This window comes from Manacus vitellinus, unplaced genomic scaffold (assembly GCF_001715985.3).
Source record: "Manacus vitellinus isolate BGI_N305 unplaced genomic scaffold, ASM171598v3 scaffold_37_pilon, whole genome shotgun sequence".
In the NCBI taxonomy this organism is placed as follows: domain Eukaryota; kingdom Metazoa; phylum Chordata; class Aves; order Passeriformes; family Pipridae; genus Manacus; species Manacus vitellinus.
Window position 1 is genome coordinate 3,080,447 of NW_021940517.1, and position 144,179 is coordinate 3,224,625.

The 144,179-nt window shown below is 40.3% G+C and overlaps 3 protein-coding genes across 4 annotated transcripts; 2 read left to right on the forward strand and 1 right to left on the reverse strand.

The window, feature by feature from the left end:
- The first annotated feature begins 16,940 nt into the window (after positions 1–16,940).
- On the forward strand, positions 16,941–18,725 carry CCR6 (C-C motif chemokine receptor 6). The gene is made up of 2 exons (XM_018077349.1): positions 16,941–16,949; positions 17,631–18,725. Exons 1-2 carry the CDS (start codon positions 16,941–16,943, stop codon positions 18,723–18,725), a joined length of 1,104 nt encoding a protein of 367 aa, XP_017932838.1.
- Positions 18,726–22,165: 3,440 nt separating this feature from the next.
- On the forward strand, positions 22,166–65,472 carry LOC108640540 (centromere protein J-like). The gene is made up of 17 exons (XM_018077350.2): positions 22,166–22,344; positions 32,808–32,883; positions 34,217–34,313; positions 42,128–42,266; positions 43,979–44,087; positions 44,959–46,375; positions 47,541–47,661; positions 51,389–51,554; positions 58,975–59,130; positions 59,954–60,068; positions 60,492–60,598; positions 61,853–61,945; positions 62,790–62,930; positions 63,621–63,732; positions 64,072–64,192; positions 64,908–65,071; positions 65,399–65,472. Exons 1-17 carry the CDS (start codon positions 22,166–22,168, stop codon positions 65,470–65,472), a joined length of 3,387 nt encoding a protein of 1,128 aa, XP_017932839.2.
- Positions 65,473–66,769: 1,297 nt separating this feature from the next.
- On the reverse strand, positions 66,770–89,918 carry UNC93A (unc-93 homolog A). 2 transcript variants are annotated; one of them, XM_008923590.3, is made up of 9 exons: positions 89,805–89,918; positions 84,491–84,693; positions 82,177–82,358; positions 81,174–81,403; positions 78,021–78,146; positions 74,975–75,192; positions 73,703–73,838; positions 72,501–72,632; positions 66,770–67,238 (listed from the first exon to the last, which is right to left on the reverse strand). In XM_008923590.3, exons 2-9 carry the CDS (start codon positions 84,575–84,577, stop codon positions 66,973–66,975), a joined length of 1,377 nt encoding a protein of 458 aa, XP_008921838.3. In that variant the 5' UTR covers positions 84,578–84,693; positions 89,805–89,918; the 3' UTR covers positions 66,770–66,972. The 2 variants fall into 2 exon arrangements, with proteins under 2 accessions (XP_008921838.3, XP_017932863.2); XM_018077374.2 differs by lacking the exons at positions 82,177–82,358; positions 89,805–89,918 and having other exon boundaries at positions 84,491–84,713.
- Between the last annotated feature and the right edge of the window lie 54,261 nt (positions 89,919–144,179).

The window sequence follows — 144,179 nt, forward strand, 5'->3', positions numbered from 1 at the left end:
ACAGACTCCATCTGGCTGCCTCTGTGCATGCAAACTACCTTGTTTGCATGTAGAAACAGTTTTGCTGCAGTTTATGGATGTAGATGTTTACGTACATGCAAACTGTCCCACAGAGAAGGGCCAGCATTTGCAAATATGGTAATTTAACATTTACTGTACTGTAAGGTTTTAAACCTTATATCTTTGAAGAAATCTCTTGGAAAATGTGGACTTAAAAAGTGGTTGAATAGTGCCCTGTGTGAGTAACTGCAGCTAATCCTTACACTTGGGTCTATCTAAGTTTAAAAAGAAGCCGTAAGTTGTTTTTCAATTTCTTAACAGCTTTGGGTGTTTCGTTTCAATTGCTCAATGCTGTGTGGAAACCACAACAGATACAAGGTAGTAAAATCAGGTCATTCGCACAGTTCCCCTGTAAAAGTATCACATGCACCTTCATAGCAAGAAACGGCTTCTGCAGTGCCAAGTACCACTTTGAAAGAACCCAAGCTAATCCAGTTTGTACAAAGAAAATTAAATCAAGCATGTATGCATGAATTGAGAGTAGCTCAAAGAACAGTGAAGCTGAGAAGGCAATGGGTGGTAGCAGAGAGCAAGTTATGTAAAACTGACTGAAACAATAAGAGTGCTGGCAGCCAGCACCAGAATGGTGTCTTGGTGCAGGAAACTCCCTTTGCATTGACAAAAGGATGACTGAAGCTGTGCTTCCTTCCCTGGAGCATGTGGCTGTGTTCTTGATAGTGAAGCAGATACCAGCTTGGGCAGTTTAGAGCAGGGAGAAGCAGATGCAAGGATTAATTTGAGTTAAAAAAATATCTGAAGAAATAACAGCATTATGTTAGAGATTGAGGAACACTTTGGTTTTGAAGAAGGAAGTCATAATCCCATTTGTAAAGAAAAGTTTAGAAGGTGGACTTTAATTTTGGCTGTGGCCTGGTGTTGTAGGGAATATGCTAGAAAATCTGTTTGTTGGGAAAAGATTAAGAAATGCGTGCCTGTAGCGGCTCATATAGACTATATGATCTCACAGCTCTGGCCCACTGTTCTTTGTGCAACAGAAGTACCTTGTAACCCTACAGCTCTAGCAGTGCACAAAGCAGGTGCAGCTTATTTCAGTACAAACCATGTAAAGAGCCTGTGAAACACATGATTTTTAAAGGCAGCTTCATAATTGTCAGTCACTCCCCTCTCCCTTGTTAATGGTGGGAGTAGAACCACAAAGGTCCTCTTGCTGTGCCCCAGCTTGTTCACCACCACAGCCAGCAACAGCCCGTCCCACCCTGCCCTGGGCTCTGGCTGTGCTGGGCAGCTCAGGTTTGAGTGCGGTTCACAAAGAGGTGCCTGAGGGAGCAGGCTGTTTGTCTTTCTCTGTCTTCTTTGCTGAAGAGCAAAGAAGGTCTGGTTCAGGCTTAAGGTCATGTACCTCATTCAAGGTCTGGTTCAGGCTTAAGGTCATGTACCTCATTCAAGGCTCAGTTTGTACCCAGCATTGGCCATTCGCACTCCTTCGGACTTTCAATCAAAGGATAGAGTCTCTGCAGTACAGCTACAAACCTGAAAGAAAAATGGGGTCACAAATATAGGTCAATTACCCATGCATCACGGAACAGGAAATCTTGCAGAACAGCTTCTTTTTGTTTGCTCATCTCCCCATGTAGTTTGCTCTTATGGACTTAAGATACATTCTTCTTTTTTTTTTTTTTTAATTCAAACTCATGTTGTTGTATACCAATGCTCTTACTGATCACCAAGGATCTGTTGGTCAGGGGAAGCAAACTAAGCACTGTCCAGTTGCATGGTCTTTTACAATAAATAACATGTATACATTTACTTGTTCCTACTGCACTTTTGCTCAGGTTGACTGCTTTTTTTTTTTTCTGTACAGTAGAGCCAAATTCTAATGAATCATTTTATTGTTACTTCATCCTCTCTGTACTGCCTTGAGGGGTTGGAGAAGGGAATTGAAATAAACTTTCAACAGGCAAAACATATAAAAGAGTTCATTCAGATCAAGGAAAAATAATTGATTTGAGCTTATTTTCTCCCTCCTTGGTTCCAATAGTGCAGGAGTTCAAACGCTGAGCTGTGAGAAGCTGACACATAACTAAAGACAGACTCCTTTTCTGAGTACAGCTGCCCCTTCCCTCCCCTGGCTTTTGTTCTTAAAATGAGGGTTTAATCTAAAGCCACAGTAATCTGTTTTTTGCTACCAGCCTGGGGCACACAGATATTTGGAATAATCATTAGTGAACTGTGATCTTTATTTTAATAAATATGATCTTTCATAGAATTTAAGGCTCCAGCTCAAAAATGTGGCAATGCAGAAAAATCTCATGTGGTATAGAATTTGCCAGTGCTTTGGGAAAAGCAGAAATTTTGCCATTCAAGGTATTGCCCACGAGTGCAAGGTGCTAAGAGGATGCTCCCTACTGAGCTTTCTGTCTAGGAAAAGGCAGTGCCTTCTCTGTGCATCAGGTTGCACCGGGGAGTGGCATTTGATATTGTGATGTTAAACCTACTGAAGCGAGTAAGTGAAGGGACACTGATGCCTCTTAAGCCCTTGTCTTAACCTCTACCTGCAGAAAACTGCACATGTAGATAAAACTACATAAGCACAGATTTGTATCTAGTCTCAGTTAGGCATAGAAAGGAGGGGGATGAAGGATAGTGGAGGATCCTCTGCTGCACATTTGGAGTCTGAACTGTCAGTGGTGAGGCAGTGTGGGATCAGTACTGAAGTCCTGGTGGAGTATAGTGAGGCATGCTCAGACTGTGTCGTGCAGAGCTGTTCTCGCTCCCCAGATTTGTACAGTGGTGTTAGCAGGAGGTTGGCTATTCTTCCTTCCCATTAGTTTGATGGTTTGTGAAAAGGTAAAAACCTCTTATCTCAGAGAAGCCCTCCTCATTCTTTACTCCTGAGGCCTGTCAAACTGGGAACTCAGACACTCTAAGCACAGCATAGGTAGCCACAAGAGGGTTTCTTAAAAAATTCCTTGACTGATTGTTTCAAGCTCCTTCACTTTGTATATGATTTGTTTCCTCTTCCGTTTCCTTTCTGGCTTTCCTTTATTCCCTTGTGCCTCCAACTGAATCTTTCTCCCTCTGTTGCCCCTATACCCTCAATATCCCTGAATTGCCTCTGCTCATCCCGTCTCTTTCTTAGCTCCCAGAGGCACTTGTGTTCTGCAGTGACACCGTGAACCTGACTGACACAGTTGTGCTCCCACCAGCCACCCTGCTCACAGCACCAGGAGAAATTACTTTTGTCTGATCATGTTCCAAGAAGGGGCCATCTAGCCCTTGTGACACTAACCTGCATCTCCCAAGGTATGTTCACAGGTCTGCCACAGGCTTCACAGGTGACTGGCCAAGCTGCTTAGTGTTTCACTGTGTCACATCCTCAGCTGTAAAATGTGAGTGGATGGACGTGCTGCAATTTGACAGTTTGTCAGCCTACAGCTCATGAAATTCATTACATCCCCAAGCACTGTCAGTGTCTGTGTGGATTCCCTCCCATGCTGGTCCAGTCACTTTCTTCCTCGCTGACCCGAGACAATGACCTGTCATTACAACTCAACAACTCTCTGCTGAAAATGAGATGGTTTGCAGGTGACCCACTGTTTCAGTCTGGGATGGGTCTGAGGTGATGGCGGTGTCATTGCTCAGAAGGAAACAAAATCCATACTGGTGTTGACCTGAGCCTTTAGAGCAAAATTAGAGGGGAGAAAGACAGCAAGCCTCACTAATATATCTACTTGTCTTTGCAGAGACCTGGAAGAAACCCCTTGAATTGCCTTCAAATCAAGCAGATGTGGTTTTCCCCTTACAAACACTGTAGTTCAACAATGCAGATCTGCACTTGTGGTGGTACATTAAAGCTATTCTGTAGTGGGAAGAGATGCTGGAACCAGGCAGACTGGGAAGTCCTTCAGGAGGGGTTGTGAGGCAGAACTGGGCACCCTGAGGCATGCTTAAATGTCCTGGTGTGGGGATGGTGCTTCAGACTCTAGTCTGAATTTCAAAGCATTTGAATGGTATAGGGACAAAAGAGTTGCTTCTTGAGAGAGCAGGTTGGCAACTGTCCCAGGAAGAAAGTGCTGTCAAAAAGAGCTTCAAAGCCGTAATGTGAGTTGGGTGCTAAGGTACTCTAACACAGACTGAAAACCACCCTGGGCCTTGCAGGAGTGCAGAAAGAGAAGATGAAAGACGTTTAAAGTAGGATGTTGCCACCTCAGATATAACAAGATAAAGTTGTAGGCAGTGAGAAATCTCTGCATTTATGACTATTAAGAGAAACAAGTCTGATTCTCATATTTTCCAATGATTAGAATATTAAGATTTCAACTTCATCAAAACTTATCCCTTAGCCCTCTCCAAAACAAAGCACCCTTAGTACACAGCTTATAGCAAACTGAACTCTAGCAACGGTTCTTTTTTATTCAAACAGCAGCTTTTTAATTAACGTATAATCAGAGGGGAGATTTTAAGAATAAAACCTCATGCTGCCTTCAGTGAGGGGGCATCTTCCTCAGCAGGAGCTCAAAATAACTTTTAACCACAAGTCTCCTGTTGCTTCTAAAAATCTTTCAGTTTAATGTTCTGTCTTGCCTTTACAGTCTTCGTTTTACTTAGCTGTGATGGAAAAGGAAAATTAGCGTTAAGAAAAGTTACTTCAAAGTCATAAAAAGGCCTTCAGGGAGAACTGAAAAAATACTGGCTTTTTCCACACACCTTTCGTCTCAGGCTGGACCAGCCTCACATTCACCTTCCACTTCGCTTAACCAGGCAAGATCTATGTGGTGTGCTTGAGGGTTTCTCTCTGCCTGCTGGCATGGCCTCACTCTCACCCTCATAGGGTGGCACATATGAGCAGAAGGAGAGGTTTTCAAGTTCAACCTTTCCCTTACTTACCAGCTCCTTGCACTGAGAAGTGTCTACCTGAGTACTGAGACTTCGCAGGCAGTTCAGATGATAAGAAACCCGCAAGGAAATAAATTACTATTGCAATACCATATTGTAACAAGTATTTGTTTTTTGAGTCATTAATGCTGCCATTGGTTCCACTTCTGTAGAGCCAGGGGAACTTCAGAATTCTGAGGTGTAGCTCACAGTTATCAGGCAATAGCATCTGAGCAACAGAGGACACAAATCTAGTAATTACAGTGTAGCTCTTTTCATGGTTACTCTTCAGTAATACTATTAAGTAAGGCATCACAGTGCAAGCTCTTTTGTTGTATTTTTTTGGATTAAATTTTTTAAGAGACCACACATTATCACTTCAGGATGTCCAGGAACCTTCTGGCCAAGCTCAGCTGGTAGGAGTCCATCCCTTTCTCTAGCACAACTGAGGCATGGAAAATCCCTGGAAAAGGTGCAGCAAAAATTCTGTACTAGTGGAAGCTGCTTGCCTGTTTTAGCCCCACTGAAGTATAAAGAGCAAGGATTCTCTGACAAGGGTACAAACCAGCCTAAAGCCAGAAGTGGTGTGGATCATGCTGGTTAGACAGGTCTGGCAGCATCTGAAGGAGAACACCTCTGGTCCTGCTGCCTGCATTTGCTGTGTGAAGTGGCATGACATCTTTCTCTTTTGGAGCCATGAAAGCTGAAACCCTGATGACAGGGAAGCGAATTTTCCCTCCATCCTCACAAAAGGCAGTAGGTAAAGTTGGCATCATGTAACACCTGTAATATCAAAATTGAAAAAGTAAAACAACTCCCTGGACACACCTGGGCTGACAGTAGGTTGCTGTGTGAACTTGGACATGAGGAACACGTGCCATTGTAGAGCTGGGTGATGAAGATATTCTCAGAGACCTGGCTTGGCAGTGAATGCCAGTCTTGATGTCAATATAATAGAATTTTCCTTCTGTTGGAAAGGCTGAAGGGCATTCCTGAAGGACAGGTTGTTCCATGTGCCAGTTATAGCAGGGTGACCCAGGCACAACTGGCACACACGACACATCATGTCCTGCCAGGAAGGCATCATCTTACCTCTAGAACCAGGTCAATATGAGGCTTAGGGGGATCCTTTCCAGAGTTCACATGTCACTCTGGGTTAGTGTGGACAAACCTCAACCGTACGGGTGAGACCTTCCCTCTTGGTTGCGGATGGGAGTTACAATTCTCACCAAAAAGAACCCTTGTTCCACAAGCATAGGCAGGGGAGTTAAACTAGATCTAACTGTATTTAGGACCAAGGTCTGGGCTCTTCTTGCTGGCTTTTGCCTGACCCCTAAAAGTTGCCAGCTTTATCCAGTGAGTCCTCCCAGGCACACATGCTTTCCCCATCAGTAAAGAACATGTTTATGCTGCACAACACAATCATATAATCATATAATCATGGAACAGTTTGAGTTGAAAGGGGCCTTTAAAGGTCATCTAGTCCAATTCCCCTGCAATGAGCAGGGACAATACTATGAAGAGATGAGTAAGGTGCCACAGACATCAAAATAACTTACAGAAAGATAAATGGATACTATGGGGGCTGCACTGAGTCTGCCACCTGAACTATCTGGCATAGCTTTGCACTGGGTAAGGAAGAAACACTGCGAGATCTGTTAAAAAGTCTTGGCTTGCTGCAGATGGAGAAGTTTCCTCGACAAGGCTAAGAGCCGTAACAAAATTTCTGCTTTTCCAGGTTGTACTGGGTTTGTGTGGCAAGGTTTTGGTAGTGGGGGTGCTACAGCTTCCTCTGTATCCACCAGAACCAATGCCAGATGGCTCCAACACAGACACACCACTGGTCAAGGCCAAGCCTAGCAGTGATTGTGGTAAAGCCTCTGGGATAACACAACTAAGAAGTGGAGAAAGAAACCTTCACAAGAGCAACTGCAGACAAAGAAGATAGGAATAAGAACATATGAGAGAAACAGCTCTGCAGACACCCAGGTCATGGAAGAAGGAGGGGGAGAAGGTACTCCAGGTGCTGGAGCAGAGATTCCCCTGCAGCCTGTGGTGCAGACCATAGTGAGGCAGGATGTGCCCCTGCAGCCCATGGAGGCCCATGGTGGAGCAGAGATCCATCTGCTGCCCCTGGAGGACCCCACAACAGAGCAGTTGGATACCTGAAGGAGGCTGTGACACTGTGGGAAACCTGCACTTGAGCACACTCCTTGCAGGACGTGTGGCCCTGTGGAGAGAGGATCTCACTCTGTAGCACGTTTGCTGGCAGGACTTGTGACCCCATGTGGGACCCACGCTGGAGCAACCAGTTCCTGAGGGACTGCACCGTGTGGAAGGAACCCCCTTTGAAGCAATTCATGAAGAATTGCAGCCCATGGGAAGGATTTATGCTGGAGAATTTCATAGATAGACCACAGGAGTCCTCTCCCTGAGAAGGAAGCAGCGGCGGAAACAATCTGTGATGAACTGACCATGATTGCTTTTCCCTGCACCACTAAGGGAGAGGAGATAGAGAACTGGGAATAAAGTTAAGCTCTGGAAGAAGGGAGGGGTGGGGGAGGTGTTTGTAAGATATGTTTTACTTATCATTACCCTACTCTGATTTTGATTGGTAATAAATTCAGTAGTAATTGGTGTATCTCCTTGTCTGTATCTCAACTCATGAGCCTTTCCTTATATTTTCTTTCCAGTTGAGGAGGGGAATGATAGAGTGGCTTTGGTGGGCACTTGTTAACCAGCCAGGGTCAACCCACCACACAGCTGTAAAGTTCAAATCAATGCCAGAAATGATCTGTTGAACTGATTGAACTGATCAGTCCCTTTGTGCTATTGGTGCTGCCTGGCAGGAGATTTATACCTGCTTGGGCTAATCATCTACTGTTCTGCACTAGTCAGGCTCTTGCCCTATACTATCATTTCAGTAGATTTAGCTGTGCTGCTTGGTTCTCGGACATATCTGCCCCACAGCATTAGCAAGTTCCTCTCTTAGTGTGGGCTAGATTATATTTATGGAAACAAAACCATCATCTCTCAGAAGTGAGATGTAAGGACATGCTTGCATTCTCTGAGCAGCACAGAATTAATCAACAGCAATTGCCAACTTGCTGCTCCCGTGAGGAAATGATCAGTAATGTGCTTCCTGCTACTTTTTTTTTTTTACTTTTTTTTTTACCACCTCTAAAATCACAGCGGAAAAATCAATTTTTTCAAAGCACAAACCACCAGCAAGTGACTGCATGCATAAAGACCTAGAGATCAAACGATAACAGCAGCTGCCCACTTTTAGAAGGGAAGTGAAAAGTTAACTATCTGCTGCACTATGAATTCAGAGAGATATGTTAGCTGTGTACAGCAAAAGGTTCCGTGTCAGCCATCACTCTCCCTGTCATCTGCTTGGTACAACACCCCAGTGTGCGCTTCCTTTCCCTCCTAATCCACACAGAAATGCATGGGTATTTTCAACTCTCTTAAGGAACCAAGGTACAACTCTTCTGCAATATGAATTAAGTGCCCAGAACATTTAAAGCTTATTAAAACCAAAATGTTTTAAACATGTGCTTGATTATCTCACTAATCAACATCCGACCAGAGAGAGGATCTGTGATTAGGACACAACTTCCTTCCTACACCAGCATGCACAAGTGGCATCTCCGTGGTAACTTTAGGAACAGTGATTTCTGCTGTGCAGAAGACGTGGAAGCAGATTTTCCTCCTTGTAGAACAATCTCCTGTGGCAGTTTTTCTCTGGGTAGCCTCAGGTCATTGGTGTGGTTAGCGGTTACAGCCTACACTATGGTATAGAAGTAAAATGAGACAAATCATTGTCTCATTGAAGTGGTCAGACAACACCTCCTGTTCATCTTTACAACTTGTAAAATCACAGTCCATGTGCTGAAAAGCACTCTCTGGCCATCTCTGATCTGTATCCAGCCAAGGTAGCAACTGCATACTATGCAGACAAAAGTTCAAATTTCATTCTCCCATTTCATCATTTGTGGTTTTAGGTGGGAGCCAGGATCCCAGATGCCCTAACATTTCCCTACTAAGCAACCAATTGCATCATTAGCTATGCAAGTACCTTTTAAACTGTCTTTTAACTCTTAGGCCATGAAGCTTACTGCAAGAGAGATGGGACTGGGACATTCCATGGTGTAGGTCTCTTGTAAAAATAGTCATATAAAGAAAGTACAACTTTAAAAGAAATGAGTTCAATGAATTCAACGTTCTCAGGTTAAAATGTAAATGCTTGGGAGTACAGACTGATGACAGGCTTTGAGAAACTACTTTGGTAGTTATTTCAATGAGACATGAAACAGAGTGAGTGATTGAGTAAGCAAGAAAAAAATATTACCGCAATGGGTATGGTCTGACTACAGGATCAAAACCATAGAAATTATTTCAGCAATTGCATACTTAATTCTGCTTGTATCTTTGCCTTGTGTTTGCAGCATTTCTGAAATGGAAATTCACTTGTCCTCTACAGCCTAATGTAAATAAGTCATACACTGGCAGACAATTTAGCAGAACTTTCTCGCAGTAGACCATTGACTTCAGAAAGCAATAGTTATTTGGAAATATTTTGCAATATTTTGTCTTCTTTGTTCTGGTATACTTAATTTGAAAAAAAATTTTGATCCACTTTAGCAAGAGTCTGATTTTAAGATTTTCAGTGTAGCTGCTGTGTTAAGCTTGGTCTCATTTTGCCAAATTGTGTAAATCTTCCAGTAACATGGACTTGGTTTCATGGATTCATTGACCTAGATGGGATCAAGGAATATTGTCCTAGGTACTTCTGAAATATAGATCTTCACTGGGCTGGGAATACACAGGAATGAAACCACTTTTCCCATCAGAAAGGACACTTACAATGAGAGCAATCTTCTTGGAGAAAAGAAAATGTCTGGGTGATGTACAGTTGTATGCAAATCATTGCTCAGGTAGTGCAAAATAAGGGACTGTGACTTGTGTTATGCATTCATTCTTGGGTTCTCAGGAACAAACATGCATTTTCTGCTCTATAAAACAATTTCTTGTGGGCAGAGAAAGTAGATAAGCGAGATTACAACCTGGCATATTCATTCAATTGGCCCTTGGCAGTACAGGGTTTGTATCATTCCGTTAATCACTATAGAGGTTCATTGCTTCTGGCATAACCTTGGGATATACTTTCACTGGAAATGGTTCTTAAACCTCTTTAACATAAGCAGCCGAAGGGTTATCTGTAGGAAACAGACCAGATGCAGCATGATCAGATAAAAGTTGTTTCTTAAAGTAAAAACCCATGATTTCAATAAAACAGATTTTTCCTTCAGAATGCCTTTAGCTATCCCAGAAACATTTTAATGAAAAATTGAAATGTGTTAATTGGAAAAACCTGGTCTTATGTCTCATGGGAGTTGTTGTTTCTTGTGAATTCCAGTCCTTTTCTTGTGTAAGCTCCTGTGAGTCCTTAGACCATGGAATGACTTTACTCACTGTCTACTTTCTCTGTCCAAAGCTGGGAAACCTAATCTGATTGATAAGCTCAGATTGCAAAAGAGAATAAAACATAAACAACCATATAATAACTCAGCTGTGCATTTTGGTGCATTTTATAAACTGGTATTTTTACTATAACAATTTCCATCAAAAATATGACAATTTTTTGTTTGAAACTTTGGTTTATCAACATTTTCTCCAAGAGAATAAAATATCTTTAACCAGTTATTCTGAATTCAGTGATTATCAGTGGAAGGATACACTTACTGCACTTTTTGCTTCTTTCTGGAAGTCAGGCCAGCTACAAGCTAGGCTGTTTTTAAGTGATTCTGCAGTGAAGCAGAGGAGTGCTCTGAGTATGACCGTGCTCCTTCTTCAAAAATTCCATGTTTATTCTGACAAGAAATCACCTCTGAATCTTGACCATGACCAGCAAACTGTTTCCCATCCATTTTTTTTACTTTCCCTTCATTTTCAAATTAAATAGCAAGTGCGTTGGCGGAAGAAAACTGATGGATTTTGATGTCTTACAAATGCAATCATATCTTGGGCTAGAGGTGAGACCTAAGCACTGATTATGCAGGCTCTCTCCTTCCCAAGTGCTCTCTTTACAACCACTACCCATTTAACCTCCTGAGCTCTGTCTGCTCCTGTGGAAAAAAGCCTCTATAGAAGGTCTTTAGGAGGGCTCTGTCTTCTCTAAAATGTTTGACAGAGGTGATTGAGTAAGTGCAACTTTGGTGGATGCTAGTCAATGTGGAATGGATATCAGTCACTGACACCTCATAATGTATATTATGAGAAGGGCTGCACACAAGAGGATAATGGAATCAGGTGGAAGGGAGGTTGAAAATGGGAACCAAAAAGATCAAAGAGGAAGCAAGGGAGTGATGCTACAAAATGTATGCTGGAAAAAAAATATGAAGACAACAGGAGATGGTAATAAGACAAATCTAGAAAAGCTGAACAAAGAAAGGGGAAGAAATAGGGAGAACAAAAAACTAAATACAGAACTACCAAAACCAGACAGGGTTTTGACATGTTTGACAGGGAGTGAAAAGCCAGATGCAAACAAAAAGAAGGCAAGTTTCATAGAATTAATGAAAAAATATATATTGACAATGTAGGATGGTCATGTTAAAAAAATTAAGTAGGTAACGCAAACAGCTTGAATGTAAATACATAGTTTACATTGTATAGTCCAAAGTAGCGATGAAGAGATCAGAACCTCAGCTGAGGCCAGATTTTTGAGTCAGATTAGACTGATCTAAATTTAACCAAAGGAACATGAAAGCAGGATGGAACAGTATGTAGGGAGCATGCTGCCTTTGTTTTAGACTCAAAAAAGGCGACCTACTGAGTTATTCCAGAAGAAACATGTGGATTCTGGAATAACTCAGACAGTGGTTTTGTTTTCCTTATCTTTAAATATTTTCTTTCCTTAATTAGTGGTGGCAGAAAACTAACATGTGGTGAGACTTGAGAAACCACAATAACCATATTAGCTAAATGAGACTAGGTTTCCTTTCTGAGCTCTAACATATGAACAAAACCTAGCTACATGTGAGGGCTTCATTTGCATAACATGCGGATTATCAAATAGTTGTGTTAAAGAGAAAAAACTCCTTCCACTTGCCACAGTTGAAGGTGAAGCACAAAGCATCTGTAAAGAAGGCTGGCTGGACTTCGTAACTGGATTAAAAGAAAATGTGTTGAGAACGTAAGTGTGACTAGTTACCTTGTATTAATTTTGGCACTCACCAAATGGTGAATTTTTCGTCTTCTGAAAGACTGTTATTCATGATGGATATTGAATATATTGCAGAGTAAAAGCACAAGATACATTTAAATTAGAAAACACCTGAATATGGAACGAGATGAGCAATAGTTTTTGTAATGGATAAACTAAAACTCTGATTTATCTTTTAATTAGCTATTAAAGTTCTGATTTATATTTTGATGACTCCCATTCCATGAAATATTGTTGATAATATTCTGCTGCTTTGCAGACTAATCTGATGGTATTCCAAAAGTAGGTTGTTGTCTGAGAGAGATGTTACAAGCTGTTACTAGCAAAAGTGCTTGTTTGAATATGGATTAAAGTCATCATAGACTTGATGATTTGAAGTGACATATGTTTTTGGAATAGAAAGAGATTTTTCTACTTCTATTACTCATTTGCTGGTTACATGACTACCATGGCTTAGGTTTGTCTTTGTGTAATGAAGTTTGCTTTGCAAGACATAGATCCATCTGTTCACTCACAAAGTTATGAGAAAGAAGCACTTGAAGGGTCCTTAAGGTTCATTCACTGGGTATGGTCAGTGGAAAGCAGCACCATACTTAAGCTTCTAGGGAGCCACTGCTATTGTGATATGCTCAATTTTGAAAAGAAGATGAGTGAGCAGAACATCTATCAACCTGCATTTCTTTAGGTCCAGTATTCTATTAATTTAATCATATCTTACAATCTTACAAGGTTGTCTGTATTTATGTCTCTAATAGGATTACAAACACAATTTCTAAAATAAATAAGGAGTTTGAAGGCATTTTTTTGCTATTTTTTTTTCTTTTCTTCCTCTCCTCACAATGCAAACATCTAAGTCGCCATCAGAAACCCAGGTCTGGAAAAGAACTATTTATAGGTTTTAAAATTCAGGATTCATAAAATGAAATATTTTCCTGTGTAGTTACAATTAACTTTGACAGCAGACCTGAGCAACATGCACACAAACAGCAAATGTTTGTGCCAAACAGGCAAATACGATTACATTTTACTTCACCTGGGCATTTACATTTTGCGTTAGCAGTTCAGGCCAAAAATTTGGATTATGTGCACCTTGATATATAACAGATTATTATTTTTTCTTCTAAAACAGCTATGAATCAATTTGGTAATTATTACTTTTCTCAGTTTCACAGTTTTACTCTAAGCGATCTTGTTGATTTAAATGATTAATGTTGAAACTACTTATCTGCATAACAATTAGTCCACCCTTTACAAAAACAGGTCATTATTCAGGATGTGTTCTGAGCACAGTGGCAATTAACACCCTACTTTTTATGATTCTAATTCTAGCTTGATTATTTTAAAAATAATATCATTACATAGGTAGCCTAATTAAAAAATTAATAAAATATTTGCCTCCAGTTTGCACGTTTTCAGCATGGAAACATTTTCTTTTACATAAAAAAGCAGGTTATTCTTATTGCTTGTCAGAAGGGAGTGATGATTATTTCAGTTTAACTCTGTACCTTTAACTAATGCTGTTATTTCTTGTTTTTCAAATTAAAGTGTTGAGGCTGACGGTAAATGTGCCTGGGGCAGCCACAATAGAATGTAACAGAATCATATATCCTCTTTCACCTGACCTACAGACAATTTTTTTTCTGGTAAGTACTAAAATAAAATAGGTAATATGTAATGCACATATGTGTGATGAATGCAGTAAAGTGAACATGTAAGTAGGATTGTACTTACAAAGGTGGACTATTCTTAAAAGTATTTGTTGACTGAATTTTTTTCCTCATAGAAAAATTTCTTTTTTGTTCTGTCTGTCTTTATTCGCTGTATTTTGCTTGTATAATTCAAATAATATTTTAAATAATTCTTAAGACTGTGGTTTAGTCTTACCTTTGAGTACTCACATACTGCTTTCAAAATAAAAAGAAATGTGACAATGTGGATAAAGTGGAAAAAAAGTAAGCTAAAAAACGCAAGGCTTATATATTTAATATTAAGAACATAAGTGTTTTTGAGGGCACATGCATAGACATTTGCCCATATGTAGTACATAAGTGATGTTAGAACACACACAACACTGTACATACATGGAAATCTATTTTTTTATATTTACCTAAGACATTAAGGCTAAATAAAGACATAAATGTGCAGATTATAAATTATAAAGATGTTTACTGAGTGTTAGAAAGATTTAAGTCGAAAAGAAAATTGTGTTTATAAGAATTCTGATTCAACTTTCTCAGTAGCCAGTGCATCTTCTTAATAACTTCAGCGGATGCCATTTCAAATTCTAAAAAGGAAGTCAGCTCAATAGATTTAAATCAAGTCTGAATCTGATCTCTGCAATTCTGATTTCAGTTTGAGTCCTTTGCTACTACCCTCATACCAACCATCCTCAGGAATCTTTTGCTGGACAGTGGAAGTAATTTTCTGAATAAATGTGTGGCTGGTGGTGCCTTTGTGAATTCCTGTAGAGCCAGGGAGACTATACAGCTCTCCTGTAATGAATAGCTGCTGTTCCCTGTAGGCTCTCTGCTGAGCTCTTCTGAGAACTAAACAGCCTTTTCTTGGTTTTAATCTGAAGAGATCTCCCTTCTTAGCCCTCCTTGTAGGCTGCATAAAACACCTGTGCTCACTTTCTTCTAAATGCCTTCAACCAGTAATCTTCCTTCTATACCTTATCCTTAATGTTTGGGAGTGACTTTGTCTAAGTGGAATGAAAAGTGACTTTTACAGAGAAGATATGCTGTCAGGCTCTCTTTGTATATTTTAACCACGTAAGTCTCAAAAAGATATGAATGGTAGATACCTAGAATGGTGTTTTTCTTGCAACAATAAAATAACAGTTTCTAAAATGATAACCTAGACAGGTACCCCTTTAGTGCTGTCTAACTGAAAAGTTACTGCAGTTGCAACCAAGTGCAAGGCCACTGTCTGGCTGGATGAGATCAGAGAGTGTAAAGCAGCAGATGGTGACTAGAGTCGTGCAGAGATGGGCTAGAGGACCACAGCCCCAGGTGAACTGCACAACTTAACCTGCTTGCCTTTTACATCTCTGTAAGTCTGAGAGACACCTTAAGTTGTCTAAAATTTGTTTCAGAAGGTGTTCAAGTACTTTCAGGCTGTCATATTCCTGCAGCTTCTAAAAATCAGTTTCCAAAAGCCAGCAGAGGAAGCTGGAGAGGTGGTTAAAGATTTGTCTAAAGGGCAGGAAATTCAGAGAAGCTGTGATGCCTTACCAACATTGTGTAGTACATGTAGTATATCTGCAACCCTCTGTTGTAAGCCAGCATCCCCACATGAGTCATTCTCATTATGCTTTTGGGGAGTGTTCTGTCCTTTCCCTCCTGCAACTTCCCAGTTATATCTGGACTTCATCTGTCCCATTTTCACAGATTATCTGTCTCTCTCTCTCTTTCAAAATTAGGTAATTCCCAACCAGGAAAGTTTTACTTGTCTAGACTTAAAGTTGACCCATGTGCTCTTACTAATTAGTAGCACAGCTTAGCAAAAAGCAGACAAACTCTAGATAAAACTGCCATTTACAACCTTAGCATGGGACCTCATGTCATCCAGTCCTTGAAACTACTTCATTGCTGATAGGTGCAGTTCTCACGGAGCAGCTGATGCAAAAAACAGAAGGACTGAACTCATGCAGGGGAATGCTGAGGAATTAAATCTCCTGCCCATGGGTTCCTGCATGAGGTCGAACAAGTCATTTAAGCCCACCTTTGCACATGTGGCCACCAATGACATGTTCCCCGTCTTATTTTTGTGTGACTTTAGAGTCTGATCTGATTTGCAGAAGTTTGAGCTTGCATGCAACCAGTCAATGAATTTAATTCTTAACACAACTGAAGGCCTTTGTAATTCTAAGCACTCTTAAAAGTGATGCTGAGAGCAGTAGGTGTCTCAAACTGAACATCTCAAGTAGATACTTATATTCTAATGACTCAGTGCTCAGGTTCTTTTCTTGTAAATAAATGTAGTAATACCTCCTCACCACAAGGTGTTGTGTAAATTAATTAACATTTGTAAAATAGTTAGGCATCACAGTGATAACAGAGAAAACAAATTACTTTCATAGAGTGCAGTATACAACACTGCACACTGAACACTGCACTCTAAATCTGTGCACCAAACACAGACAAAACACTAGTGCTCAGTCTGTTCGTCCATTGTGTACTATCTTCTACACTATAGGAAGATATCATTCTGGCACTCTTCATTTACCTCACTAGTGTAATAAAAAAGAGAAAGTAATGTGATATTAAAAGTGCTGAGATGCACTGATAAAATGCCAGAGTGGAAAAAAAAGAGTCTGTCTTATATTACTGTTATGAAGCATACTAAGGTAGCGCTGTTTATTTGTTCCATATTTCCCTCAATACACTGATTGCCATTGTCACACAGAATTTCTGAATGTAAAATTTAATTTACTCTGATTTTTTGTGGTGCAAATTCAATGTGAAGTAAGAGTCACATATTTTCATACATCATTCATTACCCTATGAATAAACATTCAATGTATAAGATTGTGCTCTTAATGGTACTGATACAAACAATCTATTTTCTAAAATTGTACATTCTGCTGCAGAGATGTGTTATTTGCCGAGATGCTCTTGTGAATTGTTGATATAGTTGAAGTGATGAGATTCTGTTTAGATTAAATGTTTTATTTTCAATTGTGTTTTTTTACTTGTTCACATTTCTTGTGCTGGTTTACCAATCCAGTCTATTTCATTTTGTTTTCAGAAATCCTTGGGAAAGTATTTTGAAGTTCTTCTCAACATATTTTTCTGTGAAGTGTACTGCCAAAATGAATTTTGTAAGCACTTAATTGATAAACTGTATTAGTACATCAATAAAGCAATGAATCTGGAAGTCCCAGTTCTTTGAGACTGCAGATCCAAACATCCTAATTTCAGGATGTTTCAGGAGTGATAAGCTGAAGAGGGTTCTGGTAGCAGAGTTCACTGTCAAAGACCACTGTTTATTGGGTTTGCACACTTTTAATGTAACTACAGGTTTGGTGTTTGTAGTGCAGGTAACTCTGTCTCAGGCTAGTTATCCTGGATTGCCTTTCTAGCTGAGTAGAGAAAAGTACTCATTTTTGGGCCTGATTTAGTCAAGCTACATTAGTGTGATATGAATAACATGCTAGAAAGGTCTATTCCACTTCCTTGATGGTAAAGGAAGACTAGACCCCTACTTCAACTTCAGACTTTTACACTCTGGAGTCTTCTGTGAGTTTTGTGACAGCAGACTAGTCCTTTCTGCATAATATATTTAAATATGGAGACCTTTGGGACAACCAAAAAGATTACTTCCACATTCATATTTTAAGTATGAGTTTATGAAATGTCCTAGACAGTTCTTACAAGTCTCCTCTGCAGCATTAAATGCATTTGTAATTGTGGTGTGTGGTTGGTCATCTATCGTGTTTCTACTATATAAGAATTAAAGATTAATATCTTCATCTAATAACTGTTGATCTCCTTTTTTACAGACAGGCCTTGATACCACAGATTATCCCAATTATCCAGACTATTCAGACTATCGTTCTCTAATCATGCAACCTTGTTCTAAGCTGGGAGTCAGGAACTTCACAAAAGCATTTCTGCCAGTTGCATATTCATTGATTTGTATCATTGGCCTCGTTGGTAACATCTTCGTGGTGATGACCTTTGCTTTATATGAAAGAACCAAGTCCATGACGGATGTGTACCTCTTCAACATGGCCATAGCAGACATACTGTTTGTTCTCACTCTTCCACTGTGGGCAGTGAATTATGCTGCTAATGAATGGATTTTTGGTGATTTCATTTGCAAAATTGCTCGAGGTATCTATGCAATCAACTTCAGCTGTGGCATGCTGCTTTTGGCCTTTATCAGCGTGGACCGGTACATTGCTATCGTACAGGCTACAAAGTCGTTTAAACTCAGGGCAAGAACACTCGCATATAGTAAACTCATTTGTTTGGCTGTGTGGGTATCATCAATTTTAGTCTCTAGTTCCTCTTTTATTTACAGTGAAAGTTACACTTTCTCTATCAATGAAACCAAAGAGATTTGTGATCACAGATTTGACAAAAAGTCTGAAAGCAAAATGCTGAAATCATTGCTGTTGTGGTTACAAGTTGGATTTGGATTTTTTATACCTTTCATATTCATGTTTTTTTGCTACACCTTCATTGTCAAATCCTTGCAACAAGCTCAGAATTCCAAAAGAAACAAAGCAATCCGTGTGATCATATTAATTGTAGCTGTTTTTCTAGTTTGCCAGGTACCTTATAACATTATTCTTCTTGTGACAGCTGTAAACATGGGGAAGATAGACAAATCTTGTGAAAATGACAACATATTGGCTTATGCAAAATACACCACTGAAGTCATAGCATTTTTACACTGTTGTGTGAACCCTGTGCTCTACGCATTTATTGGAGTGAAGTTCAGAAGTTATTTTGTGAAGCTAATGAAGGACCTATGGTGCAAGAGGTACAAGAAATACAATAAACGTAGTTCAAAGACAAGCTCTGATACTTATCATTCAAGACAGACTAGTGAAATTCTGACTGACTCTGGATCTTCTTTTACTATATAACAGACTTTGAACAACATTATTACTGAAGGACTCTTCTCACTGAGTAAGCCAAACCAGTGTCACTGTGCATGTGACAGCAAGTCATTTGAGCTTCTCTGTGCTTATATGGGACCTTCCATGATCTACAACTCCTTTCAGGAAACCAATTAAGATAAAAGAATAACACTGTCCTGTGTAAAACTGAAATCTTATTCACTTCTCTTAATGCTCTTCTGAAGTACATTCTCTCAGAATTTTAGGGTAAGTGAAGTTTACAGAGGAAGCCTCCTCATTTTGTAAGGGAAAATTGCACCTCATCTGTCCTGCAACACTGAAATGTCCCCAGAGTAATAAGTAAATGAATAAGGTTATGTTCAGGCTCATTCTTACATTTATATCTGTTAATTACTTCTACCTGTAAATCCTATTTAAGTGTAAGTCTCCACTGCGCTTATATTGCAGACAAGTCATTTGTGACAATACTAACCCATTTTGAGCAAAGCAGAGCAAGGAAAACAAACAGAGAAATTAAGAAAGAGGCTCAAGGCTGCTGACAGAGCTGGGCTTAAGTGTTTGTTCTTGTAAATATTTGGCCAGTTCTATACTCCACCTGCTCATCAGGACTTGCCTATATTAAGGCTGAGGCTGTTCAAAGCCAACAGTGACACATCTTCTAAAGAGAATATTAGGAAAAAAAAGAAAATTATTATTTAAAGAGAATACCAAAATACCATCAGAAAGGTTTTCTGACATCTCCTGATATATCTTCTGAACAGAGAATGGAGTTTTGCTTAAGAGTTTCTTCTCTTTGTTTGGCACAGGATTCAGGTGCTACAATCTAACAAAGCTGATAATCTGGTGAATGCCTCTTTGTGAAAAGTTGTCTCTTTCTAATGTGGCAAACTGTCTGGAACTGCAACTATTCCAACACTTTTTGTTGGAACAAAATATGATTAATTTCTTTGTATTTAGCTACTGTTCGCAAAGTTTCCTTGGGAATAGATTTACTAGCTCAAATATGCATATATATGCATATGACTCACTATGAATATAGGAATATTTATGAATATAATGAATGCAATTATTTTTATCCAGACATGACTTTTCAGCAAATCCTAAGTGGATCTTAGTTGATCTTCTGCTCATTGAGTGAGCTTCACCACACTGTAGCAGTCATGGTGGGATAGTGAGGTAGATAGGAGCAGAAGGTGAACGACACGGGGTCAGGATTAGAGGACAGAAGAGGATCAAGATCCATTGAGGAAACACACTGATGTGGCACACAAAGCTAGTACTGCTTTGGCTGCTGCAAGCCATCCTTCTTTCCACTGCAGTGTGAGGTTTTTAAATATCAGTGCCAGATATGATAAAAATTGCATAAATTTGTCATTACCAAATAGCAATGTAGGCAAAAGTATAATAGAAAATTATGTAATTACATGTGCATGTATTTTGTGTACACAGAAATTATGATTTTCTGGAAGGGAATTCAACAAATAAAATATGTAACTGAAAAGGGAAAAATTGCCTCAGATTTAAGAGTTTCTTTCTACATGTATTGCCGTGAAACATTCTCTTATTTAGTGCAAAACCTCTCATATCTGAATGGTGCAGCATCTGTCCATCTGAGACTGCCTGAAGGATTGTACCTTAGAGCAGGAAGTCCAGGGCTGAAGGAGCTATGGCAGATCTTGGGCAAAACCTTTCAAGGCTCAAAAGCATATTCCCCACCTCCTGCAGTCCTACTTCCATGCCTGCGTTGGCCTTTATCCACTGACCAACCCAAGCACTGCTCCAGTGAGGTTAAAGGGCAAGGCAGCAGCCAAGAGGCAGTCGCTGACCTGTCATTGTCCCGGTCCCACCAGAGGAGGCTTGCTGACAGAACATGGGAGAGGGCAGGGCAAGCGTGCCATAACCTTTGTGAAGTGTTTGTTTCCTGGCTGAAAGATCATCCTCCTTCAGGGGTGAGGGGGAAGAGAGGAAAGCTGGGTCCCACAGACCAGGGCCTTCCCCAGAGAGAGGGGTCTCTGACCTGACTGCCTCACAGGTCACCAGCCCCTGGTAACTGTGAGGGACCCACGTGAATTGAAAGTGATGGTGGAACATCTGCCTCAGGTGGGAACAGGCGCAACCTCCTGGATGCTGGATTGTGGGGGGGGAAGTGCTCACTGGAAATTACACTGAAAGGTAGAAAATGTACCTAGCCTCTCTCCGATATTTGGGGGAGAGAAGTGCTGCTGAGGGAAGAAAAATGTGGTACACGTACGTGACTAAAACAGCTTTTGGGCTACGAATTGTGCTGGTGTCAAGGCCTTGACAAAAGTCCTGTTCGAGGTGCAGCTGAAATCTTGATTGCTATGACTGACCACTCTGTCTCTGGGAAAAACAGGGGTAAAGGACAGTGTGGACTCCTGTGGTGGTTTAACATGGATAACTGCCAAGTACTCACTGCTTTATCATTCCCCTCCTCAACTGGACAGGGAAGAGAAAATATAATTAAAGGCTCATGAGTTCAGATAAGTGCAGGGAGAGATCACTCACAGATTACTATCATGGAACTTGGGCAAATTAGTTGAATTTATTACCAGTCAATTTCAGAGCAGGATAATGAAAAGTAGAACAAATCTTAAAAACATCTTATTCCCAACCCTTCCTCCTTCCCAGGCTTAACTGTTCCCAGTTCTTTACCTCCTCCCCTGCAGCAGCGCAGGGAGACAGGGAATGAGGGTTACAGTCAGTTCATCACATGTTCTTTCTACCACTGCTTTCCCCTCAGGGAGAGGAATTACTCCCCTACTCCAGCGTGGAATCCCTCCCACAGGAGACAATCCTCCATGAACTTCTTCAACACGAGTTCTTCCCACAGGCTGCAGTTCCTCATGACCTGCTCCAGCATGGGTCCCTTTCTATGGGTTGTAGTCCTTCAAGAAAAGGCTGCTCTAGTGTGGGTCTCCCACATGGTCACAAGTCCAACCAGGAAACCTTCTCCAGCATGGCCTCTGCACTCCCTGGGTCCTGCCAGGAGCCTGCTCCATTGCTGGCTTCCTATGGAGTCACAACCTTCTTTTGAACATCCACCTGCTCTGATCTGGGACTTCTCCAGGGACTGCAGAGCAGAGTGGGTCTCTGCTCCACTGTGGACCTCTGTGGGGTGCAAGGGGAAAGCCTGCCTCGCCATGGTCTTCATGCTGCAAGGAAATCTTGGTTCCACTGCCTCAGATATCTCCTCCCCTTCCTACTTTGCTGACCTTGGTGTCTGCAGAGTTGATTCTCACATATTCTCATTCCTGTTTTCTCTGTCTGCAATTACTTCTGCACAATAACTTTTTTTCCTACTTAACTTTGTTATCCTTCTTAACTATGTTATCCCAGAGGCTTTGCTACCACCACTGATTGGCTTGGCCTTGGCCAACAGTGGATACAATCTTGGAGGAGCCGGTTGGCATTGGCTGTGTCAAGACATGGGGGAAGCTTCTCAGAGCAACCACCCTTATAGCCCCCTTGGCTGCCAGAACCTTTCTCTGCAGTGGAGGACAAGAGTCCCACTGCTCGATGTCCAGCAGCAGGTGGCCGTAGTGGCAGACTGGCCAGCAGATGTGGCTGGTGGGCCCTCAGATATTGTCATTCTTTTGGTGGCCAGGTCAGCAGAACCAACATGCGAGCTAGGGGCTGATGTTGGTAGTTCAGGGCATGAAAAGAGCACAGATTTAGAGGAACCTGGGAGCTTGGGAAGTTTGTGTTCCTTTTACTGCTTGTGGAGTAATGTTGCTATTGTAAAATTGCTATGCATGCTGCATTTTATTATGATTTTCATGTTGTGGTAACTGTGCATAACAAGCACATTGCAAGATTTTCTTTTTTGTTGAGTGTGTCCCATCTGGGATTTTTGGAAAGAAAAGACTTGATTTCACAGAGGTTCTCATTTCCCATCATATTTAAAGAGAGAAGGATACATACAGTGTTGCGTCATGTCTTACACACAGAAGATGTGGCTGATAAGTTTTGAGAAGTTGATTCATATCTTCCTCCACCTGCGGACTGGGGCTGCATTGTGGTACTGCCTGCACATACAAGGTCTGCTTGTTAGTGGGTTCCATGCTGCTTTTGGTGGGTCCATGGTGGGTGGCCCTGCTTTACACTTCCCATTCTAGCAGTTCAGAAGGAGGTAGGTCATCAGTGCAAGCTGTTAAATAAAGGCACAACATCTCAGTGCAGATAGTCTAAAGCTAAATCTGTTTTCTGACATATATAATCTTCACTTAAGAGTTGGACTTGATGATCCTTGTGGGTCCTTTCCAACCCAGAATATTCTGTGAAACTTGCCATATGAAAATCTTAAAAATGGATCTAAATTATTATTCATCTCCCCATAAAAATGGCAACTTTCTTCCCATGGTATTTAAATTTCATGTTCTGTCTATTTGTATATTAATTTTCTTAGAAGCATGATCCCTATAAGCTGGTGAGCCTACAAGAGAGTCACAGTGGACAGACAAGATCAAAGTCATTTGGGCCTTGTGAGTAGCAAGGAAAGGCAAAGGAAAGAAAATGAAAATTATAGGTAAAGGTAGGTAACAGTTGGAGATTGTGAGTGGTGACTGAAAGAAACAGTCTAGAGAGGAACATTTTTGTTATGGAAGGTTATTAATAATGATTAAGTACATAGCAGATATAACTCTGCTTTGAATCTTTGTAGGGCAATCTTGTTATTTGCAATTGTGGAAACTTTGGGGAAATTTTCTTGTGACTGAAGCAAAAAATGGTACTTGAAGCTTTAAGAATTTGGACACAATTGGGAAAATTTTAGATTAAGTGAAAATGATAACAGTTTCAAAATGTCAAAACAGTTTGTCTCATGAAGCATCAAAAATGTTTTGATATTTCTGATTATTTTTCAGATACTATAATAAGTGCCAAGGAAATTATTGCACAAAACCACTGAAAGTGGTTCAGAATCTGCTTTTTTATGTTGCTGCCAAGTAGTAATCAGGGTATTCCCTCCAACCACCTCCTGTGGTAGAAGGCATCAAGCCACTACCATCACTTCTGACTTAAGAGCTCATACCCTCTTTGAAACAGTCTATCCAAAGTACAGCTGGAAAAAAAAAAAAGAAGAGAGAATATTTCACCCTTAAATTGTCCGACACCAATAGATCTTATTTCTCCTCTGGACGATGAAAGTTGAAGGTCCTTCAGGCTGAAGAGGGAATTAAATGACATCTCTAGTGTGGGTGAACAACTCAAGACCTGGCGGTAATGATGTGACCACTACGCAAAGTGTTGTTCTCCAATCTGCTTCAAGCATAGTTCAGGTCCTTTTAGGATGAGTTCCTTAAAAAAAAATTCTTCATTTTTGATTGAATGAACTCCATTATCTAACCTGAGTTGAAAAGTGTCTAGGTTTTATTTACTCAAGAAAACAAAATCTAGTAGTTAAAAAGTTATTTTGATGGTGAAAATTTTTATCCACAGAGTCAGGATTCCTTTCCCTACAAACCAAAAAACCCACTGCCTGTACAATTTTCTAGCTGATATCCATAGTCAGTTTTCTTTGGATTGATGGTATCTTGTAACCCAGTTGTATATCCTCATGCACCATTCATATTTCTAACAAAATCCTCACCTTTCATTTATTTTCATTGTCTTTTTGTTAGAAATATATATTAAATTACTCTCTTATCAATTTGGTCTATATGTATTAGGCTGAGCTAAACCAGTCAAACTAATATTCTTCTATCAAAACTTTCTGAAGCTCTTATTTCTTTTTAGTATGGCTTTGTCGTTCCTAGACATTTATTTTAGTTAATACAAATTAATGTATTGATATGTATTTAATCTCTACTAACTGGAATTAATTTATAAATTTGTAATTCACTGAGGATTAAGGGAAGTAGAGGACACTTATCTTCTTCCTTTTTCTGTAAGAAATACTTGCTGAACACTGAAGTAAAAATTTTTCTTCAAAATAAGAAATATATGAACTTGATTTATGCCAACCACGGACAACCATGATGCTTCAGTAAAACACACAGTAGTATTATTTGTGAGGAATCTGTGCTTAGTCCTATCTCATGGTTGGGAATTATAAAGTAAAAAAGCTATCCAATTACGAGAAATTTTTTTTGTTTGACTTTGTTGATTTCTGTTTGTTTGTTTGTTTCTTTCTTATCCTACATTGGATCATTCAGCTATGGTTTTATTGTGGTTTATGGTCCCATTTCTGAAAAACTTTTACAGAAATATGGAGCCATTAAAGCAGTTACAAATGGAATTCTACTTGCTGTCACAGATTTTCTTCACTTAGCTTTTTGCTATTCAGATTCAAACCTGTTAATTTCTTGTAGGTATCAGATCAAGCTTTGCTTCTATTCCATGTGATTTGTTATTATTTTTTGCTAGTATTAAATATGTTTGTATAAAAATGATCTCTATGTTCTGTATTCAATTACAGAAATACAGAATGGAAGTGAAAAAGAAATACTAAGATACAGAAAATGTACTGTTGGGTAGAACACATGAATGCTGAGTACTTATAGTTGATGGTTTGATTTCTAAGAGAGATCCATTTATTAAACTTAAAAGAGTCTTATTAATGCATCTCAGGTAAATTATGATGTATTTTAACCATCTGTCTCATAAAATTATAATAGAAAAATATAAACACCTTTGTATTTATTTTTCTGATTCAGATTCAAAACAGATTCAGCTCATAACAACAGTGGTAAAAATTGTACTGTTTTCAGAGGCGTTTCCCAGTTTATGTAATTTTCAGATCAGTGGTTATGTATGTTGGTTTTAAACTTCAAAAGCAACTGCTAGTAATAAAGAACAGTATCAGCAGGGATAGAAATAGTCAAAACAGATATTGAAGGACCTGGTGTACCTTTTACATTGTAGTTAATTTGGCATAAACAGTGTCTCTTGTGTGTACTCTGGGATTTTCATAAAAACAGGGTTTTAAAAAAGAATTACCAATGCAGGAAACATTTTCTACTTTGTTTTCATTAATCTCTGTCTTCGACTGCACGAAGAGGGATTCATTACAAATTATTTCTAACTGCTGTTGTGCTCTCAACAATTTTCAAGTTTTCTCTCTCAAGTTTTCTATAAATATCTGTTGATTTGTAATTTAAATTTAAAATATGTTACTGAAGAAAGCCATAGAAATCGTGGTTTTAAAATGGCTTTATATCTCAGGCTAGGGGATTTAATTCCTTTTCACTTTTTCTGTTCTTTGTATTTATTTATGTAAAGGTACAAATTGTTGTTTTGTTCTAATGATACAAATCTGCAGATACATGTTAACTTGCATAAAACTGTTGCTAAAGTTGCAAAATATTAGACATAAAACCTGAATGATAGCTAATTCCACTCACTTGATTTCTGTGTCAAATACTATCTAAAATGTTTGTTCATTTGAATTTGAATTCATGCTCAGATTATCCTACATTGACGTTCTGTATCTTAAATCTCTATAGATTACTTTTAATAGACATGCTTTTAATTGCTTAGTTTAGTCTTACAAAAAACATCCCATAATATCCCTTAATATTCCATAGCACCAGGCATCAGAAAAATCTCATGGGAAAAACGCAAAATGAGAATATCAGTTGTCATAGGATCTGACATCAACTGAAACACACTCATATTTACAGGGTTCTGTAGAGAGTTTTGTTCTCCCAGATATGGACAGTCACTATCAGATGCATATTCTCTGGGTGGGGAAGCTTATGCAGAAGAATTGCGGACAAAAAGAAGTTAGAACGAGATTCTAAATTATCTTTAATTAATTAGGGGCCAAAGGTCCAGCTCTCAAAATAATGTTGCTCATGGAAATGTGTCTTGCAAAGGAAGTAAAGGTCAGTGATAAGTGGCAGAAAGTCAGTTTTGTTGGTGTAAGTTGTATCCACGATATTGTTGTCACAGTCTGTTATAGCCAGTGTAGCTCCACTGGCAAAGTGCTCTTCTTGGGAACTTCACTCAAGGTGGGCTGGTAGTTTCAGATGAAAAAGTGGATGTCATGGGATAAACAGACTGAGTCAATTATATGGTATCACCTAGTTCCAATTTAAAAACTGTCTGCAAATCTTTGTTACTGACTTCTTGACACAAGTATGGAGGCTTGGGTGTATTCGGAAACTGTTTGGGCTTTTCGTCAGTCTGAGTTTAGTAGCCAGTAGGATATACAAAAGTGCCACTCTTCACTGATTAAAAATTTTAGAAATTTTACATTTAATATCATAACGTTGTGAGACGTTGCTACTTTCCTAAGAATCCCTGGAGATTACTTCAGAGAGCATGCAGTACTTTAAAGTGTAAAATTGTTTTCATTGTTACATTTTTGAAAATCATTTATGTGCTTCGATTTTAGTCTCTGCGCATTCGAACTGGTACAAGATTTCCCTCTAGTGGTTAAAACACGTACGAAGTGTCTGAAGGAATAATCTTGGGGGAATCATATTAGAGTGCAACGTAGTTCTATGTTTTACCATTTCCCCAAGTCAGATCTTTTTTCATTGTGGGCTTGAGTTGACTTCGTGTAACAGAGAATCTGTACCCATTTATATCAGTGCACATTACCAGTTACTTAAACTTTCTCGATCAGATGGAGGAGTACTGTCCAGTTAGCAGAAATAATTTTTTTTCTTCACAGCAGATAGCAATGTCTCTAGAGAATTAATCTCCAACCCTTTCTCACTCTACCTGTAATTTTTTCTTCTTTCTAAGACACAACAACATATAATAAAAGGGACAAAGCATCTCAGATCCAATTCAGGCACACTTGTTGGGAGCTATTTGGTGAATTCCTCTCTTGTTTAGGGATTAGTTTATAGAAATGAATAACAGGAGAGAAATTTTGAAATCCATTCTCAAGTTGCTTTTAATTACTATTCTCTTTGGGGGTTAAATTATAGTGAGTTAACAACGCCTACTTGGTTTGTCTTAGGGAGTTGCTGTTTTTGCTGCCAAAAGGTAAATTAATCCTAGTTCCACCCAGAAAATTCCGTGTATACTTTATTGCCAGGGATTAAGCACATCGCTTATGACAAAAGACTTGAAGATTATAATGAAATCTTAAATTAATTAATTGTAGGAACTATCTGGAACTCTGTTTTGTTTAGCTTTTCTCTTGAATCACTCTAAGGTGTGAAGCATTAGATATGGCTCTGATATTACTGATAGCCCTGATTTCCTCTATAAAAGCAATTGGCTAGCTAAGGATTTTTGGAAACTATTCAGTATTATTTAAAAAAATTTAATGGAATTCTTGTGTTTGTGTATGGTGTTTTTCATTGTGTCAGTTTAGACGTGTCCCACAGCATACAGAAGTTAATGCAAACTAATGCCAGACTTCATTCTTTTTATGTTATTGTTGGGTTTTATATTGTATAGAATCACTGAATGGGTTGGGTTGGAAGGGACCTTAAAGTTCCAGACCTGGGCATGGATGCCACCCACTAGACCAGCTTACTCAAATCCCCATCCAGCCTGGCCTTGAACACTTCCAGGATGGGTCATCTACAGCTTCTCTGGGCAACTTGCCCCAGTGCCTCACCAAACTTTACAGTAAATAATTTCTTCCTAATATCTACTTTAAACTTACTGTCTTTTAGGTTAAGGCCATTCCCCCTTGTCCTATCACTACACACTCTTGTGAAAATCCCTCTCCATCTTTCATGCAGGCTCCCTTTAGGTACCAGAAGGCTCCTCTAAGGTCCTCCTAGAACCTTTTCTTCCCCAGGCTGAACAGCCCCAACTGTCCTAGCCTGTGTTCATATCAGAGGTGCTCCAGCCCTCTGATCATCTTCCTGGTCCTTCTCTGGACTTGTTCCAATGGGTCAATGTATGTTTGTGTTTACAGAAGCCCAGTATAACCCATGAAGAGCTACATACTTATTTGTATGCAGATTTAATAAGCAGATTATTAAATAAAGTGTCATTTTGTTATGTGGTTCTATGATTTTCAACAGAGAAGGACCAAGATCAGTGCCTGGGATAGTTAGGTATTAGAGCAGTGCAGATATAGAATAAGAAAACATTCACCAGATTTTGGAGAATGCAGTGAGTGCAGGATAAATCCAGCACTTCAGTGCCTGTTGAATATTTTATATTCTGTGCTACTTAAAAGAAAATTATCATCACTGATTTATGTCTCCTTGTTCTGTTTATCTATATGTTTTAAGTTTATGGCTGCTGCTTCACTTCTAATAATAAGATTTTAAAAAGCAAAAGGGTAATTTGCAAATAATAACTTCTCATTGCTATCTCCAATAGGGAGAAACTTGGACAACTGCTCCAGGGTTTAGGAAAATTCTTGTCCCAAAAGTCTTTCAGATAGTGCTATGGCAAGGGGATTCCCCTGGGTGTCCCTGTCACTGGCAGCTCTTTTTTTAGGGCTGTTAGTTTTTCTGTGAGGCTTCGGTTGAGGGCTGCAGGCCCTTGTGCATGTGGTTAACTTCCCAATGCTATTTTTGGGGACCTGATTAAAACTGTCAGACCTTTCAGTTAGATTTCTACTTTTTTCAGGGGAATTTGTGAGGATTTAGCAATTTTAAAAGGTCAGGTCAGGCATGCATAGAAATACTGACTTTATGCAAGCAGTTAACATGTCAAGTGTTTTAAAATTACACAGGTGGAAATTCTGTGAAAGTGTGAAGTATTTTATTTATTTATTTTGTCTAATATTTATTAGACCTGAGATAAAATATGAGGCAAGACCTGAGATAAAACATTTTATTCTTTATGATAGTTTTTAAATAGAAAAATTCTACTAAAACAGAGACTCCTCACAAACATTTCACAAGACAATCGTCAGCCTGTACTGCTTTTCCTTGTTTGCTCCTGCAATGCTGCCAGGGTGTTGGTGCAAAGGTACTTCTGCCTCACAGGGAGAAGTTTTGACTTATTTAGCTGTGTTTACTGAGGAACTACTGTGTTGCCAGGAGCAGGAGTGGCTTCATGTGGTTTTAATTGAGAAGTGCAGACCAGGAAGAACTGCAGGGATTAGGGCTGTGGGTGAGAGCTTCTGTTTACTCAGTAATTCCCTAGCAATCAGCAGCAATAACAAAGCAAACACTGAAAAGATATATGATAGAAAAAGTTTTAGAGTTCAGTTTCTTATCCAAACTAAAGTCAGTTACCAGCCTAGCCTGTGAAAACTTTTATAAACAATTTCTCACTTGTGAAACCTCATGCATTAAAATACAACCTCCACTTTCCTGAATTTACAATATATTAAACTGATGAAGAAGATAAATTATGATGGACATTTATAATAATTCCTTTCTATTTTTGATGGGATAAAAGCTGACGCTGTCATGTTTGCTAATCAGAGACCTCCTTATTAGTTCCAAGGTTGGAATATCTTTTCCTTGCTGATGTCAAGGAGGTTTCCTCACAAAGTCCAGTTCCTCATAATGCCTTACCTTTGGTGACTAAAGCAAAGTATCTGTTTAGAGAAACTCTTGGCAAATGTTACCTGTTTCCAGATCCCACCATTCCTACTCTTGAGATTATATTTCCTTCATTTGTGTTCTGGAGAAAGCATGACCAGGACTTGGAGTCTCCATGCACCAAGTACAAAATCTGATGTCAGTGGGACAGGCCATCAAGAGCCTTTGTTTTGCCTCTTACTACTGAGAATAGCCTTTACACTGGCAGCTGACAACAGCTTAGCTTTTGAACTTTGTACCCAGTGATTTTTTGTGGATAAGTGTTGTTTCCTATGTTTAAAAAAAGGTAAAGAAATCCCAAACAAGCAAACAAACAAACAAACAACTTGCATACAGCCTTATACTCAGAAAAATAACTTTCTGGTTGAAGCTTTCAGCTCCAGTTGAGTTTGACCTCTATAGAAACAAATTGTCATATCCTGGTGAATACTAGGAAACAACCAATACTGCTGTAGATAGCAGAAGAATGGGGACAATCAGGAATTTGGTGTTCCTTCTTAGGCTTCAGAGGGAATTGCAATATAGGGTCATGGGCTTTACTTCTTTAAATGGAATTATTTAGCCCATCCTTTCTGACCTCTCCCTGTCCATTCTGTTGTCTTCACTACACCTACTTCCTTTTTTTTTTTTTTTCAGTCTTATTGAAGATCCATTCTGTAGGATTCTTATTTTAGCATATGAGTATCTGCCCAGACAGTCTGTTGTTTTAGATCTGGAGATTTACAAAGTGTTTCCAGAGGAACTGTAGGTCACTTTAAAGGGACTACAAGACTGTGAACAATGTAATGTTTCCTAGCTACACATGATGGATCTGTCAAAGCAGGTAACAAAGCAGGTAGGGTGTGTAAACCTCTTATGCAAACCACTTCTGTTAGGGTAGGAAGAAGGTATTAAATAATTTTCTTGTGAGGGAACGAAGTTTTGGAGACTTCACATTTCTCAAAGAGTGCAAATAAACTACTCATTAGAAGACAAGATGGAGGTGCTCACCAGCTTCAGCTGCTGAAATATATGACCTCTCCTCTTTTTTTTAAGGTAAGTAACGAATGTCTGGTCCTTGCCCTGGAAGAGCTGGAGCAAAAAACCTAAAGAGGTGAAGCAGACTTTGTATTTTTGCAGCTGTCTCAGCCATGCCAGTCTCAGGGAGAACCATGCAAGCTGTAGCAGTGTTATTTTATCTTTTTGAAATAAACATTCTTTTGAACTACTTAAACATCAGGTGGTTTTTTAGTGATCTCTTTGTTTGGAGTTTTTTCCACATACCATTTGTTTTTTCCTTTTTCCTTCTGTTATCTTCATTTCCTGCTTTCTGCAGTCATCTTTGATCATGAAGCACTTTGTCTGAATTTAAAGGCTGAAGATTTAGTTGAAAGACAAACACATTGACAAATGCTTCTAGTGGTGAATGGGTTTGGGTTCTTATTGTATTCTGTTTCTGTTTGTCTGATTTTAGTTGTGAGAGAGCAGGCAGTACATCTAAGCCCTTTTAGCTATCAAAAATATTGTGATTTTATAGGGAGGTTGTATTGCATGTATCCTAACACTATTTTATATGCATATTTATGTGTATTTGTATATTATTTTACATATATAGTAATACATAAAAATATATAGATATGTTTTACAGTTTCTGAAGTCTGAAGATACTCTACATTCAACCTGGGCTAAAAAAAGAATCTATTGGTTGACAAGGAAAAAAAGAAAGAAAATAAACTGCAGGATTTCCTATGTCAGCATGATACATTTGTGCATGGTAGTTTTTATCACACATCCCTAACAGGGATTTTGGAATGGAGGGCATGGAAGCAGACACTTTAAAGGAGGAAGACCATATGTCACAGAAGATTATCAGTGATCAGTACCATCTTCCAGTATAGTTGAGAAGGTCATACTTTCTTTATACCTGGAGTGGATTGATGGTATGAGTGAGTCCTCCAGCAAGAACTGTCCACTTTCATACACTGAAGCCAGTGGTACGATGGACAACAGTAACGTCTCAACAGATAACTTGGGCCACAATCAAGCTTTTCAGCATACAAGGCAACTATATTATTCAACCAACTCTGGTTTTTTTCCTCAGAAGTTGAATTCCAGTGTAATCCAGGCTGGAATTCATGATGCAAATGACACTTCAGAAATGTTCACTCCTCCTCTGCTCCCTGCTTCAGAGCCTGGAATGAACCATTGTGCTCCCACATACAAAACCATGGAACAGGTTAGTTTGCTTTAAATAATCGCTGAATTTATAACTGCATATTTTGTATTTCTGATAATGGCACATCCTGTCCAGAAAGAAAGAATCAGTAGCTTTTGTGTCTGTGTTTAGATAGGAAGCTTTACTGGCAAGTACTGGGAAGTGTATCCTAATCATGTGTCTGATGCTGTTGCTCTAATGCATCCATGCAATAAAGTGCTTTTCACAAGAGACAGTTGATCAATTTTGCTCTTATTCATCTTCTTTTGTAGTTATTTCTATCTCTCCTTCTAGTAGAAAGGATTGCACATTCTGGCTCCACGTTCTCATATCTGTAATGGTTGTGGGGCACGTTCACTTTCTTGTTTTGTATGTCTTTCTATCCATCCTCTTCTCATGCCCCATGTTCTTTTTTTACACTTTTTTTTTTCATTTCTGACTTTTTCCTCTTCTTAGCTTTGATAAAGTGATGGACAGAAGTAACTCCACAATATCTCTTCCACTGAATGCTCAATATGCTTCTTATAAGATAGTAAACAATACAGTGCCTTAGTTGTATATTTTAAAGAAACACTTATGTTTCCAACACTGTTGAATTTAACACGTATATATGCTGGAAGTTCTCAATCCTTTCTCCACTGGATGTCTATATTATTCCTTGGTTGTTGAAAAAATAATCATGTAAGTAAAGCTGCAGTTAAAGATATCTTTTTGTGAATCCCAGGAGTCTGTTGCTTCTTTTCTTGGATGATGTAAACCATGTCATTTTGTTTAATGACCAGATTGTATCCTGTGATATTGTAAACTGTCAACAGCTGGTCATAAAATCTGATACTGTGTCTTAGGCATTCTTTGTTCTTTGATGCCTTTTGACATTTGACTATGTGAATTACTTGAACTGTTCTTAAAGATTCTGGTAAAGAAAAAGTAACCTTGGGCTTTGCTTTGTTACATGGTGCTTCTCAAGTAATACCGGACAGAGAGACAGTAGAGTGAAAATGCTGCTTACAGGTAGACTGCTGGAAAGATCCTGGCACAACAACAACATGAGTGTGTCTTTATGCTGTAAATTTTAGTTCTCAGACAGATCTGGTAGCTCACAATAAATAAATAGAAAAAAAAAGACCTATCACTTCCACTACTGATCTCTGGTAGTTCTTCTCAGTGGACAGGAACAGATAACAGAAAGAAGGAGTCAAACAGATGTAAACTAGGAAACTCAGAAAGTGAAGGCAACTTGATTAGATGTTTGCCTATGGGGAGGCAAGGGGCCTGCAAAAGGACTGAGGAATTTAGTCTAAGACAGTTATTCTTCCATCCTTTTGATGCTAATTTCAGACCACGCTTATATTTCCTCCTAATTGCATCTCTGTTCTGTGGATATTGATTTTCAAAAGCTCCTTTTCATCAGTGATACTGGCAATTTTCATTTATCCTATAGTTCAACAATGAAATGTTGAACATTGACACATTTTTAAGTTTTACAGTGAAGCTTGACCTGAGAGGGTCATCTGCTCTGATGCTGTTCTAAAACCTTCTTAGTGTGAAACACAGGTGGACACTTCCCTCCCTTTTGTTCTTTAGCTTCTGTGAGAAGGAAATCCCAGCACATAGACCAGAAAAAAATGCCGTCTGATATGAGACTGAGTAGCAAAACCTGGCAAGGCACATGCTGCCTGCACAGTGTCAGTGTACAAATTAATTCTGAGCTCTAAAATGGCGAAAGAATTTTAAATACAAATGTCTACTAGAAGCAACACAGACTTTAAGAAATACCTAACCCCAAAATCCAGATATGGTGATTCTTTCTGATTAAAAACTATTCAGCTGTGTAGTTTGATACTATATCCTCATGATATTTTCAGACTCCAGGGCAGCAGGACCAGCTGATGAAGCAGCAGATGGAGCAGTTGCAAAGGCTGGTGGCTGAACAGCAGAAAATCATTGCACTTTACAACCCAGGTACTAGGGGCATCCCTCCTGACACTGGTATCTGAACCTGCTGATGCTTGCACTCCAGCAAGCAGTAGTTCTTTAAAGAAAGAGAAGGCTTAAGAGTTGTTTTAAATGTTTGGGGGCTCCTCCTCTGGAAGGTGGGCTAAGACATTTGCTCCTTTACACACACTGCATACAAGCTGTAAACTCCAGAAAACACCTTCCCACTTTTTTATATTAAAATTTCAGGAGAACCTTTAGGTTTAATAGCAGACCTCCTGTATAGACTTCTATTGAAGTATAATCTTGAATGGTAATACATAAAATTACAGTATTGTGGTAAAAGTACAGGAAAGCTGAAAAATCATTTTTCTTCTGTACCTATAAATGAAAGTTCCAGCTTCTCATGGGTAAAAGAAGAGGAAAAAGTCAACACACCATGCTTCTGTTAATCGACTCTTACCTTTAATAGTGCAGCCTGTTCCTAACAGCATGATACAACTCATTGAACAGTTTCATTTGACCCGTGGCATTGCTAGAAAACACCATCTACTCAGCAAGCAGGAAAAGAGGAACCCTCACTCCTTCCCACCATGTCTACAGTAGTGGCACATTCTTCTCAGTGTGCAACCCCAAAGTGAAAGAAAAATTTAGGCAAATCACGTAGACTTGTGACAGCATTGTCCTGGCTTTAGCAGGGCTGCTTGTGCATAACATCAAGCAGGGAGCATCCACAATGGCATAGGAAGGCCAGATGATTCTTGGATTGCTGCTGCTTCTCAGATAACTTTCTGTGGAGGCAGCTTCACCTAATCTGCGTTCTAAGAGCCTAAGCAGCCTAAGGCATGCCCAGCCTCCATCTGTGCATTGATCTGGCATTGGTTTCTCAGCCTAATTTCAAGCTTCTTTGCTCAGTTGAGGAGCTGTGCAAGAATCCCATTATGCTAAGACCTCAGAGGAGAGTTAGGAGAACTAGGTGATGGCACCTTGCCTGCTAGAGTTCAGTGTAGCCTGAAAAGGTCTTACAAACAGCTTTTTAGAATTTAAAAACTATGTTTTTTTCAAAGATTTTTTACCATACATAGTATGACTAAGTCCTCTCAGACAACTATGTTTTTGCTGTTCCTCCATGCACATTATAAAACACCTCATAGCACATGTAGCTTGACCAATTTGGAAGAGTTTTATTTATTTCAGTTGCCATATAAGGAACATCTACTTTAACAAAGGTTCACTTAAAGCAATAGGCATTACTTTAGGCAAAGTAGTAATAACAAAACCACTAAGAATTTATGGCCTCTTGCTTTCCCCTCACCCACTATCCCAGACACTCTTGCAGTTGGCACTTGTTAGAAGCTTTAGGGAAATATGACCTTAAATTATTGCTTCTGTAAAAGAAAATGAAATTTTAGCAAGTTTAATCTACCTCACAAATAAATATAATAGCTGTTGTTAGCTAACAAAATAAAGGGGCTTTTCTTCATTCTCTCTCAGCCTCATGGGTTCAGAGAACCTTCTATAGGAATGACAAAATGTTCGATTGGATAAACAATGGACAACTAGATCCATTTGTAGTGAGTCAATAATTACAACAATCCCAGTGGAGGCAGAAAACCGGAATCCTTTATTGGATTCACAAGTTCATATTTAAAGGGTTTAGGATCTATATATTCAACAGGGGGTTGTAACTATTACAATTATTACAAACAGGGGTTTTCAGGGGATGACATAAGGGAAAAACCCAGGTTAACAAATTTGGAGTCTTAACAATTATATTATAGGGAAAACCCCATCTTATCTTAGGGGGATTACATGGGGGAAAGAGGTATTATTCTGGTTTGTAGAATGCACAGGATCCAGGGAACACAAAGGCAGAGATAAAACACAATACATCTTCTGCACTGGCTTGATGAAATCAGGGCATTGTTTCTCTGGACTTGGACAGGACTTTCCAAACCCGTGACATCAATGGGTCCTTGTCTGGACTCTAGATGGAGGTTTTTCCCCAGTCTCTGTTAGCCCAAGGTTTTTGTTTAAACCTAACAGTTTTCTTTTTCTCATATCCAAATTTTGGAATCCAACATTACACCATTGGGGTGCAGCAGGTGCTGGTGCTGAGCATGTTAACAGCAGCCTGAAAAGCTGTACGGCTGTCAGAGCTGCAGAGCGTGCATGGAAGCAGTAGATGTACACTGGGGTAGATGCACCAGGTAGGAAACAAGGGCCAAACACTGGTCATGCAGTGACCACTAAAAACCTGGCTTTCTGCAACTTAGGTTGTCTGTGTTGTGGGGTCTTTTCTGAGCTTCCTGATGATGCCAGCAGTGCAAAGCAATATGAGACTGAAGGGAATAAGACACTTGAGAAACAACACAGTGTCAGATCTGTTTGAAGGTCTTGTTTTCAAACTCGATGATGCGTGACAATCAGGGGTTTTGTTTGGGGGGGATAAGCAGGATCTCAACCATCCACCCTACAGCCAGAAGCTAAGCCACACCAGCAGTGATACCAACAGGCCTGGCTGTTGTTGTACTGATTTTCCTGATGGAGCTATGCCACTGTGAAATAGCTGCCAAGAGCAACTGCTGTATACTAGGGAGACAGCCTGAGAAAGAGAGAGAACAGAGGCTGTGGCTGCATAAATGAAATATTCATTATCCTGTTCTTTTTGCCTCAGAGAAGAGTCTGGTTGAAATGACAGGCAAATGCTCATCAAGCTGTCCGTGGTGACCAGGTGGAACAAGTACACAGTCTGTGGTTTCCAAGTTTTCTAATCAAAGCAGAACATCCACAGAGAAATTATGCTGCTCATTCATGGCTGGGCTTCGCGAACGAAGATTTGGGAAGGGCTCTACCCACGCTTGTTGCAAGCACACTGGTGGCTAAAAAGGCCAATACGAGATAGGCATGTCCGATTGCAAAAGGCACAGCAGAAGGACTCCTTAGATGGTGTATTCCGTAAGGCACGATTCTTTCTGCATTGTCTTTTCTCCTCAAGGGTGATCCTGCGTGCTTTCTCGAAAGCATCAGCCCTGCCCAAATACCACGATTAGCAAGGCGTTTATTATTACTTCCACCAGTTCACCAGGAGCAGAACCATTAGGCTGCACCACTTTTTTTGGGTTCTCGGGAAGAACTGAAGTGTGAGAAGGAAAAGTGCCTTGAGTCTGATATGGTTCATCGTGCAAACCTCTCTTCCCCCTGCCCCAGTTCTGTAAATCACTTGACACATTTCTGAAGAAAGTAAGTACAGTTAGTACCATGAATTCAAGACCAAGCTCATACAGTAAGAAATATGTTTATTGGATGCTATTTGGGTGTATTTGCATATCCAACTACATTTAGCTAATGTATAAAGCCATAGACAAAATGCTGACCTGAATGAAAAGCTGACCAAAATCTGCACTGGAAGCTCTTATTTGTTACTAGAGGCAGTGTAGATTGAGAGTAGCAAAAGACACTGCATGATTTGGTCCAATTAAGCTTTAAAGAAGTAAAATATGAAGAACTAGTTAGGCTATGATTTGTCTTATTATAGTAAAGGTAGTTGCTTTAATATTGCCATGCATTTAAACTAATACAGTGATCAACAGTAAAATCAAAACTTCATTGAACTACAGATTGTCATTTTATTCTCACATGGAACACAGGCAGAAGTGGCTCTGCCCACCTGCTAGCTGCATGGGTGAAGCGTCTGCCCAGAAGTAGCGAGTTGGGATCTTCCTGAGTCTGTGCCAGACAAGATTCAAACTCACGGATCAGCCTTTTTCCAAAAAATGCCTTAACTAGGGGTGAGGCATTTTCAGTCTCAGCCATTCTCTTTCTACTTACTGAAGTCAGGTCACAGGACAGAGAGGAATCTTGGTGTGAAGAAAGAAAATAAGAAGCGAATGTAATTTTGTAACCTTATAAAGGAGTTTCTTTCCCAGAAGTAGTGAACCTGGACTTTGGTCCCTGTGCAGAACTGCTTGTGTCTTTTCCACATAGTCTTCTAACATAATGCGTAACAAGCCATCCAGAGCTAAAAGGAAAACTTTCCCCTCTTTTGCATTATGATGTGGCTCAGAGATACTTTGCAGTACCTAACTTTTACCTCCTAATGGACGTAAGGAGTCCTAGGGGAAATGCTGGTTTTTTTACATGCTCGGGAGTACTTTGTATATTCTATTTAATTCACCATCCCTGTAGTATATGATAACTTTGGTTACAACTGGTGGTTGCAGCAAACTGTAAAATTTATTTTACAATTTAAATAAAATAACATAAACAGAATTTGGTTGTTTCATCCTGAACATGCAAACCACCGGTGAACATGAAAGCAAAGTGGGTTTTGTGCAATAACAGTTTAGCAAGAGATTTTTAGTTCAATGCAAAATATTTGTCTTAAGCTCCTCTAATTTTTCTTCTCTGGCAACTATTTTTAGGTTTATCTGTTTCTCCTGGGACACTTTCTCACCTAGTAGCCACGATGCCACCCCTTCCATGCTTTCCAGCTACTTTCATTCCTGTCCAGCTCCCATCAGGAAATTCTTGCCAAGCTGAGAGCCCGGAATTCTTACAGACCTCTCTCTTGGCAATGCACTCTGCTTGGCAAAGCAGATCCCCGGTATTCATGCCAAATGAGAGCAGTTCAGAAATCTCAGGAGAACATGTGCAGCTTTCAGATTCAGGTGGGTAAAAAGTGCTGGAAATCTAAACCTAAGTCTATTGTGCAACTCCTCTGAATTTTTGCCCTTACTAGTGATTGTTACTGGTTTTATTGTAGTTTGGGGAAGGTGCTTTGTTTTTATTGTGGCTTGTTATAAAAGCTTTTAAAGCATTTTAAACTTGACTTTTTTTTTAGTTTTTGAATCACAGTCATCCTGTCTCTCACACTGAATGAAATTGGACCTTGTGGATATAAATGGAATTACATTGGAAAAGCTAAGTTATATGAAGTAGGGAATATGTTGTATTCAGGGGGAGACACATAAGAAGTAGGATGTGGATATAGCTTCCAAAGGTGTGAGAATGTTCAGAGTTAAAACAATGTTAAGTTTCTACTTGGCATCTTCTCTTTGTCAGTGTTGTCTTCTGTGGGAAGATACCAAAGGGTTAGAAAGAATAAAAACAATTTTCAAGAAATCAAAAACTGATTTCAAAATGGGGGAAGAGGAACAAAAAGAAGTCAGAATAAAACAGCCTAAAAGGGAAGAGAATGTAAATTAGACAGGTATCATGAATTCATTTGAACTTCTATAACAACACCTGACTGTGATGCTGTGAGACAGTCCCATAGTACAACTGAAATTTTAATTTCATATTTTCCAAGACAGCTCAGGACAAGTACTCTCACGGATACAGTCTTGTCTCCTTCTTGTGCCTGAAACTATTATTTTATTGCTGGGTTAAACTGAATGTGGATCAATTGCCCAGTGAATTGCACAGAGCTTCAGAAATGCTTCTGCCAGTACAAATGAGGGGAGTGAAGGGGTGGTCTACGGGTGGATGAATCACAGAATCACAGAACCACAGAATAGTTAGGGTTGGAAGGGACCTCTGTAGATCATCTAGTTCAGCTCACCTGCCAAGGTAGGGTCACCTAGGGCAGGTTACACAGAAATGTGTCCAGGTGGGTTTTGAATGTCTCCAGAGAGGGAGTCTCCATGACCTCCCTTGGCAGCCTGTTCCAGTGCTCTGCCACCCTCAGTGTAAAGACATGTTGAGGTGGAACTTCTTGTGTTTATGTCCCTTACTCCCTGTCCTGTTGCTTGGCACCACTGAAAAGAGTCTGGCACCATCCTCTTGATACTCACCTTTCAGATATTTGTATGTATTAGTGAGATCTCCTCTCAGTCTTCTCTAAATTAAACAGGCCCATCTCCTGCAATCTCTCCTCATAAGAGAGATGCTTCAGACCCCTAATCATCTTTGTGGCCTTCTGCTGGACCCTCTCCAGTAGCTCCTTGTCTTTCTTAAACTGTGAAAACCAGAACTGAACACAATACTGCAGATGTGGCCTCACAAGGGCTGAAAAGAAGGGGAGGATCATCTCCATCAACCTGCTGGCCAGACTTCCTGATGTACCTCAGGATTCCATTGGTACTCCTGTCCCCAAGGGCACACTGCCAGCTCATGGTCAGTTTGTCATCCACCAATACTCCCAGGTCCCTTCAGAGCTGCTCTCTAGGTGGTCAACCCCCAACCTCAACTGATTTTGGGGTTATTCCTCCCCAGGTGCAATATCCTACACTTGCCTTTGTTGAACTCAATTGGGTTTCTATATGCCCAACTCTCCAGCCTATTAAGGTCCTCTGAATGGTAGCACGGCCTTCAGGTGTATCAGTCACTCCTCCTCAGATTTGTATCAGCAGTATTTTTGCTTAGAGTGCATTCTATCCCTTCCTCCAGGTTGTTGATAAACAAATTGAAAAAGACTGGACAACAGGAATATATTAGGACAGTGGGAGGTATGACTGCCTTTTTTTAAAGCAATGCTGACTTTGACCTGCCTCGTGTGTAAAACTAAGGCTTGAAGGTGCAGAGGCCTTAGTACATCAGGGTAACTTCCCACTGGAAGCTGGTCAGCGCAGTTGTCTTTGAGATATTCTTCAGTTGAATATGTGCTTGAGGACTAGGCTGAGCTGACAATTATCCAGCTGTGTGGGTTTTTATTGCTGGAAACACAAGCATAAGCATATCAATAGTTTGTATAACACTTTACATTCTTATTTAAAGGTATAAGCACTGAGCCTCTGCTTCAGTCTACAGAGAGTACCACAAAAAACCTTTCCAGACAAGATGCTCAAGAAGAGAACAGAAAAGAAAAGAAAGGTGAATTAAACAGCTGCTTGGATACATTGTTCTTGCCTTGCACGGGGAAGCACAAGTTGAAAATTACAGAGCTTAGGCATCTCTCCTTATTAAAGCATTCTGGAGACAGCACAACCCCATACCTAAGACTGTGGGAAGGAACATGTGGGTTCTGCATCCCTTGCTGCTGTCAACCTACTGTGTCACTTCTGACCCCTCTGCCATATTCTGGTGCAAGACAGGCAAGCAAGTTGCAGAAAGTGCACTGCTTGTCTGCCATTAGACTGGAGATGTTTGGTGTATAACTGAGAAAGTCTGAGGGATGAATATAAAACTTTTGTATTCCTGCTGTTGGACCAGAAAGTCCTTTCAGCATGCTGCAAAGGACTTCAGTAGCACTGGTTGCATTTATATGATTAAGTGAGCTATATAGTTCCTGCCTACAGCAACAGTTCATAGTATGAATGAGCAAATAAAGGCTTTCTGCTCCAGTTGTCAGTCCTAGCTTGACCTGAAGGAGAAACTCAACACTAGGTGACACTCAGAAAAAAAATTAATTGAAGTGGAAACCGGCTGCTTGTGGTGAACATACCCAATAAGCTTCAATAGGAAGATGCACAAATCTGCCTGATTAGAAAGTCTCGTGTACAAATACTGACTGTCAAACTGTTCAATGAACTGGTTTGCAAGTCACATAATTATAGATACATAAATAATTCAGTACAGTCTAGCAGTGCCTACACTGCCACATTCTGTGGTGAACACATTAAGCATGCATTACAAATCTCTAGAGATAAGGAGCACAAAACATACTATTTGTCCTTTCCATGTTTCCAGCACTAGACTTGAGGATGAGAAGCCTCTTTTTTTCACAGATTACATCCTTCCACCTACATAATTCAATTGTATTCTGTAAAATATTTTCAAAAATTAAAACCTTGCCTATGTTCCTGAAAATACAAATATTTCTAATTATTTTATGATATTCATTTTTCATTTATTCATTTTGTAAAGACTTTGCTTACACTGACCTTTTTTCTGCTGCTTAGATAGCAGTCAGTTAAAAGAAGGTTTCTCTGAAGCTTTTTCTGCTGCCAAAGAAGAACAAAGAGAACAACTAAAGGAGGAGATTTCCCCATCTCTCTTTGGCATAGAGGGGAAGATAAAGACTGGAAGCATAGAAGACAGGTGAGAAATGATCTTAGTCAGTCCATCAAGCTACAAAAACATATTTTCCTTGATTGTATATGTAATGTATGTGTTATATTTGCAACATGATGGTTCTTTCCTCTGCTTGAGAGTGGCAGATACGCATGGGCAGAAACTGGACAGGTCTAAGGCCTGTCAGTTGATCTACTTCTATGTAATAGAATGTTGGTCTAGCCAACTTAAATGAACTAGTTTTGTAAGTATGATCTTCAAAGGATAGAAGTAAGGCAAAGGGAGGGATAACATCCTCTGATGTGCCATTACTTCTGCGGTAGCCATCATTATGTGTTGGTAGCTCATTCATTCTTGTCCTTCCTCTGCCTCTTCAGCTGTGCTGAGACCATTTTTTATATGCCTGTATAGTTAACGAGTCAGCAAAGTAATCCTTGCTAAAATTATCTGTACAGAGGAGAAATGTAACATTTAACTTGGATCAGTTTTCTGATCTGGTACATCACTGCATTGCAAAAGGAACTGTACTAGGACACTGAGGGGGTGCTCACAATGAGGCAAAAAGGGGTAGGTTGGCATTGGTGATGGAAGAAATGCTTGTAGAGTTGTTACCTTTCCTTGACTGATGCAGATAGGAGCAGCAGGTCTTTGGCACACTGAAGCTTGATCAAGTATAAAACAGAAGTGGACAACTTCTAGGAAAGCACAGATGGAGAGTAATTGTCATGAGTGTGGGAATTGGACAGAGAAGGAAGACAAGGACCTCCAGATCAGAAGACTGGGAAGAGGTGGAAGGACAGTAAGCACATTTGGACAAATGGGCCTGTCCACATATACCTTTTTGGATCAGCAATGAGCTTCGGAAGTCTATCTCCCAGCCACCCCTACTTGTTGTGCTTTGGTTCACATTGTGTCGTTGGTATGAGCTGGATGAAACTAAAGTACAGAATTTACTCCAGCTGAATGTACTCCAGTTCTTCTTGACATTTTTACTGTGGTAACAGACTATAGTTGGTTTGAAGCAAACTTCCCTGAAATGAGTATTGTCTAATGTTGAGTCATCTTCAGCAACAGTTTTGGTCTATGGTGCATGATAACAGACAGAGACAGACTGACAAATGAAAAGATTATCCATGGTACAGTGGTGTTAGGTAGAGGTGGGGTATAGAAAGAACAGTGATGTGCTGCATAACCAGCAGAAAACACAGAATTTTTTAATATTCAGCAGAAATTGTTAGTAAGTGACTAAACTCAGGCTCAAGCCCATTTCCAATTTCACACGTTCATATATGCTGTATTATGTTTCATTTTGAGTCAGCCTTCATTTTGGCCCTCTACAATGTTACAGATATTATTTTTTCTACTCTATCACCCTTCACCATCTAATTCAAACCACTCTATAGAAAGATAGTGAGTTCTTTCTGACTGTCATTAGCTCTAGTCTGGAGAAATGACTGAAATATTTTTGTTTTTAACTATTGTCTATTTTTAAGGAAAGACTGATACCAGACCAAAAAATGTAGCTTGCTAAAAGTATAATTAATGCTTAGGCTAGACAGGATGTTTTAAAGTGAGACTTAGATTCACACAGTAGTGAGATTTTACTAACATTCTTCACAGTTTAATAAAATTGAAGAGAGCATTTACAGTTCTAAACTCCACATCAGCTGCAGAAGAATTATCAGAAGAAAACTAATAGGAGAACCTTACAAATAAGTACCTTCTTGTTACTTGCCTAGGCCAGTCACACCAGCAATCGGCATTAGACAGAAGACTTCTGAAAAATTTGTTGAAGAGCAACTTAAAGCAGACAATCATCTCATAGAGAAACAGCACAAGGAGCAACAGGTATTGTTGCCGTTGGTTCATTCACTTGGGTTTTGACAAATTCTCATGGACTTAGGTATTGTGTGGGTTCTGTTTTGGTGTGGTAACACATTTTCCACTATTCTTTCACATGATATTGGAAGACTTTTCCCCAAAGTAAAAAAACCCTGTATTACCCTGTCACAATCCTATTCCCCTACTGTTTCCCACTGGATTCTTTCCACATATTTTCTGGGTCATAGTTCATGCCTGAGTCTCAAGATACTTAGCTAAATTAGACATCAAAGTTGATTCTGCTATTTTTTTCCATAATAAATGGTCTCTCATGGGCTACTAATGTGACAATGAGTGCATTTCCAAATACAGTTTTTGTACCAGGGACAAATTCAGTAACACCGTTCTGCTTTTCGCTGTGCGTGCGGTTTGAGATGAGCTTATTCCTGACACCTCTAGGTGTCAGACTCAGCGTTTTGTTAGGCTCGGTGAGTTGGAAGATGCACATCTCAAGAATGTACATCACTCGAATTTTCTTTATGTCTCCCTGGCAAAAACATCTCAAACTGATGCATTTATATATTTCTGTGTCACTTGAACTTCCTTTGAAAATGAAGAAAGGCCGAACTTTTACCATCTTCTATCATGTAGCCATTTAACACCATCTTAACCCTTTTACTCTACTACTGAATGAATGGAGGCATCACATAGTGACTGCTTCTAAAAGTTCTCATGCCTTCCCCATAGTTTCAAGGCTATTTCTTATGTACTCAGTTACCCATAGCCAGTGTCTTTAAGACTTCTGATATCTCATCTTTTTCAATTATGGTGAATATCTTCCTTTCTGGAGAGTGATTCTCAGACTGTGATTCTCAGGATTTAATTTTTTTTTTTCCAGAGCAAGGCAAAAATAACATCTCTAAAGGTTTCTCTGAAACGAAAAGAAGTCATGGCAAGGTTCAAAAAAATTAAAGAGAAGACTGTAAAAGAAGACAGCAAGCATTCCAGAAGAGCTGGGTTGAATCACTGGGATAATTTCTTCCAGTCTGGCCAAGTGAACACAGGTATACTGCAGCTGGGGGAATGCCCTCAGTTAAATCTGCAGGTCAGTAACTCCATACGGAGGGATACACATGAAAAAAAAGCAGACCGTGCTTTAGCTGAGTGGGAGATAAAGACTGACTGTGAAGCAAAAGTAGTTGAGCGAAATGCAGAAGAAAAAGAAGTCTTTGGGGCAGACGAAGACTCAAAGGAAAATCCTGTTGACTCATCCCAGAGAAGATGGCCTGAAATCCTGCAACCATGTCCTGAAACAATGACAGGAATGAACCTACAAGTGGGTGAGGAAAGAGAAACTCATCATATGGATTCTCTAGGACAAGCAGGCAGAACTGATGGAAGACCTTTGGAGAGTACCCTGACAAAGGACCTAGGTAGGGTGGATCAGCCTGTGAAGGGTCACCTCATAGATGGAGCAAAAACCCCCTTGGAATTCCTGCAAAGGCATTATCCACTCCAGGATTTAGAAACAGATTGCATCAAGGAGGCAGAGTGCGGTGGAGGCCCTGCATTCACATGGGGTCAGAAGTGGGTTCAGGTATGCCCACAGGACCTTGTTTTGGGGAACCAGAACTCAGAAAGTGAAAGACAAATCCATACTGGGTTTAAGATGGTCAATGACAAGATAATAAAAATTACATGTCACTCACCTGAGGCTGCGGAGAAGGGAGGGTCATCCTCAGCTTTGCAGCAAAAGTGGCAAAGGAAAGGAACAGTTGCCTCGACGTGGCAAGTTGCGTCTTTGTCCTGTGAGTCAAACTGCTCATCTTGCAACAGTGACAATAATCCCAAATCTCACCATGTTCAGCATCCCTCCCAGCATGTGACTCAGAGAGTAGATCACACTGACAGACATTTGGATCTCTCTGATGGTCACTATGCTAGTGATGAGTCCAGTGGAACAGAAAAAATGTCTGCTAAAATGTACAGCAGATCACCACCAAGAAAACAAGGTCTTCAAGCAATCTCAGGACAGCAAAATCTCTCCTGCAGCACAAGCAGCAGTGATTCTAGTACTGGGACTGTCTGTCTGAAAGGGAGCAAGGCTCGCTCTTCTCTTCGGGAGTCCCCATTTCATCTTACAAGACTGAAAAGAAGAGAGCACAAGCCTGAATCAAAGAATGAGAATAGGGACAGTGGTGTTAAAAGCCTACATCTACCATCCTCGAGAGTGGCTCATGAGATTCCTATTTTCAAGATTAAGGAAATCCCTGAAGTGGAGGAACTACAGAAAAAACTGTTTACGGACACATTAGGTAAAAGCTACCCAAGTTTTTATTTACATTTATTTTTCACTGGGGAAGAAAATTTCTCTTGGATTTATGACTCATTCTGCCTGTACTCCCTTGATATATACCCTCCTTTGTTAGTATTTCTCAGATTTAAACTGGAAAAAAAAAAAAGAGAAAAGGGAGGAGATAAATCTGCAAGCCCCTTGCTTTGCTTAGCTCTTCATCATCACTAGTAATTTTTCCTAAGTCTGTTGTTTAAGGTGCACTTTCAGATAAAGACTTTTGATCTCATGAGATGGGTGAAAGGTTCGGTGAGTCCTTGAAGTCATTGCTAGAATTCTCTGTGGCGCTTAGGTATGACTGACTCCTTGACACTGAGATGTTCACATTCTTTATTTAATTTCCTCAGAGAAAACAATACATGATTTTTAAAAAAGTGGGCAAAATAATTTCTCAAATTTGCAGTTTTGCTCCTAAGATATGGAGAGCCTCGCATTGGTGGCAAATTATGATTTCCTAAGAACTTCTTCACTCAGTTTGCCCTGAATGTGGCCCTAGTTCTTTGGTCAACCAATATTTCTCGCTTTTTGGCCCAGTGATCTTACTTCTGGCAATGAAATTGCAACATGCTTAAGCAGGATTTAGTCCTTTTATTAAACAGTTTCTTGACTTCTCTCTTAGTTTCCACTGAAGGACTTCCCCCACATTGACTACTCATCCCAAACCCATTAGCTGTCTCTTTGTGTAGGATCAGTCAAAATCAGTTGTCCTGTCCTGAGTAATCGCCAGGGCAGAAATATTCACTTCTCATGGTTCTCAATTGCTCTGTCACAATTTAGTAAGCACACTCTACTCCGTGTCAGACTGATGTCAAAAGAGGGTTCCTGAGGCCTCTTTGAAGGTTACATTCAAACTAAAGTTGAACTATCATTGGCATTCACATTCCTGAAAAGGAATTCAGCTACTAACACTAATATATCCCAAATTTGTTTCACTTTCTTGATTTGTAGGGCTTGAGTTGCACTACTAAGAGATATGCTGGGAATGGAATACTTGCATAATTAAGCAAAGATACATTAATTCTTTTTGATAGATTAAGCAATAAAACTTACTGCACTTATGCAGTCTGTGGTTTTAAATACACAGAGAGGGTTCATAAATATTCACAAAGTTTTGTGTACTAACATAGATTTCTTTACAGAAGAAACCCAGAACATCCTTAGCAGAGGATTAGAGACTGGTAATAACAGTGGAACCCCTTCACTGACTGTGGTGAATGAAAATGATGAGAAAACAATGCATTTTCACAGGTAAATCTCTATACACTAGCAGTTGATTTGTGTGTGCAGTGAGACAAATATTTCTTTTACAGTCCTTAAAATCAAGCTGCTAAATTCTTGCTTATCAGTTGTCTTCTTTTCAAGGGCATCTGTATTGTTTCATAACTGAAACACTTATTTAGCTGTCTAGATTCATAGTAAAGCACCTAACTGAAGGAGGCCAGCTCTGAAATCACTGGTGCAGTTTGGGTCTTAAAGCCGAATAACTCCAAATGCTTTTCATAAGCTGATGAATATCTTCAGGTTACAGTGAAATCAGTAAGAACTCAAGATAATTTTTGAATGCTGAAAAGGTTTTAGTTTGTAGTTTGTTTGGTATTTGTTTACTTCTTCAGAGAAGAAAAATAAGTTCTTGCCACATAATCCCAGTGATAAATAATTTTTAAACTATGAGGTTTGCAATGCCAATTCCTCTAATAAAAATTGAGCTTGCTTACAATCAAATCAAATACATATTTTTAATGTGATGAAATCTGTTAGAAATTACTAGATACCATCTACTGTAAACACAGAAAAGATTCTTTTCCTCTTTACATTTCAAGCCTAGTTCTTAACTCGTATGAAATTAACATAATTTATTGATTTGGATTTTTTAATATATAATGCAAAGTAAGAAATTATTTTTCACATCTTCTTGTCCATTCCTCCTAATTTCAGAGACCATGGGATAAGTGCAAAAGGAAATAGAATTACATTTATCAGTATGTATCATTTCCTCCTATATCTGTCTTTAGCAAAATACTTTCAACGTCTTAAAAAAAAAAATGGTTTCGTTAAAGATCCTTCTTGCTTGTGACCTTGCAAACCTACTGGAAGATGACATCTGGCTGACTGTGATAGGTGTTCTGGATGTGAATATTTGCGAGATTTAGCATTTCATAGAACTGTTAATGAAACTAAGTGCTACTTTTACTTTTACCAGTGTAAATTTTGACTCTGGAGTGATGTACTGGTGCAGAATTACTGCAGTGCCAGACTCTGCCAGCACTGCATTCTTTGCCTGCTGACAGTGCTGCCTTACAGGTGAAATGACTTTGATTTTCTCATATTAATGCAGGTTTTTAAAAGAGCTTTCCATGGATTTATGCATGTCATTAGCCATAGTAGCCCCTAGCATTTCCACACAAATGTTTATCCAAGCCTAGTCAGCCTAGTACAACGTGTACATCTTTTCTTTTTTCTTTCTTTCTTTTTTTTTAATTTAAGAGAGAAAACTAATTGCAAAAGGCAGCTTATCCTCCCTGGCTATGTTGGCCCTGTGGTGATTTATGCAATCCCAAAATCTGCTTTGTATTTTTAAATCAGTAACCCTATCAGGAATCAGTTCCCTATTAGGAACACAAGATGACTGCAACATTGATAGCAGTTGACTTGTGCTGCGTTGACAACTTGTGCTCACTGGAAGCAATGAAAATCTTTTTGAGAGCAGCATGACATGCCTGAACCTGCCCAAACTATCCGTTCTTTTGTTTCCAAGTACTTTGTTTTCAGACCTTTTCAGGCAGAAATAACATGAGGAAGAGAGTAAAAACAGTTGGGATATAGCATGTTGTGTGTATCTGGTGTCTATTGGAGTCTGGACAGCACTCAAGGCATCAGCCCGTGGGGTCCACCCCTGCAGCACTGAAATAGCTGCTGATGGCGTTTGGCATCAGCCAGACTATTCAGTGATGGTTATTTTTTGTTCCTTCAACAAGGACAGCTTATTTGCCATTTTTAATGCACAATTTTCTTGTAGAATGGAATCGGGATGCTTTCTGGACCAACAACAGTAACCAACGTGATTGGTTTATTTTTTCCCACCTGCTTTTGACTGAAAAACTTTTTCTTGGAAAAAAAGGCTTTTGCTTAATGTGTGTTTCTGCCTCACAGACAACTTGCTGTGATGTGCCTCATGCAGAGGTGTGCCTGGGATGAAAGCAAGAATTTGAGTTTGCATAAAGTGTTTAGCCTTTTTTAATGTATTTTCTCTCTGTGTTCTGGACCTATCTCCTATTTACAATTTATAGCTGGGGTATGAACTGTTTGTCAGAACCTCCAAAGAAGTATTTTGAGTGCTCCTGGTGTTATTGGTTATTACATTACCTCAGGTCAGGATCTGTTTTCTAGCCTTGACTTAAAACTGCACTATTCAGTCTTCAGAGGAAAATGTTACACACGTATCTTGCTTTTCTTCTGGTACATTGTATTTCAGAGTTACTAGTCTGGATATGGAACAGTGGCAGGCTGGACATAATCACACAGGGGCTCTATTTGCTATTTTAATTGGATTAATTTGAGGGGAATTAATACTTCTATTGACTATTGCTGAGGCTTTCTTTAGCATGCCTTTAACTAGAATATCAGTCAGGCTTATTTAGAATAGAAAACAACAAAAAAAATTAGGTAATGCATTATAAAGAGCAGTAGGATATGGGGAGTTGTTTTTTCTCTTAGTATCTTTGAGAACTTTTGTATTTTGCTCCTGAGGTGTTAAACTGCATTAATGAGAGGGAAACATGAGGTCATGGCTGCCTCCTGTAATTTGCGTTGCTTTTCAAGTAATAGTGATGGACAGATGGTGGCTGTAGGTCATGAAGTGAGCTGGGAGCTCACTTTATTTGTTAGCAGGAAGATAACAAATGAGTTACAGAATCACAGAATATGCTGAGTTGGAAGGGACCCACGAGAATCATTAAGTCCAACTCTTAGCCCTGCACAGGAACATCCCTGAGAGTCACACCTTGTGCCTGAGAATATTATCCAAATTCTTCTTGACCTCTGTCGGGCTTGGTGCTGTGATCATTTCACTGGGGAGCCTGTTCCAGTGCCCAACCGCCCTCTGGGTGAAGAACCTTTTCCTAATATCCAATCTAAACCTCATCTGACACAACTTCAGGTCATTCCCTTGGGTCCTGTCACTGGTCACTACAGAGAAGAGATCAGTGTCTGCCCCTCCTCTTCCCCTCATGATGAAGTTGTAGGCTGCAATGAAGTCTCCGCTCAGTCTCCTCTTCTCCAGGCTGAACAGACCAAGTGACCTCATATTAAAAATGAACTAAGCAGTTAGATCAGTCATATAAACTCTGTTTGAGGATATGTAAAGATTTGTACTGTCCCCTCTTGTTGAGCTTTTAAGTGTACTTCCAGATCACTCATGCCTTGAGACAGTAAGTTCAAAGGCAAAATCTCTTCTGTGTGCTGAACTCCCACATTTAACTCTTGGAGTGTATTTACCTGTGGAAAGTGAAGTACCTTATCCCCTTTCATTCAGGTCCATGGCTAATCTGATTTGTAGTAATGACTGGGCTGCTGGAAATACAGCTTAGTCCCCAGCCTTGCATGATGCAGTGCTTCACACATGCAATGACAGGGAACAAGTTGTGCCTTCTGCAGGTCTTCCTTAATATCTGTCTGAATAGAAAATGTATTTAAAAGCCTCTAAGTTCATGGTCATTACGTTGTCAAAAATTTCAATTAGGATTGTTTCCAGCTGCTAAATAGAATAAATTTTATAGCTGAATGCATGCATGAGTGTTCCCAGTGAGGAAGTACCTTTGACAAGTGCTGATAACTTCTTACCACTTCCAGCAGTACCAGCATATAAGGGACATGCCCAAGCCCTCCAAAAATCATGCCCGAAGAAGGTACGTCTAATAACGTCCTTCATTACAGTCTTGTATGCCAGCTTCATACTCTTTGTTTACCTTCTGAACAGAACACGGATAGACCAGCCCAAGACTGTCAGGAGCCAGGAGCTGACTCACACCTTGGAACACAATAGAGATCAAACTCACTCACTGCAGAAAGGAAAAATTGCCCAGAGCAAGTTCAGAAGAACAGCTAGAGTCACTGAAGAAAATGTGAAATCAGAAGAAATACAAGTAAGCTGTCTTCTGTAAAATAAATATGCAATTTATATCAATTAGTATCCTTGCATTCAGACATCTTATGGTTGTAACTGAATCCTTCCATTTGCCCCACATGGCAAATTATTCATGCCACGTCTTGAGGACAGTTGTGTGTACAGTGAGGATTTTTGATGTTAATAGGACTTTTTTTGGTTTTTATTTTAAATGTACATCCCTTATTCTTTATATAAGAAAAAAAATAGGTTGTGCCTTCCATTTCTTAAGAAAGGCTGGGAGGTTTGCATGTTCCTTATACTTCCTTGTACTGATTTGCCCAGCTGAGCTGACTCTTGAAAGATTTCCAACTCCTACCATAGTGGGCTTTGCATCTTGTTGATATTAGGACCAATTGTGCCAAGTGCAACAGAGTTAATGGCCATCATTCTCTATTCTCATCCCTGAGGTGAGTGTTAATTTTTTTCCTTAAACTATCCTGATCTTTGACTTTGAGGTATTTTTGTGATATCTAGCTCTATGTCTAACAGTCTAACCTGCCTAATAACATCCCTGAATCATTTATTACAGTTTCTTCTAAGTTCCTTTAGGGGATTCTATCTGTTTGAATCCTCTGTTTCAGCCTTCCCAGTGATAAAGTCATCTCCAATTATCTGTGGCCATTCTCCCTATTAAAACCAGCTAGACATAATATGACTTAAGGGGCAATTTTCTAGGAGAGTCACTGATAAAGAGAGAAAAAAATGGTGAGCTATGTGAAACAAATAAAGGAGTTGGGGCAGCTAAAAGCTATATTTTTATAGGAGAGAACAGTAGGCAGTGGTAATGCTCAGAAATGTCTGGAACAATGTTCTGCTGCAAAAGGATGTCTAAACCAAACTGATATATTTGACAGCAAACTGACAACTTCAATTATTTTCTTAACCAGAAATGTTTCAGAACACTCTCAGGCACATAGTGTGACTCTTAGGGATGGTCCTGTTCAGGGCTAAGGGTTGGACTCGATGATCTTTGTGGGCCTCTTTCAATTCGGCATATTCTGTGATTCTGTGAACGATTAAAACTGCCAAGATAGTACTTTGTTCAAACTTTCTGTACCTTCTTTATTTTTCATTTGTACATTTTTGAAATACTTATTTTTGTACTATACACATAGTTAATGTTTTCTCTGCTTATGTTCCACATTTCTCTGGAAGTAACATTTACAACAGGAAAGGTTTCAGTGAGGTTATTTTAGTATTTTGAATAAAAATATTTTGAATGTCCTCTCCGCAAAATATTTTAAAATATCAGCTTTCTTTCCACTCGGGATTTAAAAAAAAATGGTAGCATTTCTGCCAGGGAATAACTGTGTTTCCTGACTAGGTCTAGCCCTAGGGATGAAGTCTGATAGAATTGTTTTAATCTTTTGTGCTGATCTGATAACATAATGAGTGTAGGTTCAAAAATTTAATTTTCCACAAAACAAACCCAAAACACTTTCTGAGTCACTTATCTGTGTGATTCTCAAGTTCTGAGTCTGCTGCTTCTTGGAAATGGCTGATGATGTGCCAAATTCAGAGCAGGGAGCTCACAACAAAGAAAGAATGGTGACTAGGAAGTAAATGGGCAGACACACAAGTGCAAGGGAAGCAGGAAAGGATTGCATATGAAAATTGGTTGACTGCAGGGCAAACTGCAAATTTCTATCTTGCCTCCGCCAATATTCCATTTACAATATCCAGCATGAGTGTCCTTAAGGAAGAGGACTCAGTGTTTGCATCAGCATGGGCAAGGGAAGAAAGGACGAGGGAAAATTGATGGAGATGGATTTATATGGAAAAGTCCTCTCCAAATTTCATTACTTTCATTTTCAACTCTCTTGAAAATTGTCTTTGCAATCCTCTGCTGTTTGTAAGAAGCATTTTAACTATACTTTGTCACCACATGAAGATCTGAACTGACATTTTTGTTATTAAAATATATCTTGTATTCTATCCTTTTTTGAAAGACATTTACATTTAATGATGATTGTTTGCATGATTAGTTTGTATTTCCTGTTTTTTTTTCACACAGCACAGACTTTTCTCAGCTCACTTTGTAACAATATAGGAGTTCAGAGGGCAGTGGGATTTTTTACTATTTTGGGGGGGTTTGTTTGTTTATTGGCTTTTATGAAATAATTTCAAATATATTCTTCTTTTTATTGCAGATCTTTATAGTGTACACCTTTAAGCAGAACAAAAGACTCCATGTTTCTTTCTGGATGTGTAAGGTGGGCATGCCTAGTTCAGAGCAGGCAATGAGATGGAACACATTTTTTTTTTACTGATAGGTACTAAAACAGCAGATTGCCGGACTGCAGGAGGAGTTCAAGAGAAGTGAGTCCTGCTGGCATGCTGCCTACAGCAAGCTGAGAGACCAGGTTGAGCTGCTGACCAGGCAGAACATGATGCTTCGAGATGAGCTCAGAATTTCAGAACATCAGAGATGGAAAGCAGAAAAAACCTCAAAAGCTGCGAATTTTTTGGACAGAAAATCAGATACCCCGGTACTGGAAGATATTATCTGCTTAATACTGTCTGAAAAAGAAAAATTCAGGAGTAGTTTTATTTTGGACCTGTCATGTGTGAATACTGGTCCTCCATTCCTCCCATGCTTAGCCTGAAGGGGGAAAGTCAGTTCTATAGTAAGCCATGTTAAAATATATGCTTTGTAAATATACTCCTTGTAATTTTTTTTTTCAGTATCCCCCTTGTTTAGCATACTTGTAGGGTTACTTGTTACCTTACTATATAACTGAATAACTTCTTGTAAGAGAGTTAAAGGAAGTTAAAGTTGCCCACTTCTTACACAGCAGACAGCAAGTCTTGGTGAAATTAAATGGTTCAGACTAGAATTCAAAAGACAGAAATTTGGTTTAAGTGGGTAATTTAATTTCCTTGTGTATTCAAGGGAGACAAATACATGCTTTGATGGATCACTCATCCTATGTGTGTCAAGGCAACTAGAACAAATAATTATCTTCTAGGTGGTACAGTCTGGTGAGATGAATCCTACTCTTCCACAGAATGGCTGAACCTAGAAGAAAATAAAATTGAGCTATTTACTACTAAGCTTTTCCCTAATTTTCAAATCTAATTTCTAGTAATGTATCTTCAAAAGATGTTAGAACCACCAATTAACCTGTCCTTTGCTTTATGGAGTGAACAAGTTTTGGGCTCTCTTTTTATTTGATTTTAATGTACTTGTTAATGAGATTTTTCACCTAACACTATTAAGATCCATTGAAAATGTCATTTGAAGAGATACTTCACTTTATTTTTAATTTTCCCAAACATACCTGCTCATATGACTCATCCTTTTATAGATTTCAAAGGTCAGAAAAAAAATAAGTCACAGGTACAGAATGAAAATATATAAAAATTCCAATAAAAGCAAGGATAAGAAAAAGCTAATTGATTTGTGTTGTAGGCCAGATTTCTGATTTATTTCTATTGCTTTTGGGTATTTGGTGATATAGGGCTTCTACTCAAGCCACTGAATACTTTTGTTGTGTGAGAATAACATTAGGATGCTGTCTATTAAGATGCTAGGATGGCATCTACAAAGATTTTTTCTGATACTGGAGAGTTTTGGTCCCTAACAGAACATCATGTGGAATTTCATTAATTGTGTTTAAATATCATAATTTTTCTTACAGCAGAAAGCCAGATGGCTTTGAATGTTGTTTTATTCTACTAGTTGTACCTTGAACTTAAAATTATATATTTATAACAAATTCTCCACTAGGTTGCAGAAGCTATTCTGCAAGGGACAGCATCTTCATCCAAACAGGAAGAAAGTTCATGGAGAGATAATCGCAAAAGCCGCAGCACCTCTCACATGGGGCTGAAGACATGTTTGCAAAGACACTTAATTAGAGATGTGAGTAGCAAAGTATGCATTCCTATTCCCGGCAGTCACTTTTCCACAGTTTCAAATATGTACTTAAGAGAATATTCTTTGGAATCCAAATTTCTGCAAATGGAAGGGTGTATAAGTATGTTCACATTTTCTTGCAGTCAGGTTGTGCTCTCATTCTACATAACTTTGTTTGCAGTTTTTCTTCTGATTTTGCATTAGGAAAAACATTTTTTTTCCTTTTCTAGAGAAAACTGAATTGCCTGTTGTTTTCAGCTATGCTCTGACTTCTTTGCACCTACTACTTTACAGACTTGTTTTACAAGTAATCTTTGTACCTTGCCTCAGCAAACCATAAATCTAGTATTTTGACATTCAAGGCTTTACTTGCCAATATGTACTAGTGGCCTCCCTGTTAATGTCAGTGGGAAAATTACTTAGCTTTTTACAAGTTATGACAAGTTAACTCAGTATGTCAAATGAGATGCTTGTTTCTGGCTGGTATGTTCATGACTGCTCCTCCACAGCCAGCTTTCCATATTTCTCACACGTCATTGTTTAGAATATAGATATTTAAATATCTCGTCATGCTTTTCTTTCTCTTGGCTTTGTATTTCTTGCTTCTATAATAAGCACCTTGATTATTACACAAAGCTCCTTTCTTAATTTTGCTCACATTTAGTTGAAATCTGTGCTTTATTCAAGTGAACAGTCACTCTGAAATTCCTCCTACCTACTGAAAATTTCCACTGGCTAAAGTAAAACTTAGATTGGCCAGCACACCCTGCACTCTGCCTGTCTAGGAACTGAAATAAAATGTAAAAGATGTCAGGTGAGAGGGGAGGCAACTATTCCACTGTAGTGAGCATGATAGCATGTGTTTTGGAAGTCACTAGACAGCTACTCTAGTGAATTCTATATGATGCCAGATATGAAAAGAGACAATGGTAAGAATAACTTTAAACTGAATATGCTTAAAAGATCAGAATCAGTCATGTGTGAAACAGTAGCTTCAAAGAGGATACCTGCCTTCAAGACTATTTCTAAGCAGTTATGTGTTGTTCATGAGTCAGAAAATAGAGGGTTTAGCTGCAAAAAATTGTTCCATGTGTTCTACACTGATGTCTACAGCTGGAATCTCTCCATTCTTCTGTGCTACGGTGGACAGAATTACTAGTTAAACAAATAATATTCAATATACCATCTTCAGTTACAGTAGCCAGTAAAGTAAAAAAACTATCTTTGGTAGCTTACTCTGGAAATTTTCAAAGCATGAAGGAGTTTGTTTCATCTGAACATCTCAAGAATTTTTGCAAAGTGAGTTAAAAACAGAAACATTTATTCTACATAGAGATTCCCTAAGATCCAGTGAGTTCGTTTTCCTCCTGTGGCACACAGCCACGTGCAATAAAATTATGGCTTCAGCAACAGTTTTGAGAAGGGGGAAGTTGAGGACAGCAGACTTTTGGGCTCGCTGTTATCTGAGCTTTCACCATCTAGCCAGCACTGGATCCAATCCAACTGGAATCCAGCACAACCATGAACTAGACTGGTAGGCATAGGGCCCAGATGTCCTGAGTGAACTCTAAAATGTTTGACAGAGACACATGCTCTTTATCTAATCTGATGGCACAAAAAGGCTTTAGACTGAATAGGGTGGCTGTTAATTACTTGAAGCCAGAATTTAAGGCTCAGGTAAATGGAATATTAAACAGAAGGCCAAAATCTGTGTCGTAGAGATAGATTTGAATGTGGTGACTCACTTGTATTTTCTTTGTATTTGAGCTGTTTTGATGGCAAGTGGATGCTTTTCCTCACAGATCCTGTAAATCTGGACAATTCTGAATTTTGGATAGATATGAAACAAATTATCATACTATTTCTGTCCAGGACTGAAAAACTGTGCATAGGAACATATAAAAGTGAATGGGAACATATCAAAGTGAATGAGATAACCTTGAGCAACAGAAGGGTGGTCAGGCATTGGAACAGACTGAACAGGGAAGTGGTGGAATCACCATCCTTGGCACTGTTCAAAAAACGTGTGTACTTTGGGACACGGTTTAGTGGCAGACCTGACAGTGCTGGGTTATTGGTTGGAACTGATGATCTTAGAGTCTTTTCCAACCTAAACAATTCTATGGTTCTAGGATTTGGAGAAGATATGCGTGCATATATAGTGGGTTTCTGTGGCTGGGTTTTGGTAAGGGGGGGAGGAGGGGGAGGGTACAGGGATGGTTTCTGTTAGAAGCTGCCAGAAGCTTCTCCTGTCCTGTGGAGCCAATGCCAGCCGGCTCCAGGACGGGCTTCCTGCTGCTGGCCAAGGCCAAGCCAGTCAGGAGTGATAGTAACGCCTCTGTGATAACGTATTTAAGAACAGAAATGTATCGCATGAAAAGGAGGGGATATGCCTGACTCCTAGAGTCGGGAGATTTTCTCAGCCCACAGAGATTTATTTGTCTGTTAGTGCCCCAGGGAAAATGAAATCACATATGTTTCACCCAGTCTGTCAGGTACCCTGCACAGGAGCCTTTCAACAAACAGATTCACAAGATCAGGGTAATTTGATTGCCCTTTTTCGGAGACTGCCATATAACAGTGTAAGGGAAAACCCCTCAGCAGGTCTTCCCACATGTTATTCTGCTGCTAGCAAACTGTCAGTATCTTATAAAGGACTCACACTAATAGTTTATGGAATAACACTCTTTATTAATACAAACTGTGACAAGTTAATAAGGTTCATGGTCGTCGGTGATATGGTCTATCTGCAAAAATGTATTTAAAGCAATCTAATAATACTATACAGCAAGCACAAGAACAAACTGTAATACAAAACAATATATTCTGGAGCAAAAGTGAGCTCTAGTCCTTAAAAGCAACAGTCAGCACACATAGAATAGTTACTCACCCAACAGGCATCCCTGAACGGGGGGGAGGGAAGACAGGTTTGACTTCTCAGCTGATCCCAGCAGTTTCAGTGGAAATCTTTCTCAGATTTCTCCTCATTTCCAACTTCCTTTTATACTATTTCTTTAGGTTTAGGTGGAGTTTGAGTGAATCTAGTCATAGGTCCTCAACTGGGTAGTTGTCCTTGGCATCTGTCTTCCTTGGTAGACAGATATGTCATGGCTGAAGTATCACCATGTTCCGCTTCCTGCAGGATGTTTGTGGAGGGAGGTCACAGTGCCTTCACATCACTCCCCTCTCCATTGCATTCTCTATACCATGTGTTTATCACTATTTGGGGAACCTTTGTGGAGCATCGTGACCATCATCCAGGAAGCAGCAGCTGGTTCTCCTCTGTAATTCTTATTCTCCTTTAACTTTTAACCCTGTCCATTATTCCATAGTGCAAAGCAAAATAAGACCCCAAGACAGAGTTATGTATAAAACATGTGTGTGTGTGTTTGTGTGTGTTTGCATGTGTCTCTGTGGGTATGCCCACATACACAAATAAATAATTTCCTGAAGTTTTAACTGCTTAGTGATGCACCTGTTGTATTGCTATATGAACCCGTCTATATTAACTTAATAAAAATATATTCAAACTTTTTAGGCAACAGATAGTTCTGTGCAAAGAGCTCATCCTTTGAGATCAGTGACAAAAGAACATCAAGAAAAGAAACCATCTAACTGCTCCATTGATAGAAGCACACCAACTAGCAGGAGAACACTTAATCAGGGAAAACTGACGCCTTTAGAACCAGAAAAAGTAAGTCAATAGCAAGATCTATTTAAACCGCCTTTATTTGCTTTTTATAGAATTGTTCAGAAGCTATATCAACACCTGATCCCCATACAGCTGCTGCTTGGTCTTCTTTCCCTGGAGCTGAAGGTTTTTTTGTCAGAAATTATCTTAGAGACTGTTCATACAGTCTCTCTGAGCTATTCAGATACCTGCAGGCCAGAGTGTGGGTGAATGCTTTGAAACCTGCCCCTCTTGCCTCAGAAAAAGTTCAGAGTTGATCACATGCACCAAGCATTGGGGCATTGTATGGGCCAGTGGCTCCCAGGAAGGCCAGGGGTTTGGACCATCAGGAGCTCATGGAATCCAACAGGGCAGTGCCCATCCCGCAGACGCAGACAGGAAGGAGGGCAGGCTGGGGATGGAAGTGTGAGTTAGACCAAAATCCCAATTGTCAAAACCTATAGTGATGAGACAGGTCTGGGGTCATGAAGGGAATTCATCCTGTGGGTCAGGGCTGGCATTTGGATCAATGAGGTGCATGGCCAGGTACAGACAACTGCAATGCAAACTAACATGGACCAAATGAAGTCCATGAGATGGACTTCCCAAACCAAGAGATGGGAAGCAGTGGGCAGGGTGGTGGGCATGGTATTGTCTGACACTTCTTCCAGTTCTTCCACCTTCCTTTCTCCACAATAGTCTGAACTAAGGTTAGACCCATGCACAATACCCAAACACAGACAGCTAAACTTCTAGGAAGGGGAAGTGCACTCTGGCCATGTCAGTGACAACTCCCATCTTACAGTGAAGCATGACTGTAGGCCAGGCCCTCTCTATTTTTCTTCAGGTTGTACATCAGCCCTCTCCTACTGGAGGAAAAACAGATAGTAGAAAATCACCTGGAGCTGTCTCACATGTAACTGGTCTTTTCAAGGAGCCTAACTCATCTTCCTGTGTAAAAGGTAAGATATGTGGAAACTTTCTACCTGCTTAAAATGGTCTGCAAATGACTTGGAGACGCTGGTCTTTAACTCTTGACTTGCAGAGGATGTTATCACTAAAACACTCCTATTATTCTTAGAAGAATTATCAAATTTGTATTTTACAAGAGGGGAGAGCAAACTGTGCTCTCAGCTGCTTACTTACTGAGTTTGTTTTCCTGGAAGTTTAAAGGCGGGAGAATGGATGTGGACTGCACTTCATTTTGGTCCAGGAAAAAGCACCTTTGGAAGGATGGAAAAATGTTAGCAAATATTATCAGTGTAAGAAGCAATGTGTTACCAGACTCTGAGACATCTTTAAAAAACCTGAGATAGGTATGAAAATGTGATTCAGCAATTTGCATATGCTTTCAATGACCCCTTTTACTTTGCTTTTTCTTACAGGCATGCCTTTGCCAGTTTCAGATAGCTCAGAAGACATGTCCCTCTCACATAACCATAGCAATGACACTTGCAGCTTTGTACCCTGCAATAACAACGAAGAAAGAGAGGTATTCCACCATGTAACTCTATAAAATAGAATTTCAGTTAGTCTGTGGTCTTAGTTTTCATATACAGCATGCTAGCTTCCATTCAGAAAAATACTCTCCTGGCTTTATTTTCTTTCATCTACTCATGATATAAGTACAGTCTTTAAAACAATATTGTAATGGCTTTCAAATAATAGATTAGATTTCTTTATCAATGTGGTCCTGCACAACTGTTGAATATTAATAGATTTATGTTGTTAGTTACCGTTTTAATTTTGTCTCTGGAAGAATAAACTCTTAAAAAGACAGAAAAGCTGCTAAAACCTCAGAATAAAGTGGCTTTAGTGACCACACACAGGAGAAGTGGCATAACTGCAGATAACAACAAAGTATTTACAGACAGTTGTGCTTTTCTGGATGCTGAAAAAAAGGTTTGAGCTACTTATGATTCTGGTTCTTCCATGATCAGCAAATGCCTTCTTTCCATTTCCAACAGAAATAAAACATACCAAGAAAGGAAAACACTCCATTCCCACTTTCTAGGCTATGCAGTGGACAGAGCATTAGGAATGTATCTCACATACACGCACGGTGTTTATAGCCATTTACTGAAGCATATCATTGCCCTGTGGGGAGCAGTATTCCCTATTCCTTTGGATCCTGTTATTCAAAATTTCACCACATCTTCAAAAGTAATTAACATCATCTGGTAGCTGCCCTGGATGCTATGTGCCAGATGCCGATTAACTTAAGGCTCCTTTATGCTGCCACACTGCAAAGAGCACTCATGGCAATGGTAAATCGGAATTGCAACATCCAGAATAGCCCCTACCTACATAGATAGCATTACCTAAGAGCTAAAGGCCACGTAATTTGTTTTGGAAGAGTGGCTCTAGCTTATATAGGTACCTTTCTTTGTAAATCAGTAACCCAATATTCAGAGATAGTTCTCCTCTCTGTTCTTGTGTTTATTTTCTCCATTTTGTACCGTGTAATTTTGCCAGAATGCACTCTTGTCACTTCATTTTTGGACTTCCTTTTTGCTACCTTTAGCTGTGCAAACTGAAGATAATTTGAGTTAATGTGCAAAATTTCTAGCTACAACTAAAACATAAAAATTCATTGCAAAGACAAGGCAATACCTAAAAGAAGGGCATCTTTCCTCTGCATGTGTGAAAGTAAACATGGGGTTTGCACTGTTGATTAAAATTAATGAAAATATTTTTAAAACATATATGTTTGTATAACACTGACTGTGATGTTTTCATAACATAGCCTCCAAAATTATCTGGAAGGTCAATGTTGAATCAAGAAAGAAGAAAGAGTGAGGAAGAGGTGCAGGAAAAAATAGAGTATTGTGATGGAAAGGTAAGAGAAAATAGGATTTTTGTTTTTTTTTTTTGGTTGGGAGGCATTCCCTTTTTGTGGATATTCTGATTGTTGGAACTAAATGGCAAAGCTATAGTGCATCTTCTGGTTGTCTTCTTTTTTGGACTTCAAATGAATTATATTGTAGGATTTGATATATGGTGAACAGAACCAGCTGCCATAGTAATACCAGGGAAACTGATTAACCAGAGGCTGTGCTGGGTATGAAACCTTCTCTGACCAGTGTATTGTCTGTAGAAGAGCACACTGGTGGCATTATTGTCTGCTGTTAAGAAGTTTTGAGCAATTTTTCAGCTTTCTGCATGCAGCCACAATTAATTCTGTAGTACTGAATGTCCATACAGGATTATTTGGAAAACAACGATTGTTAACTTATCTTGTCAGCACTCTGTGTTAATACAGCAATTAAATCGTTTTGGCTCACATAATCCAGAAGCAGGGTCTCTCAAGTCACCTGTGTGGAAGATGCACAAGCATATATGAAATGAGTCCAGACAATAATTCACTGAAGTTGGTCAAGGAAAAACCTGACTGGCATCCCTATTGCCACAGGGCTGCGTACCTTACCTCCCTTAACAGAAAAACAAGGCAATAGGGTGAGAATTTGGGATATGTGATGCAAGTAAGTTCATCTTGTGAAAAGAAAATTTCTTTTGGCTCCCTTTATACACAAATGAAAAAAAAAAATAAGGCCTGTTCTGCAGCGATAACTTCTGAAATATAAAGGCATAGAATTACTTACTTCAAACTCCAGTTTAATTGGAAGGCAGTGCAATGCTGCTCATTTCCTTTGACTTCAATTAGATGCTTTATGTGTTTGAAGGTAGAAGAGGTGCTTACCGATGGACGTGGAATCCTCACTTTCCGCAATGGTACTAGAAAAGAGATTAGTGTTGATAAAAGGACAACAACAATTAGCTTTTCCAATGGAGATGTAAAGAAGATCATGCCAGATCAGAGAGTGGTGTGTAACTTTTTTTTTCTTTGTGGAAAATAAAATGATTAATTGATTTTCCAACAAGGTCCTATCATTTATCTTGATCTATTAATTCTGAGAGAAGTTGATAAGGAAGGGTGTTGGTTTAACAACCCTGAGCAGTGAAACTTCTTCATCTACAAGGACAAAAGTGGAAAGGCACGAAGGTAACAGTCAAAGAAGGAAAAAAATATGTGGTTGGCCAAGCAGGAGACTGAACAAGGCAAGGGGCAGAAGCAGCTGTCTGAAGCAAGGACTTGTTTTTATTCATTTGTAGAGTAGCTAATTCCTCTTGGCATTATATAAATATAAGTAGTTAATAAGTATGTGAGCTAGAGTGGAAATAAGTGAGGCCTTGGTAGCAGTAGGGCTATTTTAAATTAATAGTTCATGGATGAGATCCAAAGCAAAGAAATAGGAGGATGACTTTCATGTATGCACTCTATCTCTGTATGCCACAGAGATGAAAATAGTGTCATCTAGACACAGTCATGAGGAGGAGAGTGAATGAGAGGAAGGAACAGCAATGTGAACACAGATACTTTTATGGATGGCAGATGCAGAAAACGACCTTGAAATGACTTTTTAAAGATGGCTTATTTTTAAGCACATTGTTATGGTTGAATCTGCTTATGCAAATATTGTGAACATACTGCTACCACTTCACTCTCCTTCCAGATTTATTATTATGCAGATGCACAGACAACCCACACTGCTTATCCAGATGGTCTGAAGGTGCTGCAGTTCCCTAATAATCAGATAGGTATGCAAGAGCTCATAAGCGTGAACGGTATGTGCAGATTTATTTCTACTATGAAAGTGTGGTCTGCGTTCTGACTCCAAGAGATTAAATATTTTCTTGCCATTTAACAGTGTCTTTGCATTTCACTTCCAGTATATTCCATCACTTCACTGCTCAGTTTCCTCCTACAGAGCAAGTATAGTAATGGAATATAAATGTAACTCTTCTAATTTTGATTATCTGTTTATGTGATTCTTTAATTTCTTTAGCTGTACTCTGCATATAATTTCCATCCTCACTGCGATATCCAAAAAAATCCTGACCTAGCTGTGTGTACAGAAGCATGAAAGAATACTAGATAGACTTCTTACATCTTCTTTTCCACAGAAAAACATTATCCTGATGGCACACAAGAAATTGTGTTCCCAGATCACACAGTGAAGTGCCTCTATAGTGACGGACTGAAGGAAACTTTTTTCCCAGATGGCACAGTAGTAAAAGTAGAAAAGTAAGTCTTGTATAAATGACAGGAACCAGGCATTGGACACACACCCAATGATACTGACATTTAGAACTGTGGCTGGGTTTGGCATAGCTAGGAAATTTCTAGATGAAAGGAGAAAGGATTTTTAAGATAGCAAAGGTTTTGCTACAATGTAGCACTGAAAACTGTTCACTTCCACCTTGAGTGATAGATGATCATTTGTCACTGGCAAAGTGACTGTGAAATATTCCTCATTTGGTTCCTTGTAACTTTACACTGGCCAGAGTTGCTGGGAGATCACCAGTTGTCTGTGTTAAAAATGTAGGTGCTAAAGGACTCACGGTGAGGGCTCCTAAGCTGTATTCTTACCCATTTGGCTCCCTTTCTAATCTCAGGCAAGGCATTTCATGTATTGTCTCTCTATTCCTCCATGCAACATGAGAAAAACAGGAATCTTTCATTTGTGCCTCTTCTGGGCTTCGAAAGGTTCCTGTTGTAAAATAGATTTTCTGCCTGCAAAAAGCCTTGAGATCCCTCCATGAAGTCATGTAAAACGCAAATCTCCCTTAGCTATTATACTATGTATTGAAATCTTTTTGTGAGATAAGATCTCTAATGCCATCCTGTGTTAATTCTGACATTATTTTCTGCTTTCTTTGAGTCACATTAGACAGCTCAGTGAGACAGGTTAACAAAGACAGTGCCTTCTCATCACTGCATTCATTGCTATTTCTTTCAGGAATGGAGATAAAATAGTGATATTCAGTAATGGCCAGAAGGAGATTCACACTGCACAGTTCAAGAGGCGGGAGTACCCAGATGGCACCGTGAAAACTGTGTACTGCAACGGCAGACGGGAAACCAAGTACTCCACTGGACGAGTTCAAATCAAAGATGAGGAGGGTAATCTCATCCTAGATAAGAAGTAATTCTTCCCCGCAAAGGGCTGCACTGTAGCTCAACCACTGTAGCAGGTCAGAACTGTTAGCAAGATTTAACTTGTGAAAAGGACTGGATGGATCTGTAAGGCTGAAAATTACTTTGGCTGAGTGACTGGCTTAGATTGGAATAACCTTACCTGAATGTAATGTCTCTTGAGTGAGACTTGAATGGGATGTGGTCATGTGCTCTTTGTGTATGCAACATTAAAATAAATGCCCACAGTACTTCTCATTGAAGTGTTTATTTTATGGTACTGATCACAATTTCCCTTGTTTTTCTGCCACTTAGTTGTGAAAGTGACTACAATTCTGGACCATGGCATAAGAGCCTCAAGCATACAGTTCAGTGCTGCCCTGCGCTGACTAGAGCAGATTGCTCAAAGCCCAATCCAACCTGGCCTTGAACACTTCCAGGGAAGCGAAGTTTTTGAAATCACTGAAACATTTCTCTTGAGGAGCTCAGCTCATTTACCTGCCCATTGATTGAGATGCCCAATTATCTCCTTATGCCCCCCAAATTCCTGTAACAACAAATACGTTTTCATAGCAATATTATAGAATTGCTCTACCTTCTCTTTAGTTTTCAGGGACTCAGACGATTAACAAATCACCATTCAAATTACAGAGTATCTATGAAAGAAAGAGCAAGGAGCATTGCTGATGTTGATCATACACATACTTCAGTTTATCAATTTAATTATGATGCTATGAGCATCCATGCAGTTTGATATCGACTGGTGTAATGATAAAATTGCATTGTTTTCTCTTTACTGCTGTGTAACTCTCCTTTTCAGCTTTTCACAGCATATTTTATTTGTTTTGTAAAAGGAAACTCTAATCAAAATAAATCCAAGATATCATTCTTTTCCATGTGTTTCACTAAGAATTTCAGTTTGTTCTTCCTTACGCTGAGCGAAACAAACATATGTTGATTTTTTTCTCAATTAGGCATCATAAAAAAGTGAATGTGGTTAATGTTTTCAGTTTGGCTGGGAAACTAAATATATGATACCAATGTTTTATAAAGCAACATTGTTTTTATTCCCATGAATTCCTCTAACAAAAGGTCCCTGTTCTCCAGTTAAAATGCTGACATTCTTTTTGTTTCTGTAATAATTTAGAAAACAGTCTTTGTTTGCAGCTTTTAGCTGGTGGGGAAGGTCATAATAACTGAAGTATTTGGTTATGTGAAAGGCACCTCTTTTAGGATGAAGTTGCTGCAACTGGTGACAGAAAAATTGGAGACAGGAAAACCAAAGGAGAAAGAGATCTGGGATAGAGGGATGACATGGACAGAAACACAGCTGTCTGCTGACCTGAGACAAGCTGGTGGACTTAGTGGTCAGTGGAGTATGAGGTGTGAAGATATGATGTGTAGATATAGCCAGTTTATAAGTTGATGTTATTTGCGGCAAGTGTTAAAGAATGCAGCATAAGAATAACATAAATCTTTAAAAGAAAAGATGTGTGTTGTCTGCAATCAGCTGAGCAACACCAGTTGCTCTTATCTTCTCATTCCACATGAGTGTGGTTTCATTGTAAAGCTATGGTACTAGGTCTTATCCACAGAAATAAAAATATGAGGACTTTAAGAGTTTGGTTTACATTTATTAAGACTTTATTAATTAAAACAATACACAACATTTAGTTAGTCATCTGCATGAAAGGGTGAAGTCAGACAGTCTTCCCTTATAAAGCTGAGACGTCAAAAGAGATTTTTACTTTTAAGACATTTGTATTATATTGGCCTTGAAATCTGTTCCATTACCATCTTTCTGGAGGTAATACATATTGGAATGCCCTTGGAGACATAGGAACTGGCCAGTTTGTTTACTTTGCCTCTATCACTTTGCCCCTGTTGGATTACATGTGTGTTTCTTGGGTCAGGGGTCCTCCACTTTCCTTCTTTGTAGCAGTAGGTGTCCCAGGGGAGCTCTTAGCCTCAAGGCATTCAACTGCTCCATATGTCACCATAGACAACACAAGCACAGACAATAAAATGTACAGTTTGATGTAAACTTGCAATTTGGTGCTATAACCAAAGGCGATGACAAATCCAAGTGACTCCCAGAGACGGTAATTTGCAAAGGCAGCCTCCTTGTGTTTCTCAAATAAAATGCCATAGAGTCCTGGAAGGAAGGAAGGAAGGACATGGCTTGTGAAGATTAAGCCTGCTACCATGTATTTTCTGCGAAGGGAATAAATAGATTGCAATGGGGAAGACAGACCCTCCCTCATACCTGTCAGAGAAAGGAAAATACAAACTTTGTCTTAAAATTTTTTGTGCCTCTGTGAATTATTATAAGTGAAATAATAGAGCCAACCAGACAAAATAGAGAATATCAGATAAAAGGGAATGAAAACATGAGGAAGGAAGGATGGGCTCTATTGAAGTGAGATGCCAGGAAGTTTATTTTTCAAAATATAAGCCACAAAAATGAAGGTTCTTGCACTGATGAACAAGTAAGTAAGGAGGAAGAGGAGATGTCCAGAACTGGTTTTTGACATTGTAGGGTCCCCATGTATAACTATTGAGAAAATCATACCAAGTCCTTGCAGGCTTTCACAGAACAGGCAGTTTTGACTAGGGACAACATGGTTCTCAGGGACTAAGATGCTCCCATACGTCACCAGTTTTGGGAAGAACTTGATTGTACCCTGCATGCACTGTTGACTTTTCTTCAAACTATTTCTTTCGCCTGCCTGAGAACATGCAGAGACTGTTTGTGTAAAATGCATGGCCCTTGTTTTCACCAGAACTCAGCCTCAGGGAGCCCCCAGGTGAGGCTCACACAGTGTCGCCAGTGGTGATAATGTCTTCTATTCATATGTGCCAAGTTGAGAGAAATAAACTGACCCAAAACACTTAAATCAGAAAGCTGAGAAAACTGCTACAATTGGGCTTGAATTTAGTATGCAGGGAAGATTTGCACCTCTGAGATAACCAGGTTTTCAGCTCCTGGATGGTTTGGCAAATAGAATATCCTCGATGCACACAGAACCCCTGGGTAGCAGCTGGAAAACTTGCTTGACATAGAGACTTAGTTAAACAGATCATTCTAATGCAGTTATGTTCACTGGGAAGATCCCACTGACTTTGATCAGTAGCACACCCACAAGTGGGAGTCAGGGTAGGATTCCCAGTCTCCAGGTCTGACTAGTGGAGCAGATAGGAAAGGGGGGAGACCTTGCTTTCCTCTGGGTGCTGAGCTAGCATCAGTTGTGATAAAGAAGGGGGCATTTCCTCTGACTCAACTATGGTGTGCAGGGAGGGAAGATAGGAATATCATGAACCTTGACTCTTCTCATCCACTTCTCTAACATCATATCTGTTTGAAATATGTACATTTAGCCAAAAGGCACAGAGGAGTACAAAGTTCTCTTAAAGTCTGGGTAGACTCAACTATCCCTTCAGTTTTGTTAGGTAGGGGGAGACTTCATTGGTATGTAAAAACCTACTGAATCCTGATGACTTCAAGGGGACATTTACTGAACTCTTTCAATTTACACATGATGGAAAATCTGGATAAGTCCATCACAAGTCCATCCCTTGCTATTTTGAAGCCTTCTTTTTCAACCAAAACAATGGGAGAATTGAGTGAGGATCTAGTCCAAAGTTCAGCTATAGGAAGGGCTGACCTGGCCGGGAAGTCCTCATTTTCAGGATACACATGTGCTCTTAGCTAGCAGTTACATAGGAGCACAATGGTGGTTTTGCCCCAAACCTAAATATTTGTCCTCGTCACAAACACTGTCAAGTGCAGTGTGGTGCAAATTGCCTGGCTGAAACTTCACCAGGACCTGCTGGGCTGGCTGAGTAGAGAGGCTGATAGGTCTGCATTTTTACAGTTCACTTCCATGGCAATTATCCTGCTTGTTTACCACTGCTCGTTTTCCTACTCCTTCCCCCAGTTGTAGTAGGCATGTGTACACGACAGGACTGCTGAAAATTATTTGAGCCCAGGTTTATAAACTCTTTAGACTCATTCATATCCTTTCTGAAGATGCACATCAGCCTGTAAAGAACTTGATTTTACTGTAATCTACCTGACAGCTCTGTGCTACACAATTGTTATACCAGAAGTGAAATTGTCAATGGGTAATAACAGCATCTATGCTCAAGTTAAACAAGAAAGGGCACTACATGCTCTGAAATGAAGCAGCTTTTATTGGAAATAAATTAGAGTGTCCATACATGAATGAAAACATGTTAGGAAGCCTTTATAAGGTGAAGTGATTCATCCACCATAAGCCTACGTATCCTCTAGGGGGTACTCGAGTATTAACTATTCACAGCAGCACAAAGTGAGCCATCTTTGATTACCACAGAATGCCTTAAGAATGTGGCACAATGCCATTGCATGTATTCACTGGTTAATCTATTGAAGCCCTATCAGCAGTCACGGGAGCTTACCAAGGGAAATACCACAGACTCTAGTCAGCAATGCTGTTTTGGAGGTCTTATGACCTTTGATGATGGGAATTTCTCATGTGATGTATATCTGTATAAAACTGATGAAGGGGAGAAGACATCTAGCCCCAAGTGGATATGTCAAACAAAAGATCCTGTTCTAGGATGCAGCATTGTGAGTTAATGTCACTGCACCTCTCTGTTAAGGTTTCATGTTATCACTCAGCATTTCATTGTGACAATGTGACAAAGCAAACTTTGTACAATTTTATAACTGGGAGCTGTGAAACAGCTGAATAAGGTACTAACAAAAAAAAAAAAAAAGACATTATGCAAGGAAAAGGAACATATGGGGTTTTTTCCAAGCTAAAACACAGGTGAAATTTTCACTAGTATCCTGTAGGAATCTAGGAATGGACATGACCTGTTACAGTGCAGTAATAGAGCGTATGTCTTGTCACATAGCTCCAGAGCTCACTCACCATTAAATAAGCATGAAACTGCCTATGTCTCATGTGGGGGTTTGGAAACTACAACCACTTCCCAAACACCTTCTCTAATACTTAGGTCCTCTGTACCTACCCCTTTTTTTCCTAATGAGGGCTTCAGGTACATCTTTATCAGGTGTGCAGGGACCTTACTGAGGAGATGTCCTTACTGAGGACATCTCAAATGTGTGTAAATCCTTGAAGAGAGGGTACAAAGATGATGGAGTCCAGCTCTTTTCACTGATGTCCAAGAAAAATGGACAAGAGGCGATGGGCACAAACTGAAATACCAGAGGTTTCCTCTGAACATAGGAAAATCATTTTACTTTGATGGTGAGCACTGGCACAGACTGTCCAGAGAGATTGTGGAGTCTCTCTCCATGGAAATAACCAAAAGCTGTCTGGACATGATCCTAAGTAAGTGGCTGTGCCTGGGTGGCCCTGCATGAGTAATGGGTTTGGACCAGCTGATGTCCAGGGGTCCCTTCCAACCCTAACCCCTTCTGCGATTCTGAAAGAAGCCCATTGTCTGAAGCAAGACTTTCTGGAAAAGACAGAAGCAGAACAAAGGGCAGGTCCTTTAGCCCAGTGGAAGACTAAGATATGGCTCTCAAGAGTGTTGAGAAGAAGCTTAGTGAGCAGTAAGAAAGATTGTGGCTGAAGAAGCAGGAAATGAATGAACGGTTTTACTTCAGAGAGAGCAAATCCTCACTGATGTTGTCCTTTCATGAACCTGAGTAATAAATGCACTGATTTAAAATTTTTCCCTAAGGCACAAGGCTCTGGGTTACAATGTGAGATGATGAGAGGGTGTCCCTTGATGTAAGTGCAAGCTCTCCTCTAGGGGATATGAGCTGGAGCTGGAGCTGGAGCTGCTGGCTGCTTGCTTCCTTGTGTGTAGAGGCAGGAATTCTACACATGCTTGAAAGGAGAGCACTGTCAGTGCTGGGCAATGGACTGCTGTGTTTTCCCTTTGGCTCTCTCATGACAGTTTATCTAGTGGGTGAAATCATCTTAACTCCTGAAACAAGCAAAGGCACCAAAGGGAGGGAGGCCGAGACACATAACCTGATGTGTGCCCAGAGGAGCTAGTTCTGCTACATGTATATTCCTATGGCATCTGCTAAATATGAATTTGAGATAGAGGAAAACAATATTGACGAAATAAGAGGCAAAATACAGGAGCAGAAGGGAGATCATTTAACTGTCTTACTGACCCAGACTATGGCATTGATTTAAAAAGACTGTAACTGACAGTCATGAGCAGACTTTACTTCAAGTCATCACAGACTAGAACTCTTTCTTGCCCTCTCCAGCACTTGAGAGTCTGGCTTTAGGGTCTGTAAGAGAACTTTAGTTTTCATTAAGGGATAAGTTTAAACAATCCCTTACAGAAGTCAGTTTGTATCAGCTCATTATATGAACTGTCAGTACATAATAATTAATTGCACTGTGTCACAAAGCAGAATATAAAAGACTGTAAGAATAAACCTAATGCATGAGATTAGAAGTCCAATGGCATACTTTCAGTAACAGGCTTCTGGGCTAAGAGTGTAAGAAATGAGGCAAGAATACAGTGATATTTCCCCCCAAAAGTCTTTCCGACTCTGGCAATCAAAGACGTAGGGACACTCTGAACTGGAGATTTCTTCTGGACCACCAGCCTTTAATAGCCCCAAAGAACATTTTCCCCTGAAGTGATGTAATTCCAACTGAAAAATATTTTTGGCAATGAATTCTATACTTTGATTATGCATTGGGTGAAAAATGGTTTGATTTCTACAAAGGCTTCTGTCTTCATCTGGTGCCACTAATTCTGTTTTTAAGAGAAACGTGAATTTCTAATCACCTTCTCCATATTCTTAATGACCTTACCAACTGGTTTCTGTACTTATCACTTGTCCAGGCTAAAGACCTCTAGCTTGTTAGGCTTCCTTCAAGTGGAAGTCTCCCATGATTCAGCTCCGTTTTATTGTCTTCTTATGCCTTATCACATTGGATTATAATTTTTCAAACTGAATGAATCAGAACTGTATGGATTTACTTGCTCGTATAATGTTTCTTTCTGTAGTTTTCTCCTTCAATTTTTTTCTAGTAACTTCTAACAGCTAATTTCCTTCTTCTTTTGTTGATCTTTGAGCTGATTTTTTATCCAGAGCGCTCTCCTTTATTGTAAAAGACAGACTAAATGTATAATTCTTCTAAGTTTCTAATTTTCTTTGAAATACTCCTCCAGAATATTTATTTTGAATACTCATTATCATCTGCTGCAGTATTCTTCTCTCTTCATCTTGGAAAAATTGGTTTTATGAGTATTTTTCTTACTTATTCCAAATGTGCTCTTATTTCTTCTACTTTCCCATGATTCAACATATTTCTTTTAGATGCTGTCTTAATGCCATTATCATTTTTATGCATGCATTGTTTTACAGATGCAAACATGCAGATTCTTATATCTCAAGAGAATACATTTCATTGCCAACAGGACTTACCATTAGTTTGTGTTTGCCAAACAGCATCGGATAGGCCCCAAAGAGCAGGGAATACAAAAAACACAGCGAGCTGCTTAGGATGAGGTTTCCACAGCAGTAGTGCTATTATACAGGCGGTGTTTGTAACTGTGGCTGTTGATTTAGAAAGAAAGAAGAGAAATATAGATGCAATTATATACAGGACAGATAGTGATAGATAATGCTTTTTTATTCTTCTCACAACTAGAGCACAAGGCAGTCTTAAAATCTTTCTGGTTCTTTGAGATTTGTGCTGACTGAGTTGATATCACATGAAATACAAGACAGTGCAGGCCTTTGAGAGTCTTCATTTCACAGTTCTGAGCAGTGTCCTGAGCTGAGAGATCCCTCAGCGCTGGCATGGCTGTTAGACCAAAGGACACGAACTGCCACTGAGTAGGAGAAGGGGCTGCTGAAAGACTTGCACTCACCATGTGAGGCATGTGGGAAGGGAGTGCAAAAACCCTTCTGCTCTCCTTGCCTAGTCCTTAAATGAGATTTCCATTCAGGGCCAGAGGAAACAATTAAGGATATCTAGAGGGTTTGGTGGTTTTTGGTCTTTCTTAAATATGCAAATTTTTTCTCAAGGCAAAATGAAAATTACCATCCCATACACAAGTCCTTAAGTTATTCTAGCCTGACACTCTGGCATATGACTTTATTTTTCTCCCTACTAGAACAAGTAGTAGAAATGGCACCAGGCCAACCTTTAAAAATTTTCCTGAAATTCTGCTGAAATTTCCAAATTTACCATTCCCCAAGACTCAGATCAACAGTGATTTTCTTTCACTCCATAAAGGTGAGGATTTTTCAGCCCAGTGGAGAAATCCTTCACTGTTATAGTGCAAGTCTCAAATTCTGCATTAATTATCACTGGTTGCATTAGAGCTATAAAGCATCGAGACTATTGGGCACTTTCTGCATAGATAATACCCTCAAAAGCATGGTGAACTTACATCACCAGCAAAGTGATGTAACGCAAAGACTTCAATTCAGTGCTTAATTGTGAACTGTGCTGCCTCTCTTCTCATGAATGAAGTTTGTGAAGTTTGCCTCCAGACTGGCTTTGGTATTAATTGATAGCTGACAGCGAGTTACCCCCCTGTGCATGGGGTGCAAGGGGTAGAGCACTGGTTCTGATCTATTACATGAGGTGATCAGTCATTCAAGAAACATTCACATACCTAATGCAAATAGAAGTTTTCTACCCGTGAACTGAGAGATCTTTCCGAAGAGCAGAGAGCAGAGGGAATTTACAGCTGCAAAGCAGATCATCACATAGCCAACGTACTGTATCCCTAGTGCACAGGTCACGTATGCCTGGAAGAGAAGAGGTAGTGGTGCTACATTATCTTCCGTGAAAATACACACCTAAAGTTCAAAGGTCTTAGCCTGAGTATTTGGTAAATAGCATGGACAAGATCAAAGGAGCAGAGCTGGAGAGTTTGCTGACAAGTCCCTGGTGTATTGATACAGTTGGTCTTCAGCAGCAATACTCCTAACCCAGGTCCCAGTCAGACTGATGCCATGCAAACAGAGCAACAACAAGCAGAACAAATCAGAGCACTGCATGCTATAAATAAAACTCCTGGAAGTAGCACTAGAAATTTTTTGCCATTCCCTTCATAGCCCAAGAGGTGAAAATTGACAGTTGAAACTATGGTCATTACAGAGCAGCTCCCAAGAAACGAAGAGGACCTCGTCTATAAGAGCATATGACCAGTGCAGGTGATCATGGAGTGCCTCTTTCAATCCGTTACAACATAGCAGCAAGTGTACTCTTCCATCTTCTTTGATGCAAGGTTTGAAACCTTAAGCATCAAAGCAGCAGCTCAGGAAGATTTCTCCCTTTCTTCACGTTTTTTTTCAACAAATGCATGGAGAACACACCTGCTGTGTGTCTTGATTTGCAGAGAAACTGGAGGAGCAGAGGTGGTTTTAATCATTTCAATCCATCAGGGTTTGGACCTATTGCACTAGTGACTGGTGAGGGCTTTCAGCCAGCCATGTTGAGGACTTGCTCTCTTACCGTAAAGGTTGTCAAAATAAAATACATGATATGTGTGCTGACTTGCACTTATACAAACTCTAGGGAAACCAGAAGGAAGGAAGATATAAAAGCTTTGCTGACTTCTGGCTTTTCTCCCAGTTTGTTATTTACAACAAGCTGAAGAGTTTGAACCTGTAGCTCTCTGCTGTGGCCTCCACTGGTGAGTTAAGCTCTCTACTGCACTCTTTTTGAGGCTGTTCCAAGGGACATATTTACTGCTGGCCTCTACTCTTTGAAGATGCCACTCAGAGTTCATTCAAGCAGAAGTAAGCAGTAATTTAGCAATCCACAAATCACCATTGAAAACATCTTCATTTAACACGTAAATATAGATTCAGATGCAATAGTAAGACGCAAAGACACAAAAAAAAGTCAGACAGAAATAGATTTCCGTTCTCATCCACACCTTTGTATAGTCACCAGAAAGAAATCCCTGTTCAAACCCACTGTACATTGTCAGAGGGATTAGAAGACACTGCCTTTTATCTTTAAGATGCTGGAAAGTTGCTAGGAATGTAGACCAAAAAGATGGTATCTCTGGTTTTTCTTTCTCAGTCTCTGCTTGATCAGATTTGATCTGGTCCAGAAATATAATAATCAGCAACACAGCTAGCACACCACTAGCTGCAAAAAAAAACAAAACAAAAAGTTCATGAAAAACTGAGGAATGCTGGAAGAATGATGGGAAGTTGCTTGCTGCTGTTATTGTTCTGACTTAATGCTTAGCACTCTGTGGGATACTTTGGCAGATGCCTCTGATTCCGTTTCAGTGTAAAGGCCATTTCTGTATAAACAAGAAGGCCTGATCTACATTCACATCTTCTGCATACAGCTGCACACCTCACAAATCCCCTCAGCTTAACTGTGACTGTCCTGTTGTGACAGCCGCCGGGCCAGCTGCGCGGCCGCAGAGGGTGATGGCTCACCCTTCCAGGGCAATCCAGGGGCGCGGGGATGGGGAGTTGGCCGGGAACAGCTCCCTCGGGAGCTATCAAAAGCCTTTAAATCAACATGAGAGAGGAATATTCACTTCTAGTGCCAAGTTTTTCCTGGCTAGGGGGGATCTTCTTTCGAATACATGGAAAGAAAAATAAATGCTGTCTTGGATCTCAGTATATGTTGTGCTTTTTCTTTTCCTTTTTTTTTTTTTTTGTTTCAGCTCAGAACAATGCTTCGAGTATGGAATATGTGCTGTTTTGATGATGATGGTGAGCAATTTTAGCTAACTTGAAAAAGATTGAAGTTACTTCCTAGCAGAAGCACCATATGAAAGAATACATAAGGTAGTTAATCAGAAAATGGTTTGTTGTTTGTGTAGTGAATCAATACAATTTTTTCATGTTACCGAGAAAATAAACTTGTCTCATATTATACATGAAACAGCCACAGATTCACAATTGATTGCTTCATTATGAATGCAGGGCATGATTATGTTTCCTCTCTTACTTATGCTGACTAGAATTCCATCCATGGAAAAGAAACAAGTAGAGTTCAGAGTAAGAGGAGAACCAGGCACCTCTTCCCATCCACACTGTCTGTTTAATGTGCTCCTATGTTATGTGCATGGTTACTGTCTCTTCTGTGAACTTTTAATGTCCAAATGCATCAGCAGATTTACAATAAACTGCCTCAATTTTTTGTTGTTTATTATTTTTCTTCCATGTCTCCTAGAATGAAATTGTATTCTCCAGTGTCCTGGTTCCCTACAGAGGCTGAGCTGTAAACTCTTCATGATGTAATTGCTGGTTCTGCCAGGGTGTTTATTAGTACATATGGGCTAATTGCAGGACTTATATGAGCGAGAGCAGGGAATCCACACTTTCAGGAAAAATATTCTAACAAATATGTCAAATGAATCAAGAGCAATCAGAGGAGATAATGACATGGCTTAAGAGTGGTTGGTATGAATGTAAGTAAAAACATTCACAGTCCCTGAGAAAACTCAACAACAAAGACTACGCTAGTATTGTCTCCACCCAAGCTGGGCAAAATATGTATTCAGTCACCAAATAGAGGACACATTTAAAAACGTCTGTGGATGAAATATTTAACTATTTGCTTTCCCTTGAGGTGGGAAAAGACATATCTTTTATTAAAAGTTTAAAAGAAAAATGAAACCCTACTGATGTGGGGTCAGTAGACAGCAGGGTTGCATTCATTTTACATGAGCAAAGCCTAAGGGAGCACTGTATATGTTAGTCATCAAATTTAAATTTAAACTTGTGAGACAAACTTGCCTTTAGCAGAAAGTCATCAGCTCCAGTACACTCTGGAAGGGAAATGGGGGGATATTCTTTACATTTTCTCACCAATTAGGAATGGAGGCTGGGGAAAGAGGAAGGGTTTGCTGCAGTGTCCTTGTCCCGTGAGAGCTGGCTCTGTGTAGATCACATGCACTCTGTTGGAGCATATAATAAATTCCATGCATCTGTCTCAGCACAGAGAATACATCTATGTTCAGAGACTGTGAAGATATTTTAATGGAGTCAAGGTGGCATATTGCCTTGCCAAATACTTTCTTTTATCCAGAGGATAACTTGTTTTGAGCTGGATACTTTTCGAAATTTCCTCACTCAATGAATCTCGGCACATCTATTTGTCTTTCCAATTTTTGATGGCATCAGCCTTCCCTCTCTTTGATTCTTTTCTAGCCTTATGCAAGGGAGGTCTTTAGCAGCCGTAGGTAGTAAATGGGAGCCAATTAGCAAATGCCAATTTGCCTACTGCTTCTCTTCAACTTTGCCTTTCACACCAAGGTATTCAAGCAGGCAACTAAGAGTTGACTGCAGTTGTGAAGTGTCAGCAGGGGTCCAAAAACCTTCCCTCAAATGACTGCTTGTTCTGGGAGCTGTGGTTCAGGTCCATCTCTAAATACAATGTAGTTCTTGTGCTAAAACTTCTTTATATATGGTAGGACACCAGTCAGTTCTGATAGGCATCCCCACTTGACTAGAAGTTGGTGAGTTCAAGTACTGCTATCTGGGCTGCTCTTACCATCTTGGACCTCTGCATGCATATAAATTTGCCCTATGCCATCAATAACTAGATCACTATTACTGGTCCTGACAATAGTGAATTTAAAACCATCTCATGCATAACTGGATAAGCTGCTGTAATCCTGTAATTGCAATGTGGGCATACTTTTGAGTCTAGTCTGTAGAGGAACACTGACTTTGGGTGAAACAATGGGGTTACCACACTGGGCTTCAACTTTATTTCAGGTAAAAAATTTAAAGAATGTCTTGCTCCTTTAGATAAAAAATTATACAGCTCTGGCATAAAACATTTGAAGCTAGAAAGGAGTTGTTTACAGGTCTCACATACCTTATTTCCTTTTAGCAAATTGGATTGAAGAACAAAGTCAGAAACTTAATCTGCAAAGTCATGCTAGATTTCAGAAGTACTAGATTCCCCATCAGTGATATTGCTTACAGATTGTGCGTATTACTTACCAGTGTAAACACCTAGCAGTGTGTAGATTAAGGAGTGGGATGGTTTCGCTGAATCAGTGGTGTTAGTGGTATCAGCCAGGCAGTTGTATGCTCCACAGCATGCCAGGTCTTCTTCTGAGATTTCCACTAATTCAGTAAGAACCAAAAGAAAGGCAGGTCAGTGAAGAGATCAGATAACTGCACACTATACATAAGGATATAAAGAGATGGGAATCCAGTGCTCAGTGATTGGTCCCCATTTCAAATCCTTCCTGATTAGAAATGATTAACTTCAGAATCCCAGTTTAACACACAAATATTTGATTTAACAGAAGCAGTAGCTTCCGACTTAACACTGAACTGATGGTTACATGGAAATAAGGACTAAAATTAAAGGTTAAAATCTGAATGCAAGCTCAATTTGCAGTATTCAAAGTTCCAGTGCATATCGCTACATCTTAGTCATAACACCCCATGAAACAGGTCCCTTAGTTTACACTGCCACTGAACTGATGGTCCACAGTTCTTACAGCCATTGCACATTATCCCTCTCCAGATAATGTCTGTATATGTTATAGGAACAGAAACCACTTCAAGACATCTTTTTGTTTTATAAATTCAAATTACGACTACCCAGTAATGCAGTCTTCCAAGAAGTCTGCTTTTCCTGGTTTTATTATTTTATTACTGGCTTTATAAGTTTCTGAGAACATACCTTAAACTAGATCAGTTCGGCAGGGTTTGGAGTAAGACTTTTGCTTTGTTCAATCTTACCAGTGTTGTGCTGGTCATACATCAAAGCCACACACATGTGCTCACACACACTGTGTGTCACCATGACACCATGCCTACTTCCTCTTGATAAAAAATAAATACTAATCCAAAGTGTAAGCCTGAATAAGCTGTGTAGTGGAGAAGGATGATCAAAAAGCCATACAATTATTTTAATGCTTTCACTGCAGAATTTGTCATTGGTCCAAGCACAATAAAGGGCAGTACACTTGTACCTTGGCTGAGTCCTTAAATAAGAGTTGATCTGTAATTTTTCAATTAAGGTTATTGCATAAGTATGTTTAGTGTGGTTTTCCTTGTTGCTTGCAATCAAAGCTGCTGCAATGTGAATCAGCTGTTCAACTAGCTTCATAAACAACTTTAGGTTTAACACCAGATAAAATTTAAGAACGTAAAGAAAATCATTACCTTATTATAGCCACTGGCTAGTGCTGTAGACCTTCAGCAAAAATTGGACAATCAGACCCTCAGCAAAATTAACATATGGAAAAGATGAGTCACACTAGTGAAGTGTGGAAATGTGTAAAACAAGTTTTTCATCTGTTCATGAGTCATCTGAAGATGCACATGCAATTAGTGATATGGAAGGTGCAAGGTAGGGTTTGCACTGTTTCTCTGGAATTAAGGCTGCAATATTGATGAGTGAGAAAGCATGACTTGTAATTTACCCTGAGTATTGTCTTCTGTTGTAGTATTGCTTCATGGTGTAACTTTGCCATGCTTCCTCTGGATGCAGTGATGCAGGGAATTTGTCAAGTGTAGGTATATGTCTGAATTCTATGCATTTTGATTCTGAAGACAAATGCTACATCTTTCTGACTGCTCAGTGAAATTGTACATTTTAAGTATATGAACAGTATGGATGGATACCTTTGTTGCAATGTCAGAGGAGAGAAAAATATGGGAGAGGTTGGAGATGCTTACTCTCTCACCTCTGCAAAGAAGCTCCCTCTAGATTAAAGCTGAGTCTCACTGAGAAGGCGCAGCAGAGAAGCTTATGGTATAACTGCTCATCACTGCTGTGAAGGTATGCAAGGCCTTTGACTTTGAGAGCTGTTCACAGCACATCTCCCAGGAACACTGCATTTTCTGAAATTCTATATAATTGATTAAAAAAATAAGTAAAAGAAATTCTTTAGAATTTGGAGGAATATCCTCAGATGTAAAACTAGAAAGGGATTTACAAGACAAAAAAAGTAGAGGTTTAGTCCTCTTATTAAAATGATGTGTGCTGTGAGGCAGAGGAGAGTAAAACGGTTGCAGTCTGTGCAGACCCCACAGCTGCACCACAGCCTCTGCCCTGCAAGCGAAATCAGAACAGGCAGTCCCTCCCGAGATATCACGTGGCTCAGTGATCAGGTCAGCAGGGCTCCACTGCACTTTGAAAGCAGTTCGTTAGCATTCTGCTCTAATGGTGTTTCATCTGTAGTTATTTGGGTTTAAAGGAAGCCTGATTCTCCAAAAGTATCACACCTTGTGACAACTACTTTGCCATAAAGCCAAGGATTCAAAGATTAAAACCCCATGCCAGCTCCCTGATATTTAGTTTTAAACTAGTACCTGTTTGAATACTCTGCTTAATTGAGCCAGGGAAGAGAGGTAACTTCCTGCTACTTATAGTAGAATGTATATGGAAAGTCCCTGTTATGACTTTGACAGGATAAGGAATGCACGGGAGACTGCAATGATAATATATCGTAGCATTTTGAATCTCTAAGGTGGCATCCAAGTATTAATTTATCTTCACAACTGCCCGTTTAAAGCTGACACCAATTACATGCATGGGAAATGAGGGCACTGCTGTTGAGTGATTTCTTCAAGCTACATCGGCATCTGCTGTCTGAGCCTGAAATACAGCAGAGGAGCCTGGGCACACAGACTCCTGCCAACAGCTACTGCTATTTCTTCTTGACAGTTCTGTAGAGCACTCATTTTCAGCAAGCACCAGCATCAGCTTGACTACTCTTGAATGTTTAAAAGCATACCAATTCAATACTACAAACTTTGCGAAAAGGTTGCTTCATGTTTTGCCTTTTGTTTTAATCCACTTTAAATAGAAGTTAGATGTGAAAAACTGTCACTTCCAGGAGCCTATCCATGCTTTACAACACAGGGGTGGAATTAAATCAGAATTCAATAGACACCTATTTTTGAGCTATTTGTCTGAACTCTTTTTATGGCTGACGAAGAGTTGATAGAAAATGGACACTTTCAGAGAGCAAAGCAGCCCATTTATTTCATACATCTATCTTCAGATGAGCTAACTCACATCTGAAGTGCCTATTTCCACTGCCTATGGAAGCTCAGCTGCAGAAATTTACCTTTTACCTATCTAGCTGAAATTTATAGAAAGAAGTGCCAAAATTTTAAAATATATTTTACCTTTGGTGGAAGATTGGCTAAATATCAAGGATGAGGTAAGATTTCCCCAGACGCCAGAGGACTGAAATACCAGAAAGAAGACCCCAAAATATTGGTTGATAGCGTCTTTTGCATTTTTTCCTGCTTTCTCAGCATAAGAAGTGCCAGCAATGGTGAGGTAAGTGCATTTGGCAGACCAGAGTGGTGCTCCTCCTAAGCCCAGGATCACAGATGTAGGGATTAGTGTGTACCTGCCAAAGAACACTTTATTTAGCATAGCTGTTGTCCATTAGCATAATGATAATTTGTCCTAAGATTCAGAGGCAAAAATAGACATCAAAGAAATAGATTTATCCTTTGTATGACACAATAAATCTGTTACATGGAATCCAGAAAAGGCCAGTCTTACGAAGTTTGGGATGTGCAAGCACTCCCAGCTCTGTCAGGGACTAGACCTAAGCTAGGCTGGCTAGGTCTTTGCTCATGTGCCTTATCTTCTTCTAACTGAGAATTACATTGTACCTGCACTTCAGAAGATGGATCACAACAACTTTCCTCCAAAGAGCTGCAATCCCTGTCTCTGGAGAGTGGAAGTTGTTCATCCACCTCTGAAAAGGCAGGGCAAGAGCTACCCTCTTCCTGTGGACCTCTTCTCCCAGGACTACTGGCTGGAAGATAGCCTTCCTTTCAATCTTTTCAAAAACAGTCCTAAAAGTAATTTGGCTTTTAAATGAAATTTCTAATTTTTTTCCCAAAGGGAAATCTCTGCTACAAACATGAGTTAGAGAAGCAACTTCAGATGGGTGAATGATGTATTCATTCTGATTTTTTGCACATTTTCATCTCTTGGTTCACCTGCTACTGGATTTATTTATCTCTATTTCTTGCAGGTAGCACTTTTGCATCCAACTTTCTAATATGCAACACAGAGGTAGAGTAGGAATTGAGAAAGAAGAAGTCAGAATTTTGCCCTTACTTATTTTGTTCAAACACAGTAGACAGAGTTAAAGTATTTAAATTGTACCAGCTAGCATAGAAGTTCCCTAAGGAGAATGCAATGTAGCAGCACATAGAGATTGCAATGGTCCACTTGCAGCCCAGCTTCTTGATGAGGACTGGAGGGAGGAACATAGACGATAAGATGAGTGCAGCATAGAGAATGCTTAGGGAAGCAACACCCAGGCCTTCTTCTGAGTTGAGACTGCTCTGCATGGACAAAAACAGTGATTGAGACAAATTTTATCACAGGCACATATTATTATGGTGTACAGAGAGTGGCTTCAGGTAGAAATGGAGAGATGCAGCATCTGGGGCTGGGTGTTACTGTCTCCTTTCCCCACAGCAATCTGATTATGGATTTATGGTTTTCCTCACAATGACAGAACAGTTACGAAAATACGACACAAAATCAGTTGAGGATTTCTCAGATTCAAAGCTTCAGTAAGTCAGACCTTAGATTTGATGTAATTTTTTTGAGTTTCTCTTTGAAAACAAGTTAAATGAAGGATAGTTTCTTTTCCTGGCCCTCACTTGTTCACAGAATCAGAGAATATCCTGAGTTGGAAGGGACCCACAAGGATCAGAGTCCAACTCTTAGCCCTGCACAGGACTATCCCTGAGAGTAACATCATGTGCCTGAAAGTATCATCCAAACGCTTCTTGAACTCTGTCAGGCTGGTGCTGTGACCACTTCCCTGGGGAGCCTGTTCCAGTGCCCAACCACCCTTTGGATGAAGAACCTTTTTCCAGTATCCAACCTAAACACCCCCTGGCACAACTTCAGGCCATTGCCTCAGGTCCTGTCACTGATCACCACAGAGAAGAGATCAGTGCCTGCCCCTCCTCTTCCTCTCGTAAGGAAGTTGTGACTGCAATGAGGTCTCCCCTCAGTCTCCTCTTCTCCAGGCTGTGGAGTGATCAAGTGACCTCAGATGCTCCTTCCCCTCCAGGCCCTTCATCATCTTCGTTGTCCTCAGGCAGGCAGGAATATCCTCAGATCTGCATTGTAAGGCCTGATTTAGCAACAGTAGAAGATTCTTTGCTTTAAAGTACAGGTCTGATAATTTCTAAATTCTTCAGAGATCAAGGTTCGATATCCTAATATGCTCACAGCAGCCCTTTGTAGTTGGAGGTAATTGATTCAGCCACATTTTGACAAGGGAGCAATAACTGATCTAACCAGGTGTTACAGTTTTATGCTCAAAGTAGTTCTTGTCTTGATACTGTTAAAGTTGAAATGAGAAGATCAAGTTGGGAGTGGAACTGACTTGCAGCTTCTTGGGTTTATCTTCCTCTGCCTCATTAGTCTCCCCAACTCACATGTCCATCCAGTTTTGGGGATATTTTTGCATAACTTCTCTGAACTCAGAATTTGACAAAGTCAGCAATGAGAAGATGTTCCAGAAGAGGAGAAGAGAGAGGCACAGAACTAGCAAGGACCTCTTCCTGAAACGAGATCAATCTCTTGCTATTGTAAATAAATGCATCATGTTATGTGTCAAGTTCCACCTTTAAGGCATACAGATTCCCACTCCAATGGGAAAATCCAATCCAATTGACCATGGTCATATGTTAATATCCTGCCTAAAGTTACTTATGAGTAGTTTATATCCATTTACTAGAAATGAGGCCAACAGAGTCTTCTAATCTGAGAAGTTTCTCCTTGTGTTTATCTACTCTGAAGTATTCATAGACAGCAACAGTAACCCTCAGTCTTTCATTTTGGTTAAACAAATGTGCTATAATGGTATCCTGAGTGTTCAAGTCATTTTAGAAAGTCATCTCTGCTACTATGTCTTAGGATGTTAATGCCACTACAAACCACAACTGCCTTTCATTTAAAATAATATCTTTTATGATCCCAGTAATTACTATATTATTTTATACTTTAATTATTTAATGGTTTGGGCATACATTTTTATTATTATATAATGACGTACAATAATAATAATAATTATAAACCCATAGCAATTTAGAAATATAAAAAAAAAACCTTTCCAGAAACTGAATTTGTTTTCCGTTTTTCAATATCTTCTTTTGAGCAAAATCTCAGGTAAATTTGTTTTTATTCAAACAACTTTGTGAATCTGAAGAAGTATTATGCCACAAGCATTCAAGCTATTTGAGAAACACTAGAATAAAATGTTTAGTAAATACTATGAATCTGAGTGAGGAATACTAACCTGCAGCAAGTTAATGTCCTAACCCACCTCATAGAAAATCTTGTGCATATCCTGCTCACAGAGACATGGAAAGATGGATGTGTTTCCTACTGCCAACTGTTCTGATGCCCTTCCAGGCCAACTGTCCAGGCTAACCAATGGGAGATTCCCACTTACCTGTAGACTTTGGAGTCCTCCGTAAGCAGTAAAGAGGAATAAAAATCCGAAAGAAATGACCAAAACATTCTTAAGATTCCTTTCCATGTTGTTTCATAGAAGACAAAAGGTCTGCTGGTGGGCAGAGCTGATCCAATTATTCCAGGGGATGATTCGAGTTGGAGAAAAACAGCTTGTGTCTTGCTGGAAAAGGTCACTTCTTTCTGTGTTTGTGAAGGAAAGAGTTGTTAATTATTTGAAGACTGGCCAGTGAACTTTACTTTTATTTGTACTGAAAACGTGTTATGGAGTTGTTACTCATTCACATGTTGTGACTCCAGCAATAGCAGTTGCCCCTGAAGGACACCTACATGTTTTATTAGATAGGTATATAAGTCACTTGCAACACTTGGACCAATGTGAGTATTGCAGTTGTACATTATATGGCTCTCTACTACAAGCAGCACAGAAATAAAAAAATGCAAGCAGTGAAATTGCTTTCTGGCAGAAAGATATACTAATCCATAAAGGGCAAAGATTAAACCATTGTGCTGAAACCTCTATTAGGCCTATTGCTTAACTAAGGTTACAAAAGCATACTAGGAAATGAGATTGTGTTACAGTGCTGTCTGCATACACCAGCTCTGTAGCTGTGCAGCACAGAAAACCAAGGCTGCTGGCTGCTTTGCAGGTGAGAGGGTCTTCATTCATGGGGAACACCTTGGCTTTGGTCTTTGAAATTTACCAAGTCATAGTCATGAAAATAATTTTTCTCCACCTTTCTCATCTACTCAAAAGCCAAGAAGAAAGCCGATTGAGCAGATAAATGAAAAAGCAACTTCCCCTCCCCTTCTCTGGCCCTAAGCCTGGCAGAGTGAACAAGACCCTTCCTGCAGCTGTGGCAGAGGAGGGATTTGAACTTTGGATCAAAGTGGAATCCAAGAAAGTCCATGGTATAATGTAAAAAGATTCAAGTGGAGATGGTCTGTAGGGTGTCCATAATGTTCATCGGGAATGCACAGCTAAGACTTGGTCCAAATCCCACTAGATGGCACAATTTTGCTTCCCAAGGGGGCATCTGAGGGTGAGGGGAGGAAACGTTAATGCATTAACTCATTTAATACAATAGAGGTCACAGGTAGTTTCTGCTTTGGAGAAAATTGCAGTATGTGCCTTTTCATTTTCTTCTTTTGTCTTATAATCTTGAATGAAGTAATGCAGAAAACATAATCTTTTAATACTCCATTGTTAATGTTTCTTCTTTGTTGCAAATCTGGATGGTGGCTTTTTATTTTGCAGGCCACTATGCACAACCAGCAAACACTTTGAATTAGATCATAATGATGCCCTTTTTTGGCAGTGTTTGTAAGCCTCTACAAGGCACTTAGATCTTAAACTGGTGGTATTTTTCCCCATCTTTTTAGGTTTATGGACCCTTGCAATTTTCAGGTGAAAATATTTCACAAGACATTTGCACCTGGCGTTAACATGATTGTTTCTGCTTCAGATCCCTTAGAAAAAGTCTGCCAGATTCTACAGATTTGCAATCAGAGGTCTAAAACTGCTGGAAAAATGATTGAGAATATGTAGGAATAATGCTTATCCTATCAGCTGTTGTAGCAAAGGCAAGAACCAGAAATAGTGCAAAGAGCACTCAGTTATAAAAGCCTTTATTTCAGTTCTTTTTCTTGACACTAGCAGTAATAAAAACAAAGCTTTAAAAAAAATTAACTGGACACTATTTTTAAAATGCAGTGTTGGACAGGTTATCTGATCAGCACTTCTGCTCTGAAGGAATTCTTAACTCCTAATTCAGTCACGTCCTCTCAGCAGTGCAATACTGGAGCGTATATGGGAGATGGTGCTTTTTTTGTATGTGTGGTTTTTTTCTCTTCTTTCCACTGATCAAAGGCATTTCAGCCTGTTCCACATCCCTTGCCCAGGGGTTATCCAACTGACTGGTCCCAAGCCCCTCCTTAGGAATGTGCAGAGTCCTTCACCAAGGAAATCTGATAAGGCGAAGGATCTTTTCCTTTGGTACCAGGCAGCCAAGGCTCCAGCAGACCTGCTGTGTATCACACTTGACACCTCTTTCATTCTTTCTGCCAGTCTAACTAAGATTAAGTGAGAGATCCTCAGGAGCTGTGCAATGCATTTGAGGCTTAGCTTTCTCACAGAAGACTGCAGCCACTAAGCTCAAACAGCCTTGCAGAGCACTGCCCCAAATATAGGAGATAGAAGAGGCTGGTTAAACTGATGACTCCCTCCCACAGCCAATTACATTTGTTTTCCAGTGTTTATTCTCTCAGTGTAAATGAGGGCAGTCTGCTCAAAAGATTATAGCACTAGGGGTTAATCTTTGGGAAGTTTTGTTCTTCATGATTATCTTTTCCCTATTTACTCTATTCTGGTTAAATACATTGTTTAGGTAATTATTTTAACTGCAGAACAAAACCACAACGCCTAGAATACTCATCAGAGGATTTTCTGTCTTAGGAGGCTTTTAATTGGTTAGTTCCTTGGTGGTATACAGTATCCCTTGAATCTACCTGTAGAAAGGTTGACTGCCTATACAGCACTTACTTTCTTTCTGAAAGTCTGGCCATGTTGCTCTCTTCTTCTCCTCCTCCTTCATCTGCATTTGTGCCCTGCCTATTTTGGAGTTGAAGCAGGAATGACTAAATGTGACATGTGTCTTGCAAAGCTCTGCCATTCTGACAGGGGCTTTGGAAAATACAGGCTGTTACATGTTGAGAGATGATCACAACTGGGATGTGAGATCCATAATGCTGAGCTGAACAGATCAAGCAGTAAAAGCTGTTTTCTCACAGGAAGGGGGTTGGAAGGGAGCTGCCAGTCAGTGAACTCATTTTGCCCACAAAGTTGGAGGAAAATAATTTTTGTTATTTTCTCTCTAGAATTGTGAGTTGGTCCTGTTTGTCTCTAAAGGCATCTCACCCTCCTCCAATATTTCAGGTCTCTTTTCCAAATTTCCTGTATTTCCCATCTGTCCTTTCAAATACTTCTTTTTCATCATGCAATGCATCTACAGATACTGTCCTTTCATCTGTTCTCCCAGGATTGTCTCTACATGCTAGCTGCATAGACATCAGTTTGCCACTTCTGTCTGAATTCTACCTGCTGATGTCCCCCGTCTTTCTCTGGAGGCACCAAACTGTCTATCTCAATCTTCCTTTATGTACTTGATGTATGCTGTCCTTTCTTCCTTCCTTCCTGCTTTGCTGTTCCTGAGCCATCATCCTGCCCGTGTCTCACTGTTTCTCCCTTCTCACCTCATCTCCTGAGTGCCAGCAGACTTCTTGATTCTTAAGGGAGTGACCTGAAATCTGCTGGTTGAGTTCCCATCTCACAGATTGCTACACTACTTTTAGCCTTGCTGGTTGTAAGGTCTCTCTCTCTCCTCCCTTAGCACTGCTCTTAATTTCTGACGACACCCTTTTCCTCCAGCTCCACTACCTATTCCTTAAAGAGGAGGAGGAGAGACACCTGGTCTTCTGGGCTGGAAGCCAGCTCATGGTAGAAAGGTGACCAAATGGAAAAAAATCAGAGAGGGTGCAAGCTTGAATGAAATTGTGACTTTTTTATCAGTAGGACCATGTAGGAGACTTTCCCTACAGGACACTTGCCTGCTCTGTTGAATGCAGCTGTCCAAATAATCAACATTGTCTTTATAAAACAGAGAGGACTCAATTTATGACAGGATGATGTGATGCCAGTCCAGACTCACTCATAAACTTTTATGAGCTGGAGAAACAGTTCCTTAAAGTGTTGGGCTTCTTGTAGATGTTACTCGCTTCCTGAGATTTGCATCAGTTTTGGCTGGAGCTTTCAATGCGTGAACGCATGTATGAGAGTGTTCACAGATATTAATTCAAGACTAGGGAGAGATGCAAGCATGCTGAAGGTAAGTCCCTGCCCTGTGTAGTAGGCAACCTCCCTGCAGAGGACAGGTAAGGAGATTGGCCTCTCCAGGCTGACAGCTGCCTGGGAACAATCCTCTGTTTCTCCACCAGAGTTGTCTTGCATTCTTTCTCTTATAATAAAGTTCTTTCATCTGGTTCAGACTCAGCCCAATCACATTTTTCCTTCTTAAAACTGTTGCCTGAGCACTGACATTATACATGTGCCTTGCTCTGCATTTTGGATGTTTTGGAATAGCTACAGTAATCCCATTTCTAAACTAGCAACTGTGACTCAATTGGTAAGGCTTAACACTCTGCTAAGATAAACATGCCACTGTTGTGATCTATGCTTTATAATGAATGGGTAGGGAGGTGGATCCTGCATATGAACAATGGACTTTTGTATGGCAGTGGCTCTGAAGTCTTAAGAGCTTTTTACTGGAAACTGCTTGACTTCATACTGGTTGTTCTCATAAGCATGCATCAGAAATTCCTTACACACACCCATGATGTGCCTGGGAGGATGGGTCTCTGTCAGCAAACCAAATCATGTACATTTTCACCTTTCCTTTTCGGTTCAGAGATGGCTGCTCATGTTATTAATGTCCACTATCAAGCCAGCACAAGAGAAGCTCCATAGTGGTCAGTCAGGAAGCCCCTGCTTTTTAAAAGCTGTCATCTAAAGATTCATGATGAGTTTATCAGCCTGTAGAAATAAAAAGAAAAGGAGAATGGGGCTTGATTCCAGAGAGCAGCACTGCATATTGGTTTAGACATCCTGGGATGTGGATGTCCTCACCTCCAGTGCCTTTCATTTGTCCACTGGTTGCAGCCATGACTGGAGACTGACATAAGAGGAATATTTACCACCTATTTACCACCCATTTTCCATCGATGTAAATATCTACCGTAGAGAAAAGGGAAAGGTAGTATGAGTCTCTTCCTCTGCAAGCCTTGCTCCTACTAACTTTTGCTTTTTTTCTCTGAATATCCTACAACCACATATAACAGCAGGAGCTACCAAGCTGCAGAAGTTCAAGCAGGGGCTCTTGAGAGTGAAATATTAAAAGAAAGAGGCTGTACAGGCTGGTATGAAAGAAAGGTGTTCTTATTGGCAAAATAGAAGATCTATTAGAATTAGTCAGAATATGCAATCCTGCAGAAAATTTTGATGATGAAACTTCTTCCCTATCCCAGTAGATACCACCAGGTCCCTGAGGCAGGTGATTACCTGTTTTACCTGACCTTTTCTGCAATACAGATGCCTTCCCTTGCCTCAGCATCAGTAAATCATACAGCCATGCAGGACACTGTTTCTCTACCAGCTGACCCTGACCCTCTTCCTCTGCCTTCTCCCTCCAATCTTAGGCCCATTAGTCTGCATATCCTTACATTCAAACAAACGAAATTACCTTTTCCAGTGGCTTCCTGTACTTTGAAATTATGGAGCTAAGATAGACCTCCCTGGAAACAGGTACTGGAGTCCAGCTGGGGAACCTCTTGATGGTTGCTGCTCTGAACAAGCTGTGTGCTTCTAATCCGGCACTGACCTTTACGGAAACCACCCTAGTACATTCATGAGGGTTGCAAAATGCCTATCCTGTCCTTGTTGGGAAATTCATCATTTTCGTCGGTCCCGCTGTAAAACTTGACCGGAGAAGCAAACAGTATCTAGGAAGACAGGACACATACAACTCCACCTCTTGCTTCTCATCTGAAATAATAGTAACTACCATTTTGTTTGCACTCTTGCTTGCATATTCACTTACTGTGAAATGTAATATTTTACCAAACTGCTCCCGCCTCCAGAGAAGTATCAAGATTGTTAATCAGAGTTACTCAATCCATTTAACAGAAGTTGTTCCATAACTTCATGAGGGCAGGGCCTATCAGTCACCCACACCACAGCATTATGGGCACATAGTGAGGACTTGAAGGTGAAAAGTGAAGTCCCATTACCACCAGTTTCTTAGTCATTTAACAGTACCACAAGAATAGTTATTGCATAGAGAGTTTCAGCCTGACCTGGAAAGTCATCCTTGTTTTTTTCCTATTAAAAGTCACTCATGGAGCCTCTTCCAGGATCCACTGCAATCACTGGAAGACTGCCTACTTCGGCAACAATTCTTTTAGTCCTTCATACTCCAGTGGATGGATGCCCTTGGCTTTCCCACATGAGAGAGTTAAGGAGGCTAAGGATTTTCAAGCATTGTAGGACAACTCCAGAGAAAAGTGGAGGTGAAATTTTCAGATCAGCCAGCAGGAAATCTAGAAGCAATATCTAGTTCCTAACAGAATGCTAATTTCAATAGGATCTCTGTGAGAAAATATATTTCCATTCTGTTTGCTGGATTCCCTAAGGCCAACAAGCAGATCAGACTGGACTAAGTATGTCTGTAGCTACTTAAAAAAAAAAAATCGCTATGATTAACTGTCAGAAGTTACAAAAATTATGCTAAGCATGTATTCCTCCATGCCAGACCTCTGGAGTTGTGGTAGTTTTAATTACTCAGCATTAAAGACTGGCTTAATTAAGTTTTATCTTAATCATTCTCCTCCAGAGATAGCTTTTTAAGTGACTGTAAGTGCTTTTCTTAAACAGACAAATACAAAAAAAATCAAGGTTATAGTACAGAAAATCTCAGTGTCTTTTTATTGTGAGATCTTGGCTCTGCAAGGGAGGAGGAAATTAGGGACTAAAACCACACCACACGGAGAAGGAGAAACAGGGAGTTTACTGGAGCAGATAGAGAAAAGCAGACAAACTAGTGGCCTGTTTTTCTGATTACCAAATGCTTAAACTATCAAAATCTTCATATCATCTTTAAATATTTTAATGAAGATAAACTTTCACAGTTCTTTATTAAAAGAGCAGAACATGTATGAAAAGGCTTTCAGTAAACATACAAAATCCATGCTACAAAACCCTGTAATGAATGACAATTCATTTTGATTTTCATAACAAATTATTCTGGGTTTGTTTGTAAATATTCCCAATTCCCTCTGATACTTTCATCTCCCTGAAGGTGAACCTTTGCTGAGCCTTGAGGCTGTTTTAATCTATGGCCCCTGGGAACAGCTGTGGTGCCTTTGACCAGCATGGAACTTAGGTGGTGCAGCGTGCACGGGCTATTTCTCCAGAAGGCCCTCCTACAATGAAGAGGAATAGTAAAAACAAGTAGGACTTCAGTACGAATCTAGCTGTTTATGGTAGCTTTTCACTTGAACTGGAACTGTAATGAGACACGATTTGGTACGTAATGGTGCAGGCTATAACCTAGTTGTCTGTTGTGCAAAATCCCTCTGCAGAGATCAAAATGCAGCCAGAAGGAGTCATCTGTTTCTTGTACTTGGCATTGCTATTGGAGAATCACCAGGACCTTAATCCCAGGGGCCAAAAGCATTAGACGCTTGGTTTTGCAACGAGCAGAGCTCAAACCTGTGTGTTGGGTTGCAAGCATTCTTTTACCCTTTATAAATTAAGGCCCTGTTATGGGTTTTTGATTAATTATACTTTTAAATCTTTCTCCTTTCTATTTACCTTTTGGGTGTAGGTGTAGAATTCCAATGGAGATCAGCTTCTTTGGCAGCGTGAGTAATGCAAACCTCAGAGAAATAGACTAAATATTGCAGCCTAAAGAGTTTGCTGAAATTACAATTCAAAATATGTAAAAGTCCTTTCATTTCAGCTTTTAAACAGAAGCACAAGTCTCCTAAAGATGTAATCTACGAGGCATGTCAAAGGTTTTTGACATTTGAAATTATAGCTCCAGTACTGGAGAGAGACTGTCAGTTTGTAGCTTTGTGCTTTTTCTCCATGCAAATGTGAGCAATTTCTTTTAGCCCTCAGTACATCATCAGTATACTGTTGTTTGTGGAGCTGCTTGGATTTAGTAGAAGAGAATCAATAAATTAACCATTTACTGACTGTGAAATTGACTTTTATAATTGAGAGACTGCTGAAAATGTATGTATTTCTGAGGGAAGCAAAAATCAAACTGCATTGTATTGTACATTTGCATCATGATCTGAAAGAAGTAAGTTGGTTCTTTTGGAAAGAAGTTAGAGAACCACCTGAATGTTGAATGGAAGATATCACTGGACGTCAGCTACGCAGCCTCCAAATCCAAGCAGTGTTGCCACCAGCATTAAATCTGATCAACCATGAGGCCTGGAACAACATAACCTGGACTGAAGTTAGTGTTCCTTACCAAGGACTATTGCAATGTTTCTCCCCAGCGAAATAATACAGCACAGTGGGAGTTTCCTGTGGACAGTTCTGCTGATGAATCCTATTCAGGCAGGAAGCCCTGCTGCTGAGATATTTGCCAGATGCACAAGTGAGCGTCACGTTCAGACACTAGATGCTTATGAAGAGAGCCTGTTGTTTCACAGACTGATTAGGTACCCCTATGTAACCTTACACAGTAAGTAGTACACAATGTCCTCCACTTGTTAGAATAGACTGTAGTGCAAAATTAGGCTTATAGTCACACATTTGTGCCTTAGTCTTCATTTTTGGGTTCATACCTTGAATCATTTTGCGAGTAGCGGCCTAGTACAAATCATTGTGTTAAAATAGCATGTTCTTTGGAGGACTGAGGATTCTTGTCCAGAAGCAGAGCTAGAAAACCTACTGTTAGTTTTTGTGGGGTTTATATACTTTTCTTATAGAGTTGCCTCCAGAACCCTTTTTTCTTGAGTGGAGCATTTTGATGCTCCAAACACTATAGGAATTTATAATCTTCCTTCAAGAATTCAGAAGCACTGTTTGACTTGCTATCAGGTGTGCTCTTTCTATCTGGTTGAACTCCTTCCACTAGATCAAATTTCAGGTATTAAACTTATTTGATGCCTTGGTAACTTTCCTGGACTTGCTCAGCATACTAATTCTCCTCAGGGATTCTTCCATACCTATTCAGAAGTTGCCAGTCTCACCTTTGTCAAGGCTGATTTCTCTTTTACCCTCCTTATCTTATCATCTTTCCCCCTCCAGTCTTTAACCATGAGTTGATAAAGAGAGAACCTGAATGTAGCAGGTATAGTTGACCTGTCACCTTGAACCTGGAAACCTGCTTCTTCAGCATCTCACTATGTTTAACAAAAACCGGCCATGGCAAATTAGCAAAGGGAGTTCTGCCCCTGACTTTCTGCTTTCCTTAAGAAGTTTCTGTGAAGACCTACTTAGTATCACAAAGCATATAAAATGGGGCGGGGGGGAAATAAAAAGCTGCCTTCCACTGCCTTCCAAAGGCTCAAAGGCTCCCTTAGAAGTGCATTGGCAGTTACTTTATGAAAAACAAAGCCAGACATCATGTTAAAAGCTGCAAAGTTGGTGTGGAGATCTGTAAGGGCCAGTGCAGCTTTAAATGGATGGGGGTTTGTGAGTAAGTAATGTGTAGGTGTGCATATAAACATTTTGTGTTTATATGCACTTATTAGGTTTTTGACAAGTAATACAGAAAGCCATTTATAAACTGGGGCCAAACCTAATTTTTATCTAATATAGATGAGCTATAGAGTTTAAAAATCAAGGCATATATTTGGCAATACAGCAACATGAAATGCCATTTTGTTTGTGTGTGGCTACTGAAACTGCACTGTATTTAGAAATGAGGCAATCAAATAACATTTTTCAATTCTGTTGTTTCCCAGGAGAGAGAATGTGGGTACTAAGGGGAAAAGTTGAAAAAGAAATGTGGCATGCAACTTAAAGAGCTCCTCTAGTTCATCATTCTTCTAATCTCTCCCTGAAAATGTTCTAGTAAAGTGTTAGTATGGACCTCCCTTGGCAGTCTATTTCAGACCTTACCTATCATAAACTTCTTTGAATATATATAACTTAAGTCATTCTTCCTTCTCTTGGAACCAATTACTGAGGCCTCACAAATGCCAGGCAGAACAGCAAGGTAAATTTGTACGAGCTGCAGATGATACCCCTGTCTATAAAATCTTGAATGATGCCTGTAAAATCATCTTGAATTCTAATCCTATCTTACTTGTGGTTCTTCCAGTGCCATGTCTTCTACAGTGTAGTCAGTTCCTTCTCTATTCAGGCCTCCAGATCATGAGTAAAATCAGTAAGCAAGAGTAGATCCAGAACAGACACCAGCAAAACCTCACTCAGTATGTCTTTCAACTCCAACTGTGAATCAGGGTAAGCCGTCACTGTGGGTAGTTCTCTGTGAGCCTGCACACAACCTGCACTAGTTTCTTCAACATTCTAGCTGGCTTATGAAAATGTCACGTGAACCAGGGACAGGAACATAACAAAATGAAAATAAGTGACTCCTACTGCTTCTCCTCTAGCTACTAAGCCTATTACAGATTATAGGAAGGAAATTCTATTGGTGTGACATAATATTTTTTTCTTAACAAATCCATTGTGACTGCTACTCATTTCCATTTTCCCTTCCACAAATATTTTGTAACAAATTTTACAATCAAAATGCAGAAAAGACCAGGTCTGTTTAAGAACATGCAGTTTAGTCTGTCTGAGTTTTGAGATAAATCTTTGAAAAGCAGTCCTGCAATACAACCTTCAATAAGATGCATGTGTTTGTTCTAACACCAAATCTTCTTTTCTTCCTTGGCAAGTCGAAGATTTTTATTTGTTTCCTTGTTCTCTTCACCATGAATTCTTTTGTGTGTTATCATGTATTTGCACCACACAGCCACTCTCCAGGAGAGCTGCAGGGAGCTGGTGAAGAGGAATTCCCAAGATTCAGTGCTGTGAAAGGAGCTACAAAAGTGCCCTGTTCTGCACTGATTATTTCCAGGCACTGAGGGCCCAGTTTCCCTCTTGAGAGAAGGGCACTTTGGACCAAAGGGAATATGACAGGGTCTGAGCCTTGGAGCTGGGCAGCAATGGCTTAGCATAGCACCATCAATACTGTCTCAAATACATCCTCACACAAACTTCTCTGTAAGAACAGGCACATATCTATGTATCTATTGCATTGGGCAGTCCTTCCTACCTAGACAGCGTTGGACCTTTACTAATTCACAAGAAAGTCATCACTAGAACAAGGTAAACAAATTTGTTGTTTTTCTCCAAATGGAGAACTTCAACTATCAAAGGAATGTTTAACACCCAGTGCTAAAGGTAAAAATTGATGTATGACTTCTACTCATCCTTGGTTACCCACAGAACAGTGGTGAAGGCTCTACAAATAATTGTGTTCATCAGTAGTCAAGGTTTACTTTACCCAAATTTCCTGTTCAAGCAGACATCTAAAGTTGATTTATAAGCAAATAAAATACAAATGATTTCTCCATCCCACATATTATAACATATGAAATCTTTCTGGGAATTACGCTCTGTAATCTTTCTCATATGCTTACGCAGATTCTCCCCAATGTCAATTTTTACTGAATACCCAGAACATCCTTTTGCACAGACCTCCACACACATTTTGGGTGTTTGTGCTATGCAACCCAGTAAATCCAGCGAGTTTGAATTAAGCAGATTTTATACCATCAAAAGCATGGAGTTATATGTGGTGCCTCCTCTCTGTTCCTCTTGAAGCTGCTGGCTGATGAGCTGTTATTGTCCATGCAGAGGCACTGTTTCCAGAGTGAAATCTAGGAGATTCCAGTAAGTTTGTAGTAAAATGAGAATAATCTACGTTTGTTTCAGTCTCAAAGGTCACGTCTGTACCAATGTGAACCAGTGTACTTTCACTAGAAAGTCAATGAGTCCAGGCTGATTTACTATAGCTGAGCATTATTGCCTGTATGTAATTAATCTGTGGGGTTTGGGTATTTTCTGCCTGATCTGGCATCCATTGAAAGCCAAAGCACATTAATGAGATTGCATGAACTGCTTGTAAAGACAGGAATATCTTCTTGCCTTGCCGGTGATTGCGTAGGAGTATTTTTTGCTACTCTGTCCAAAATGATTCTCAGAGTAAACAGTCCTTTCCTCTTATATTTGACAGGAAAACATAGGACAGGAGAAACAACATATTGTAAACCCTTTTTTAACTTCTGGGCAATTAGAAGCAGATTCACAGAAGACCATATCTTTGCAAGTTTACAACTCTCTGGTATCGTTCTTACAGTGCTTAGGAGATGAGACCTAGAGCTGGTCCCTGTTCCATGTTTTACTATTTCATATCAAGCAGTACATAGGATAAAACACAAGATCCAGTATCCAGTCTGCCTTTTCCCCCACAGAGTTAATATTTGCATCACTGGTTTACAAAACCATTCACGTTTTCCCCGGTCTAACACACGGCAGAGATGAATCTCATAGCCCATAAACTAGCAGGCTGAGCGCCCTTCTTGCAGGAGGTGAGTGAAATAGGCTTGAGTCTCTGCAGAAAGAAGGGTTAATTGAATCTGTTTCTCACAGACAGTCCTACAGAGGTATATTAGGCACATCTCAGCATACTTGAGTGAAGTCCCTCTGAGGAGACAGGCCCTATGGGAAGCATTCCCTAGCCTCTTATTGCTAATTATAGGTGTAATCTACTAAATGCAGCCATCTGGGAAGTGATACTATTTAAAGTACTTAAAGACTCTCTAGCTTTGTAAGGTACTGTGCAAAATCAGGTGCCATCCCAGTTTACAAAGACTATGGTAGATTATCCATAACTTCATTGACTGTTGGGTGAGACTTAGATTTTAAAGATTCCTGGCATCCTTTTACAGATGGATGATTTAGAAACTTAAATGATAGCTTCTCTTATACTTTGCTTGACTACTTTGCTGAGCTATCAAATATCTGACTGTTGTGAACTGGGATTAATTTTTTTTCCTTTCTAAAACCAGCTTCAATTCAGCTTCAATGTCCTGAATTCAGCTGATGTCAACACAGGCAAAAACCCAAACCCCTCCTTTGGAGACATCTCATGCAATACCAGTCAACCATGCTGAATTAAAAAGGCAAGATGGGGGGGGGAGGGAAGGAATGAGGGGAGGGAAGAGAAGGTTAGATAAGAAGAGACAAAGACAGGGGGGAAAAAAGGTTGAGAAGCCATGTGTTTGCTATCTACAAATAAACACACCACAGGAAAAGATTTATGCAGGTTAAAGGACAAAGATGGTGCAAGATCAAATAACTATGAAGTAGCCACAGTTCAATAGAGGCTGCATATAAGCAAGCTGTCAAATCATCAGAGGAAAAACATTCTGGGGTGTTTTTCAGAGAAAGCGACTAGGGAGAAACCCAGGTAATTTAAAAAATAACGGTATCAATTTACCAAAGTGACAAATGGCACCTGTCAGACTGAATTCAGTAACCCAAGATGTCCTGCTTAGTCCTGTGTCAGCCTTTTAGTAAAAGTGTTTTTCTTGCTAATTTTCTGGGTGGTTTACTTTCTCCTAGGGACAAAATGTGCATTCTGATTGTTGTTCAAGGTGCAAACTAAAATATTTAGTTTCAATGTGTGTTATTCATTCAGGAATGCACATTCATGTGGGAAGACACTGTTATAGCAGCTGATAAGCTGGAGGAGAGACTGTACTGCTTTGGCCCCCAGGCTGCCTGAAATGATTTTTCAGTGTCCTCCATTCTCTGTGTTTATGAAATCACAAAGATGGCAATACTGGTTCTATATATTCAAAATTTTAATCAGAACCCTTACTGTAACTGCTAATATCATCATTTTGTCTTCAAGGCAGTAAGATTTCAAGAATGAGAAGTATAAGATGTCATTTGGCACTTGGTTTTGAAGATACAAGCTTCACTTTTTATAGTTATGAGGATAACAGCTCACTGTGCTTTTTTAAAATGAGAGCTGAGATCCTTGTACATAATTGTAGAAACTGGGACTTCACAAAAATATCAAATAACATGACAGAGAAAGAGTCAAAAAAAGTCTTCATCAGCATGCCACTTCTTTTTCCAGACAAACACATAAACCAAACCAACCTCTCCAGAAAGTATTCTGGTGACATGAGTATTTTTAGAACCCATACTTGCTAGCAAAGGATATTGAGGAAAAAGCAGGAACATGGAGGTGCAATGTGAGAGGAGTACTGATTTGCTGTGGGAGCAGGGATCAGGAAGGGCATAAGGGTGAGAGGCTTCCACATGCAATCTCCATTCCTGGAGGCACCCAGGTCTGATTTTGCCTAAGCAGGCAGAAGAAGGGGGGACCATCCTGTAGCTAAATGAGGAAAACTTGGCCCCTGCAAGAAGTATAAGGAAGAAGGCAAGTTTTTTGGAACCACCTTTGATTTTAAATACTTGTTTTTGATAAACCAGACCCAACTGCCACCAGTGCAACCTGGAAACAAAGGCGTTTCTACTTCAGAGCAGCCTGGCTAGGCTGACACTCCCCAGCTACTTGGAGTGCTAAAAGTATTAATGCTGGAAGCTCACCAGTTCTGGACATCATGTTCCAGTTAACAAAGATCAGCCTGACACTCCTGACCATGTCCAAACAACTGGGGGGCCTGAACACAAAGTTATGTGGTCAATTAGTCAAACATAACATTGTATGGCTTCTTGACCTTTTAGAAGTGGAATGAATTTGCCAAACAGGAAAAAGTAGGAATGAAACAGAACAAGTAATTCAGAAACCCTCTGGGTATAATCTGTACCTCCAGGCTCATTTCAGGTCTCCTAGCAGAGGAATTCATGAGTGTCAGCACATTTCCAGGGGTGAGAGCAGAATCCTGCATAACCTGCTCTACCATTTCTGCCTGTGTGAATTAAAAGAATGTGATGTTTTATCCCAGTTTACACTGACAGAAATGCCTGTCCTATGTATTTCTGGCAAGTGCCTGTCATTGGGTTATTGACCAAATGTCTGTGACTGATGCACCGAAATAAGGACAGGGGAACAGCTGTACTGGTTCAGGCCTCGGGTCCCTCTGCCCCATGATTTGTTTTCTGACTGTGCCACAGGCAGCAACATGGGGAGGAATCAGGTTGGAGCAAGAGAATTCAATGCTCCTCTCTTCGGATATTGAGTTGTTTTCAGGTTAGTCTCCAAAGTCTGATGCAGTACTGTTTAGTGACCCTTAGCTGACCTCATCTTCCAGTACTTTGGGTCTTTTGCCTCCCCAAAAGTACAAAAGAGTACTTTGGGCCCCAGAATTGTGTCGACATAATGATGGGACTTTTTTTCTGTTTTCTTCTCTATCTTTTTCCTAATAATACCTGATTTACTTTTGCTACTGCTAACCCAGCACTGAGTTTATAAAATATGCATGGAGGTGACATGGTTTAACCCCAGCCAGCAACTAAGTACCACACAGCCACTCAGTCACCCTACTCCACCCTGGCGGGATGGGGAAGAGAATCAGAAAAAAACCCAAACCAAACCAAACCAAAAAAACCCATTGGTCAAGATAAGAACAGCATAATAATTTAAATAAAATGTAATAATAATAATACGGAAAGAAGAATAACAATTGCAATGAAAAGGAATTGCAACAAAAAGAGAGGAAGAAGTAAAAACCCAAGATAAACAAGTGCTGCACAATACAATTTCTCACCACCTGCAGACGGATGACCAGCCTGTCCCCGAGCAGTGATTGGTCCCTCCCAGCCAACTTCCCCCAGTTTATATAATACTGGGCAAGACATTCTATGGTATGTAATATCCCTGTGGACAGTTTGGAGAGATGCTCCCTTCCAGCTTCCTGTGCACCTGCTGGCTGGCAGAGCACGGGAACATGAAAAGTCCTTGACTTAGAGTAAGCTGTACACAGCAACAACTAAAACGTCAGTGTGCAACAAATATTTTCTTATTCTGAACCCAAAACACAGCACTGCATCAGCTAATAGGATTAAAATTAACTCTATCCCAGGTGAAACTAAGACACAAGAAAAAAATCATGGCTGGGTGGCACAGTTTTTATCCTCATTTTCTTTGAATTCACCTGGTCCCCTCTTCAAGCTTTCCTCTATCACCAAATACTTGGCTGAATTAAGGGGGACATGCAAGGGCTGAGGAAGACATGGGAGAAAAGGGAGAAGCAGCAGTGCCTGTAGGTGGAAAGGTGGTTATCACTATGCAAACTGAAGGGCAGCATCCAGTTTTCCTTCCAGCTGCCTGTCCTGTTGCCAGCTGGGGTTAAACCACGACACTGCCTTCACTTTTCCCACAGAAGGTTCTTGAGGAAAGATGGGCAGCAAAATGTAGAGAATAAGGTGCTCTGGTGGTTGCTGAGGGAAGGATGACTTTTCCCAGCACCTCTGAAAATTACTGCCATTGCACCTTACCCTCTGCCTGGACCAGGTACACCACCCTGTGCAGTGCTTGCATAAAGCTGGCAGCAAATCTATCCCTCAGGAACAGACATGGTCAGTGAAGCCTGTGACAGTGAGACAGCAGCTGTCTGGATTTGTTCTCTTTTTTTTTTTTTCTCACCATGATTAGCATGTTCTTCCTTGATAGCTGTTACTTCTCCTCTGGAAATAGCTGTTGCAGCCTATTTCCCCATTTATTATACTTTGGGAGCATTTTCAGGGAGGTCTCCAGGGCTGCCAGCCCTGGCCCCAGCACTCCACTCCTCCTTTACACCCCTAGCCCCCAGCCACACCTTTCTGGCAGCCCTGCTGACAGGACCTGCAGGCATCCCTAGGTACTCACAGAGATTTTTAAAAAAGGAAAAAAAGAAGAAGTAGCTCATGAATAAATGGAGCTACATCCACCTTCACCTGACAGCCATACAACTGCCTTCCCTGGCTTCTGACCAAGTTGTAAATTATTTTTGCCAGTCTGCCCCTGGGGCAAGGCTGCACAGGGAGTCAGTGAGGGCACCCTGGGCACTGAAACTAACTCCCCATGCCAGATCAGAGCAGTGACTCAGTAGGAAGGGTGCTGTTTTGTGGGTTACCAGTGGTGGTATGAATGACACTGTGATCAGGCAGGGGGTTTCCTAGGGAAGCCTCCTCCCTCACATTGTCAGTGTGTCAGCCTCCTCTGAATGCCACAAACTTAGGAAGCTTGTCTGTATAATATGTGGCAATGGGAGATTATGTTTATACTTCTCCCAGGGAAAAATAAAAAATGAAATAAATTTTAAGTTGGAGATGCATTTATATTGAAAAAACAGGCCTGGGGACTAATTTCAGAAGATTTGAACTGGATGCTCAGACTATCCTTTACCTTAAATGAGCACAATGAACATTAATCAAAACATGAAAATTTGCATGTATATACATATATGAACTGCATGGCTTGAATTTTTGTTTTCAGGATATCAGTTCTATCTGAATAATACAGTAGTCTTCTACCTGAGCATTCAGTGAAAGGGACAGTAGCAAGATACCCTAGGGATAGTCCCTTTTTAGTTGCCTGGAAAACCTATTACTTGCAAATGCATTAAAGCAATACCTTCCCCTTAAGCCTGTTAATGCTCAGTGATATGCGCCCTTCTGTGTATTTATTCACTATATCCTTCCTGTGAAAGCTCATCATTGGCACTGCACCTTTTGGGCTGAGGAGAGGTGTCTGCAAGTGGAGCATCCAAAACTGTGATCAGCAGCACGACTGGAGAACACACAGCCTTTCCGGACCTGACTGTTCACACACTGCACTAACATTGTGCAGCTCCTAATATTTTGCTGCTCTAGGCAACCACCTGCTATGCTTTTTTGTTGCAAAGCCAGTCTGCCATGGAAACACTTCCCCTTAACCATCAACTGCCGTGCATTAGGTCATCGCAGAGATGTTAAAATGTGGTTTGCAGGTGTCTGTGTTGGGACGTGAAACATGAAGTACTGTATTTCTTTGAGATTAGACTGCCTTCACTCTTGTTCTTGACAACAGAGCCTGGTGCAAGTTCCTCTGTATCACCTGAGCTTCTGTTTCTGCTACGGCAGGTAGAATTGTGCACCCAAACCCTGACTTTATAATTATTGGTGTCTTTCATGAAACACAGCACTAAATACTGTATAAGCCAGCAGTGTGACTACCCCAATGCCAACAGCAGCTGCCCAGAAGCCTGGGAAGAATGGGTTGCATGAGCTGTTGTCCTCAGGATGGCCAGGAACAGGGAGTGATATGTGTGAGCTGTCACTGCAATGCAGGCACTGACACAGTGGCAGTGTTTCATAGGACTGCAAGCCTTGCTCATGAGAAGCAGGATAACAAGGATTTGTCACAATTGTTCTGCACACACACAACTTGTGGCCCTTTAAAGCTGTCGTGTCTGACATCGGTGACTCAACACAAGGGACATCAGAGAAGCAGAAAGGAAATACCACAGCATCACACAATTGTTTCCAAGCGAGAGGGTTTCTGGTAGAGTGCCAGGTGCTAATGCCCTGCCTGCACCAGCAGTTAACGGAGTTGTGTGGGGACCAGGTGCTTCTCCCTGTATGTGTGTCAGAAGAGTGCCTGTCCTCATGCAAACCAAAATAGGTTGTACTTTTCTGTAAGCTGAGGTCTGCTATTCCATTTGCGTGCAGGATATACAATACATCTGGAATAATTAATTTATCAGCCTATTGTTACTTTCTTGTGTATCAGATGTTTGCTGCTTCTGAGGCCTGTTGACTGTATTCAATATCTCTTCCTGTTTAACTTTGTTATTCCGGTCTCCTACTTCTTTTTTTTTTTTAGGGCCCGTCTTTTCATTTTCCCTTGAACTAGAGAATTTGCCTGAAGTATGGATGAGTCACAGATACCATATTTCCTCTTCTCTGAAGCACATTTACATTTTTGAAGAATTACAGCTGACAGCGATCAGCCATACATTCCAAAATAGCCTTTCAGGGAAGAGAAAGGAGGAACAGTGATGCTGAAATCAGCCCAAAAGGTAAATGACTGAAAGAGGGAGAGAGAGAGAAAACACAGTCTTAGAAGGGCAGCCGGATACAGGCAATCACTGTGCAGTGTTTGATGGCAGTGTCTCAACTGATAATGTTCCTGTAATCAGAGACACTCTGTCATACCTGTCAGCAGCCATTCAAGCATATCACCAGCAGCTCCAAATACAAATATCAGAAGCAAAAGGGATAAATATCCAGAAAGTCAATTCATTTCCTCCTCTCCTAGCCCAGCATTTTCTGAAGTGAGGGAAGGTTAGTTTTTAATGAGTTGTAAAAGATGCTGCCAAACCTGCATTACCCCATCAAAGCCATTGCACTGGTTTTAGCTGAAATAAAGTTAATTTTCTTCAGATTCAGAGATCAATCATAGCTGGTGCGAGGCTGTTTTGGATTTGTCATGAAAACAATGTTGATAACACTGGGATGTTTTAGTTATTGCTGAGCAGTTCTCAGCATCAAGGCCTTTTCTGCTTCTCACCTGCTCTGCCAGCAAGTGGACTGGGTGTACACAAGAAGCTGGGAGAAGTCACAACTGGGACAGCTGATCCAAGTAATGAAAGGGATATTCCGTACCATATAGTGCCATGTCCAGCAATAAAAGTTAGGGGGAAAAGTTTGCCACGGCTGCTCTTGCTTAGGGAGTGGCTTGGCATCTGTCAGCTGGTGGTGAGCAGTTAAGAGGTATTTTTTTTTGTTTCACTTGTTTTTTCTTGGGTTTGCTTTTCTTTGTTTCCTTTTAAACTGTTGTTATCTCAGCCCATGAGTTTTCTAGCTTTTGCCCTTCCCATTCCCTTCCTATTCCTACTGGACCCAGGGTGATATAAAGAACATCTCGGTCGTGCTTAGCTGCCTGACAGGGCTAGCTCACAACAGCCACATAGCTCCAGACGTGTTCCATGTTATGGCTCTCATTTGAAGTATTGCAGTAATGTATTTTTAAAGCCTTTCTTTTTTGTTCCAGAGATCAACTGAAAATGGAGGTTCTCGGCTTGTCTTGTGTCCCAAACTGTTTCCTAAATCAGGCCTTGTGGTTTTGTTTCTAACATTTCTGTGGGGGCTTTTGATGAAGTTTTTTTTGTTGTTTCTATGGGGTTTGTTTTTTTTTCTTCTTTTTTTTTTTTTTAAATAAATCTGTAGCAAGTATCTGCTTCATAAAGAAATCTACTACTCATGTCATTAAGGGCTAAAGTTTAATGGGCTACTATTGTCTCTGTCTTTTCATCCCCAAATTTTAAGGCTGTAAGGGGTTCAATAATGGAAGTCCTTTCTATGAGTATCACAGTGAAAATCAGGCTTATCATATGCAGTCATTGATAAGACAGGCTAATTCTGACTGTCTCTTTCTGTGTATCAGAGTACCTTACATAAAAGCCCATCAAGCACTCATCCATATTAAAAAGTATTTGTGTAATGATCGGCAATGGCACACTGCAGTCGACTGGAGCCCCAGAAAGGGTCATCCTGACCTTCAGTCTTGAATGGAAGGAGATCATGTTACAGTCTCACTGCATTGAACAAGTTATTCCAGGAAATCTTTTGAATTGTACTTCAGCACAAGGCAGGCTCTGTCGCTGCTCATGTGAAGAATCATAGGTAGGAAGGAGTCTGCTCTTTTCATCTGCTTCTCTGGTATTTCACTGCACAGGTGTGATGTGCTCTTACGAAGATGCAATATGCATAACCATCCTGCTTCCTGGTTATCTCCTCGTTCTCAGTGTCTTGCCTTGCCTCACTTGAAGTAACCAAAACATTATCAATTGTTCTTATCACCTACAGGCAGTGCACAGGAATGACAGGACAGGAAAGTGTGAGCACTCAGATGTTGCGTTGTGGCAGGCTGGTTCTCTGAAGGTTTGCTTGGTAGGGGACAATCTGGGGTGGGAAGGACACGATAGCAGAAGAGAGTAAGATACTCACTATCCATAAAAAAATATCTCTGTATACTTGCTTACTTGTCAGAAGATCTGATAACTCTCAGAATATTGAGAAAAACAGTGATGGAGTAGGAAACACAGACAAATTATTGATTTTTCTCTGTTTAGTTAGAGCTTTATTTCCCAAATATGTGTTGGATGAAACATTTCATTCCAGTAAATGGTCTGTCCCTCACTTCCTCAAAGACTACCTTTGCCCTCTTGCAGTTTTACGAAAAGTATGACCCTTCTTTCCACGTCTCAAACACATCCCCATGAGAAGAGGCATAAAGTAAATTCTAGATGGATGGCATTCCAGGCCTCCAGTTATGTGTGGGGGGCAAGCTGGTTTAATATGAGCACTGAAAAATGGGTAGAGTTACCTGAACAGTGTTCAAATGGGGTCTTGCTATCTGTGAACATTAGAGGGCCCCAAGCAGACTCAGTATAAGTGGGTAGCACTGTGCTAACAGCAGATGGTAGAATATTGGAAGGAAGGACTAAGAATGAATAGATAAGAGATTCCAAACCACTTGCACTCAGAGAAATACTAACTGTGAAGTTTGCATGGCCAGTTGCTCCAATGCCATCGGTTGTTGTGGAGAAAAAGTACAGATGCTTTGAACACAAGTCTGTCTGTTGTGGTTAGTATCTGGCAATGGGTTACATTAATAAATGCCCAATGATAGCTTTACTGCTCTTGCAATCATTCTAGCAGTATTTTAAATTTTTCTTTGTACTCTAAAGGGAATGTTATTTACAAACTATCTACTTTATCTCCATTACTTTTCTTTAACATGTGTGTCAGACACAGTAAGGCTAATGAAATAGCCCTAGAGGACTCCTTCTGCTAACTTGTCCTTTCTTGGACATGGTTGAGAGAAACCTATTGGGGTTTTTTACATAATTCACTTCCCTGTAGCTTGCCCATCCCTAGTCATTATTGCAGAAAATCTCAAGATCAGCATAACAGTAGTGACTGCGGTACAGGCCTTTAAGATCAACTCAGTGCTTTTAAACTTCAAACAGCCTTACTATGCATGGATTAGCAACTCCAGCTATCTCCCTAGACTGCATTCTGACAGTTCTTCAATGAAAGTATGAGGAGTCTAACCACTGGAGCTCACTGCCTCTACTAATTGACTGCACACCTCTGACTTTTCCTTTCTTCAGTGATCAACTATGGACAGTGTTGTCCTTTTCCCCAGGACTTAGAGATCTAAAGCACAATTCCTAACTTCTATTCTAAAGCCAGCAATAGTGGAAGTGTACGTGACAGCTATCAGCTGTCCAACCACCTCTGCCCATACACTTGTTTAAAGTGGTGCATGGTTGTAAAGTGGCAGCCAGTGTCTTATCTACACTACACTTCCTTCTTGACAATGCTGGAGTTATAATGTGAGAAGTCTGAAGAAGATAAATCCAAAGTAGACAAGGGCAATTAGTTTTTCTCTTGGGATTTAAACCTAAAGTATCCACTACTGCCAGTTATGGTTGTCATGCCAGAGTAACTTGACCTAAATTACTGGAGTTACAGATAGCGCAAACCGTATGAGAGAGGAAAGAGGCCTAGGACTCTCCTGTTCACAAAGTCTTTGTCATAATCACTTTTCCTTTGCCTTTGTCATCTCACTTGCCTGAGTGTTGTGAATGCTAGCAAAGTGCTGGGGTACGAAGGATAGGATCCTGACTGAGATGAGAGAGGTGGATCAAAGGCTCACACAGTACAGAAGACTCAAGGCAGAAATGGTCACATCAGCACTCAGGAATGCCATACTCCCAGGAGTGATGGCCAAGGTGCTTGACAGGGTTACTTTCAGGTACTGAGGAGGTCAAGATAAAAGTAGGCTTCAAGTACCCTGCTTCATAGCTATGCTCATCCTCCTTGATGTTGGTATTTCTATGTCCTGTGCCACTAGTTTCTCCTGTCTGGGTTCCTTGGAGAACATTGTGCCTTCTCCAAGAAACCACACCAGGTAGCTTAGTAGCCAGCATAAGCTTTTGTGCCTGAGATTGCTTTGGATGACACCCTGCCAAGGGACAGTATTTGCCGTTATATCCCTGCTAGCCTTGTAAAAAGTGTTATCATGACAGCTGATTTTCCTGGTTCTGCACCATCTTTTGGAGAATGGACTATGCTGAAGCATCAGCTTGCAATCCATTCAGTTCTTACTTTTACACTAGTGCTAGGTACATTTTACCTGTGGTACTGCAATTGTTGGCCAGATGTATAATAGGATTCTTTATAAAGTAGTCTTGAGCGATGTCCGTTTGGGTGTTTTCATTAGGTCTACCCTTTCTGATACTCAAATATGAATGTATCTGCAGGTATCCTGAATGAATTCCTGGTGATAATATACACTGAAGGTGTACTTGGACACTAGGGGACAGCCTCCAAAGAAGACCTGAATTCTTTGAACAATTTTTGAAGTGCCAAATTCTGCTTCCATTCTGCTTTGGAATAAAGTCAGAGCTTTTTAATGGAAAAGATAAGGTCATCACTTCAGGCTGTCTCTGAAGAAGTAGAGTCCACCTTAAAGCTTCAAAACTTTCTGTTACATTCTTCATCAAAATCAGTGTATATTGCTGAAATACTTGGGTTTTGACTTAATCAGCATTTTTACAGAATGGTTGAAAACTTAAAACGTTCTTATTAGCTGTGCTCATCAAGGTATTTTCATTTTTAAAATGCCTGTTTTCATTCTGTATTTGTTATCAGTTTAAAGATCACTAAGATGGCCAAATGTTTTAACACCTCAGATTAAGAGACTTTTTGAACTTCCTGCTCTGCACAAATGCTATTTTTCCCTTTTAAGTGGAAAAATTAGTGCAGTGATTAACAAAAGTACAACTGAAATTGGGAGATCTCCCTACAGACTGCAAAGGTTACAGGAAGTGTTGTTTCCAGTAATTGAATATGGTGATATAATTTATAACCTCTCAGCCACAAGTTTGCACAAATCAGACATAATGCTTCTGTACTTAGATTATCTGCTTATCACAACACCACAATCTTCTCACCAAAGATGATAGTTCCCTTTTTATTTACAGCCTTCCAGGAGGGAAAAGATTTCTGAGAACTGGAATTGCTTGGCCTTTTACATCACTGCCAGTCAAATGGTCTGCCCTTCATGCTGCAGCATTTGCCATAGTTTGCCCAGCAGCATATGTCCTGTTGCTAAATTAGCTGTCTTGTGACGCTGGAACACACGCAGCTTTTGTAGATACATGCACATAAGCATGTGCCCACACATACATGACAATAATTTGGTGCTGTTCTTTGTTTGAAAGAGATAATATTTTCTTGTTTTCTCTTTGGTTAATTGGTTGGTTGGGGTTTCTTTAATGTGAATTGGGAAAGCAACTGCCATATAATAAGAGTAGCGTTTTTTTAAGGACTGGCTTGTGGTTTGGTGGTTTGGGGATTGGGTATTTTTAAATTATTTTTTTCCTAGCATTTAATGTCTTTGGGTAATATAATCTCCATGCAAAATTATATTGCTTGTTCTGGAACACGTCTGGTTAGCTCCAGGGAAGCAGAACACTGACATGACAGTTTATTACTGCTACTTTCTATGTTTTAAAGCACTAGCATCATGTTAGCATTGACTGAAACTCAGGAGGTAATGGGCAGCCCATTGACTGTCTCTGAGCTCACTGCTCAGACAGAGCTTGGAATGGGAGAAGGTAATCTGTTCAGTTCCTCACTGCAGCAATCTTTGCTCCTGAGCATTGTACCTCCATTCCTATGTCTCATGTGCAGATGTCAAGGACATCCCTGAATTCGTCAAGTTGTTAGTCATTTGGGTTCTGGGAAAGGGAAAAAATTAGGCTGAAATGTGAGAGGTCTGGAATTTTTCCTTTAGTAAAGCAAGCAACCTTGTGTGAAGTGCCCTGATATATAGCTTTGTAGTTCCAAAATACAAAGCACTGTTAAAAACCTAAACAGACAGCCTGATTTTTGTACAAAACCAAAGTAACACAAAGTTTGTGCAGATGTTGAGAAGCAAGTGAGCTGCATTCCCAGGAGCAAGGCTGCCCTTCAGCCTCACAGGGGACAAACAATTTCAATGCCGGTGAAGCAGGTGAAGTGGTGAGTGTGGAGTGCCAGGAGCACACCTTCCTCACTGTGCACTTGTGGCCTGCTGTCGTAGAGGTTGCCCGAAGAGTGGAGTGCTCCCTGGTTTGCTTTGTGGGAGCAAATGGCAGTCACAACTAAGCTGCAGCACTGAAAAATAATCAAGTGATATCAGCCTTTTTTCAAAGCAGGGAGGGATGAGATAAGGGGAAAAAAAAAAGAAAGTTGGCTGCGTGGGAAGGTTTGCCAGCATTTGTAAAAAAGGCGGAACTCAGTTCGATAAAGGAAATAAACTAAGATGTACAGCATTCTCTGTAACATTTCACTTTACTGTTAAGTCAGGGCCTTTTTGAAGTCAGTGGGAGTCTTTCCGCTGCTTTCAGAGGATTTTGGATCAGGACCACCCAATTGTTTGGGTTGCTGGATATGTCTGGCCCTTTACCTGTTGCTTTTAACGAATGTTGCAAGGGAAAAGCATCAGATTCTCCTCTGCTCAGAAGGCACCTAATGTGTTGTAGCTGCAACTTAAGGTGTTGAAGCAAATGGGTGGACCTGGCAGCTCAGTGTTTGTTTGCCCATATTAGTGTTGAGTTCACACTAGCAAAGGAGTTTGTGCAGTTTGTCCCTATGGAAACAGGACAGCAGGAATGAATGATCTATCCTGCTAAGCAAGGGCTGCTTCAGAGCAGGTTATCACACTGGGTGCAGAGACATGCCTTAACCCTACCCCCTTACAGTACAGGTTCCTTTTTGACACCTGCAGCTTTGGCAGAAGGTTCTGCTCTGTGACAAGCAGAGGGTTAGAGGGGGTTAGAGGTTTTTGCTTAGTTTGGGGTGAGGTTGAAGTTGTGCTAATCTTTAGCCTAGAGATTACAACTGTTCAGAAAAAAAAAATATGCTCAGCTGCTCTACAAACTCAGAGAAATGCCATTCTTTTCTCTGCCCATCTACAAAGGCGAAAGGGGAGAAGAAGGGAGGAGATGCTCACAGAGCAGGTTAGCAGCAAGGTCAAGCCTGCAGATTCCTATCAAACTGCCTGTTTGCAGTTTTCCAGACAGACCTTTTTGATTCTGAGTATCCTGAGGTGTCTCAAACCACGACATGGGGGAAAAAACCAGTATTGGAAATCTATTAATTCTTTTAAAAATCAAAACAAATAACAGAGTTTTTATATTTAATGTCTAAGAGACAAATGAGAGGCCCAATGTCTATCTAAATGTAGAATCAGTCAGTGTGCCCAAAATTGGAAGTGAACCTTTGTTTTTCCTTAAGATGAAATAAGCCACTGAGCGTGCCAGTTGGGTGTTACAGGCCTGCTGCTCCAGACTATCCTAAAGTACTAAAGTACTCTGCTGTAGTGCTCTCCTACAAACTGATTGTTCTGTCTTTGTGAGGTTGGTAGTTTGGGATTTTTCATGCTGATATTTTTGTGTGTCCTTTCTGAAATGCTATTACTTGGGATTTTACTAGTTGCTACTTAGTTCAGGCCAGTCCAACTGCCACTGAAGTAGACTATTTCTGTTTTGGGTCCACTGTTCTGACAAAACACAGAGGACTGGTGTCATGACTGGGGAAAACTGCTACGACTTCTTAGGACTTAGGGATAGTAAGTATGGAACTGTTTTTGATAAAGACCTTCGCTGTGCAGCAAGTCAAGCAGAATACCCCCTCCATCTCAGTACATAAGAGGTGAAAAAACAAATGGAAGCTTTTAGGATTAATGGCTGTGCTGTGACTGGGACAAGCTAAGGACAACACCAGACTGGTAGAACAAGAAGAGAGGACAGGCTCAGTTCCCTTAGAAGACACTCCAGGAAAAGCTGCACGTAGGAGGACTGCGTTGCTTAAAAGGTATGAGACGAACCTCAATGAACACCAAAGATGACTGAGAATTGCATACAGGTATGCTTATTTTGAATGACTGTGAGGGCCACCTCTGTTCCCAGGAGGACCACAAGCAGGCTAAGCCCAGGTCTATTCTCCAGGATGGCTTATACACTTTAGCTTATCCGGCTAAAGAAAGATGCCAGAAGTGAAGGACAATACTGCTACAGCAGCCTCTGCTTGCTCTCACAGGAAACGTGCTGATTGTCCAGCAAGGGATTTCTACAGAGGTGGTCAAAACTCCACTGGGGAGCATGATGTAGGAGTGGTGAGTGTGCATTAGGGCATGGCACTCTCAGAGAGGTGGCTGAATTAAGGAGCAGTATTTCCATCAACACTTTTATGTCACAGGGTTTGCAGCCAGTCAGGCTCCTCTCTAGCTAGCATGCTGCTTGGCTTGTGAGCCAAAAGGTTATGGTTGAAAGGAAAAAAATTGCAGATGCCTTTCACTGGGATACCTATCTAGGAGTTTTAATGTATTCATCTCTCTACTATCTGAGTACATATTTTCCAGTCATGGCCCTATGAATTCTTGTCTCTCACAAGGTGTGGTTGTGTTTTACAAGTAACCTTGTGCAGGCTGGTTGAAATATGAGCCCACAGCCTTTAGACCAATAATACCGTACAAGGTTATAATGTTTTCCTCAGACTCTGGGGTATTGGTTAGTTGCAAAGCTGCCAAAGGACATTCCAGTCAGAGGAAATCAAGTGTAGGTGGGCAGCCCAGAGCCCAAGTGCATACTTTATAAATTCTTAGTTATTATACTTACAGGAGTGAGTCACACAATAATCATTCTGCTATCAAACTCACTGTTGGGTGTGTTGGCTTTTTTCTTTTAAGTCAAATGTCATGTAAAAGCTGCCAATGTTCCCCAGAAGTTTAATTTCTGAAAGTGGGAAAAAATGAAGCAAAGCTAGCTAGCTGACATATTCACATGTGTGCAAATGCTACTTTAGCTGTGCACTGTTTGGTTTTTTTAAGTTCCAAAAAATTTAAAAATATTCTTTGGTTGTCTAAGGCTGAAGGACTCTGGCAGAAAAAAGGGGCCTGGACATCTCTATTGCCTAAAGCCAACCAGATGTCTTTTGGTATTATGTGAGCCTTCAGCGCTGGGGAAAAAGTGGCTTTCTAACTGGCCAGCATCACAAACTGGGTAAGTAGGCAGCCACTCACATGAGACATATATAAAATATCTATATATTGTGCATATACAAAATATTTTTCCCCGAGGATTAACCCAGTTTGGTGCAAGATAGAAATTGCTGATGTTTTATTATGCCTGAGTCAAGTTTTTGAAACAGAGAGCCTTTTCTGAGAGACTTCCTAGGGTAGTGTCTGCTGCAATTGGTTATGACAAACTCCAAGTGACTGATCTGTGGTGGCTGCCTCCAATCTGCATGATGCTCTGCACAACCCTCTGTTTCGGTGGGGTATGCTGACACTACAAGAAAGTAGGCCTGGAAAGAGCTCCTCAGAGATTGGGAAGGATCTGTGTGAGCCTTGAGCATCCCCATCTGCCCAATATTCATGTCAATCCTTTTCCAGTGCTTGCTATTCATGTTGCACACAGGAAAGACCTATCCCCTACAATGAACAGTCCCAAGGAGGGTCCTCTGCCCAGGGATGCTCAGGGTTTATCTTTTTCCTGCATTTGTCTCCTGTGGTATTTCAGGCAGGGGAAGGGTGGAGTGATGCCTTGGTCAGGAATGTGATCCAGCTCTTTTCTTCTCCTGTAATGGAAGAATTTTAACCTACTGAAGCCACATGGGTCTTGCCCAGCCCACTGCAAGCTGAGTCCCCATGAGTCATGGGCCAGCACCAGCTGATACATCTCCTCCAGCTGGCAGAAAGCAGCTTGCAGTCAGAGAGGCAGAAATAGGATACAAAGAGTATCAGCAATGATAGTCCTCTCTTCACTTGGTTACTTCTTGGATTAACCTGTTTTAAAAGCCATATCCTCACAGCACAAATGAGGAGAAGCCTGTTTCATTTAGATGATGTTAGGAATTTGTTCTCTACTTTGAAGTAATTTTTTCCTACTGTCTGTTTTGCCCTTCAAAGACAACCTGGAAAAGCCAAACCTCTTCACACACATTGCCTAGTCTTCATATTGTCCTGCATCATCTTTTTTTCTAAACTACACCCCAAGGGAGCAGAAAGGCTATAGAAATACTACCTAGCCCTGAGACAAGCCAGAAGACAGGTGCCCTTCTCAGCCATTCTCCATTCATAGCAGGAGTGGTCCAGGGGACACTCAGTAATTTCATTGTTGGAACCCAGTGTCTTGAAGGCAACACGAATGCTGAGGGCTGGGGAGATGATGGCTCTTTTTGATGCAGATAAAAATAAATTCTGATGGGTGGGATGTGGTAAATGTTAAGAAGGTGACAATCACTGTCTTTGTATTGTGCACATAAACAGCACAGAAGGCCTTGAGGTCCCTTGAGAACTACTAATACTGGTTTGAGAATCCCAAATCCGTATCAGGGTACTACTTAAGCCTGTCTCCTCTTTGTTTCCTTATAGTGCTTAGGAGCTACATAATCAAGAAGGAACTACTTTTAGATGAAAATACCCTTCACGTTTCATGACTCAAACTCCCTTTCTCACAGGGAAGCTGAGGTAGATGGCTGGTGGTGTACTGTACAGGTGTCTTCTGCATGCTGGATTATACATCAGGAGCCTCCTAGTTATATGCAGTCACAGGGCATTTTCTGATGCTGTTCATCTTTTCAGCAAAACACTTTTTCCTACTGCCACTTCAAACAATATTATTCTAGTGGAGGCTGCATTTCAGTGGTTCAGTGACCCACATATAAATTATCCTTTGTACCAAAACATTTACATTACTGTTTTTAATTTGAAATGAGCAATGTTGCAAAAACGTTAAACATTACCTGTTGCTGTTTTTACTTCCTTCCTTTAGAACAGGAATGAATGAAACAGTTGGGATAAAAAAGACTATATTACTCATGTCTTGTGTTCTCAGCTAATCTGAATCTCAGATGAGTGTTTTTCCCCTGCAGGACAGAATGCTCTCTGCAGTATGAGTATCATATTTTGTTTGTTCCTTCTCCCCATGGATTCAAACTGATGTGCTGTTCTCCTTTGCTTGCCCCTCCACTCCCAGCACAATGCCTTGTCTTACATGCTGCATCCGGGCAGTACTTTAAGTCATTACTTTTTCGGTTACCCTGTCCCACAGTGCCTAGCAAAGCTGGCTCAGCTAGGACTCTATCTATACTGCTGAAGATAATAAAAGCTTTTTCATTAACATCAATTGGAGTTCAATCTTCTTTTGGTATGCTGCTGCATATCCTGAATTCCTAGAAGCTAGTCCTTTTTCCAACATACCACATGTAACAACTCACTACTGCGCTGAAGCTTACAGAGGTACACATCTTTTAAAATTTTGATATCACTTGAGAATTAATATTTCTGGTGCTGAATGTTCTTGTTTTCTGTGTTAGTGACTGATCCTTTTGTCTTTGCAATGTTTGTAGGGCCATTAAGTTGTGCCACTGAAATGTGTCCCAATAAAAAAGCACTCGCTGCCAGTGCAAAGCACAAAGCACAGATGCCTTCCTCTGATCTCAAAGTGATCCTCACTGGCACAACCCAACAGACAAAGTGAGGGTTGTTGAATGGTAAGCAGAGAGGTTTTTAGGGAACCATGTTCAATTTCCATCTTCCATAAGGTCACTTGAAAAACAGTGAACAGAGACAGTTACTTTAAGAATTTTGAAAGACCTCTTGTCTGCATCCTTTTAAATAAATGCAGATTGGTTTCTTTCCCCCTTTTATGTAATAATCATGGGCTACTTCTGCTGTGCTTGCTAAGCCTGTTCTCTCTTCACCAGATGAAGCTTACCTATTACTGCAGCTTGCTCTAGAGGTTATTCAGTGCAGCTGAATCCCAGGTTTTCCTCGTTTTGTGACACACTACTGATTAGTCAAGGTGAATGATGTTGTCTCTGTGTAGAAGAATAGTGTCAGTGCTGTCTCATTTTCAGTTTTCATCTCATTACATTTGTCCAGGTTCTGTGGTCACCAAGTTGCTTGTTAGCTTTCCCCTTAGTGTTATCCAGTCATCTTTCAAGGATGCGATAGTCACCTCCATAGGGAAAAGTATCTCACTGGGTAGATTGTTTTACTGAGGGAAAAACACAGACATAGTGTAGCATTTGGTGATTTAAATCAGCACTTAGTGATGAAGTATATGCAGAAAGATAAAATATTGTCATCAGTGGCAAAAGAAGTTATATGAAATAAGGACAGATGGATACTATACTGTAATTGTAGAGCTAAAATGCTTGGGTTTTCTTGTAGGTCAGATACAGTTGATGAAACACAGGAAGAGCTTTTGTAGAGCTAGTGTTGAATGCAGGTGTAGTAGAAAGCTGTGACAGGGTATGGCTGTTCCCTCCATATATAATGGACATATGAGGCTGTGTTCAGTGGGGGAAATATTTTCCACAGGATAATGGGGTGAGAAAAGCACTGGAGCTACAGCTGTTTATAGTCACACATTGAACAGCTGATGTCTGGGATTTGGACTTGTTATTCCTCCTTCTTACTGTGATGAGAGTCTCTCTGCCAATGGCCTTATGCCATTCTCCTGCTAATAAATGTCCATAGTTCCTTTCTGTGCCATATCCTACCTGAACCGTGCTCTTTATGCTCTTGAAAATCCCATCTATAGAAGCTGCACTGCCTGTCCTCATGTTTCACGTTCTTTCAGGCATGAGGATCCTCCTTCCCATATCAAAATTTCCTAATTTCCTTCTGCATTGAGCAAGTCAGCCAACTCTTTTTTCAAGGAGGCAGTTAAGGCAGTAGTGATGCAATTTATCTTCTTTCATGTGAGGAGGTCAGAACCACTAATAATGTTGCTCGTCTTTCTAAAAGGCCCCTGGCCATCAGGGGCTGAGAGCTCACACATTTCTGGAAAGCAGGTTCCACTAAGATGTCTCCAGAAGGTCATCCTCAAAGTGATGTACTCCAAATTGTCAGGCGCATGTTTTGTCCCCCGATAAGCAAACTGACTTCACTGCTTCTCGTCAGTCTTCTTTTGTTCTCTCACCTTTTGCAGAATCCTATTCTCCTTCCATATGTCTTTCCTTGTTCATGCAAACTAGTTTTCTGCATATCATCCTCCTTCCCCTGAGCATTATTTTCTCATGATTGCTTTTATACATTTTGACTCCCTTGGCCTGGGTGACTTAGTTCTTATCTTACTTTTTGCCAAAAAATATTTCTCTTTTTCCTCTAGATGTTCCCCTCTTGGTCATGGCTGACAGTATATCAACTCTGGTTTCTGCAGCAGGCTTTGTTTCCTCTATTCCTCCCACAGAAGTGACAATTCTTGCAATTCTTCAAAATTAAAGTTTTAAATACTTGTAGAAGTTCCAGGGATCAGACTGCGTTACTGTCAGGTCTTAATCACAGTAGGAGGAATCACTATTGAACATAAAAGTTTAACTTAACAGAGGCTCAAATCAAATGTGGTACTGGCATTTCTATATAGGTTGAGTGACAGCCAATTTCTGAGCTGGTTGGGGTACTGTGCATAGGTCCATCCCCATCATAAGATGGTCCCAATCTTCTGGTTCAAAAACCTACAACCACTGAGATACATCAAAATCAGGACCCCATTCTGAATTTTAGAGGCTAGTTGTGTTCCTTCTCCAGAAACTGAAAGCAAGGAAAATTTCAGATGATCCTACTTTGCAATGCACCCTAATTCTTCTCCACTCTTTCTGCAGCATGGAGAAATCAGTTTCCCTGCTGGCCTCAGGAATAAGGATCAAGTTAAGTAGTAACCTAACAGGCAAGAAATGAGACTTCACTGTTTAACTGTGTTCTCCAGTTGTTTCCATCTTTCCGGTGACTTTTGATAGCCCCCTGTAACTCAGACAGGTTAGAGCATCCTTGAACTAGCAAGTGGCTGTCCCTGCAGAGGGAGCATGCATGCAAAGACAGAATCCTGTTATAGAACAGGGCCCCCAGGAGTGGATGGACAAGTAGTTTCACCAATATTCAATGATGTGACTTAGATATCAGTGAACATTTTGAAGAGCATCCTTGTCATGGCTCTGCATAGCCGTGCTGTGTTGCTTAGTGCAGAGGAGTTAGAGCAAGTTGTATTGTCAACAGTGATGCTACATTCATGTTGGAAAACAACTGTAGTGGAGGTGAGGAAATTTGTCCAAAATTCCTTTTCTACTGTGTGAGAAGAAAGGGAAGGGGCAAAGGAGAAACCCTTGTGCAATGAAAGACATGTTTTACCAAGCTGACTACAGAATAGAAAGAAGTCAGATAGTAAAATGCCTACTGCAATGTACATTTGATATAAGTCCAAGTGAAGTTCAAATTCATTTTTCAAGGTTAATTGAACAGTGGTTTTTTTCTTTTTTTTTTCCTTCTTTTTTTTTTTGTACAAAAGCTTTTCTAGATCTTGTATTTGAATCTTCTCACGATATGCTATACAAAGCCAGTGTATTTCCTGCCTTTAAAGAGAAGAGCTACTGGACTCCACACTTTGAGATTTTCTTTAAATTCATGTTCATTCCATTCTTTTCACTGGACTTTTACCTGTGTATCTGGGTGCACTGAAACATATGTGCTGCGAATAGGGAACTTGCTCCCACTTCTTCTTTTGTTTCCTCCTGATCAGACTAGGGCCAAGAGCTGAGTAAAGTGGCAGTGGATTTTAATTTTCCATTGCCCTTGTCAGGCTGGATTTATAGTAGAATACTAGCCAAGCTGTGTACCTCTGGTGTCTCACTGTAACTCCCGCTGAGATAAAGAAAAGGGGCTACTTCAGCAATTACATTGGAAGTCATCTCAAAAATGAGTAACATCTCCATGGCTCCCAGCCCCGGAGGCTCCATATGGACTCATCCAGCTGAGCATCTGTGGAGTTTTGGCTTTAGTTCAAGAGGCAGAACTGCTATTCACATGTTTGTTTCTGGATCTCCATTCCTGCCCCTTTCCCCCCCCATCCCCCATCCCCATGCCCACAAGCCATGCCAGTATCCATGTCCATGAAGTTTTAATATTGGCTTGCTGCAGATAAAAGACAGACATCAGCCCCAGCAGGTCAATATAATCCCCTAATAAAACATCCGATGGTATCGGCAAGAAAGCCCCTAGGGAATATATCTTCTGGAAAGACAACAATTAAAAGAGATGGTTGGGGTAATTGCACTTGATTGAAGGGAGAAATACTTTTTCTAGCAGAAAAATGAGCACTTAAAAATGTTCGGCCAACTAAGGACAATTATCCAGTTGGTGATGTGCAAGTACAGAGAGCAGTTAATCCATTTTAAATTGCTCTTGCAGTTGGGAGAGTGACTGCAAAATGCCACCAAGATAGCTCCTTGCTCTGGGTACAGTCAGGAGGACTTCAGTGATGGTTGGGAACAAGCTTATTGGGTGCAACCCCTCTTTTCCTTGTCATGACTTCTCACCAAGTGTATTCAGTCAGTAACTCAATACAGGAAGATGTTTTCTTCCACTTTACAAGCTTGCAGACCTAACCTGAGGCCTGAGTGTGAAGAGGGGAATTCCTGCCTCCCTTCCCAAATGTTGTCTGTAATATACGATCTGCTTCCAAGGTTTACCTGACAATGCTCTGTTGTTTCAGGAGCCCGCCCCATACACCAACTCTCCCTATGGTGGCACTGGCCTCAACAGGAGGAGCTGTTCCTCCTGTCAAAGAAAATACACAGGCGTGACTGAAATGCATGCAGAGTACACTGGCTGAGGAAAACAACGCTGTTTCCGTGGTCTTTCCCCCCCTGATATGTTTTAAATACTGAGTCACAAAATCTTTTTTTTCCCTTGGTTGCATTAGGATGATGAAAGGGGAGCGAGCTGACTTGTAAGCGATACAAAAATTGCAGTTTTCTAAATTTACTCAGAAGCCTTTGGAATCAATCCATCCTGGGATTTGTCTACAGCAGAAACCAAACCACCTGCTTGGATTTCCTTTAACTTGCATGAGTAAAACACTTCAAATTCGCTTACATGTTACAAAAGAGGGAAGGGAAGAAAAGCTTGAGCACTGGCATGCTTACCCGCCGCCCCCCTCTCCCTGTAACTGTAAAGATCTGAATTCAAATGCTCATTTGCACCAGCAGAACAGAGAGAGTGAAGCCTCCCAGTTTTGTCTCCTTCAAGGGGAATTACAAACCACTGAAGTGCTGCCTAGAGTATTGAATACAAGCATTACCTCATCACCATGTAGTGTTATTGGCTGGAGATAACTGGAGGTGGGGTGTTGGTGACTACCCACTCAGAGAGTGCTGGGTTTTCTCATTATCTCTTTCTCTTTATTTCAAAACAACTGACCCTTTTAATGGATGTCATCTACAGGGACAGTCTGCCTTTATGTAAGGGTCCTATAGAACTTGGAAGGATCAGCAAAAATGTGATCATAAAGAGATTGAATGAGATCAATAGAAACAATTTTAAAATAAATATCCTTTAAATGCAATAAGCAATTGTGTAATCAATATGGCAGTTTTAACCATCCTTTTAAAATGACTATTAAATCCCACAGAGCAGCTCTAAAGATTATGTAGTCATTAGAATCCATAGGGCTTCTTGATTTTTATTTTTTTAATAAATCTCTGTATGCTTTCTAAGGATAAATCATATTGTTTTAATTCAGGACCACCCTCTGTCATTGGTTTTCGAAAAAGTCATCATTGATTGCAGTGAGCATGATAAGTCTGGTGATGATGCTGCTTATGTCTTGTGAGGACCTGGCTTTTCAGTCATTGAGAACATACTGTCAGGAGACACCGGACAGTAAATGACAAGAAATTACAGTTTCATCTCTGAGGTAAATCCCAAAATATTTCCTGAGGGACAAAGTAACCATTCCTTTTACAGACAAGGAGAGCAAGAGCAGTTAAAGTCACCTGCAAATGTGATAGCTGCACAAAAGTGGCAGAGTCAAGACTAGAGGTATTTGTGATTCCAAGCAATGCTCTTGCCACTGGCCATGGTTTTCATTTAGATCTCACTCCTGCGAAATTCCTTTTGGCATTACAGCAATTCAATGTAAATTAAGCAAGCATCTCAAGGTTTATCTCTAGATGAATAACATGACCAGGTGCAGACACAGTTCCAAGACCCTCTTCAACATCTGTGCCATACAAAGCTCTATGCCATGTGTGCTGCGAATGGCTTTTAATCCTTTATTTCCTTTACAGTGGTTATTAATAGGGGACTGAGTTATGTCTTTGTCTCTCTGATGTCGTTTCCTTTGTTTCCTTTTAGGAGCAGCACAAGAGGATAGAGAGCAGACAAACTGCAATATCCTGGTAATTAGCAAGCTCAGCAATATAATGACATCACAGCAGTGGTAATGCTGTGTAACAATTTGCATACATTAGTTTTCACGTCCTAGGAAAGCAATTTCCGTAGCATTTAAGAGAAAAATAAGGAGAAAAAAAGAGACAGAGGAAAGGTTGAGCTGGAATAAATATAGGATTGTAATTGAGAATTGTATTCTAAGAGAGAGAACAAGTGAAGCCCTGAAAGTGCTTGAAGCCTTGTTAACACGGGTGCAATTATTCCTGAAGCAGTTAGTTGACAGTGCTGATTCAGTTTGGAGAGATATTTCAGCACCCTTAGGACCAACCAGTTTCAACCAGGACTGTAGGTGCAGAGTGTTTCAGCTGTACCCAGCACTGTGGGCCTGGATGTGCAGCACTTGTGATGCTGCAGGGGCACTGCACCCTCTCTGCATTGATGCCTGGCTCGTGATTTCAATTCCTGAACAAAAGAGAAGACCCTCAAAACCTGTCACCATATCAGATGGTGATGAGGTACTATCAGTACAATCAGGTACTAGCAGTGTTTTCATTGGAGAGAAAAATTTATCTGTCACTGCCAAGCTCCTTTGCATCCTAGGCTCCTTTATACATCAGAGCTGTTAGAAGAGACAGCAATAGCCCTGTGGATGTTAAGAGGAGGTAGAATCATAGAATCATAAAATGGTTTGTGGTAGAAGGAGCCTTAAATACCATCCAGTTCCAACCCCCCCACCATGGGCAGGGATGCCACCCACTAGACCAGGTTGCTCAAAGACCAAACTCCAGCCTGGCTTTGAACACTTCCAGGAATGGGGCATGCACAACTTCTCTAGGGGCTCTTGGATCTGGAGTACAATGAAGTGGTCCATTGCTGGGGCTGGTTGGAGATAGGGAAAGAGGGTCTAGCTGCAGCTGGCATGCTGCTGAGGCTGCCGAGTCTCTGCTACCCCTCTGCTCCAGCTCATCATGGGGATGAACCTCACCAGAGAAAAAAAGTAAAGCTCCTACACAGGCAAACCCAAAACCTCTATTTTCTTTTGATCTAAACCACTATGTGGTGGCAGTGATGCCTGTAGTGATGCTGCCTTCTGGTTATCACAGCACACCTGGAGCCTAGTTTTGTTGAAACACTTAGATCTGAAAGAAGGGTCCATGGTCTGGCAGAGGCGGTACCTCAAGCTGGTTTCAGATCAGTGAGAGCTTGCAAGCTCTGTGTTATCAACAAAGATATTTCTCCACATCCATATTCGTGTGACCTGGCCTTTAAATTCTCTTTCTTTCCTTTTTGATGATTTACTTTGTGACTTTGGGAAAACTACTTAATATCTGTGCATCTGAATTCTCCTATCCATAACTTGGGAGTATTAATTAAACAGCTTCCTCAGAGGGACGTTGTAAGGTTTAATGAATTCATGCTTGTGAAGTAATTTAAGATTTCAGATGAAAACTCTTAAAGAAGTGCAAAGCGCACTGTAATTAAAACAGAGAGGATACAAAATAATAATAATCAAAAGACTCTGAAGCTGCTGATCACTCTAAAGGGGGAATATACTATTTATTACTATTAAAAACATCAATCACTGTGTTACAAAGTAAGGTTTTTCAGCTGCATAACATCAGTTAATATTATGCTATTTTTATTATGCTTAGTATTTCCATTGTCTTTGCATAGAAAAAAATCTATTGAACTGATCTATAAAAGAAGATCAGCACTGTGCCCAAAATATGTGAGAAAAGTGCAAAGCTCTGGCATGTTTGTTCATATGGCTACCTTTACTCACAGCTGAAATCTATAGGATTATTCACTTGAGTGAGTGCAAAAGCTTTTGTGGAATCACGGCCTTGGTGTGCAGGAATAATGGGTTGAAAAATCATCCTCTTGCCACAAACAATAAATCCACACAGAGTACCAAATCCTCGGAAAGAAATTGTGTGGCACATGCCAAAGCCTTTTCAGCTACATAGATTTCATTCTGTAACACAGAAAACACAGGGATTTGTGTGACCTTCCACACCTTCATAGAACAGAAGCTGCCTCTGCACATGCCCTGGCGAAGGCTAAGGAGAGGAAGGCAATGACTCTTGTGACATATTTCAGAGAAAGCTGTTGGAGAAGAGGCAGAACAAAACCACAGAAGACCACGCCAGAACAGAATTCACATTCTATACACCAAGGCACAATCCCAAATGTGTTTGTAAACATTTGGGTTTTGTTCAAAGATACAATCCTTTTGTGTCAAGCCAAAACCACAAAAACTTCTGGATTCCAAAAGCAAGATCAAGACCATTTAAGCTTTACACTAATTTTTTCAACTTTAAACCCTATAAAACACAACACTTTCTGTGCAGCCTACAACACCTGTGTCCCCCCTCAGGCAGCTGGTCCCTCAACAGCTAGGTACCTGCTGGTAGCTCAATGCTGAATTGGGAAGAAGAAATGAGAGTATTTTGACTACTTGGAAATGTAAGGACTCAAGTTGGACTTCAAATTTCAGTTTCCTAAACATACCTAGGCAATTTGGCCCTCACACGAGCAAAAAAAAACCCTAACATTTTTACTGTACTCTACTTTGTTTTCATGCAGCTGTACTTGATCCCTCCTGAGATGAAATGGGCATTTGTCTTGGTGTAGGAGAATAACAGAAGCTGCTTGTTCTGAGGATGGAAAGCCTGAAGGGCCTTTGGGTGATCATCAGAATTCTGGCTGACACCAGCTTCTGAGTTTTGAGAGTACTCTGGCCTCAGCTTCCTGTTTGCAGCCGGGGAACTCAAGCAGTGCTGGTCTTGGGACAACAAACATACAAAGCCTTGTTCCTGTAAGCTGATTCCTGGTTCATCCTCAAACGATGAGCTCCCAGAAAAGCAGATTACACAATTTAGGGAGGACTGTGTATGCTGTATAGCTCTTAACATCCTTGGACATTGTGTTTTGATGAAGTATACATTTTAGGGACTTAACAGGGAATGAGAAAGAAAGGGATAATCCATCTCAATTGAAAAGACAAAAGGGGAAATGTGGGAAGTATTCCAGCCCTCTGCCACAAAAATACCTTAATGTATTAGTCATCTGAGTGATTGCAACACACTCTGACAGTTCCAATGCCAAATATATGACTTAAATACTAAGGAAAGCCAGGTGACAGTAGTCTGTCTAGCAATGAGTAACACCTCAGATATATTCTCTGCCCATTTAGTGTTTGGGGTTCAAATGTCTACAAACTCAAACTCTGACTTTATCTGCACTCTGGGGAGTATTAGTGGGTCTGACAGTGGTTGCATTTCTGGAGTGGTACAGAAAGCCTCAGCCTTGATGTTGCAAAAGTAAACGTGTGGGTGCCTTCATTCAGAGCAACTTCACAAAATAAGAAGTTTTCTTAGCGCTGATCTTAGGAAGATCTGATCCAGCTGAGTAGTTGGGACTGTGTTATGTGAAGGAGTTCATGCCTTCAAACAAATGGTCTGGTCTGGGGGAAAGGAGAAATAATCTTCCCATTAAATCTGTCATACATCTGTATTTCACATATTTAGCACTCAGACTTCTTTTTTTCTGGCAGTATGGACAGATACCATAAAAATAGAAGTGTGTGGCCACTGGATATCATTCTTCACTTAAATTATGCAAAGTATATTGCAAAGCTAAGAAAATGCTCCTTTCCCCTGCTCTCAAAAATGTAAAAGGTACAAAGCCAGGACAGAAGTCCTGCAGGTGGCTGAAAGAGTGATGGAAGAGGTGGGAATAGAGTCCCTGTGTTCTCTGCTTCTCAGCTTGCTCCCCCGCTAAGTGTTGGAGTCTTGTTCTGTGCCAAAGGAGGGAAATTCGGAAAGGACATCGAAGTACACAACATTATGAGAAGTGATCATAAATACATCTGTACTGATAGATGTAGTTCTTGCTTAGAGTCATCTGAATTATCAGAGGGGTTAGAGCTCACTACATTGAATTTTTACTTCTTTTTAGCATTTCGAGTTGTCGATAAAGCATTTAAGTATATGCATGTATCCTGGCTGTGGGAAACTATAGATGTTAAATCAAAAAGGACCATGAAATATTCTGGATTTGACTTCTTTCCTGTTAAAGGCCACTAAACTTTGTCCAGTTACTTGCATACTGCTTTCAGTAAATTCTGCTTGGTAAATGCAAGTTTGATCTCCATTTGAGGATGTCAAATATGCAGGAATTGCTATTTCCTTTGTAGTTTATTCCATGTGTTTGTGTCTCTTACTGGAAGGGCTAGTGATGAGCCTGGTAAGAGAAAAGACTGAAAATAAGGTTTATTTATACCTAACTGCATAATTTTAATGTTTGGCCATTTACTCTAGAAGTTTCCTGACTTCTTATTTATCCCAGGAAAATAATTTCTATATACTTTTTCAAGTAATTTCTGGATGTTTGTCCCTTTATCTGAAATTCCTTGTTCTAATCAAGGTGATCTTCATTCTCCCACTGTGACACATTTTGCTGGGCAACTGAAAACTTTTCTGGCTCCTATCTGCTTCTCTTTCAATTTTCAAGTATCTTTTTAAAAAAACTTAAATAATAGATCTGTATACAGTATTCTAGTATTGATCTTGCCACTTTCATATACTTGGAAAAAATTGGTCATCTGCTTTCTCCTCCTCTGTTCAGATACTCCTTACTTCTTGTACAGGGTGAAGAACAATGGAAATGAAAGTGAAAACTCCTTTTTTCTAGTTCCAAATATAGCTAACTGTTTGGAATTACACGGTGTGGATTTCTCAAAGTAGAAAATGAAAATATACTAGATAAGTAAAGGAAACAAGACAAGAGCCTGAAAACAGCCTACTGTTCTAGAATAGCTCTGAGAATAGCTTATTTCCCATATCTCTAAACCTATTCTTAGGCCAGTCATTTACTGGATGAACTCTCAGCTTACTTCTCTCGACAATGTCTCAGTGAAGGAGGTCTAAGTGAAGTTTGGATAAAACACAGTCTGCCCCTGTTGCAGCTGTGTGCTTTCTGCATCTGCATCTCCATTGGCATTTATGCTCATGTGCATGTCACTGTACAGCTGCTGGTTGTTTCAATTATCCACTCTTTCATCTTCCCACCAATCTGTGAAGAACATGAGTAGAGCCTTTCTTTTCATTTGGAGATGTTGAGCCATGAATGTCTCTGTATTGCTAATTTTACTATGACATTGCATAAAACTAAACATTATTTCATCGCGCTGACAGTGACCCACCTGTCTTAGTCTTCTAAGTGCGAATAACAAAGAACTCAAGTTTAGGATTAGAAACAACAGCTACAAGCAGGTGTTTCAAGACATATTTTCAAAAAGCTGGATTCTTCTCTCTGAAAATGACTGGCCACACTAATATTGATCAGCCAAACTTCCAGTAGAAATTTTGGAGAACTCTTGAGACTCTGGCAACTTCACTGAGATGCTCAAAGGGAAGCAGAGATCATGTGAGTCAATAAACCTCAGAGACAATGAAGAAGGTATTTCACAACTTAATTAAAAGTGGAGTAAAACAAAGCAGTTTTTTGGAAAGACATCAGAAAAAGGTAAAATTCTAGAGTATGAAATTGATTACATACCCAATTATAAATTCTTAGTTCTGTAACAGTTCAGTGGATTTTTTATAATAGGCTAGTGGAGAATCCCTGCTCCCATTGTGGTCAATAGAAAAGACTTCAGGGAAAATTAGGACTAGAGTCTTTTTAATAACCCAGTGGTTTATATATATATATGTATATGTGTGTATATATATATATATATACACACATATATGTATATATTTTTAGATGGTTTTCCAAGGCTGGGTAAAACACAGCTTCAATAAAAGTCAAATTGATCACAGGGTTCTAAGCACCTTTAGTTGTCTCTCAGTTTTACTGATTCTTTTGGACTCCCTAGCTCTTATTTCTCTAGAGCAGGAGAATGAGGGCTGTTAGCAAAACAGGCTATTATTTATTACAATCTGTAGTGGGAGTGATGGCAGCTGTTGATTGTAGTTTTTCATTAACTGTTAAGCCAGTAAATGTTGTAATACCCTGCTCAATGGCAGATGATGAGCTACAGAAAGACTTTCTGCTTCCACCAGTGCTCCATTTTCATATACACTTTGAAATACCATCTAAAAAGAAAAGAGTTTTAAAAAGGGCCACCTCTTCAGCTACCTTATTCCCACATAACTTTTATGTGTCTGGAAATGTAGCCCAAATACAAACTGCTAGGATAAAACAGACTGCTTGCAATAAAAAAGGAGGAGAAAATATCCCTTTCCATTTACAATTTGACTCGTACATACAGTGCAGTTTCTATCCTATTTTATGCTCTTTTCCTTTGCAAATTTGAGTGGATGCCTAGGCCTGGAATATAGCACCAACCCCATGCTGAACCTCAAACTTTTACAGCTTTCCTTTCCAGAATCAGTAATGTAGGTTAGGGAAGAAATGCTCTTTCCACAACATTCTTTATGTCCCTCTTGGCATTTCTCTTGAAAATTTGTTCATGTTCCTGGTGAGTTAGCTTTATGTTCTGGTTACCCTATAGGCAAAAAGGTGCCCTCACACAGAGAAACCTAAGCCTGACCATTTGAAATGGAATATTTGAAGTAGAAAAGCAATATTTGATTCTTGAATCTCAGTAATATTAGCCTCTAGGAAAATGTCTCTTTTTATACAAGCATTGGTTTCTACAAAGTCTATGATTGCTGGCAGAAAGTTCTTGCTGGTACCAATAAGTGCACTACTTTGGATACTGTCATCGTGGATATAGTACAGGATCTAGAGAGATGTTTTACATGATTTCCCAGGCATTTTGTAGTGTCTTGCATATCTAAGGATGCTTATGTTCTTCTAGTATTGTAATGTTTATATTGAAGAAAAAAGAATATAAATAATGTATTGGACCAGGGAACTAAACCTTTAAGTAGTTCCTGAGTCTGCTAGAGAGTCCTGCTGCATTCTGAGTCAGGAGCTAGTGAAGTGCAAGTATAGGCCCTCCCTGCCAGTAAATAGGTTATCTGATGCCTGAAGCATCAGTGCAGTTTCTGTATGTTATTGCTGTTATATAGTGAGAATGATGCAGCACCATATTTCCAAGTGAATGCACAAACTTTGTGAGTCATAGCTATGCTCTGAAGGGAGGGACAGAAACTAATTTTTGGTTTATCTCTTCTGCAGTGACTAGAAAGTCAAAGCAAAACAATAAAAAGATAAAGTCAAGGTCTGGTAAATCAATATATCTGGTAAATCATAATCTCTTCTTACTTATTGTTTTCTATGAGGAAAATAAGTGAGAAATCAGAAGGGTGTTTTCTACCCAGGAGACTGCAGTATTTATTTTCCATCCTAAGTGGTTGCAGCATCATTGAGAGCAGAATTGTGCCTGCCTTTGCATGTAACTAAAAACAAAATATCTGCAATCCCAAATCAAAAGGGACCTCACATATATCCTTAAAACATCTCTTTGGGAGCTACCTATGCTGCATGCATAAGTAGTTATGAGCATCTGCATTCAAATATCAGGAGATCTGTGACTGCAGCCCAGGACACTAAAGAGCACACACAGCATTTGGATCCAGACCAGAAATCAGCCCAGGCTGCAGGAGGCTCCCAACTTTGATTCACATCTAGACTTCTCCCTCTTTTAAAATTTAAGAAACACCGACAGTTCTATAATTTCTATAATTACATTACTCCTATGTAAAAAAGTTCTTACAATTTGTACCAGTCGATCTTAAGGAACTACTACCCTCCTGTGAGGTGGCATTGCTTCGTGGTCTCCTCCTCACCGTGAACTTCTCAGCTAAATCTAGGAAATAGCACCAGACAGCTTCAACAGGTGCAGTAGCTCTCCCAGCTGCTGCCAAGTGTCCAGCTCTGCACCAGGGGAACAGCACACATCCGACCAGGTGTGTGAAACCAGTAGATGCTATGGTCTCTGCCAGTGAAGCCATCCACTCACAGTTCACCAGCGCACGGAAGGAGGTGTGCTGGCCTGAGCCCATGCAGAGCTCTTGGATTTATAAAGCGCTCTGGTGCAATTCCTCTTCAGTGGCTTTTGATTTGGCTGGGAGTGGTGGGGGAAGGGGAGAGGGCTGTCTTGCTTTTTGTTTCCTCAGCTTGGGATTTCCAGCATGTCATTTTCTTCTGTGCATCTTAAGTCTCCAATCAGGAGCAATTATGATAGTACATTATGTAAATATTAAGGACAATTGCAGAGCTTTAACTAAAGCCAATTCTGTTTCTTTTTCCCCTCCCTCCCTCACTCCTCTCGATTTAGTCAGGGACACAATAAACTTAATCAGCTGCCCCAAATTATGCATGCATTAGCCCGTGAGATTCAGCAAGGCCAGGCTTCTCAAGGACAAAGAAATACACTGAGCTCCAGCACCTCACTTTGTTTTCTCCAGCCATCTTTTGTAGTGTGTCATGGGAAAAATTCTAATGAGTCTCTCCCTGCTGCTGGAGAAATTCCTGTCCGGCACAAGCCCGTTGCTCTTTATTTTCCAGATATGAATTTTATGTTACTCTCTCCTGTTGTGAAGAAGAAAAGTTGCATCAGGTTAGACTCGACTAGCACACTGACTGATCATAATCTGTAACAGTTTTGTTTTTCGGGAGCTGATTTTCCTCCCTTCTCACACAACTTGAAGCTTTTTGGCAAATCGGCACACTGATGAACATGTTAGTTTGCATCTATAGAACAGTTTCTCTGCATCTACTTTCGTTGTGCATGGATTTGATTGTGCTTGTCACACAGTATTTTTTTAAAATATGCTGTCAAGCTGAGGATGTGGTATGAAGTCTTCTGCTCCTAGGGAATATTCTGGCATAGCGGAAATACAGTATTTGCTAATCCTCACTCCTCCTAAATCTTCCAGCTAGCAAAACTGCTCAAATTAGCAAAGCTTCAGGAGGGAGATGCACACTGACCTTCTAACTTTAGGAGGGGAGGTTGCACATCGACTCTTTTTTCTAATTTTTTTTTCCTTATCTCTCTGCTGTGGATTTGAAGACAAAATTGTTTTCATCTCTGGGTCTGGGCTCTCTCTGTGATCCGTACGGCTCTGCTTCGTGCTCCGTGACGATTTCAAAGGCGAGCATGCTTCAGATTAGCCTGGTTCTGCAGCTCTAAACAAATTAATTGTTTCCTGAAGCCGGGTTCTGAACTGGCTGCATGCCCGTCTGTGTATACCTGAGGAGAGCAGGAGGAATACAGAGGGACCGAGGCGAGGGGGTGGCTGGGTAATGTGGCTATGCTGTCCCGTGCGGGTGCAGGCTGGGCGGCCGGAGCCACCTGGAAGCATGAGCTGATGCTCCAGGCTATCTGCGTACATCCTCAAGCTCAGCTGTCGTTTTGGGCATGCTCTGCGTGGTAGTGGTAGGAAGCTGCTTTGAACAAATGGCTGTGGGTGTTCTTGTTTGCTCATTGACAGAATAATAACTTGATGCTCTGTGTATTAGGGGGAAAAGCCCTGAAAATGCAGCCTACTGGAAATATTTGTGCTTATTTATGTTAGTGTGTCAACCTTGATTTAAGAAAGCGAAACAAAAATAGGAATTTCTTCTGGTCTCTGGCTGGCTTGCTCACCAGTGTGCCACACGAAGTTTAACAATAGTCAGATTCAGTGTGTGCCCGGTTTGGGAAAGCACTCACAGGAAATGAGGACGTAATCTGAAGCATGACATCATCCTGTCTAAAGAACTCTGCTTTATTTCTCCAGGTCAAAACCAGATTATTTATTTCAATCTAATTTGAAGCTGTTTGCCACGATAGGAATTAAATCTAAATCATTTAACACTTTACCTGAGACATTATCCACTATTTTTTAGAAAATAAATACCTTGGCTTTGTTTTGACCTTCGTGAGCTTCTATGAGGAAGCTGTTCCTCTAGCACAGGCCTCTGCCCATGGATGAGGAAGATGGGAAATGCTCCTTCTCTGAGGTGCAGGGAACCATCCAAGAGCAGGACCCTTGTAAGGAGTCACATCAATGAAAGGCATCCAGCTCTGGAGCGGCACAAGGGAGAAAAAAAAAATCTTTTTTTGCCATCTATGCAAATAAACTTGTGCCCGCTAAGGTGCTTCCCCATGCAAAGCTGAGAATTTGATATCCTATTTCTACTGTGTCCTACTCATTTTGTGTTAATTTAAGTGTAGATTAGCTCGCTTTAGTTTCTCAAAGTCAGTTAGGTGTCAGGTGTGTCCCACTAGTTTGGGACACATTACTTACTTTATTTATCTATCTAACAACAAAATCTAAACATACCTAGGCCCTATGGGAATTTTAAGTGATGTAGATGTGGCTTATTAATTATTTCCTACTAACATTACTGTTTTTTTCTAGTGAAGGCACAATCTTTGGTTTTTTTACTGCCTTGACCATGCAACAATATACTATGAATATACTAATTACAGACAGCCAACGGATTTATTGTTTTGGCTGCAGTGTACTGAATTTTAGCTGCACTTTAAGTCCTAGTTTTCTAAGCCCATAAAATCTGTGTTCATTTGGATACGTGTTCCCCTTCCTTTGCCATGATATGCCAAGGTGTATTACACTTCTCAGGAGAACATGCTGGCAAATGAGAACAAGTGAAGAAATGAATTTTCAATCAGAAGTGAGTTGAACTCTTAAAATTAGTGAGACAAAGATGATTTTAAACATATAATGAGTAGGAAATTTTGTATTAATTTACCTGATAAGTCATTTTCTTCTTCTTAAGCCTAGAACAAATAAGAATACAATAGCTACTAAGTCTTGTGACAATCTCATCTCCATGTTTTAAGGATCTGTCATTCATCATTTATATTTAGTCTTCTGTTTCAGAGAAAAGGTATCCTTTTTGCTGGCTGGCTATCTATTTTTATGGAGCAGTCTTCAGAATTTGGTAGTAAAAAGAGAAAGAAAGTCTCACTTAATAATAAAGTTGCAAACGTTCCACGTTTTAGATCTTGGCAATGCCTGCTTGCCTGTTGTGTAATGTATTAAACTGTTATTTGTTTGGGGTTTTAATGCTCAGCTTTCCCTAGCAGGACTAATGCACTGAAAACCCGAAGGATTTGACTTTGTTGTGATAAGCCAAAAATCTCCATTGAAGGAAATGAAATGAATTTCCTGAATCTCTGGACAAAAGTTACCACAATAGCTTTAGTGCAGTTTTGTTAAAGAGGCTTACTGAAAAAAGGCAGTGGAGAATTGTCCAGTGTACTGCTGCACTACTAGAAGATAAAAGTCCTCTGCATGCCATTAAATAGCCAGTCTTGGTGAGCAGGTTTTCAGTGTCCCAGGTGAAGCTAATGAGAAGTGGTTGCCTCATAGGGAGATTGCAATAGCACTGCAGGTGTGAAAGGAGACCAGCGGTCTGAGCACTAGGGCTACAGAGAAGGAAAAAAATGTTCTCTTATATGTCTATGAAAGAAAGAAAGAGAACTAGCTGTTGTGTGACAGCTGAATCCCTCAAAACAGTTTAGTGGAAGAACAAAGATTGCTTAGAAAAAGGCAAGGCAAATGTCAGGTCTGCCCCAGACTGTGTTATGCAATGATGCACCAGGTACAAGCGCAATACAGTGTATATGGAGTTAATATTAACCTTGATATATGGTTAACAAAATGAGATAACTATCACAAAACATTGTCATTTGCAGAAAAGCCCTCCAGAGTGGGAGAAATAAGGTAGCAGGAGTGTAAGAGAGGTATAGTTTTATTAATGTGATCACAAGGCACAGACTAGCTGGTGAGGGAAGGAAGGGAAAAAAAAAAAGGGAAGTGTTTGGAGCATTTAAGTAGTTCTTGTTAGGTCTTAACATCAAACTATTATAAAACTAGGGCAGATGCCCATTTACTCATCAAAGCACTTCCCCTTGCTGCAACACACTGGTGAGAAAACTGTAAAGTTAGTGGCACTGTCAGAGAGATGAGGAATTGTCTTGCTTCTGCATTTTCATAAAAAAAAGAATGCAGGAGACATATCATTAAGAACTTATCTAGTATTAGTCCTAGTTTACTATTTCTGATGGGGGAAAGAAAACGAGAAGAAAGGGCAAAGGAAAGAAAGGAAAATGAGTCTCTTTCAGAAGGGAAAGAAGTGTGGATTGGCACTTACACCAGATGCTAGGCTTTCGGACTTGAAAACAATAGAAGAGACGGTCTAGCTAGGAGTCAGCTAAGACACTTTGAAAAAAAGGCACATTTCCATTGAACCTATAGTTGGATTTCGCCAAAACTTCATGAAAAAGGAAGCTGTTTCCATGCAATGTAATTGTTTTTGAAAACCAGCAAATTTTAACAGGTCCATTTTCTGTATCTCCCCCTTCCCCTGGCTGTAGTTAGGCTTTAAAACAAAATCTCTTCCTGAATTATCTGATGCTACATCCTCACCTTTTCCTCTACTCAGCTTGAGTCTGCTAATACAACTCCATCACCTTCACTTTTAAGCTGATAGAATTGCAAACACTATCATGCCACCAGCCATGGTGAAGCACTGCCTGAAGAGTCTTCCTTTTCAGTCAGTGCAAACTTGGAACTCCAGATTTGGTTTGCCTTTAAGTTAATGCTTTCTGATTCTTTTGGACTGTTCACATATAGATTGACAAAGAAAATTCCCAGTGACCTAATGCAGAGTTTCAGCTTCTTACTGCTTTGAGTTTCTCTGTCACTGAGATATGAATGCCAATCATCATGGTCTCTCAGACTCATGTGGAGGAGATGTAACACTTGCAGGTTTTGAATTTGTTTTCCTAAGGTTCTGTTGCAGTTTTACAGTATGGGAAGAAAATTTTAGCACTTCAGCTTCCTCCTTAGGCCACAAAGGCTCTTTTTTTATTTGCTCTGTGTTTTTTGTTTGTAAGTGATGTAAGACCTAGGACTACAATAAAAGACCTATGCACCACATATACTACCAGGTTCTGACCTGCTTCTGTATAATATCTGTGGATGGCATACAAAGGTACAACCTGTAGACTGTAGTCCACTTGCAGTTGGACCTTGGAGAAGAACTGATGGCTTTCAGACTCAGAAATTGGATGACAGCAGGCAGAGATCAAGATTTCTACAGGGAAGTAATCAATTTGAATACTCAAATATGTTTATATTTTATATTTTTCAAATATAAATGATCTTGGTAAAGGTAAAAAACTGACATATAGTTCTAGGAAACAAAAAATTGGTCATTGAGATCAGCTGTATTGACACTGATACTGCTCTTATTGGGGAATTACAACTACAGGCCTGCAGGCTACAAAGGGTGTCTTTTCTTATCCATCTAGTTTCATTAATGGCTAAGCTTTTTAGATTTTTGGTCACAAATACAGTATATGTATGCTGAATAACCTGGCTGAACAGCTGGCTCATCAATATTTACATCGGAGACTTTTATAAATAACCCATCAGATTTCCACACACAGGTTTGCTGAACTTACACTTATGACATCCACCACAAGACTCAAGAGTCTGCCTCTGGAGATGGTTGATGGAAGCAAGTTTATACACTGCTTGGAGTGAAAAAAAAGACCCAACAACCTTTATTGGTGTTTACATCTGTAAAATCTGCCTTCAGAATTACTCCACTGTGTCACTGCTGTGCTGCATTTTTTTCTACTGACATTTGGCTGTTTGGAATAAATGAAAATGAGCTAGTCAATGAAAAGGTTTCCTGGGTTTTAATGGTGTCAGTAAAATGAGATAATTATCTTCGGTTATCATAGAGTATCCCCAGCCAATATACCAGTTGTTTATTCATAGACAATAAATAACATTGAATGTATTTCATGATTTTACGCAAGTTGATAAGGAACTCTTCTTTTCCAAATGATTTGCAGATGATGATGATCTTTTTGTTTGGGGTTTTTTTTTTTGGTTGGTTGGTTGGTTGGTTTTTTTGTTGGTTTTTTTTTGTTTGTTTGTTTGTTGGTTTTTTTGTTTGCTTGGTTTTTGTGTTTGTTTTTTTAAAATGGAAATTATTAATCCAAGGCTGCAATGTTTCCTTGGGAGGAAGGGATGGAAAGAGTAGTATGGGTATAAATCTGGAGTAGTTGATTTGAAGGCAGTAGCATCATACCACCTGTAATGGAGCCTTGCTTCTTGGAGTCTATTCGGTGGTGCTGAGTTGAAATTTTTGTGCATGGTGTAACATCTGTGCTGTCTCTCTATCCCGTGTTTGAAACCCATGTGCTAATTCTTGATGACTGCACTAGCACCTCCTCCTGTGTGAAAAGCTGATAATCCTTGCCTGCCCTTCCTGTTGATTTCTATTTAAGGGCTGCTGAGGAACTCAAATACTTACTGTGAAAATGGGGTGGAGGGAGAAGAAAGAAGGAAAAGCTTTCTAAGAGTGACCCGAACAGATGGGGACCTGTCTTGCTAGACTCTCCACCGATGAAGAGAAGAGAGTCTTTTTTTCTGAATCCTCCTCTGAAAACTTAACTTCAGGGAGTGAGGAGCATGCCCTGAGGGAGGCTATATGGAGGACAGCGTGCCTGATGGAGTCACAGTGACTTGACAAGCACTTACCTCTACTTGCTGAACCTTCTCCTTGACTGTGTTTTGAGTTGAGTTTCATAAGCACCACATTTAAGACAGTCTTTTAAAGAGGGATTAACACTCTGTAGATGTACATAGAAAACTCCTCACAAGTAGCAATCCGAAGTGGAAAGAGAAATGCTACCTCAGGATACCTGCCTCTTCTCATTGTGTCCCTGTGGCTTGAAGAACGGATGAAGTTCAACAAGGGAAAGTGCCAGATTCTGCACCTGGGATGGGGCAACCCTGGCTGTTTTTACAGACTGGGGAATGAGATGCTGGAAAGCAGTGCCATGGAAAGGGACCTGGGGGTCCTGGTTGGTGGAAAGTTGAATATGAGTTGGATAGAATTCAGCAGTGCCCTGGCAGCCAGGAGTGCTAACCGTGTCCTGGGGGGCATCAGGCAAAGCATCGCCAGCAGGTCGAGGGAGGGGATTGTCCTGCTCTGCTCTGCACTGCTGCAGCCTCACCTTGAATACTGTGTGCAGTTTTGGGCACCACAATATAAGAAAGGTATTAAGCTCTTAGGGAGTGTCCAAAGGAGGGCAATGAAGATGGTGAATGGCCTGGAGGGGAAGCCGTATGAGGAGCTGAAGGTCACTTGTTCTGTTTAGCCTGGAGAAGAGGAGACTGAGCGGAGACCTCATTGCAGTTTAACAACTTCCTTATGAGGGGAAGAGGAGGAGCAGACACTGATCACTTCTCTGTAGTGACCAGTGACAGGACCCGAGAGGATGGCCTGAAGTTGTGTCAGGGGAGGTTTAGGTTGGATATTAGGAAAAGGTTCTTCAACCAGGAGGTGGTTGGGCACTGGAACAGGCTCCCCGGAAAAGTGGTCACAGCACCAAGCCTGACAGAGTTCAAGAAGTGTTTGGATGATAGTCTCAGGTACATGGTGTGACTCTCAGGGATGTTTCTGTACAGGGCTAAGAGTTGGACTCAATGATCCTTGTAGGTCCCTTCCAACTCAGCATATTCTGTGATTCTCTGCCATGTGAATCTGAGGCAGACTCATGTTCTGCCATGGGAAAGGGGCCTGTGCTTTGGGAGACAGAGGAATTGGACCTGCTGACAGGCAGGATCATCAGGAAGGGTGAATGTCACCACAGTTTGTCTCAATGAGAGCTTTGATAAAGTGAGAGTAATGATAACTTTGACATTTTAAGGAACTCTGCTCGCATTTCCGCTGATAGCAGAGCCAATTCTCAGAGAAGATATTGTAAACAAGAAGAATGATCTTGTTCAGTGCCATGTGTCTCACTGAGAACTTATCACTTTGGAGGAAATTATCATACACAGCCTGTGTGCACCGCAGCAAATAATATTTGGTGTCATGGGCAAAAAGTGAACTTTCATCTGAAGTAGCTTTGATCACTTCTGATTGCTGTGATGTTAAATGTTGCTTGCCCTAGATCAGAAGTAGCCAACCTTCCAGAGCCTGACAGGCAAGAAAATAAAATATGTAAAGAGAGAGAATAATGGGTTTCATAAGCTACTCAATTTAGCATTTGGCAGGTATTTTTACATAAAAACTAATACAGATCTACTATGCGGAATCAGATATATCTGACTTACTCTTTTGCCACTTTAAAAAGTGTCCAAACATGCATTTAATATGTTATACTTGCTAATCTTAGTAGCATGGCTATGGCTTATTATTAAAAATAATTACAATAACAATTCTAAAATTTTGCACAGAATAGACCTCAATGGTTCAATGGCTGTATCTCTACCAGCAAATAAACCAGGGCTCCTTCTGCAGTCCTGACAGCAAGTGGCACAGCTTACAATCATATAGGTAAGATATCTTTCTCCCAAAAGGAAGTAATTTCATCAATACTGCCTTTTGTGGAAAACACTCAGCATCAAAATATGCCCTGGCATTGCCTGGGACTGTTGGCACAGGTCAAACCTGTACCAGTAAACACACCAGCAGTTAGACAGTGCAGATGCTCAGGTGCCAGTGATGGGATCCATGCCCTATACCATTTCAGTTTGCTACTGCAGTTGTAAGCACTGTGATGTCTAGGGTTGTCTATGGTTGTCCTGTGGTAATTTTCCAGAAATGGCTCATGTTCTGCTATACACACATAAAGATTTGCAAAGTGCAGCACATTTTTGTGGGTGGCCCATGATAAACAAAAGATCCGCAGTAAAGTTATACTCCCTTGGCTAGCCATGGAGAAATAGAGCCGCCTTCTCTTGCCTTTGCCAACTGGTCCCCAGTCCCTTTGGAGAGACAAGCACCATCCATTCCCTGCTCAATTGGTTGGCAAGTCTCTGCACAGCATGGTAACTGGCAGATGCTGCTTTTCCTCCTCTGCTTCACAGAGGCCATTTGCATCTTTTGAGAAACACAGCAACTCCTTGGTGCTTCAGTTGCTCCTTGCCTCTGGTGAGGCTTCCCCAGCAGCACACAGAGGGATGGGGAGCTGCTGCCCAGCAAAGCCCAGTCACCCCACCAGCTGGTCCCAGCATGGACTAGTGAGCTGGACAGGGATACACAGAAAAGGACGGACACAGAAAACGACGTCTGATATACCCAAGAAGTGCAGGTAGTTTGGGAGATATATTTTAACCAAGCACTGGTTTAGCTTGGTTCACATCTACTCCTTGAATACTATCATGTGAAGTGGGGTGTAGAAAGCCAAAAAGCAGACAGCTTTTTCTGTGTTTCTCCAACCTGACTATTGCTTCCATTCAAATTACTTTTTTCATGTTTTATAGTAAGGTCTCAGGAGCAGCTCAGGGATTTTCTAAGGAATTGATTAAGCCAAATTCATGTTAGGCTTCAGCAGGCTTAGCTGTTCACTCCAGTTGTGCCCATTGCAGGGGGCAAGAACCCTTGGCAGGTGCTTTTGGATAGCATTGCAGCAGAAGCTGCCTGAGTACCTCCTGTTGCAAAAGAAATCCAAGAGGCTGAAGGCTTATGAGTTTAGCAACTTCTGAAAAACAAACTGCTTTTATACAAGCTGCAGTCCAACTCTGCTGCTTAGAGCCACTGACAAGGATGTGATTTAGAGAGCTGTTTGAGCAGGTATAGAGTAGGTTCTCTGCTGGTTCAAATCTGTATCTCTCTAATGGGTTGGGGAGAGAAGACACTTCTGCTTTCGATCAAGTTAATGAACTCTCATACTGTGCTTGCTGGAGCAGACCTGGGATACAAATATAGTCTTATGTCTGTATTTTCTGAGTGCTGTACAAATATTGCAGCATGTTGTATGAGAAATGTGAAACTCTGAGACCAATATACAGGATTCATAATTTAATTTCTTTTCAAAGGACTATTAATAGTAAATCAAACATCAATTTAACATAAACATAGTGTGAGTGCCAGCTTTCCCTTTATAGCACAGCATATGCATGTCTTCAGTCAGCTTAATTATTGCAATGGTAGTACTGAGTTTGAAAGAAAACTCCACCAGCATTATGAAGGTGGAAAATCCTGTAGAACCTTGCTTTTTGTTGAGCTATTTGGAGTTCATAGAAGACTTAAATTCAGTAGAAAAACAAAAATCTTTCTGTTGTCCACTGAGACTTGAGTGTTTGATAGCAAAAGCAAGTCTGGGAAAGAACAAGGGAAGTGAGAAATTCCAATTAAAGAGCTTGAGTCTTTTTTTTTTTCCCTTTTCCAAGAAGCAAAAACCCATGTCCTTGTCAGATGACATCAATGAATCTTACTCAGGGCTGATTAGAAGGTTGTTGAGAAAACTCTGGCTAAATTACAGAAGAAAGTCTTGCATGTGCTCCTGCTGGACTTCCCCTAACTAGCTGTAGCGTTTTAGGAATGGTATTACCCCATTTAATATTCCCACTGAGACATGTCAAACCATATGCCACTTGCTCACTCCCTGCGGTGGGCTGGAAAGGAGAAATTGGAGGTACAAAAGATAAAGATTACGGATTGAATAAGAACAATTTATTGGAAACAGCAATGAAATAATAAATGAACAGTAACAGCAACATTAATAAAAGGGTGTACAAGAATAGTGAATGATTCATACATGAGAGTTCACCACATGGAAAAGCCCCGACAATACCTGACTGCACGATGCTACCCTGACTGGAAGGTGAGGTGGTATAGAGTAGCATCCGGGTCCTAGCCACTGCCAAAATTAACCCTGTCCTGGGTAGAACCAGGACATTATCCAGCCCTTATTTTACACCATCTACATCATGCCCAGATCCTACACCTTCCAGTTATATACATACATACATATACCTATATCTATATCTATCTATATATCTATATATCTACACACAAGCTCAGGCATCATTTCCATAGTCAATGGAAGTTGTCTGTTGAGTTCATTTAGTCCATGACTGTGGGTTCTATCTGTCCTAGATGTCTTCCAGAGCCGAGAGCTGGTGAGCTGTCTGCTGGTTACAAGATGCATAAGGAGCTCACGAGTGGTGTATCTGAAGCAATCCATGCTCATTGTCCATGGTAGTTATGGCATACAGTGGCAGTGCCATTCAGCAACCAGTATTATACAATTCAACATTACAGACTGTTCTCACCCAAAAATCAAGTCCCCTTGAGGTACACATTGCGCTTCCCTGTTCCTCTGCATTATCCACCAAGTACACCCAGGCCCTTGAGTAAAAACAATCCCATAGATGGATTTGCCTTTGCTTGCAGCAGGACTAATCCAAACTGTCTTCCCTAACACATTCCTCATATGCATCACAGGGACTTTATCCCCTTTAATCATCCAGGGAGGTTTTTATTGTGCAAGGCCAGCTCTATTGGTGGAGCGTCCAGTGTTAAATAACTAGGTGGCCTCCACTAAATGTGTATCCCAATGTTTGAAGGTTCCACCACCCATTGCTTTCAGTGTGGTATTCAACAGTCCATTATCCCATTCAATTTTCCCAGAGGTTGGTGCAGGATAGGGAATATGATACACACACTCAATACCATGCTCTCTAGTCCAGGTATTTATGAGGCTATTTTTGAAATGAGTCCCATTGTCAAACTCAATTCTCTCTGGGGTGCCATGCCGCCACAGCAGCTATCCCAAAAACCCAACAATGCTCTTCTCTGTCTTTTAAGAGTTTTATTTTAATGATAAATTCTTGAAATGGCAGCGGAAGGAAACAAGGAAATGTGGTCTAATCCAGACAATGCTGTTATCTTGGAAAGCTTGCAAACCTACATTTCTTCATCCACAAACTGTATTTACTTCAGGAAGGAGGAAATGCATGAGGGAAGAAAAAATCTACATGACAGTGTGTGTGCACACACACATGTGTGCACGTGTATGTGAGCACGCATGTAAAACTGCATACAAGACAGTCTTAGAAAAAACATCTGGATGAAATTTTCAAAAGACATTTTGTTCCTATTTCAATATAGGAAGGCATACAGCAACTTCTTGCAACTTTCACTTAGATCTTCACCTCTCTAGATTAAACAGGAGATGAGCTTGTGAGTGGATTTTCATGTAGGTGAAGTAACACCAGTCAGTTTACACACTGCGATTACAGATGTGGGTATCACAAGTTAAAATTTGTGCTTCAGGCTCCTGGAGGTAGATGTCTGTCCTGTCTACACTTCACCCTAAGGAGAAGGAGGTCTGTTAGTTGAGCTGAACATTTCTTTCTTGAGCAGCCACCAGTGCGGACAAAATCACAAATTCCTGTCTATGTCCTACTCCACCTTGCTGAGTGAAGCTGCATATATACACAGCACTCATTATTTATACACAACAATGCATTACTGATCAAGGCAAGGTATGTCCATTTAACACTGTAGTTAATAATTGGAAAGCTCTTATCTTTGGTGATGTTAAATATGTCCTGGCACCTGAGGACGGCTAGGAGGTGTAGAAGGAAGACCAAGAGTGAGAGTAAGTGGTTGGTGGGAGGCAATGGCCAAAGCTAAAGAAGGGATTGTTTTATTGGTCACACAGAAAAATAGAAGGGAAAATAATTCTGACTGGAATAAAATGTTGGTTGCCATTTGGGGGATATTTTGGAGTATTTTCACAGTATACTTCACAATATTTTTATTTCTAAATTCACATCAGCATCACCAGAGATGCCTGTTGAGTCTTGTGGAGACATTAAAGGGAGACAATAATAGAAAACACTTTTCTCTAGTCATTTTTGATATAGAAAAAAAAAGAACAGATGACTAAGGGAAAATATAGAAGAGGATAGAAGAATAAAAGAAACCACAAGCAGCAGGGAAGGGAACAGAATGGACTTTCAAAATGATCTGACCTATGCTTAAGCACTAGTTCAGAGTCATGAGGAGACTAGAGCAGGAGACAGCATGAGGATGCATTATTGTTCTGGTCTGAACCTTGTTTATAACAGTGTCACCTAAAGTTCAGTGAATTTGTGTTAGAGACCTTTGTAAAGGCTGTGTGTTATGTGCTTCCACTTAATATGTGAGCTTTGAAGAGATAATTAAAAATGGTTTCCCTGTCTCACAGAGCTCAACTGCACATCCATTTCCTGTGGACATGCAGCACAACTGTTTGCATGGCCACCTGCAGAGTAAATTCACCTACAGACTAACCTGGGGAGAAAATCTTTCAGCCAGATCCATGTCTCCATCTCTCAGGGCCTGAGTTGGTTTGTTTCAGTTCAGAGCACTCATCACTGTACACATAATAGCTTTATTATATACCATGATTATACACCACATACCCAAAAAGGAAGGGAACCCTGGTGGTGAGGATGCATCTGCTGCTGGGGTGGTACATGCAGCAGAAGTGGTGGGCTGGAGGTGGCATTGTCTCAAGATTGTCTTTTGTGCCAATATTTTCCACAGGATGTTTTAAGGAGCCCTAATATATAGCGTACAGTGTAAGATGCAAGCAAAGAAACATTAAAAATTGTGAAAATAGTAGACTGACAAGTGGAGAAATGTTAGCAAGGACTCATAGTCATATTTTTTATTAACTCCTTTATCCCTTCAGATTTCCTCTAGAAGTTCTGGTTTTCATCTCTATACTGGGAATAGTGTTGCTTTTGTTTCATATTAGATATAATATATTTTTAATCTCCAGCACAAGGAGAATACAGTCCTTTTCCCTAGATCAAGTGTGGTTTTCTCCTTGCAAGATGGATGGCTATTTTAGTTCCATTCAGCTAATATTATATATACTTCACAGGGTTTTGTTCTCTTTTAAAATTTGTAGGACTGAGATTGGTTTGTTACTCACATATAATATAAACTGACAGGAGCCATAATACAGGATTATGATTACAGAAAATAATTCATAATTTTTTCTTCTAGGTAAACAGATGCAGTTGGTAAGTATGGCTGTTTGCAAGGTTGGTTGTCCTTATTCAGTCCATAGTAAGGCTGAACCATTAAGGAGTTTTAGGTTGTAAGAGAGTTCAGGCAGCTTCCTTGGTCATTTTCAGACTCCAGATGTACAGTAGAAAAGTCCTTTTTCTTCCTGCTGAAAATATTAAGAATAATACATTGTTAGAGAGGAGACCCACGTGCTAGAAATAGGAAAACATTAAAGGAATGAACAAAGGAAAGAGATGCTGGTTTTAAACCCTAGTTTTGTGGTCTTCTTTTTTTCCCCCTCTCTGAAATCAAGGATAAAAGTATCTGTATTCTCAGAAGGGATTGGAAGTATCAAATATTTTATAAATCATGTTTAAAATCGGTCTAGGTAAAAAAAACCAAAACAACCCTACAAATGAAATCCAAGAACCACAGAAAGAATTTTAACTTCTTGGACAGAAAAACAGCCAGATTCAGCATGACTAAAACTAGATACTAAAACATGTTAAATGATGATGGTCATTTTAGGGTCAGTGGAGGAATAGAGAGATTTTTAAAATGAAGTCTAAATACTTTTTTGGTCATAACCAGGCATCTGAAAAACCAGTTATATTCACAGTTCTGTTTGAAATGATAAAATGCAAACTCATCCTTCCCTGTAGGGGCTTGTGTGCTCAGGATCCTTCTGCCCTTCAGCAGACCTCTTCCTACATCAGTAGAAAAAGGGCCTTGTTAGGCACAGGAAAAACATTTCCAGAGCTGAGAAATAACATTAAAGATGTGGACAGGCTGGAGAGGCTCTAGAGAAGGGCCACAAAGATGACCAAAGGACTGAGAAGCCTGCCATATGAGGAAAGGCTGAGAGAGAACTGGGTTTGTTCAACCTGGAGAAAAGAAGGCTTAGAGGAGACCATGTCCCAGTATTTAAAGAGTGGCTAGAAAGAAGACAGAGACCCTTCTTTTACAAGGAATCACATGGAAAAGATAAGGGGTAATGGATAAAAGTTAGTTCTGGGAATATTCTGATTGGACACAAGAGGAAAATTTTTCACAATGAGAACAATCAGCTGTTGGAATAAACTCACTGGGGAAGTGATGGTTTCCCCTACACCAAACGCCTTTAAGATTCAGCTGGACAAGGTGCTGGGCTATCTTGTCTAGACCACGCTTTTGCTAAGAAAGGTTAGACCAGATGATCCTTGAGGTTCCTTCCAACCCAGCATTCTATGATTCTCTAATTCTGTGATTCTATGACTCCATGGTCATGGGTGCTGGGGGAACACTGGAACTTGCTGGTTGCACGCAATACAAGGGCACTGTCTATGGAAATTAAGTATGGATTTCCCATATCAGTGGGAATATCAGTCTAACCTGCAGCTTCTCTAGTGGCTTGATAGTTATTTTTGTCTACTCAGTGACCTCATGTCTTCATTGCTGCCAAATAAAGCCCAAAAGGTATCTGAACTTTTGCCTGTAAAAAACAGGGATGATGAATTTCCATCTAGGCTCTGTAGATGCTCGTTCACTCATGAACTGTCAGAAGCTCATAGTTATTGCTGAAAAGGAAATATTTAAAAATATTCTTGTCAGTTATGCTACACTTTTCTTTTTAATGATGTCTCCACAAACCTCTTTTAACTAGGCTCAGACTAGGCACTTGAGGTTGAAGTATTCCTATGCATTTTGGAGAGGGATGGGAAGGAGGGAATAGGAGGAAGATTGATATCCTTGGTCATGATCAAAGACACCCTGTTGCCAAATAGTTCTTATCACTGCCATGGATTGCCTTTCTCTCATCATGCGATACCCAGACCTGGACTGTGGCCCTTCTTAGTTTCCCTCTTTGGAGACATTTGCATAGGAAAAAAGCATCCCTGAAGAAAAGTTGTTTGAAGGGCACTGGGAAAGAACTAGCTGATGTACCACTAAAAAGGAAGCCCTAGTCATGACATGAGATGGCAATACAGGCTTCATATAAGGAAGCCCTGCGTGTCAGCTGTATCATGCTGCTTATCCCAGTCACTGGTGCTTGTCTCATATAATTAACTTCTGCAGAAAGAAAGCTGCATATTTTAAAGCCTCAGCTAGGCATAAGGA

Bases quoted from the DNA above. Each gene is read 5' to 3' on its own strand.
- LOC108640540 (XM_018077350.2), top strand. From the start codon at position 22,166: ATGGGGGAAGCTTCTCAGAGCAACCACCCTTATAGCCCCCTTGGCTGC. The intron at 60,599-61,852 runs GTATTCCACCAT...TTCATAACATAG, and splicing joins ATAACAACGAAGAAAGAGAG to CCTCCAAAATTATCTGGAAG. The intron at 61,946-62,789 runs GTAAGAGAAAAT...ATGTGTTTGAAG, and splicing joins TAGAGTATTGTGATGGAAAG to GTAGAAGAGGTGCTTACCGA.
- UNC93A (XM_008923590.3), bottom strand. From the start codon at position 84,577: ATGGAAAGGAATCTTAAGAATGTTTTGGTCATTTCTTTCGGATTTTTA. The intron at 78,147-81,173 runs GTAAAATATATT...TTACTGAATTAG, and splicing joins TAGCCAATCTTCCACCAAAG to TGGAAATCTCAGAAGAAGAC. The intron at 73,839-74,974 runs GTGTGGATGAGA...CTTCTCTTCCAG, and splicing joins TTTCTGGTGACTATACAAAG to GCATACGTGACCTGTGCACT.